Source organism: Acomys minous, assembly GCF_964271855.1.
Source record: "Acomys minous genome assembly, chromosome: 6".
NCBI classification, from domain to species: Eukaryota; Metazoa; Chordata; class Mammalia; order Rodentia; family Muridae; genus Acomys; species Acomys minous.
This window is the reverse complement of record NC_140487.1, coordinates 43863920-44004777: the sequence shown is the minus strand read 5'-3', so window position 1 is coordinate 44004777 and position 140858 is coordinate 43863920. Positions and strand designations below refer to the sequence as shown.

Sequence of the window (140858 nt, the reverse complement as noted above, 5' to 3'; positions counted from 1 at the left end):
TGGCAAGTCTGTGGCCCTTTCATCAGTGCAGAGCTTTCTGTTTTCTTCCTTCCGTTCTCCTTCTCTCCCTCCTCACTGCAGAGTCTTGCGATGGCTGCTTGCAGAGTCAGAGACAAAAGAGAGGCTTGCCTGCGTGCTTTCTAAAGAGCAAGCCTAAGATGGTAGACGCTTTGTGTAAGGCAGCAGGAGCCCAACACGTAAGCCAGAATGTCAGCATGTGCCTGTGATATCGCCTTCTGCTAATGAGAGACTCAGCTAAGTAAGTGCATAACCACAGTGACACTGTCAGAGGCTTTTCTAGGAAACACTAGCTCAGTTTCCATTCCTGGCTCACTTTTATTCCTTCAAATTTCTTTTTTGGTTCACTGTTGACACTCAACATCTTGAATGTCCTTACTTGGTCATTCTAAGAGTAATTGAGATGTCCTCTGCTTAAAATGCCCCTAGGACATAAATATTAACAGGTGGTGGTGGCACATGCCTTTAATCCCAGCACTCGGGAGGCAGAGGCAGGTGGATCGCTGTGTGTTCGAGGCTAACCTGGTCTACAAAGCTAGTCCAGGACAGCCAAGGCTACCCAGAGAAACCCTGTCTCGAAAAATCCAAAAAGCAAACAAACAAACAAACAAAAAGAAGTGGTTGCCAATTTGGGGATTGTAGATATGAGGTAGTGTTCCTGCTAATTAAGCATGGTGAGAGGCTGTGGTGGTCTGACTACTAATGCCCCATAGGGAACCAAACATCCAAATATGTAAGCCTATGGAGACCATTCTCATTCAAAGCACTGTAGAAGGTGTCGACACAAGATTAACATTTTACATACATACAGTGAGACCCAGATCTAAAATTAACCACTCACCTTCGTTGCCTTGCTTTCAACAACAATACTGACTGAATTATTGGTTTCACTTAGCAGGCCAATGTGTTAACTCAGTGTAACTCCTCAATGTGCTTGTGTTGGCAAACCTTGAAAAGGTTTTATATATATATATATATATATATATATATATATATATATATATATATATATTCTTACATATACATATATGAAGAAGATTAGAACTTAGTAAACCCCAGTCTTAAAATATCATCTAACTTCTTTTAAATTTATTTTTTAATTATTATTATCATTCTGATTTTTTTTTTTTGAGACAGGGTTTCTTTGTGTAGCCTTGGCTGTCCTAGAAATATCTCTGTAGATCAGGCTGGGTTCAACTCGGAGATCCTCTGTCTCCTTCCTGAGTGCTGGGATTAGAGGCATGTGCCACCACACCCAGCTTATTTTATTTTTTAAAGATTTATTTATTTTTATTTTATGTGTATTATTGTTTTGCCTGCATGTATATTTGGGTGACATTATATGGAAGAACAGTATGTGCTCTTAACTGCTGAACCATCTCTCCAGTCCATTATTTTTATCTGTCTATCTATCTATCTATCTATCTATCTATCAATCTATCATTTCTCATATAATACATGCTGACTACAATTTTCTCTCCCTTCACTCCTCCCAGCCTCCTACCCATACCTCAGTTCTCCACCATATCTTCCCTTTCCCTTCAGAAAAGAGCAGGCCTCCCAGGGATATCAACCATGCACGGCATAAAAATGTACAATAAGACTAGGCACAAACCCTCATATCAAGGCTGAGCAAGGAAACCCAGCAGGAGGAAAAAGGTCCCAAGAGCAAGTGAAAGAGTCAGAGACACCTCACACCCACTGTTAGGAGTCCCACAAAACCACCAAGCTAACAACCGTAACATACGTGTAGGAGGAACTAACACAGACCCATGAAGACTTTGTGGTTGCTGCTTCAGTCTCTGTGAAGACCCCATGAGCCCTGTTTAGCTGTTTCTGTGGGCCATGTTTTCCTGGTATCCTCAACCACTTTGGTTACTACAATTTTTCTACCCGCTCTTCTCCTGGGTTCCCCAACTCCAAGGGGAGGGATCTGATGGAGAGCTCCAGTTTGGACTCTCTCTGCCTAATGTTTGGCTCTAGGTCTCTGAACCTGCTACCATCAGTTGCCGGAGGAAGCGTCTTTGATGATGACTAGGCGAGGCACCAATCTATGAATATAGCAGATTATCATTAGGAATCATTTTATTGATTATTTTTCTACCCTAGTCACTGGGCCATCCATCCTTTGGTTCCTGGTTCCAGCCAGTACAAGGTATGGGCTTCCTCTTATGGGGTGGGCCTCAAACTAGACCAGTCGTTGGTTGGCCACTCTCACAAATTCTGCATTTCCGTTGTGCGTGTTTCGTTGTATCTCCATCCCTTGTCCGTTTCCCCTCACACCCACCTACACATCTTGCAGGCAGCAGGATAGATTGTAGATCAAAGATTCTGTGGCTGCGTTGGTGTGCCAGTCTCGCCACTGGAAGCCTTTGCCTGGTTAGCGAAGATGGCTGGCTCAGGCTCCATATTCTCCATAACTAGAGCCCTCACTAGCATCATCTAGGTAGAACCCTGGAAGTTTCTGTTCCACTAAATCTCTACATCAAATTTCCTGCCATTCCAGTTGTCTCTTCCTTTACTCTCTCCCTCCATCTCTTTCCCCCGTACCTGAGCTCTCCTGTTCTTATTCCCACTAGCCCTTAGACCACATGCAAAATCTATTCTATTTCCCTTTCCAGGGAGCTCCATGCATCCGTCCCCTTTAGAGCTCTCCTTTTTATTTAGCTTCTCCAGGACTGTGGATTTTAGCATGGTTGTCATTGGCTTAAAAGCTAATATCCACCTTAAGTGAGTACATACCATGCTTGTTTTTCTGGGTCTGGATTACAGCATTCAGAATAATTTTTCCAGTTCTATCCATTTGCTTGCAAATTTCACGATGTCATTTTGACAGCTGATTAATACTCTGTTGTGTAAATATACCACATTTTCTTTACCCATTCTTCAGTTGAGAGACATTTAGGTGGTTTCCAGTTTGGGACTATTATAAATAAAGCTTCTAGGAACACAGTTGAGCAAGTGTCCTGGTGGTAGGATAGGACATTATATGGGTATATGCACAAGAGTGTATAGCTGGGCCTTGAGGTAGATCAATTACCAGTTTTCTGAGAACTGTCATATTAATTTCCATAGTGGGTGTATGGTATAAGTTTTCACTCCCATCACTAATGGAGGAGTGTTCCCCTTGCTCCACATCCTCACCAGCATCAGATGTCACTTGTGTTATTGATCTTAGCCATTCTGAAAATGTAAGATGGAATCGTTACATTTTCCTGACAGATAAGGATGTTGAACATTTTTTTAAAAAGTGTTTCTCAGCCATTTCAGACTCCTTTATTGAGAAGCCTCTGTTTAGATTGGTTCTCCATTTTTTAATTGAATTATTTGGTTTGTTGATGTTTAGTCTCTTGGGTTCTTTACATATTTTGGATATTAGCCCTCTGTGGGATATGGAGTAGGTAAAAATCATTTCTCATTATGTAGGCTGCTATTTTGTCCTATTGACAGTGTCCTTTGCTGTATAGAAGCTTTTCAGTTTCATGAGGTCCCGTTTATCAATTGTTGATCTTAGTGCTTGCACCATCAGTGTTCTGTTCAGGAAGTTGTCTCCTGTGCCAATGCATTCATAGATAGCTCCCTTTTCTCTTCTTTGGGGTACAGTGTGTCTGGTTTTAATGTTGAGGTCTTTGATCTGCTTAAACTTGAGTTATGTGCAAGATGAGCAATATGACTCTATTTGCATCTTTTACATCCAGTAAAAGACAGCCAGCTGGAAACAGTACCATTTGTCAAAGATGTGTTCCTTCCCACGCCCCCACCATTGTTTCTCACTTCTTTATTTTTAAAAAAAAAGCATATGTCCATAGCTGTGTAGATTTATATATATTAATATGAGATCTCTCCAAATTTTTTTTAAAATGTAGGCACTTAATATTATTGACTTCTCTCAGTACAACTTTCATTGTGTTCCATAACCTTGGGTATGCTGTATATTTATTTTCTTTGAATTCTAGAAGTCTTTAACTTCTTTATTTCTGTCTTGACCCATTTTTCATTCAGTAGAGAGTTGTTCAGTTTCCATGAGTTTGTAAGCTTTCTGTTATTGCTGAAATCTAACTTTAATCCGTGGTGCTCTGATAGCATGCAGAAGTTCATTTCAAATTTCTTGTTGTAGCTGTTGAGACTTGCTTTGTGACCAAGTATATGATTAATTTTAAAGAAAGTTTCATGAAGTTCGAAGAAGAAAATGTATCCTTTTGGGTTTGGGTGAAATGTTCTGTAGCTATCTGTTAGGTATCTCTGTAGGTGTCTGTTAAGTATCTATGTTGCTTTGTAACGTCTGTTGGTTCCAGTATTTCTCAGCTTAGTTTTTGGCTGGATAACCTGTCTGTTGGTGAGAGTAGGATATACAAGTTTCCCACTATCGCTTTGTGAGGATCAATGTGTGACTTAAGCTTTAGTAGCGTTCTTTTACAAACTTGGGTGCCCTTGCATCTGGAACATTAAGAACTATATGGTCATCTTGATAGAGTTTTCCTTTTTGATGAGTGTGAAATGTCTTTCTCCATCTCTTTTGATTAATTTTGGTTTGAAGTCTATTTTGTTAGATATTATAATGGTCCCATTATAATATACCAGCTTGTTTCTTGGGTCTATTTGCTTGCAAAATCTTTTTCTAATCCTTTACTCTGAGACTCTGAGGTAATGTCTATCTTTGATGTTGAGGTGTGTTTCTTTCCTTCCTTCCTTCTTTCTTTCTTTCTTTCTTTTTTTGGTTTTTTGAGAAAGGGTTTCTCTGTGTAGCCTTGGCTGTCCTAGACTCACTTTGTAGACCAGGCTGGCCTCAAACTCACAATGATCCACCTGCCTCTGCCTCCCGAGTTCTGGGATTAAAGGCATGCGCCACCATGCCTGGCTTGAGGTGAGCTTCTTGTATGGAGGAGAAGGATGGATCCTATTTTTACATCCATTCTGTTAGTCTGTATCTTTTCATTGGGGATTTGAGTCCATTCATATTGAAACCATTTTAATTAATTAATTAATTCACTTTACATCCTGATTGTAGCCCCCTCCTTCCTTTCTTCCCTGTCCCACCCTCTCGTGGTCTTCCCCTATTGCCTCCATTTGTTGATTGTTCGTTTCTGGTATTTTGTTGTTGTTAGTGGTGGTGGTAGTAGTATGTGTGCTTCCTTTTTAAAATTTTTGGCTTTCCTGGTGTGAGATTATTTCTTTCCTGTGTTTTCATGGGTGTAGTTAACCTCCTTGGGTTGGAGTTTTCTTCTAGCACATTCTGCAGGGCTAAATTTATGCCTAGATAGTGTTTAAATTTGACTTTATCAGGAAATATCTTGTTTCCTCCATCTATGGTGATTTTGCTGGCCATTCTAGTATGGGGTTCAGGACATCTGTCTAGGCCCTTCTGGCTTTTAGATTCTCCACTGATAAGTTGAGTATAATTCTATTTATTTTCATTCATTTCATTTATTCATTATTCATTCATTCACTTTACACCCTGGTCATACCACACCTTGCAGTCTCACTCTCCGTCTCTTCCTCTCCCCCATTCCCCTTTCCTATTCCTCAGAAAAGGGGAGCCCCTTTTCATCCCCCAGCTCATTAAGTTGTATCAGGACTGAGTGTGTCCTCTTCCCCTGTGGCCTAGCAAGGCAGTCCTGCCAGGGGTAAGTAATCTAAAGGCTTGCAAGTGAGTCCATGTCAGAGAGAGTCCCTGATCCTTTTCCTAGAGGACTCATATGAAGCCTGAGCTGCCCATCAGCTACATTTTTGTACTGAGCCTTAGGTCCAGTCCATGCATGGTCCTTAGTTGGTGCTCCAGTCTCAGAAGGTTCCTCTGGATCCTGGTTAGTTGTCTCTGTTGGTTTTCTTATGAAGCTCCTGTTACCTCCAGGTCCATTTCTCTCCCCCCCCCCCATTTTTCCACAAGGTTCCCTATGCATCATCCAGTGTTTGGCTGTGAGGCTCAGCTACTGTTTTGAAGCACTGTTGGATGGAGCCTCTCAGAGGACAACGATGCTTGATCCTGTCTGCAAGCATAACAGAGTATCGTTAATAATATCAGTCTCTGCTCTATCTATCTTTATCCCTGCACATCTTGTAGACATGGCGAATTTTGAGCCAAAGTTTTTGAGGATGGGTTGGTGTTCCCCTCCCTCTACTAGGAGACTTATCCAGGTAGAGGGTGTCCTCTTCAGTCAATATGGCCCCTGCTACATGGATTCTCTGAGAGTCTCTCTCATATCTCCTGGAGGCCTACCCTGATTTAGGTCTCCAGCTTGTCACAGAGATACCCTCACCCACAGTTTCTCTTTTCTCTACAGGCTTTTTGTCCCCCTGTCCCCACTCTACCCAGGTCTTATTTCTACCTTTATATCTTTCTTGTTTTCTCTCCAACTTTATTCCTTCTCTTCAGCCACTACCTCTGTCTATCCTATTTCCTCTTCTGAGTGAGATTTAAGCATCTTCCCTTGGATCCTCCTTGTTACTTATCTTCTTTGGATCAGTGATTATAGTATGGTTAGCCTGTACTATATGGCTATGACCCACTTATAAGTGAATACATACCATGTGTGTCTTTCTGGTTCTGGGTCACCTCATTCAGAATGATCTTTTCTAGTTCCATCCATTTGCCTGCAAATTTCATGATTTCTTTTTTTTTAATAGCCAAGTAGTATTCCATTGTGTAAATGTACCACAATTTTGTTATCCATTCTTTGGTGGAAGTATACCTAAGTTCTTTCCAAATTTGGGCTATTACAAATAAAATGCTATGAACATAGTTGGACAAATGTCCTTGTGGTATGGTGGAGCATCTTTTGGGTATATACCCAGGAGTGGTATAGCTGGGTCTTGAGGTAGAACTATTCTCAATTTTCTGAGAGAGGACCAGATTGAGTTCCAAAGAGATTGTACAAGTTTGCACTCCCACCATCAATGGAAAAGAGTTCTCCTTTCTCCACATCCTTGCCAGCATGTGCTGTTACTTGAGCTTTTGATCTTAGCCATTCTGATGGGTATAAGATGGAATCCTAGAATTGTTTTGATTTGCATTTCCCTGATGGCTAAGGAAGTTGAGCATTTCTTTAGCTTCTTGGCCATTTGATATTCTTCTGTTGATAATTTTCTGTTTGGCTCTGTACCCCATTTTAACTGGATTATCTAGGTTGTTGAGGTTTAATTTCTTGGGTGATTGATATATACATACATACATATATATATATTTAGATATTAGCCCTCTGTTTGATGTAGGATTGGTGAAGATCCTTTCCCAGTCTGTAGATTGTCTATGTTGATAGCAGACAATCATAATAGCCAGAAACTGGAAATAATTGAGATGTCCCTCAACCAAAGAATAGATAAAGAAAGTGTGATACATATGCACAATGGAATGCTATTTCATTAGAAGTTGTAGGTATGTTTAAATTGCTTATCTGATCTTATCTGATCATACTTTAGCTTTTGTAGGTGATATTTATCAAGAGAAAAAACATTTTTTTTGGTTTCCAATTTGGTTGAGTACAGATTTATAAAGTATGTCCTTATGATTCTCTAGATTTCCTCAATGTCTGTTTTTATGTCACTCTTTTCCTTTTTAATTTTGTTAATTTGGTTGTTCTTTCTGTGTGGTTTAGTTAAATTTGCTAAGAGTTTTTTTTTTTCAATTTTATTGATACTCTGAAAGAAACAACTGTTTCATTGATTCTTTGTATTGTTCCTTTTGTTTCTATTTACTTATTTCAGCCCTCAGTTTGATTATTTACCATTTAATCCTCTTTGGTATGATTATTTCTTTTTGTTCTTGAGATATCAGGTGTACCATTAATTTAAAAATATAACATCTCCATTTAAAAAATGTAGGCAGTTAATTCTTTGAACCTTTCCTCTTAGTATAGCATTCATTGTGTCCCATAAGTTTGGGTATGTTGTCTCTTTATTTCATTGAGTTCTAAAAAGTCTTTAATTTATTTCTTTATTTCTGTCTTGATCCATTTTTCATTCATTAGAGAGTTGTTCAGTTTCCATGAGTTTGTAAGCTTTCTGCTGTTTCTGTTGTTGCTGATATCTAGCTTTACTCCATGATAGTCTGATAGGATGCATGAAATTATTTCAATTTTCTTGTATCAGTTGCGACTTGCTTTGTGTCTGTATTTGTCATTAATTTTGGAGAAAGTTCTGTAAAGTGCAGAGAAGAAGATGTATTTTTTGTGTTTGAGTGAAATGCTCTGTAAATATTTGTTAGGTGTATTTGGTTTATCCTGTCATTTAGCACCAGGATTTCTCTGATTAGTTTTTATCTGGATAACCTGTCTATTGCTGAAAGTGTACCAAAGTCACCCATTATTACTGTGTGAGGATCAATATGTGATTTAAGCTGAATAGTGTTTCTTTTACAAAGTTGGGTGTCCTTGTGTTTGGTGCATAATTTTTAGAATTATAATATCCTCTTGGAGGAGGTTTCTTTTATCACTATGTAATATTCTTCCCTATTCTTCTGTTTGGTTATGTTTTAGAAGTTTATTTTGTCATATACTAAAATGGCTGTTCCAGCTTGCTTCCTGTGTCTACCCATTTAGAATACCCTTTTCCATCCTTTTATTCTGAGGATATTTAACCTTAATGTTAAGGTGTGTATCTTGGATGCAGAAGAAGGATGAATCCTGTTTTAGTATCCAATTTACTAGTTTTGTCTTTTTATTAGGAATTTGAGAGCATTGATAACTGAGATTCATCAAAGAGCAGTGTTTGTTGGTTTCTGTTATTTTGTTGTTGTGGTGTGGGTCCTCCTCCCCTTTTGATATGCTGCTCTGGGATTATTTATTTCTTGTGTTTTCTTAGGTGTGGTTAGCCTCTTCATGTTGACGTTTTCCTTTTAGCACCTTCTGTAGAGCTGGTTTTGGAGATAGACATTGGTTAAAATTGCTGTTATCATGGATTTTTCCCCCTTGCGTGTATTGTGGTCAAAACTCTTGCTTGGTATAGTAGTCTGAGGTAGTCTATGTGGTCTTTTAGAGTTGGTAGAACATCCTGCCAGCCAGCCAGCCAGCCTCTATGGCTTTCAGAGTAAACATTAGAAGTCTGTTTTTGAGCAAATATCCTCATTGTATGGTGGAACATCTTTTGGGATATATGCCCATGAGTGGTATAGCTGGGTCTTGAGGTAGAGCTACTCCCAATTTTCTAAGACAGGGCCAGATTGATTTCCAAAGAGGTTGTACAAGTTTACACTTTCACCAGCAATGTAGGAGTGTTCCTTTTTCTCCACAAACTCACCAGCATGTGTTGTCACTTGAGGTTTTGATCTTAGGCATTCTGATAGGTGCAAGATGGAATCTCAGAGTCATTTTGATTTGCATTTTCCTAATATCTAAGGGCATAGAGCATTTATTTAAGTTCTTCTTGGCCATTAAATATTTTTCTGTTGAGAATTCTCTGTTTAGCTCTGTATGCCATTTTTAATTGGATTATTTGGGTTGGTGATATTTAATTTCTTGAATTCTTTATACATATTAGATATTAGCTCTCTGTCAGATGTAGGATTGGTGAAGATTTTTTCCAGTCTATAGGATATTTATGTTTATAGCAGTGCTATTCATAATAGCCAGAAACTGGAAACAACCTAGATGTCTCTTAACCAAAGAATAGATAAAGAAACTGTGGTACATCTATTCAATGGAATACTATCCAGCTATCAAAAACAAGGTCATCATGAAATTTGTAGGCGAATGGATGGAGCTGGAAAAGATCATCCTAAGTGAAGTAACACAGACCCAGAAGAACAGGCATGTATGTACTCAGTTATAAGCAGATATTAGCCATATAGGACAGGCTAATCATAATACAATCCACAGACCTAATGAAGCTAAGTAATAAAGAGGAGCCTAGAGAGGATGCTTAATTCTCATTCAGAAGGGGAAATAGAATAGACAGTGGAATCTGTTGAAGAGAGGAAACAGGATGGGAGCCTACCATAGTTGTCCTCTGAAAAACTCCATTCAGCAGGGGATCAAAGCAGAAGCTGAGTCTCACAGCCAAATTTTGGGCAGAGGCAGAGAGTGCTATGGATGATTGGGGGGGATAGAAGGACCCGGAGGAGACAAGATCTCCACAAGAAGACTAACAGAACAAGCAAATATGGGCCCAGGGCAGGTGGCGGAGACTGATACACCAATAAAGACCATGCATTGAGAAAACTTAGGCACCCTGCTCAGATGTAGCCAATGGGCAGCTCAGTCTCCATATGGGTCCCCTATTAAGGGGAGCAGGGCCTGTCCCTGCCATCTATTCTGTTGCCTGCTCTTTGATCACATCCCCCCTGGTGAGGTGCCTTCCATGCTACAGAGGAAGAAGATGTCAACAGTCCTGATGAGACTTGGTAGGCTGGGGTCAGCTGATAGAGGAGAAGGGCCCCCATCTCTGAGGACTAGGGAAGGGACACAATGGGGAAGAGGGAGGAAGGGAGGGACTAGGAAGAGGTGAGGGAGGGGGCTACAATTGGGATGTAAACTGAATAAATTGAAAAAATAAATAAATTTAAGTAAATGAATAAAAAGAAGTCAGCTGTTATTCTAATGTGTCTGCCCTTATGTAATCCTTGGTCTTTTTTCCCTTGCTGGTTTTGATATTCTTTTTCTGTTCTGTTGCCACGGACCATCTCAGTTGGGTATAGGTCCTTGGGAGTTCTCAAAGTATCAGTGGACAAAGATAGGCAAAGTGACAAACAGAATCAAACACAGGGGAGTTTGATCTGAGTGTGTTTTGCAGGCAAGCAAGCTAGATTTCTATACACAGTTTTTGAAATGGGGAGTATTTTTGTGGTTACATTTTTTTTTCATTCGAGGAAGTCAATGAAGCAATCACTGTACATACACAGTCCAAAATACAGGATGCAAAGAAATAATGTTGTCATCATTCTTACGTCACCATTCTTAAGCTTGGTATCAGTACGCATGTGCCCTTTTAATCAAAAGTCAATGTTCTCTCATTATGCCTAACATCTGTGTATCAAGACAGTTTTTTCTTAGTTCTTCTTTTTATCTGAGCATCACTATCTGGAGCTTTCTTAAACACTTTATTTGTAAGTCATAATATAAATTATTAGCTGATGATTAATTCTTAGGCCTGTTTGTTTTGACAAGTGGAGTGCAACTTGGTGAGAAATTCTGTGCCTGAATGGCCCTTGGCGGCAGTCCCAAGTTAGGGCATTTCATAGCAACATTGTCATGTTTGAAAAGTTCTGATATGAGAGTAGGTTAGGAGAAAGAATGAAGACAGAATATTCCAACACAAGTGAGTAAAATGGCTGCAATCAATTACTCCTGGCAGGAATATCAGAGCCCATTGCTAGGCTCTCCCTGGCCAGGGGTCATCACCTCGGGTTGTGCAGTAACATTTGTTTCACAGACTCCACTGGAGGGGTTGTGACATTCTGTACATTTAGTGTTTTGATTATTATGTGCCAAGGGGACTTTCTTTTCTAGTTAGGACTATTTGGTGTTCTGTATGTTTCTTAGACATTGCTAGGCATCTCCTCATTTAAGTTAGGGAGAGTTTCTTCTATCATTTTATTAAAAGTATTGTGTGTGTGTGTGTGTGTGTGTGTGTGTGTGTGTGTGTGTGCCTTTAACCTGTTTCTTTCTCTTTCCTCTCTTCCTATAATTCATAGATTTGGTCTTTCTTTCTTTCTTTCTTTCTTTTCTTTTCTTTTCTTTCTTTCAGTACTAATTTTATTTTTTTCAAGATTTATTTATTTATTATTTGTACAGCATTCTACCTGGATGTGTGCCTGCATGCCAGAAGAGGGCACCAAATCTCATTATAGTTGGTTATGAGTCACCACATGGTTGCTGGGAACTGAACTCAGGACCTTTGGAAGAACAGCCAGTGCTCTCAACCTCTAAGCCATCTCTTCAGCCCCCTAGATTTGGTCTTTTCATAGTGTCTCATATTTCCTGGATGTTTTGTGCATAGATTTGTGACTATTTAACATTTTCTTTGCCTGAGGCATACATTTCTTCTATCTTATCTTCAATGCCTAAGATTCTGTCTTCCATCTCTTGTATTCTGTTGGTGAGGCTTACCTCTGAGACTCCAATTTGAGTCTCTAAATTTTTTGTTTTCAATTTTACCTCAGTTTGGGTTTTCTTTAGTGAATCTATTTTCATTTTCATGTCTTGAACTGTTTCCTTATTTCATTCCTCTATTTGTGTTTTCACCGACTTCATAAATGGATTTGTTTATATTGTCTTTAAGGTCTTGAACATATTCACGACAGGTATTTTAAATCCTTGTCTTGTGCTTTAGCTATGTTGTATTTCTCAGAGCCTATTGTACTAGGGTTGCTTGGTTCTAGGGAAGCCATGTTGTCTTGGAGGTCATTGTGCTTTTGTGTTGCTATCTAGGGATCTGAATTTTGAATGATTCTAGGTGTTGGTATCTGGTCTTGTCTTTGTTGGGTGGGTGCTCTGTGTCTTAATTTCTGTTGCCTTCTCTCTGGATTTTAGGAATGTGTGGTGGCTATGGGTTGTAGTTTTGTGTCCCTGTCAGATGTGGTCACTGGGGTTCTGGGGAATGTTTCATCGGTATGGGGGGGGGTTGACATGAAGGAACGCGAATAGTCTAGAAGAGGGTGCTTGGATGGCCCACCGAAAGGGAAAGGCTGAGTCCAACATGAGGTTTGGTGACGTCCCAGGGAATGATGGCAGAGAGGGAAGAGAGGCTTCTGACAGTCATCTGCTACAGGACTTAGGATGACACCTGGAGAATTAGTAAAGGAGGACAGGAAGTAAAGTGCAGGTAGTCTACATTATTCCCAGGCTAGTGTGTTCAGTGGGTTTCCAGGTTGAGAGTCCCTCCAGGTCTTCGTTGTTGAGGGCACAGAGGTCCTTGTACTCACAGAGAAGCATTCAGAGAACCAGGAATGCTGATTGTGCAATGGTGTCTCCTCAATGGAGGAGAGAAAATAAAATACACGCATACTATCCAGAAAACTGAGAGTGGATTTTGTTAGTGACTTGGTGACCTATTTGCTATCTGTGGAGGCAGACCTCTCCCATCTCTCATTACAGAGGCAGACCTCACCCAAATTCCCCAGAATGATTATTCCAGACTTTTCCCTCCCTAGACCATTGCCCATCCTTAGATATCAAGTGTACTTTATGACCTGCTGGCTTCTATGCTAGTGGTCAGAGACCACACTAGATTCCAGACCTTTTAGCCATAGAATCCACCTGCATGGTCACATGTAGCTTGTAAAAGAGTTTCTGTGTAAGCTTAAGTCACATCTTTAGCTTTATTGTATACCTGGAATTGGACTGATTGTTGCCTGGAAATCTTTCCCCTAATTGTACTGCTTCAAGTATGCTGACAATGTACCACCTGGCATTAGACTCCCCAAGTCCAATTCATGTTGATGAAGTCAGTCTGCACCAGGCTTTTGTCCTTATCTCTCTGCGGATCATTGCCTGCATTTACACCTGCCTGGACCCACACACTTGGTGGCTGATACAAAGGGATGGTGTGATGGAGGGGATTGTGTACATAAGAGGGGTTATCCTTATCATTGTTTCTTAGAGACACAGACCTTCACAAGGGATCTTGTGAAGTTGCAGGGAATATGCTATCTGCATGTCAAAAAGAGGAGCTAGTGCTCAGGCATTTTGATGTCTGACTTCCAGCCTCCAGAACTTAGAAAAATTTTTTTTCTGCTGTTTCAGCCACCCCACTTGTGGTAGCACTCTGTTGTGGCAACCCTACACTCTGACTCCCAGGCTTTCCTAAAGGTCAAGAGCACATGAAAAGGTACTCATTAGTCATCGGAAAAAATGCAAATTAACCACAAGAAACTACCACTGCTCACCTACCAGAATGGCTATAATTAAAACACCTGACGGTGCAAAAAAATTTTTTAAACACTACTATAATTATTGATACAGTCAATAGATACTTATAATATGTTTTCCTTGGCACTGTATTAAAGAAATGAATCACAGAGGTAAAGGAAACAAAGGCTGCCCTACTTTCTTTGAAATTATAGACCTAGAAGAAGACTAGAAGATTAGACCAGTGAGGAGAACTACTCTGAGCTAAGCATTGGGACTGTGAAGGTGGCTTTGGGGATACACAGCAATACGATCTAGCCTAGACTAGCGGCAACAGCAATGCTAAGTAAGAAGGGAGAGCATATCAGACCTTTTTCTGATACAACAGGACCGAGACACATGACTTCACACACAGCCAAGTAACTGGTGCTCCTGCAGAGATGCTGTTACAATAACAGATTGACATCACTGAAAGGTGAGGCTGAACCCATTAGAAAAGGCAGAAGAACCCCCACAGTGTTCCTCTTCCCTACTCTTCAGAGTAATCCAGTTCTGGCCCCAACTCAAGCACAGCAACACAGAGGACTGCGGTCTAAGTTGGCATCGTGTGAAAAGCTACCAAGAACCTCCACTGACTGTAAAGGGCAAGGAAGCTACTTTTGCAGTGCTGTCGATGGCCGCAGACTCACAGTTGAGAAAGGAGGACATAGAAGGCCCCTGTGATGACCCCTACTTCACCCCTCCCAACAAAAATAGTAATAACCTAGACAGGAAGCCATTGAAGGAACTGCTAAAGAGTTGTGATAAGAATGCTGAAGCGTAGCTCTTCACAGTTGATGGCTTCTGGGGTCTGGGCAGATGGGGAAGGACTCAGTTTTCTTTAAGGCGCTGGCCATTGACCATGCACCAGTGGGCAGCACAAATTGGACTTTTTCTTTCTCTTCTTTTTTTTTGTGGGGACAGTCACAAGGGCGGAGGCAGACCTAGGAGGACTGGGAAGTGAATGTGATAGGGTGAATTAAATGAAATTCCCAGATAATCAATAAAAATATGTTTGAAAAAAAAACCTATGCTTATTTTACTGTTATGCTACCACCTTCCTGAAACTGTAAATTATTTTTGCACAGAGTCCTACATTCTTCTACATTCTTATGTTGCATGTATTACGTAGCAGGTTCAGTCTGTTGCTAAGAATATTCATAACCCTTAGCAATGTAACGTGTTCCTTAAGGAGTCTCACCTTGATGCTCTGAAAGTGGCTCAGTACCCTACACAGAGAGGCTTGTTTGCGTAAAAGAACGACAAGACTCAGTTCAAAAAAAGATGTGTATTTGGTGCCCCAAGAGGGAAGGCCCAAAGAGGCTATGTGGAAGAACAAACATAACATAAGGAGGTGGTAGGAAATTTGAACTTGAATCCAGGGCTTCTGAGTTAGCCAAGCATTACCACTATATTTTTGAAATACTTCAAACTTCCAGAACAAATGTGAAGGCCAAATAAAGAACTTCTGTGTTTTCCCTAGATTGCCTGTTTTTAAAAGATTTTTTGGGGGTCACATTTGCATTATCCTGTGCACCAAAATTCATAAAAAAGGCGCTATGTCTAGGAAGATTTATTATACATCAGCGACTATGAAGAGTTTAGACTATTGGAGAGCCCAGAGCATAATTACAATTTTTCTATCTTTAGTCTCTAAAGAGCCATTCTTTGCCCATATCTGTGTCTGACCTAATATCCCAATAAACAGGAAAAAAAAAACCCTTTGAGATGTATTTGCTTAAAAACTCTTATCCTCTACCAATGGAAGGACTGAAAATACTTTTTCTCTTGTTCTCTTTGAGTTAAGAGCTGTATTTTTGTCTTTTTTTCCCCTTGAACTCTTCAAGAAAGGCTGCTTGCAGACATTATAGCCTATGAGCTGTAAACCCTGTATGTGTTTTAATATGAAGAAAAACATGCCATTAAATGCTCAGAATATAGCATCAAATGCAAGAAATTATATTGTTCCACAGTTCATAATATAATCTAAGGCATCAAAATTTGGTGAATGTCCCAAAAATACTTGAAAGAAAAAAATCTGTGATGCTTCCTTATGCAAAGGGTTTGGGGCAGGTTAATGTGCTGAGTTCAGTGGTATACTCTTATGTTTAAAATGGCTTACTATAGCTGGATCTGGGTGTGTGTCACAGGTGTGCCTTTAGTAACTATTCCAGCACACACACACACACCAGATGATGTTCATATTGTCTTGGTAACCTTCACATTTTTTGTGATTTTTTTGTGTATTACTACTTCTAAGAAGAAGGATCCATATTTGCATGCCTACTTAAAGAAACAATTTAATCAGCAGCCCCTGAGGACCATCAAGGTACCTACATTGCACTGCTGGATTAGGCACGTGGATAAGAATAAAGGGACATATCTTCAAAAGCCATATCTATCTATTACCATATCTAGTCGGTGATGCTGGGCAGTACTCAGTTCCCTTAGCCATAAAACGGTGGTGTTAACACATCCCTCAGAGGTTGTTAGGAAGGTTAAGTAAACAGTGGAGGTAAAGAATCCAGTGTGAATGAACCTGTACACTGAGATTTAGTTTCTGTCAAGTTTATGTATTCATGGTAACAATGCCTGGTACCTCATTAAAGCTATTTACAGCTGGGGGTGTAGGAGCTGACACCTAGGTCATCCGGTTTCTGTGCAAATGCAATGCTTTCTCTTTTATGTGCTATACCACATCAAACTCAGTACCCATGCAAGAGATTTTTGCTTATGTAGTCATAGGAAAGAAAACTTGCACAGTTGGCTTGAATATTTTGTTTAACTATACTTTATTCACATTCTGAAATTTTGCTGCATGTTGGGGGGAGGGGGTTCTCTTATTTGATGCTCGGTATCTTTATTCACAAACAGTGCTTTAAGCAGAGATATAAAGGTCAATATTAGAATCATTTATAACCACAAAACAACAGAGCTTTTAGTCTGTTTTCAGATTTCCAAATAGGATGTATGGTGAGTTGATAACAAGAGCCCGTTGTCTCCTCACAGGCCATTAAGACATAGTGTTTTCAGCAGTTTGCAGTGTAATTTCGCTTGCTCTATCATCTGCAATTGCAGAGATGTCAATGGAGGAGGATTTGTGAGGGCGGTTTCATGTCCAGCCCCTGGCATACCGTGCTGGAAACATCAAATGCTTCCTTAGGCTGTGGTCCCTGTTCAATTTCAGGCACATTAAAGTTCAAGGTAGAACAAACACTGTGAATTATTGTTAACCATTATTAACATAAAGTCATGTACATTTTAGAGGACAAACATGAATTTTTCTTTAACTTTTCTCCCCTTGAGAAATGCTATTAGTTGGGAATCTCACTTGTAAATAACAGAAACTGGATTCTAAGTACCAAGAGAAAACAGACTGTATGATGATGACCCGTCAGTTATGAGTATGATTGAACATTAAAAATGTGTTTACAGTTTATCTCTAATTCCAAGACTTGAGAGGTAGAGGCTTGTTAAAGTGATTTTTACAAAACTGTGGTCGTTTCTCAGCTTCTCTTTTAACCTGGCTATCACACAAACAATCGAGACATTTTAATAATATTTTAATAAGGTCCACTCACAACAACTGAGCAGTTTTTACTCTATTCTTACCTCTTTAAGCTGGTCTCCTCCCAGCATACGTCCCAGCGGTACTTGCACTTTGTAGCCTTCCTGCTCCAGCTCCTCTCTCCTGATCTCTCTTGATCCTCCCTGTGGCTGAGTTCCCCACTTCCTCCTCTAACTCTTCCTCCCGTGGCTGGCAGGAAGTCCGGCCCTATTTTCTCCCTTGCTCTGTGATAGGCTATAAGCTGCTTTGTTGGCATATCAGGGCACAATTGGGGAGCAGTTTTATACAACATTGAGACAAGAGATTCTCAGAACAAGGATTGCAACCAGATATAGGAGAGGGTACAAAAATCAGCATTTGAATTACACAATAACCTTACGCATACAGAAGCAGGAGGGTTTGTGTGAGCTCAAGAGCAGCCTAGTCTACATTGCAAAAATTGTGTGTTTATTTGTTATACATGTGTGTCTACATGTGTGTCTATGTACCACATGTGAGAAATACCCATGGAGGCTGGAAGAGGGTGTTAGATTCCTTGGAAATGGAGTTACACGTGGTTGTTAGGTGCCATGTAGATGCTGGGAATCAAATCCCTGCTCTCTGGAAGAGCATCTATTGCTCCTAAGTGCTGGGCCACCTCTCCAGTCCTGTAATTGATTTTTTAAAAAAATATATAATAGCAATAACATGTCTTTTCAGTGAAGAATCACTCCACACAGTTAGACATGAAGGGAAAGTTCTTTACTTAAGCACCTGGTCAAATGTGACTAATGCCCAAATAAGAGTCAGCTTCCAACAAAAGATTTTATTCGCTTTTATCCACCTTAGGCCCATGCATCTTACATGCTGTCATCTTACATTTCTTTCAGGCTTGGCTTCAGGTTACACTTCCAAACAGTTTAAATAAAGATAGTAGTCTTCAAGTCTGGCTGCTTAGGCAGACAGGAGGTTTACACAGCAAAGATATTACGTATTGTCAGAATTATTTTAAGTACACCAGTGTTCTCTTTTGAATAGTTGTTAGCTAGGATCACTTTATGGAATTATGTATTTCCTGATAAGAGCACAGGGGTCTTAATGGCAGACCTGGACTTAATGGTGATTGTGGCTCTACACTGCACAACCCCTAACTGCCCTATAGAGGTATTCCTTTATTATGGAAACCAAGGCCTAAAGGCTGGTCAGTTCAGGTCAAGAGTTACATCTTAGCATCATCCTAAATTTCCCTTCTCACTCTCAGGCCTGGTTAGCATAGAGCACTCTTTTTCGGTAAATTTCACTTGCGTGACTTTGTGTCTCCTATGCAAATCTATTAGTAAATTCTTTATAACATCAATTTTATTACTTTGGGTTTTCTTCTACATCAAAGGGGAGTGCTATGTGTACGTATATGTTGGTGTCCATGAAGGCCAGAGGCTTTGAATCCCTGGAGCCGAAGTTACTGATGACTGTGAGCCTACCCACACAGGTGGTAGGAACCAAATTTGGGTGCTATGGAAGAACATTACACACTTTTCAACTGCTATGCCATCTCTTCAGCCCCAAAACGGCACTTAGTTTTAGCTCCCTAGCCTGAAGGCTCAGTCTCCAAATTTCTCATATTGGAAGTTAGGGCTTCACTGTATACACTGGAGAGAAGCAGTGTTGCCAACAATACTGGTGAAATGCTGTTTCTCTAGCTCTCTCTTTTTCATTCCTTCCTATCTTCCCACACATTCCATTAGTGTCAGCCAACCAGCTAGCTTCTGTTCACTGGCATGAAGTATACATATGCCACAAGAGAAGCTTATCAAAGTCCCCCACTCCCACCCCTAGGACTTGCATGGGTAATTGTGAACACTTACCCCATGCTAGATCCGTCAAAGGTTCTCCTTAGGACATTTGGAGTCAGGTGTGAGAGAGGCTCACCAATGACTGGTTCCAATGCTGTTGTCAGTCTTGTTTTGGAGTCAGGAATGTGAGAGGCTCGCCGATGGCTAGTTCTAATGCTGTTGTTAGTCTTGCTTTTATTCATGTGCACAGAATAGAAGTAGGATCTGCAGTTATCAAGCAAGAATAAACAGATATACAGAAAACACACACACACACACAAATAACGAAAGTTTTAAATGCCTTGAGTCCTTAGTTTTGTTAATTATAGTTAGGCAGAGTGGCTAATTTGTGGAATTCCGGAACTGCTAAGGCTGAAGAAGGAGAATCAGAAGTTTGAGGCTGGTCTAGACTATATAGAAAATCTGTCTCAATTATGTAGAAAAAACTCAAAGCAATAAAATTGAAGTTATAAAGGATTTTCTAATAGATTTGCTTGGGAGACATGAAGTCACCCAAGTGGAATTTAGTTAAAGGAACACTGCCTCCAAAATACCCCAAACATAAGTACTATCAATGTAAAGGTTGACCAGGATTGACTAGCCTTGTGGACGGTTCCAGTCCCATTAACAAAGACCATTTGTATTTAAAATACTGTGACAGTCTGAGTGAGAGCGACCCCTATAGGCTCCTATATCTCAATGCTTAGTCACCATGGAGTCTGTGGCCTTTTTGGAGAAGGTGTGTCACTGAGGGTGGACTTTGAGGCTTCAAAAGCCCATGCCAGGCCTAGTCTCTCTCTCTTTCTTTCTCTCTCTCTCTCTCTCTCTCTCTCTCTCTCTCTCTCTCTCTCTCTCTCTCTCCGTATTGCTCCAGCACCATGTCTGGCTGCTTTGTGCCATGGTGGTAATGGACTAACCTTCTAAAACTGTAAGCAAGCCTTCAATTAAATGATTTTTTAAGATAAGAGTTGCTTTGGTTATGGTGTCTCCTCATGGCAATAGAACAATAACTAAGACAGCCACATACTTGGCATGCATGAAGACAAGTCAGTCAGTCGCCTAGTATCTTAGTAACAGCCTGAGTTGCCGACTACATCCTGGATAAAAGTGTACTCCATCTATGCACTGCATCCACTAGGGTGTTACAATGGGCCAGAAAGATGGTTCAGACGGTAAAGGAACTTGCCTCCAAGAATGATACGTGGGACCTACATGGTAGAAAGAGAGAACCAACTCCTGCAACACACACACACACACACACACACACACACACACACACACACACACACAGCGAGAGAGAGAGAATAAGATAAATAATAAGAAATAAAATAATTATTTCAGATACAAATAACAAGACCTCAAGTGTTCTTATAAAGAATGAAAACCCCAAATGTTCAATTTTACCAATAAAGACTCAGGAGCTTCAAGATGCAGGGGCGAAAACCTACTAGCTCAGAGAGGCAGAGAAAGCGCCTAGCTGACCTTCCTACTCAGATCATGTACCGAAGGGAAAAAGCCTTTCTTACTCAGCTCATGTCTCTGAGGGAAAGAGCCCTTCCTCCTTCTCCATGATGTCTTAAATACCCTTCAATTCAAGGTCCTTTCTTTCTACTTGCTCCCTGTCAGCTGGTTTCTTGCTCCACCTTTTGACCTAAGGCTAACTTTATTTAATCCTGTTTATATAAAGCTCTGGGATAAAAGATGTGGGGTAGGGGTGAGTCACACCACAACTACTTATTTACAATAAACAGAAAGCTCTGGGGTTAAAGTGTGTGCTGGGGCTGAGCCACACCACAACTACCTGATTACAGTAAACAGAAAGCTCTAGGATCAAAGACTGAGCCATACCACAATTAAAAACAGGTTTTTTACAATTCACAATCTTAGGATTCACAATGGAATCAAATATCTTGTAACACTCTAGTTACAGGGATTTAAAATCAATTTCAACAAGGCACAGTGAAAGGAGACTGGGACAGGGTGGCCCAAGAAAGAAGACATCAGTTACTTCCCTTAACTGTTTCAAGAATGGAGTAAATAAAACTAGCAGCAAACATCTGGGGTAAGACAAGCCAAGACGTGTATGCCTGTCACAGAAAAACGGGCACTCAGGGATCAAGATAGCAATCACACACTGGGCATGCAGTAAGTTTGAAATAAAAAGACATTGTCCTTAATGCAAGTTAGGAAAGCAATTTGTCCACTTATTTGTAACATTTCTTGTATTTAGAATTCTAGACGTTCTCTTTGAATTTGCTTTGGTAATGAGAATCCCTGCTCTAGTAAAACAAAGAGACAAAATGGAAAAGGCTTAATTTAAGAATTTTTAAATGTGGTTTTAGAAGTCACTGCATGCTGGAGCAGCGGGCAATTGATGCTTCTGGCTTTTCTTTGGCATTGTCTCTGTACTCAGGGCTGCACTTCTTTTTCCCTCACAGGGTGTCCTGTGTTTGACTCTAAGAGACCCTGCAAGTTAATACATTGAAGGCACCATGCAAAGATTACCAAAGAAAGCAAACCTGCAAATATTTGGCAACTGATTCTTAAAATCCCATTATATTTAGTGAAAAATGAATGAATTTCAACTTCAGTGACAGAGATAGACTAAATCTTCATTAAGTCCTAAAGTAAAGTGAGAGCTGAACTTTTCTTGTATTTAGACGAAAAGAGTTTTCCCCAAGTGTTTGAGATGTAACCACCAAGATGGTAAATGTGACTAATGGCAAAACGTTAATTGTAACTCTCACTTGAGGAGCTCATGCCCATGTCTGGGTGTGTCTCACTTTCATCCATTCTCCTCTGCACGTGGGCAGGTCTTTTTTTCTCCTCTTTCTTAGGAGTATCCTCTTTTCTCCACGAGTGCCTCTCTTTCTTCTAACCCTCATACTTTTTTTTTTTTTTGATATTTGCTCATGGGTTTATTAACTATTTATGCCTTGTCCGCTTTCCTAAAGGGTTTGAGATGATTTACAACAAAGACCTGAACAACAAAAATCTTCAAAACCACAGTCATAGAGCTGGGATCAGATGGTTAAAAGGTAGCAACAAAATTCTGTTTCTACTTTTCATATACCTAGATGGGTGCTTTGCACATTAACAGGTTTACAAATAAGTGTTTAATTAAATAAGTGGCTATGCATACTCTTGGCAGAGAGCATAAACTTTATGAAAATGCTGACAGAACCACTTTACAATTAGCATCCAGTGCTTCCTGGGGAAAGGCTGCAGAGCAGCTCATCAGGCTAAGGTAAAGCAGAATTGTCATGCTGCCGGCAAACAGGACCGATGATGACTGACCTTGCCATTGGCGTCCACAGATGGATGGGCTGTGTCCTTACCCTGATCTTCCCAGTGAGGCACCCTCAGCAGTATATTTCCATCCAGACAGCAGTATCTCAAATGCTGCCTATTTAGAAATAGTATTGTAGATTAACATGCATCCTGCTATATCTCTGATACCTGTATGTCCAAGAGGCTGTGAGAATCTTTACATCAGCTTAACTCTAGTGGAGGTAACCAGGAGGCATCCAGACGTCCCTTTTATATACTCTAACCTAACCTCCACCATCCAGGACAGAATAAGCATGTATATTTACTAAAAATGTAGGTATATGAAATTTATGGATAAGTTCTTTGCTGGTGTTTGGGCTCTATGCATAGAGAAAGCTTTCAGTCATAGACAGCTTTCCAATGTTTAGATCATAGATGTTGGGAGACTCACTTCGCTAACCCTCATACTTAGGCCAGTGATGTGGCTATGCAGATGGAGCACTTGTCACACCAGCCTGTGGAATGAATTTGACTCCTAGAACCCACTTAAGGTGGAAAGAAAGAGCATACTCCACAAAAGTTGTCCTTTAAACTCTACATAAACACCATGGTATGCACCACACCCTTGATGGATAATAAATAAAATTCAAACAAAACAATACCAGCCCCCCCAAAATATGTCTTTAGTAAAAATCTCCAAATATATTTTAGAAGTGTTATTCCTAAACTTCTGTGTGGAAACCACAAATTCAGATTATTCCTGAGTGAGGATTCCTAAAAAATTAGAACTCCCCAAGCTGCTGATGGTAACAGTGTGGAGCTGTTTTTGTCCTTTATTGCAGACAATGCTAACAATATGACCCTAAATTAAGGAAGAAGAAATCAAATCCTCAGGAGACAAGTGATTATTATCAACTACATTGCCAAGACCTGGAAGGGCAGAGCTTTCCTCAGCTCAGTGGGCTTCTAATGCCCACTGTCTTCCTACTGCATGCTGGGAGTGTATGTTTATTGAGTATGGCGGCAACACCTGCAATTATAGCTACTCCAGAGGCTGTTGCAGGTGTAATGCTTGGGCCTAGGAGCTTGAAGCTGGCTGGGATATAATAGTGACATCCCAGATCAAACAATTATACAAACTCATGTGCCCACTCCGCTCACATTGTTTAAAATGTATTTTTGTGGATAACTCTGTAGTTTCAAAATAAAGTTTTTACTCTTTAGTTTGCTGTTACACTTCTTTCTTTTACAGTAAAAATTTCAGGCAGACCAGTTATTGAGTTGGGGGAGATCACAAAGCCTCACCTCCCTGAATATTTATGCAATTTATGATTGTTGGGGGAGGTAGGCATTTTCTTCAGTGGAGTAGCCACTGGTAAGTTGCCAATGCTTTTGTAAACAACCCATCACTTATACTCCTTTGAGGAACTCTAATGAAATTCATTACATCATAAACACACACACACACACACACACACACACACACACACACACAGACACACACACACACACCTGAAAGTAAAAGGTGGACCACTTGGGACAAGGAAGAGAAATAGCAAGAGTGGCAGGAGGACAAGAGATTATCACAGGGGGTGGATATGATCAGACTAAATTATATGCATCTAAAAGGTCACAGTGCAACTAATCATGTATAATACAGTTAGTATATGCTAGTAAAAATAATAAAAAATAGAATAAACAAAATTTGGGGCAGGATGTGAAGAGACAGAAAAGAAGGCTCATTGACTTTTGTGTCTCATACCCAGGTGCTGGTACTGGACTATTTATGATTTCCTTCGTGTGCTCTAAAAGAGTACTTAATTTTAGGTTTGCCTTTATGGTTAGAGCCAGTATTTTGTTTTGCTTGAGACAACAATCTCAGGAAAGAATAGGGTTTCTATAAAGCCATTGCTTAGCTCCATGCTGTTTTGTTTATCTTTTTTTCTTTCTGTTACACAACTTGTCTAGAACCTTCTCACTGCTCAGATTTAAAAATGGACCATTTACTAAATGTGAATTATGAAAGTAGGTAATAGCTTGCATTTTTGAACATAAGGATGAGTGGAAGGTATCTTCAGAGCAATGATGGGGATTCTGCACAGGCAAGAATTATCCTGAGTTAGGTTGAATATAAAATTTAAAATGGCTAAAAGAGTCTTAACATGAAATATTAGTTAGGATTTAATGGTTAATCTTGGTAGCAGAAAAGAGATAAAGTAACACTTAGTCCAGCCTCTGGTATCTTGCTGTAATTTTGTCATTAACTATAGCATCCACAGAAGTTGGACACAATCTAGTCATGAAACTGAATCTAATTACTTTATATTAGTGTCATGCTTTTACCTCAGAGAGAGTCATGGTTTGTTTTTAATCACCACTTGTATGTTAAATCAATAGTGTCTGCCAACTGGGTAACAGTTCCCTTTAAAACACAATTGGCAAATTACCCCACAGAGAGAAGTCACAGCAGGACCCCATAATCTCTGTCTTTATAAAATCCAATTATGTTCACAATACAATATTTTATTTTCACTGAGCAAGCCCAGACTAACCACATAGTAACTGGAGAGCAGCAAGGTCCTTCCTGTATACAGTCGACCTCTGTCAACTGTCTGAGGGAGACGCTCCTTTTGCCCAGTCATCATGGCACAGAGAAATTTGGGGATGTTCTGGATGGATCTTCTGGGCTGGTCCATTTGATGTTAGGTGAGGAATTCTGTTTAGTCCTGAGGTTTAGTCTTCTCCAGGCCAGGCTCACGCCACAGAGTAGAAGAGAGACGGCCAGGCTGGGTACCTATGCTGCTTCAGAGGCAGCTGCAGGTAAGGAATGGAGGAAAGGAGGTCTAAGCAAAGTCTCTAGTGTCTTCTCAGCAAGAAGTCTGCTTTCCTTGCCTTTGCACTTGGGAAATTTACAACTGATTGTGCTTGAAAAAGAGGGTGGATTGCTAAAGCACAGTTTTGAAAATCTCTCTTCTATGTTAAAGTCACGTGCAGTCCCTCTGTCAAAAAAAGGGTATGATTGAAAATATAAGAGAAGAAGAAGCTGGAACATAACAGGAGTGCAATCCCATGACCCATGCTGTCTGAGAGCCACATCCTGACGGCCACAAGCCTTAATGTATCTTACATATTATTTCTAACTCTGGCTACAAATATTCAACTCCAAATAAAGTGCACACACAGATCTCCCTCCCTCCCTCTCTCTCTCTCTCTCTCTCTCTCTCTCTCTCTCTCTCTCTCTCTCTCTCTCTCTCTCTCTCACACACACACACACACAGAGCCTACTCCAAGAAATGGCCTCACTGCATTATAGATGACTTAAAGAGCAAGAAGGCACTAGGGCAGGGAATTACTTTTCTTACCAGCTATAGTATACTGAGAAAATAACTGAGAAATAATCCTGTTCACAGCAGACTGAAAATCAAACAAAACACCTTGGAATAAACCTCTGCAAGGACACTTTAAAATCTGAAGGGGAAAAAAAAAATGTCAAGGAAGACACCAGAAGATGGAAACACTTCACATACTTACAGATTGGGAGAATTAACATTGCAAAAATGGTCTTCTTTCTAAAGAAACCTACAGATTCAGCACAATCCAATCAAAACCCCAATGCTATTCCTCACAAAAGTAGATAAAGCAATCTTAAAATACACACAGAAGCATAAAAGATGGCTAGAACAGTTCTGAGCAGAAAAGATAATGGAGGTATCATCATACCTGGTTTGAAGTTATAGAACAGAGCTATTATAATAAAAACAGCATGGTGCTAACACACACACACAAAGATGTATAGACCAATGGAATAGAACAGAGAAAGATGACAAAAACTAGCTACAGAAATGCTATTTTTAAAAAGATGCCAAAAATACACCGGCTAAAAGACAGCCTGTTCAACAAAAGGCATGGGGGGAAAAACCAGATAACCACATGCACAAGAATAAAACAAGATCCTTATCTCTTATAGCATAAAAGTCAGCTCCCAAAATATCAAAGCCCCCAATGTAAGGGCAAAACCACGAAAAGTGCTACAGGAAAACGTTGCTTCAGCTTTCATTATACAGATCTTTCATGTCCTTCATGAGGTTTATCCCAAGGCTTCTCTCCCCCTCCCTCCCTGCCTCCCTCCCTTCCTCCCTCCCTTCCTTCCTTCATTCCTTCCTTCCTTCATTTCTCTTCCATTTGTTTCTTGATTTATTCTTCAGGCAAAGACTTTTTGAATAGGTTCCCCAGTTGCTCAGGAAACAACTGGGACCTCACAAAATTAAAAGGTTTTAATATAGCAAAGGAAATAGTTAATCAAGTGAAGAGATAGCTCACAGAATGGGAGAGACATTTTTGCCAGCTATACTTCTAATAGAGGCCTAATATCTAGAATATTAAAAGACCTAAAATAATCAAACAACAAGAAAACAAACAAGGGACTAGAGAGCTGGCTCAGTGGTTAACAACACTGACTGCTCTTCTAGAGAACCTGCCTTTGATTCCTAGCAGCAACGTGGTGACTCACAACCATTTGTAACTCCAGTCCCAGGGGCATCCATTGCTGTCTTCTGGCCTCCATGGGTACTATAGGCACATGATGTACAGACATGCACGTGTGCAAAATACCTATACACATAAATTTAAAAAGAAAACAAACAACCTGAATTTGAAAAATAAGCTTAGGAAGTTAACAGAGAGCTCACCAAAGAATGAAGTTGTTTTTTTTTTAAAGTGTTCAATATCATGAAAATTCAAATTAAAACTTTGAGATTCCATCCCACCCCAATCAGACTGGCTTTTATCAAGAAAACAAATACTGGTGAGAAGGTGGGGAAAAGAGAACCTTTATGCATTTTTGGTGGAAGTGTAAACTGGTGCTGACACTATGGAAAACAGCGTGGAGAGTCCTCAGAAATCTATAATAACAGATCAATTGTATTCGCAGGTATTCTGCTCTTGGGCTTATTTCTGAAGGACACCCACTAAAGAGATATTGTTCACCATTCTCTGTTGTTCTACTTTCAATAATCAAGGAATGGCACTAGTCTAGATGTCATTAAGTGATAAATGGATAGTGAAATTTTGGTCCCTATGTACAGTGGAATATTATTCAGCACAAAGAAAAACGAAGTTAGGAAAATTTCAGGAAAATGGATGGGACTAAAAAATATTATATATTTTTTCTTATAGATATGTACTTAAAATTATATCTGTCTGTCTGTCTAGAGTCTGTGTGCATGAGTGCAGGTGCTCTCAGAGGGTAGAAAGGCTGACTGATCCTCTGGGGCTTGAGCAGCTGTGAGCCAAACAACGTGGACACTGGGAGCGGAACTCAGGCTTTTACAAGAGTGGTACCTGCTGTTAAGCATATCTCTTCACTCCCCAAACATCATATGGCATGAAGTAACTCCTGCCCAGAAAGACAGCACATCATGTTCTTTCTCCTATGTGGATCTTAGGATCTAATATTTTATATGTGCGTTTGTAGGTGTGAGCATGGGTGGAGGTCAGCAACCTAGAAAGGGTCCCTTGAGAGGGGAAAGAGGTTTTAAGGGGAGTCGGGTGAGGAGGGTCATAGAAGAAATGGGCAATGTAAGGACAAGAGGGAATACTGGGGTGGGCGGGCTTAAGTGAGCATGGGGGCAGGGACACAAAGTGGGGAGAGTGTCAGCCAAAACGAAGTATATATATAAAAAAAAAAAGCCACAAAGAAACCTGCTACTTTGTAAGCTTTTCCTGTGCTGAGCTGGGATGTGGTAGGAGGAGGCACCACAGAACAAAAACTGTTGCTCCTTTCCTACCACCTGGGGCAAGAGACATGCATTTGCAGCGGAAGCATTTACTGAAGAGCAAAGAACTCTCTGCTTTCATCCTTTAAACTGCACACAAGCTTTTCAGGCAGGTTAGATTTATGATTACAGTGACATGATCTATGGAAATGTCCTCCGCAATATACCAGATCCATCAACAGACAAAGATGAACATGTCTTGTCATTGTGTCTTAAATCTGACCTGCTTCTTTCTGCTATTTACAGTCTCCCTTTAGGGACAAATAAGGCAAAGTCATGACAATTTATAAGCCAAAACATTTAACATTTGCACTTTGTGAGTGACACAAAACATCTTTTTTGGATTATATAAAGTACAACAAATGCATGTATATTTTAGGATAGACAATAGAACTTCCATTAAGTTATAAGCATCTTACATTTGAACTACTTGCTCTACCTTGGAGCAGAATGGCTTTATAGAATGAGGAAAAAAGTAAACTGAGGCACATAGTGACAAGTCAGCAATGTCTTCAGCAGACCCAGGCAACAGGACAAAGGCAGATGTAGTAGATATTCACCATCCCAGAGTTGGATACATGGCTGTTTTCAGGGTACTTTCATGACAGTAACAGTCAAACCACCTGTCCTGCCGATCCTGCGCCTCCTCCCTCACTGCAGTGTGAATATTGGTGTTTGCCACAGAATGAAGCCCACCACTCTCCACTCGGGAGAAAGCAAGCCCGTGGTTCCAACCACCACTATTTTTCAATCTTTTCATCTCAAACAAGGAAAGCCGTGGAAAACCAATTAGAAAGTATGGTACGTAGCTGCTAGCCTCTGCTTCTGCCTTTACTTGTTTTGTTGTTTGGTTCTGTATCTTGTTTACTCAGGAGAATTTTAAGTGATAAGATGAAAAGTAAACTTGTTTCTGCCTTTGCAAAAAAAAAAAACACTCGTGTTTTGATCTTAAAGGCCCATTTTTTACATTTGTTTCACTATGCTGTACTCTGCACTATTTATCCTTTATACAAACAGAGCTGTTCTGTGCAATTTAGTGAAGAAAGTATGAAAGAAATGTTTCTGGTGGCATACACCTTTAATCCTAGCCCTTGGGAGAAAGAGGCAGGAAAATCAGGAGTTTAGCCGTCCTCAGCTATGTAGTGAGTTAGAGTCACGATGGCTTCTGAGATCCTGTCTTCAGTGGGAATATTAAAACGAGAACAAACAAACACACCCTGGCTGTCTTTCTTTTTTTGTTTTGTTTTGTAGGTGAGATGTGTTCCATCCTGGTGCTTAGAACAGTGGCTACACTTCTTCTGAGGAAAGATCTGGCTTGTGGTGGAAAAACAGCTTCTCACACGAGCTTTGATGGGCTAGTCTACTTTTGTAGGAGTGAAATACCACTGAAGTGGCTTTCCAAAATGTTCTGTGGAAAGTAAGAATTAATAGATGGCAGGTCCTCTCTCCCCATTGCCAAACAGGAGACAAATTCATCAGACAACAGGGTCTGCTCTGGGATGGTCTCACAGGGTGAGCCACTTTCCAAAACCATGTTGGTTTCCTCCTGTCTTGAGTTTTGTATGCCAAGGGGATTGAGTTCACCTTGATTTAAAACAAGATTCAATTCATCAAAAATTAGTGTTTTGTTTAGTAAGGTCATATTTGAGACAGAAAATGCGAAGTTGGGATATGTTCTCACTCTGGCAAAGTGGTCATCTGTGGCCTCAAAGGTTGCAGAGTCTCTCTCATCTCCGTTAATGAAACGGTTTCCTCCAGGGGGCACGTTTGAAGCCTGGGGTTTGTATCCAGTGTTGAGATCAGGGATGTACACAACAGAAGAGCTGGTAGACAACGCAGTTATTGCACAGTCTCTTGTCTCCAGGAGTCCCGTGAACCGTTTGTCTTTGTGATCTGGGGGCTTGTGTTCCAGCAGAGAGACCTCACTTATCTCTGTAAGCACAGGGTCCACATCCAGGGCCTGCTCGCTGGTGATATTGTTCTCAAATATACCTTTTTCCTAGAAAAAAAAAAAAGAAGATATTATTTCATTTTACAAACAAAAGCCCCCACCAAAAAATAAAAAAAACAACAACAACAACAACAAAATTAAAACAAAACAAAACATCCAAAACCATTTAAAGGAATCAACTGAACAGTTGAGTTGTGGCTGAAATGTTCGTTCCCAAACTTTCCTCTCCCTTTTATCTCAGTGTTTATCTCCCGCATGATTTCCTCCTTCCATCTTTCTGATATCTTCTAAAGTTTTATTTAGGTCTCCCAAAGAAAGAATTTAAAGCAATCCATGTCTTAAGCATATTTCTTGGTTAAAACCTCTCTTAAAAGTTTTTTTTTTATTTGTTTATTTTTAATTTTATCCTGAGAGCCCTTCACTCAAATGATGTTTGTCTGGGCTATGTTGATTAGTAGGTGTGCTGACTAGTTTTATGTCAACTTGACACAAACTAGAGTCGTTTTGGAGGAGGGTTGAGAAAACATAGCCGTCAGATTGGCCGGTGGTGCATTTTCTTGACTGAAGGTTGATGTGAGAGAGACTAGACCATTGTGGGCAGTGCCATCCCTGAGCTAGTGGTCCCAGGTGCTATGAGAAAGCACGCTGAACAAGTCATGGAAAGCAAGCCAGTTAGCAGCACTTGTCCATGGCTTCTGCATCAGCTCCTGCCTCAAGTCTCTGCCCTTCCTTCCTGGGATGAGACAGAGTCTGCCTCTGTCTGTGGCAGACATAAGGACATTTTGTCCAGTGCCTGGTTTGCCACATTTGAAGCTGCCTCCATGAGGAGGTTCTTTGATGCTCATCATCTTCTTTGGGGCAGGCTGGGTATTTCAAGGAGTTAATTTGTCTTGTCCAAGAATCTTTAGAATAATAAAAACATCTTTAAATGCCAAATTCTGTAGGTCTCTGAAGTTTTTGAAGACCTTACTTAACTATTTTACCTCATATATCTATAGAATCATATCTATCTGTTAGACCTAGGATATATATTCTTGTGATAAAATTAGACTAGTTTTTGACATGAGCATGATTTGCCTCAATATGAAAAATTCAGTACCATTGAATTAAAAAATAACCTTAATTTGGAGTAACAATTAGAGCCTTGAGATGAGAAGTAAGCAAGTCCTCAATAGTTTCTGCCTCTCAAATATGTCTGTCAGATATATTGGGCCAGAAGGCTGAAGATGATGCTCCAACACTATAGAGAGTGTTGGGTGACTGTTCAGACAGTAAATTGTCTCAGTCATTTTTTCCCCCAATTTGGAAGCTGCTAACCTGCACTTCTGGTTCACTTGGGTATTTAAGTTTTATTCCTTCTCAAGTCTGTAATGGAGTTGAAGAGCAGATAGTTTAGTCTTTTAATTAAGCTTAATAGGTCAGGGGGTTAAGATGTTTTTAGATCAAGATAGATGTTTTAAGTTAATAGAGATGAGATATGATTGATATATATTAATCTCCATTCAGAAATTTAGACCCAACAAGCTAGGAAAGATGTTTATTTCGAGTTTGACAAATACAAATAGCCAAATCACTATGCATGTTACATTTATATAATTCCTGATTGTCTCGTGGTTCCTCCTGCTGTACGTAGTTTATTTTATTCATGTGTGATAATATAAATGCATATGTTAAAAAAGAAACATAATTAAACAAGCTGTAAGGCAAAATAAACTCTTTTCCCTCTAAGTTGTTTTTGGTCATGGCGTTTTATCACATCAAAAGAAAGCAAACTAAGACAATGGGCCCACCCAGCTTTAGGCAGAGCCATGTGTGTCTGCTTTATAAATAGGCCTGGTCTACCCACGATCTTGCTGCCCCCACTGTACTTAAGCTCACATCACCTTTCTGCCTAGCACAGTCTTTCTCTCAAGAAAGTCCTCATCTTTCCATATTTTCTCTCTGCCTCCATCACATTTAGGCTCATTTTCTATGGCCATTGGTCTGGTAGCACCATAGGCTCATATGACATTCTTGTCCCACTGATTGGGTATCGAAAATGGAGATAGCTAAGCAGAATTCTCAAAACATACACTTCTGACCCTTCCTTTGCTCTGTAGCTGGTAAAGCTCTTTCTCTACCTCCCCAGCTTCCCAATCCTGTCCTTTGTGTACTTTTTTTTCTGGCTGACATAAAACCCAGCTCACCTCTGGTGATACCTTCTTCCATGGGCACCCAATAATAATCTTTGTGTAGCCCATAAAGTTGGAGGAATGGAATGGTACCCTCTCTGAGACTTGGACACATCTATATCTCTTGTAAACAAGCCTCATGGAGCCTTTAATGCATATTCTACAGAATGTTTTCTTCATCCTCTACTCTGAAGGCACTGAACAATCTTCCATCTTAGTTTCCTCCTGAATAGTATGTTTTCCTTCCCTTTAGTCCCCTAACTCTGTTGTTTCATCTAAGTAGGGATTGAAATGCTAGACTTCATTTCCATATATATCCTCCACATTCTAATGATCAGACTGCTGCAGACTCAGTCACAACTGATATTTCAATTATGAAAATTTTGTTGTTGTTAAGTATTTTTTAGATTTATTTTATTTTATAGGCATGAGTGTTTTTCTTGTATATGTCTATGTGCATTATATGTGCATATGGTGCCCAAGAAGGTCAGAGAAGGATCCTTTGTAACTGGACTTATGCATGGCTGTGGGCCACCATAGAAGTGCTAGGAATTGAACCTGGGTCCTCTGCAAGAGCAACAGGTGTCTTAACCACTGAGCCACCGCTACAGCCTCTGCTTATTTGTTTGACAAGTTCTCCTTCTATAGCTCAGGGTGGTCTTGAATTTGTGATTCTCCTGCCTCAGCCTTCCCAGTGCAAGTATTTCTGGCATGCCCCATCACACTGGGCACCAATCCATTTCTGTTGCTGTTTGATTACCTGTAATAATTTTGCAACATTGCTATTTTCCACGTTAGGAATGTCTTCATAAAGCCACTTTGGGATCATCAGTAAGACTTTTCTTTTCATTCTAGAAAACAAAATGATACATAAGAAGTAGCTCCCTCCCTTCCTCCTTCCTTCCTTTTTTGTTTTTGTTTTGTTTTGTTTGACACGAGGTTTTTCTGTGTATCCTTGGCTGTCCTGGCATGTGTTCTGCAGACCAGGCTGGCCTTGAACCCTTGTCTCTGCCTCCTGTGTGCTGGGACTGTCACCCTCTCTCAGAACATTCCTTTAGAATCGGTGCAGGCAATCACAGGTGACAAATGGAGCTAGAATAGAATGCAGCCACGCCTCACGAAGCAAAGGCTTCCATCTCTCGCTCACTAAGCATTTAGTGAGAGGCTGATTTGCTACTTTGTCAGATGTTCCTCCTGGTGCTTCATGTATGAAAGCACCTTCCATGTCGACTGTGCAAACGCATTTGGGCAAACAGGTTGTACCAGGGATATAGACAAGACCACAGTGATCCGAGGTATATTTTCATATATGAGGAGACTGTGCAACACAAAATAACACCTGTTATTTGTTTTAGCAAGTTCTCTAAGCACATAAGTAACAACCAAGGTGGCCAAGTGAACTTTGCAGGCTCCTTTGACCTTGACTGACACTAGGGAAAACAATTTCTTTACATATACTTATACAATCTTTTATGACTCAGTTTTTACAATTAGTTCCTGCTCTTTATAATTAGACCAAGCTAGTCAGTTGGTGCTATGGGAATGTTTTTACATAGCACACTGATGCAGTATACAGGGATTTTGCACATATATTTTAAATTTTTATTTACTCTTAGTTTCATTGTATTTATGTGGCGATGCAATATTCTGTAAATATCTTCCACTCTAAGAGACTGGAACTTTTGCTAGATCTCAAAGCAAGAGTAAATAACACATCTGAAAGTCACCTAAGACTTAAAGGTACTGGTTTACTGTGTACTTGGCTTGTTTAACCTGCCTTTAAGAGAACCTGCCTTAAGTGTAATAGCCAACTTCACTTGCCTTGAGTTTTCCATGTAATCGATATTCATAGCCTAAGATAATGCGCAACTGTAATCTTAAATTATGTACCATGACCCTGGCACCGACAATGCATGTGCATCATTTGCCTTCAGGCAGGTACAGGCTCATGCTCATAGAACATGCAGATGAGGACCAAAGGTTCAAGGAGCCTGAAGCAGAGGATTCAAACATGAGCTCGTTTACTCTTGGAGTTAAAAGACTTCAAGGGAAGTGCTTCTACTTCTTGTCTTAATGCGACACAGATGCATTATCGGTAACTTGGTCGTAATCGCTAAGTGTATTAGTTGTACGTATTTAAAATGTGATTTTTGCCTCTGTTTTAGATCTGATTCTAATAACAGGTTTTTTTTTCATCAGTAATGTATAGTTGTACTCAATAACAGTGTCTGCATGTATGTTAATACTTATATTGGAACGGCTTCTTCTTTCTATTTTGCATGTGTATATATTTTCATAATATATGTGGATATGTAGATATGTAGATATGAGTACATGTAGAGGCCTGAGGACAACCTTGGGCATCATTCCTTAGGTGCCATGTGCCTTATTTTAAAGAAAGAGTCTATTACTGGCCTGGAGCTTGACAAGCAAGCCTCACAGAGGTGTCTGTTCCTGCTTTCCTGGCACTGGGATTATAAATAAGTAACACCCCACCTGTGTCCTTCGTTAACTTTGGTTCTAGGGCTCAAACTCAAGTTCCCCTGCTTGCAAGGCAAGTGCTTTGTTGAAAGACCATCTCCCCAGCCCCTTTATATATTCTTAAAATTAGAACTTAAGCAATTAAATTATCCATGAATTGTTCTATTTTCTTATGCATGGTTGTGAACTAAAAGTCTTTGGATTATATTAGTTATAGTAATGAAATGGCTATTATCTAAATTTTCAAAATAACTAAGATATGTTTGGATGATAATACAAATACTAAAATTTTTGTAGGCATTATTTTTGCATTAATGCATTTTTTATAAATAAATGGATTTTAATACATCCCCAAGTAAAATTACATATTAGTTTTTTTTTACTTTGAAAAGGCATGAGAGATATGCTCATTAACATATAATTTTAAATTGAAATATTACTTAAGTTCTGCAGGAAAAGCCTGTGCAGATATCAAGTTAGTACAACTCATAGACTAGCTTGCTTAAAAACCTTCTCCTTCATTTTGATTATACATTTCAATGAAAGATTATCTCACAAAACTGTGATGACAAAAAAGGAAAGAAGGAAGGAAGAAAGAGAGAGAGAGAAAGAGAGAGAGAGAGAGAGAGAGAGAGAGAGAGAGAGAGAGAGAGAAGGGGAGGGAGGGGGGTAGGGGAGAGAGAAACTGGCTTCCAATTTCTGATTGGACATGAAACCAGTGAGTGTTCATGTACGTCCAAATCTATGTATAATTAGATGCACTAGAAAATTGCAACATTAAGCAACTTTAGCCTATTGACATATTAGAAACGTCAAATGTAGCTGGTAACATTAGGAAAGTCAGAGGCCTTTCCTTCCTCATATCTCATTTTGAACAAGTAGACATAGACCTTTACTAAAACCATACTTGGAGAAATTATTTGAAAGAACTTCCCCAAGACAACACAGGATATTACTGCTGATTTTAGTTGCTGTGGTGGTTTGAATAAAAATGGCTCCCATTAGCCCATAGAGATTGGCATTATTAGGATGTGCAGCCTTGTTGGAGGAGGTGTGGCTTTGTTGGAAGAGGTGTGGCACTAGGGTATGGGCTTTGAGGTCTCCGATTCTCAAGCCTGGTCAGTGTGTCACCGTTCACTTCCTGCTGCCTGTGGATCCAGATGTGAAGCACTCGGCTATCTCTCCATGTCTGCCTGCGTGCCATCATAATTTCCACCATGACGATAATGGGCTTAACTTCTGATCTGTAAGCCAGCACCAATAAAATGTTTTCCTTTATAAGAGTTGCCATGGTCATGGTGCCTCTTCACAGCAATAAAACCCTAACTATAAGTATAACCAAATGGCAAGATCTTATTTCTGAAGACTTCATACACTTTGGTAGCAGAACACAGAAACATCAAGCTGGAACTGACTTGAAAAATTCCTTCCTACTGTCCTGTGTTCACAGTGCTGGAAGAAGTTATACAGGGCACTGGGGGAGAAAAGTCATCAGTGGTTTCAGCCACTGGTAACCCCATATGCTACAATATTAAAATGCCAGGCGAGACATATCGATTGGTACAATAGTGCTACAAATGTTACTGGGGTAACCAACCACTCTCTGATTGGATTTGTTCCCACAGGGAGGAAATTCAAGTGTAGTACTATAAAGTGGTCAAAAGCTCATGTCTGGGGAGAGCATAGACCCAAATAAGGAAGAAATCTACTACTGCTGTTTTGCTAAATAGTCTTGTTGTCAAGCTGCCTTCTACATATTTGTTTATACCCATAGATTAGTACTATCCCCAACCTCGGTCAGAGAAGCTTTTATTTATTTATTTATTTATTTATTTATTTTTCAGTACTTAGCAGTCAGTGCAAAGACTCATAACTGGTCAAAATGCTGAGAAATAAGTAACTATTTAATTATTAGCCTGATTGGACCATTTATAACACCCTCACCTTACAAGACTCAAGAGCGTGACAGAAGAAGAGGCAGAAAAAACGTGAGAGCCAGAGGGCAGAAGGAGTGTCGTGAGACACTGTCTTCAGAACACAACAGGGCTGTCACACTCACCAACTCATACCAGCTGTGGCTACCTGCATGAGACTTGTACAAGATCTAGTCAGTAAGCATCCCAGTGTGTATATGGGAGGGGCACATGATTCCCACCCATAGCTGAGCAGCTATAGGCAGGTGACTGCTGTGGGCAAGGGGCAATTGTTTTCCATTAAGGGTGTAGCCTCTGGTAAGTTGGCCATGGTTCAGTCAATAATTCTACATCTATGCACATGCCAACAATCCCAATTAAACTAAGTGGGGTACAAAAGGGAAAATAAGAGAAGGGGATGGGGGGGTGAATATGACCAAAACACACTACAAACTTGCATGAAATTGTTAGAACATTTTAAAATAGAAGAGGCCTTGAGGCTAGACTCATAAACATCCACACAGTTGGTAATGGACAAATTAAAGCTAGCCTGCTTGTTTTCACACTGATGTAGCTGTGTGTTTGCACAGAAGTTAAGGCAGGCTGTGACCACTGTGAAGAATCTAGGCTCTCTGCATAGTGCCTAGGCACAATGAAAGTGCTGTGTAGGAAGAAGAGAACACGAAAACTGGCATCCACTATCCCTGCCCGCTGAGTACTTGGTGCCCTTGGGTGGAGGAGTCAACCTTTCTTCCTAAGCCTTGTCTAGATCATCAGCATATGGGACACAGAGCTTTTCTGATGGAATCATTTTGAGGATTCACTGAATGACATGTGTAAAGAGCTTCACAAGGGTAGGTGCTTATGAAATGTCTGTCCTTTAACTTTCACTTTTCTGGGCTGGTGAGATGGCTCAGGTGGTAAAGGTCTTGCTGTGCAAAATCTGATGATCTGAGTTCAATTCCTGAAACTCACACAAAGGTGGAAAGAGAGAACCAACTCCACAAAGTTGTTCTTTTGATCTCCAAGCACACACTGTGGCATGTGTACTCTCCTAGCCATATATTACACACACACACACACACACACACAATGATGGTAATAACAAACTTCCCTTTTTCAAAATAAAGATATTGATGTGTTTTTCAATTAAGTAATTGAGTTGACTCCATTTTGATAGTACATATATATGGCCTAAATCAAGAAGCAGGAACTACAGAAACCTACCCTATTCGAAGCGATCTGTTAAATATCCCAATCAGAGAAAAAATCAGCAACATGATGGCCAAGAAGACCATTCCCGACAAAAATCCAATGTCTTCACTATTATCTAACAAAGGAAAGAGAAGTAATTGTAACTGGGCATTTGTGTCCCTGTGGTGACCGTATCATTGTTTTCTGTATCCTGTTTCTCAAAGGGAGGGGAAGGCAAGGTCAACCTTTACCTAAGACTATGAAGTGAATGCCTTCCAGATTGCCTGACTGTACAGCCCAGGAAGCCATCTTCTGTCTGAGGAAATTGGACCGCATCTACCTGAGGTCAGTGGGTTTCTAGAAGTGCACCTCCAGCAAATGTGGTCAACTCACACATACATATTTTATGTGAGTATGTATTGTGACAAACCTCACTTGCTTTGGCTGACACAGCTGAGAATTCCCAATCGCTGGGACAAAGTCTAAGGCTGGCCAAAGTCACAACTATGATCAGTTTTGTAACCTGTCCTGTGAGGCAGAATCTATTTCTGACTTCCCTCAATTTTTCAAAAACAAAACTTAATCTATGAAAAAGCACAGTGATTAATTCTGTTTAGAACCATAATGCTGTAAGGAAGAAATCAAAATTGCCACATCTTTCACCCCTTTTAAAAACACTTCTTTTATACTTTGAAGTTGAATTAATCTCTTTGGCTCTCTTCAATATAGTTTATCCTACATGTGTTTTCCCTAGTACCAGGGAAATAACCTCAACAGTTTCAGATCTAGAAGATATTTCAGATGTGACTTACCAGTCTGGAATTTGCTGTGGGGCCATGCAGAGTAGCAGCTTCCTCCCATCCTTCTCCCATCCCTGCCTCGCTTTCCCACTTTTCTTTTATAATTAGCACTAAGGAGCTGCTGGGCCCACACTAGTCACAACTCTGTCTATTCACACGGGCGTTTTCAGCCTGTCCTTCCTCATCTTTTAAGCCACTTGCCAAAGTGGAGCCTATGAACTTTAGTCTGTTTCAAATTCTCACCGACAAGGGAATTAGTATTTCTCCCGGGGCCAAAGAGTTATTATTTAATATGCTAAGCGACTAATGGAGTTAAGGGCTGCTGCACCCCCTTGAGCATTGAGCTTGGAATTGCAGAGAGTATTATCAAGATAACATGGTGTTTGCAGAAATGGTATCAGGAGGGACCAAGAGGCTGACTGGACTCTGCCACTCATCAGCTCAGTGAACTTGGGGACTAATTATAAACTTGTTGAGATTCACATGTTATTTTCCATAAGATATAGATAGTACCACCTAGCTAATGGCAGAGCCATGAGTCCCCAGCCTCAACAATTTCCGCAGAAATTTCAATGTGCATGTCTGCAATTAGGAATCTGTACTGGGGTGTTTTTGCCTGCTTCATATTACTGTATAACATGGAACATTTTGTTGTTTTGTTAATAGTTTTCCTCCTATCTATCAATAGTAGATGCCCCATGAAGACAAAGACATTTCTCTTCCTTCCTTCCTTCCTTCCTTCCCTCCTTTCTGTCTGTCTGCCTTCCTGCCATCCTTCCTGTATCCCTCCCTCTGTGCTCCTTTCTTTGACAAGGTCTCACATAGTCCAGATTGGCTTCTAACCTGCTATGTATCTGAGGTTTTAAACTATTGATCTTTCTGTTTCCACCTCCTTATTGCTGGGCTTATAGGGACATCCCACCATGTTCAGCTTTGTCCATTTTTTTTTCATTATTAATTTCTCATCACCCAGAACAGTACCTGGTACATACTTATTTAACACTTATTTGTTAAATAAACTAACAAAAGTGCAAAAATATCAATACAACCTGAAAATTTTCTTATTTAAGCCCTGTTAGATTTATGTGCCAGGAAGTAAATAGCCTACTAGTGAGAAAGTCAGGCCTCAAGTATTTTAATGCCAAGTTTCAATTTAGGGTTATACTTGCCCATTGTACAATCTTATCTAATATTTTTGCATGACTGAAATATTTAGATATGCCCACAAATAAAAACATTTCAAGCCATATTAACAAAATGAGAGCTAGTTCATCTAAGAGAAGGAACACAGACATGTACTTAAAAGAATACAGCTGAGAGTGCTGTTTCATGCCTGTAATCCCAGCATTTGGGAACCCGAGGCAGGAGGCGTGTGCTGTGAGTTTCAGAAAATCCTGGAACTGGGCTATAGTGTTAGACTCTGTCTTCAAAACCAAAATAAAAAACAAAAGAGTAAGACTTGAATGTCTTTTTTTTTTAAGACAAGGTTTTTCTTTGTAACCTTGGTTGTCCTGGAGCTCACTCTGTAGACCAGGCTGGCCTCAAACTCAGAGATCTACCTGGCTCTGCCTCCTTTTAAGTGCTGTGATTACAGGCGTGCACTAGCACTGCCCGGCTAAAATTTAAATTTCTAACAGCTTTGTACATTTGAACATTCTTTAAATTTCCCAAGTTTCAGTCTTCTCATCTATAAAGTAGATCTATGCCATTTATCTCAACAGGTTGCTATTGAGATTGACAGATGGTGTATATACAATTCTAGCACATGGTGGGTAGGTGGTATTTTTTTTAAAAGACATTTTTGGGACTTGAGACCCACAGTCTGCTGAAATAACAATGTAACTAATCTTACTACCACAGAAGACAGTGGTCTCTGAGTTGTTGCTCACATTCAGTGTAAACACATTTTAAACCTAACCAAGTATTTTCCTATAGGAAGCAGCTGGTTATTGTATTTCCCGGAAATGTTGATACATTGTTTTTGCTGTGGAAGTTACCTGTGCGCGCGTGCACACACACACACACACACACACACACACACACACATACACGCACGCACGCACGTGCACACACACACATACATACATACATAGTGTGTGTGCGCTAGTGAGTTTACCAGAAGTAGGATATCCTTTGAAGATTGTGGCAGTGAACACCTCAATCTTCTGAGGCTCATGGGATGATTTTGATGTGACCTGGGAAACTTAAAACAGAAAAGAAAAGGTGTCAGCATCTTAGGTCTTAGCATTCAGGTGTCTGACTTTGCTGAGACATTCTTCTCTTGTTTGGAGATGATTAAATTAGTAATTTTAATAGGTACAGAAGGAGAGATAAAGACAAGGTCTCAAACGTCTACCTCTTTCTTCTTCTTCTTCTTCTTCTTCTTCTTCTTCTTCTTCTTCTTCTTCTTCTTCTTCTTCTTCTTCTTCTTTTTGAAACAGAGTTTCTCTGTGTATCCTTGGCTGTCCTGGACTTACTTTGTAAACCAGGCTGGCCTTAAATCACAGCCATCTGCCTGCCCCTGACTCTCTGAGTGCTGGGATTAAAGGTGTGCGCCACCATGCCCAGCTTGTATCTTGTCTTATTTTCTTTTCAGTGACTACATCTCAAAGAAAGGAACTTCTGCATGGATCATTAAACACTACATCAGTCTTTAAAATTCCAATGTGGCTAGCAATTTCACTTGGTTTCTAAGCAACAAATACTAAGACAGTACCAAGATAAAAATTCCACCCAGCCACGAAAATGCACAACAACTTGTCCCTACTTGGCTTCTTCAAATAAATGATGCTGAGAAGAACTTAAGCTGCCTTGATAGCCCAGGCTCTAGTTTGGCTGCACTAAGCTGAACTTTATGAGCAGATACCTTGGGGTTGTAGTGCAGAGCTGAGATGTCACTAAAATTCCTTTGGGGACTTCCTGGCTTCTGTGGATCTCGGCCAGGCCTGTCTAGCCACCATATTCTCAGGGCCCCACTAATGAAAGCTTCAAAATTGGGTGAGGTAAGAAGTCTTGGCAGTTACTTTAAGTTGGAATTCAAAGGAGTCCCAGGATTGCCCACCTCCTGCTTCTTCCTAATTGAGAGCAGCCAGAGGTGACATCAAGGACATAGCCCTCATAGTTGGCAGAAGACAGGCCAGAAGAAGGCTCTGATTCTGAAACAGGTTCTAAGTTCAGCGTCCCTCAAACCCCAGCAATCCAGAAATTCTAGTGTCACTATTCAAATTCACCTTTTGAAAAAGTGTCTTGGACAACTTAAGATGTTCCTGGCACCAAAGGCATATGGGATAAAGTGTGGTTCATGGGACACGTTTAAAAATGGACAACACATACTGAAAGAAAAGATTACTGTAGGCCTTTAGATTAAAAAAAATTGTATGCAGGCAATTTCATGGCAGTTTTCTGTAAACTGTGATCTGGGGGATTTGGGGCTATGAAAGCACCAGAAAACTGAAAGTTCTGTCTTGTGTTTGGACTCTTTCTCTCTACAGCAAGAGGAAAGTGTTTCTTGTCAATTGTGGCAATCAGAAATCACTTTGAGCCTCTCTGAGTGTTCTGCTAGGTCTCTTCTGCTCCCTGGTAAGTAGTTCTGCTAAGTTCTGAGTGGTGAAGGCTATGCTGACATGGCTGACAGCCAGGTTGGCTAGTGTTGAGGAGCAGATCACAGAGCAGTGATAATTCTCACAAGAAGGACCTGCAGCTACTTGCTTTTGGAATGTAAAAAACAGAGCTACTACATTAAAATGCCGCATGGTTTTCCCTTTGGCAAAGGCAGAGGTTTACAGCATGTGTTGCTGTTATTTTTATTTTTACTTGTATTATTTGAAAACTATCACTTATATTTAAAAAAATAAATTGTGCTCTTTTAATACAAGTTAATATAGTTTTGTTGTATAAACTACTGTTGATTATTTGGCAATGAAAAATTCCCTGGGTCATTAACTCTTATCATATTAAAATGACTATATCTCACATTTATTTAGCCTTAATGAGTAAATAAAAATTTCCTTTGCAGTCTGTTATCACAGTTTCAAATCAATGAGGTGCACTCATTTAAGTTAAACCAGTCATTTAAAAGAAGTGCTTAATTATGAGAGGGTAATTTTACAAAGAATTAGCTATCTAAATAAAATAACTTATAAACAGAACTATCAGAGAAGAAATCAAATCTATGACGTTTTTGTTTTAAAGCATAGGACTGAAGAGAAGCCATATATTCACCATGTTATGCTGCCACCAAGTGGTTAGTTAGTTTCTTTCTAAATCTTACTTAAATATTTTTTTTACTATAAAAGCAAAAGTTATGGTGAAGATATTACAGTGTGTGATGAAAAATAATCTAACTCTACCCTCTTAATTCACCAGCTATTAGTATTTCGTAGTACTTTTAAGCATTTGAACATAAGAAAACACCCACAAATAGAATGGCACACCCATACATAGACTTTTTTACCACCGTAAAACATTGCTTACGTCAGCTTTAAGCACAGGTCACACAGGTCATTAGCTAACATGCTGCCAAACCTCACCCTACCTCTATTCTTCATTACTTGTGGGATTCTGTTCATAGGGAGACAACTCTGTCCTGCCGCAGAGTGGTACAGTGGGTAACTAGTATATCATTACAGGATATATTTGGGGCTATTCAGAAACCGAAATAACTTGTAATTTGGAAATAATTTTGATGTAGCTTACATACATTGACATTGAAAGTAAGAATGATCCTAACAGAGGACAATGTGTCTGAAAAGAATTTAGACTGTTTTCACTAAGAAGACTTCCTTATCCTTGGGTAAAAAGCAGAAGATAAATGGACTCTCTAGCCCAACCAATATCAGGCTAAAGTAACCAAATCTATTCCAAAAAGGACTGGTTTTGGAAATAATGTATTCTGATTTGTTTTTTGTTTTCTTCTTCTTCGTCTTAGAGTTGGTGCCAAATGATCTCCTTAGCTCTCTCTCTCCCCCCACTTCCGGGCAAACTGTTTGTCGTCACTGTGAGGAAACCATTCAGTACCTCCCAGTGTGTTTCAGGTGACACAGTAGACCTCATATGCTCTTTGCTGAGCCTCACGATCATGCCTGTAACTTTATCATAACTAAGCATGCTGTGATGAGCGAAGGAAGAGTTAAAACTGGTGACAAACTTGCAAATGTCACCTACATGGCAGTTGAAGAGTGGAATTTCTCATCTAGTTTTTACATTTACTTTGAACTGGTCATGAGTCTGATGAATTAATAGTCTCACTCTTGAAGCAGGACAGTTCAGGGTGGTGGCCCCGCTAGCAGTCTGGTCTCAAAAGAGATAGCATTGCTTCTCTGGGGAAAAGGCACAGTGTATTGGCACTGCCTGGCCTCACGAGGCTCTCCATCCCAGCACAGTGCGTGTTACTGGGCTAAAGCAGTGAGCACTGATTCTTTATATCAGCAGATGGTTATTTTCTCCAGATATTTTTCTTGATCATTCAGTAAAAAACAAACTAATTTTGGGAAGCATTGAAGTTATGGAGAGTATACAGGATTTCAGAACGTAGAGACAGTCATCCTTAATATTGGTTAAGTATTGTTTCCACATTAATACCCTTTTGGAGACCACATGCTTTAACAATGTCACCATGTGTCTTTTCCACTCAGGATTATACAATAATCACATCCTCATTAAAAATTACTCAAAACACATTTACAATTACTTAATACTCACGCAATATCCACTCAATCACAGTCCTGTTGAGAAACTGTTTTGAACACAAACTGCTGACTCACATAGGTCCTAGATCCTAGATCCACCACTTGGAATTATATAATCCCGAGTAAATTACTAATCCTCTCTGTGACTTGTATTCTTCCCTGTACAACTGGAAAACAGCCATGTTTCACTCAGGAATCTTAATGAGTGTTGTCTTGGTTACTGTTCTATTGCTGTGAAGGGACACCATGACCAAGGCAATTTGTAAAGAAAGGTATTTAACGGATGACTTGAATTATGATGAAGCCAAATATGGTTGTTGGAGTAGTAGTTGAAAGCTCACACCTGACCAGCAAGTTGCAGGTAGAGAGGAGGGAAAAGAGAGGAGAGAGGAGAGAGAGAGAGAGAGAGAGAGAGAGAGAGAGAGAGAGAGATACAGAGACAGAGACAGAGGCAGAGAGACAGAGACAGAGAGACAGAGACAGAGAGACAGAGACAGAGAGACAGAGAGAGAGACAGAGAGAGAGACAGAGAGAGAGAAGAGGGAGGAGAAGAGAGACAGAGAGAGAGAGAGAGAGAGAGAGAGAGAGAGAGAGAGAGAGAGATAGAGATCTGGTCTCACCTCCCCCAATAACTCTTCTGCAAACAGTTTCACTAACTAGAGACTAAACATAATAGCTCACTGGGGGCCATTCTCATTCAAACCACCACAATGAGAAAGTTTACATAAAACACTTAGTATCATGTTTTACAAAAATTAAACCCTCAAAAACATTATCTATTGCTATGTTGGATATTTAAATTGGCTTCAAATTTTTACTGTTATAATTAGCATTAGGACAAATGTTATTGCACATAAATTTCCTTTTTTTTTTTTTTTTTTTTTTGGTCAGTTGATTCTTTCCCATACATCTTGAGCTCCATATCTCTAGTATTTTTCAAGGCAGTGTTCTGTAAGTGGGCTTCTTGGGCCACAAACACAAACCTCTAGGAGACTGCGTTGTTTACTTCTTCCTTTGTTAGTCTTTGTGTCTGTTAAGAACTGAATTATAAGAACTTAGATCAGAGCTAAACAGGAGTGTCATTCTCTCTACTTCTTTCCAAAAGAAAGAAGAGTCAAAGAAAAAGGAAGTCTTTTTTTTTTCCTTAAAACACAAATATCTCCTTTGGTTCCTGTCTTTCTAATCTTACTGTGTAACAGCATTTAAGGACTATCATCCCAGGCCAACCAAACCTGTGAGGGTAGAATTCAATACCATCAGACCAAGGGCAAAAATTTGGCCTAGTGCATATGTACTGATTGGTAAAGTGAAGACACTGAACATACAACATCAGGCAGGCATCAGAAGCCCAAGGAAGAAACAATGGTATCCCCAACAAATTCACCATGACACCTGGAAAACTAAGCCATATCAAGAATTATTTCATGGGTTAATGACCATACCATTCGTGTATATTAAAGGTGGCAGGGTATACAGAGACACTGCTAAGGGACTCTTAATTTATGCATTCCTCCACTGTAAGTATGTTTACAGAGAAAAAGGCATGTTGTTGTGCAACGAATAAGACAAAGGAAAGGAAAACAATCAGATGCTTTTAAAAGAAAATTCCCCAAGCCATGTGGCCCACATAGAAAGGAGGGTCTGAGGTCAAAACACATCAAATTTTTTGCCTGTTAAGATTCTCCAAAGCTCCAGCTTTATTTTGGGGCACAGTGCTCAGGTCTGAATAGTCTAGTAGCCCCTTGGGAAGAAAAGCCCACACCTACCCGCTGAGCAATCTCACTAGGCCGTCTATCAGAATTCTTGAATTGTTACTTATTCTACAGAAACACAGTGATTTATTAGACCAGGAGAAGATAAAAATCTCAACGAGGAGCCCCCAAATGGCTCACATTTCAAGGAAGTGTGTTTGTTTCACAGTTTATTCTACAAATTATAATTCATCTTTTATGGGTAAAGGACAAATCTCTAGGTATAAATAAGAGAAAATTTGGAAAACATTCTATACACTATTATCTTACTTGCATTACATTTAATGGCACCTATATTGAGTTCTATTGAGATGCTTGTTTTTCCTTCTTTATGCACTAAACACCCTGAAGAACTAATAAACACGGAATCAGGAGTGCTGGTGATGCTACAGCCAGTAACTTCTCAGGAACAAAGTGAAATGAAGTTTCCCGGCATGCTCACACTTGCCTTCCTCTGGAAAACCGTCCAAATAGGTCTCTGTCTTCTCTGGGAAACGTCTACTGAAAGTTGCAGTTCAAGCACTAATTAGTCACTATGAAGTTATTGCCTTTCCCTTGGCGCTCTAACTTCATAAAGGGATTTCGAAACTCGAGCCCTTTTCCCTTACAGAGAGGTCTGCAGGACAGAGAAATGTTGCCTATTTGTCCGGTAGTACTGGTTCAGGGAGATAACTTTTCAGTATTAGTTTGCTACAAATTGTTGATGAATCATCTTTCGCATTTCTGATATTTTCTGCGTTTAGAGACCCAAGGGGTTTTCTACAGCAGCTGTCCAGGTTGGTGAGTTAGAGGACTTCAGTGGTTCTGAGTCCCCCGAGACCTCACAGCCAGACCAAATCACCTAAGGCAAAGAGGATCGTGAGGACACTAGCCAACAGATCTTCTTGAAGACACAGAGGCAGTGCGCATGAGCAGTCATTAAGCCAAGCTTAAACTCTAGAAATAAGAGCAAAGAACTCTAAAGAGGTGTGTAGAAATGCCGGACTGTGTGTAGTAGCTGACTGTGTGGCCTTGGGAGCGCACCTTTTACCTTGCTGCTTGAGGCCCTGGGAACCCAACCCAGAAGCCTGTTCTGTGTGCCGTCTCTCTTGCCTTTGGGACCGTCCAGACGGTGGTGTTTGCCTCTGTTTTCTAGTTGAGTTAGCTAAGGAACACAAGAAGCCGGAACACTGCACCTGGGAAGATTGGTAACTAGTAATTCTCTCTATTGTTGGGGTGAAAGATGGGTCTCATTACATATTCCAGGCTGGCTTAGAGCACACTCTGTTATCCAGACTGCCCTTGAAGTCCTAGTGCCTCAGCCTGCAATTACAGGTTAACAGCCACCACACCCAGCGCTTCTATCTTGAAGGTCTGTCTGCTGTTTAGAGCACAGGGTTCTCACACTCCCTTTACAGAAGTGTCTGGGATTTGAAGAGCTCCAAGATCTGCTCAGGCATTTTCAATGCAACCGGTCCAGGGTTCCCACCCTGAGAAACACTGTGCTTGAGATAATTTACTCAACTGAAACCAGCTTGGAAAACTTACTATGAATTGGCCACCGCTATCCTGCCTTGAACAAATTCACCTTTCTCACATGTTCTTTTTTTTCCTCTCTCAGACCACCCCCTTCTTCATACCATCTCAAAATATTCGGAGTCCTGTGTTTTCATTACCATCACCTCAAACTAAGCCTGTTTCCTCAACATCTGTTCACGATAAGGTGTGAAGTAGTTGGTGCCATACTACTACTTACTACCTTCTCACTTGTGTATTTTCATGGCGAGCCCTACATTTGAAGCATAGATTTATTATTGGCATACATGTAGAGCACATAGACAGATGGCTGAGAGAGGGTTGACTCAGGCCATTCCTGTGTCAATGAAGGAGCAAGAGCTTATGCCATTCAAGACACCTAACTCTTCCTATAAACGACCTGTTTCAGTTTCTCTTTGATGTGCGTTTGAAGAAACTTTTTATTGTGTCTTAGTTGGCAGTCCTGAGAACTAAAACAAGGAAGGCAAGTGCTCTACCACTGGACCAACACTTCAGCCTGAGACAAGGTTTTTTTTTTTTTCTTTTGATGCTTGTGTTCTCCTCGTTCATCTGTTCATTCATTGGTGAGCTCTCACTACATAACTTAGGCCAGACTTGAACTCAAACCCTCTTGCTGCAGCTATCCATGTGACAGGATTATAGGCATGTGCACCCATGCCTAGTGCCCAAGACCAGGGTTTAAAGGCAAGGAAAAGATCTCTTCAGAGAGCTGTAATATCGAGAAATGCCTGCTAGCCTAGCTGGATAGAATTTTGGAAGTCAGTGAAACCCATGTAATCATTTTAGAAAATAAAATTGGAAAATCCTCTATGGAAGGAACATGGTTGTTTGGGCTGTACTTCCTTATACATAAGTTATTAATTGCTTTGAGTTTAGCTGTTGGAAAAAACCCTTCCTCACCAAGCAAACTGGCTAACCTAAATAACTTTTTATAAATAACAGAGCAACCCATTTTTTCTTTTCAGTCACAAGTCATGTTAATCTTAATCTGTGTAGATTGCTTCTTCCTGCTTTGATTTGAATTTGTACTTACAAGGCAAAGAAACTTGTTGTTTTCTTTTTTACCTTCTTTTTTTATTCTTTTTTACCTTCTCTAGAATAAAACTTCTCCAAGGTATAGATCTTTGTCTCCTTTGCTTACTGGGGTTCTTAAGCACTTGTAATGCCTATCATGTGGTAGGATAAATTAATATTTAATTAACACAATAATAAACTATTTTTATGGATTTTTAAAAATATTATTTATTATGCATACAGTGTTCTGCCTGCCTGCCAGAAGAGGGCACCATATCTCATTATAAATGGTTATCAGCCACCATGTAGTTTCTGGGAATTAAACTAAGGACCTCCGGAAGAGCAGCCAGTGCTCTTAACCTCTGAGCCATCTCTCCAGCCCCAATGGATTCTTTAAAAAGTAAATAGTAAAGACTTGCTAAAAGTGTTTGAGAAACTACTACTGCCATTTTCCTAAATCAGTATAGCTTCTATTTCTAAACAATTATGCTTATGCCCACAGATAAGTGTAGCTCTTAGGCCTCATCAAAGAAACCTTTTTTTTTTTTCAACAGATGGAGACTACCACAGGGATCCACAACTGTTCAAAATGCTGAGACAAAATGACCATGGGACACACAGCCCCAATTAGCACATCTACAACACAACTCCAATACCCATGCCCAGGAGACACGGTAGAAAAGGGAGCAGGAAGTTTGTGAGAGCCAGAGGACCAAGATGCCTGCTGCAAGATTGTGTCTTTCAGACAGGGAGCTGCTCCCGTGATCTCTCAACAATACGGCTGCCTAAACAGAGCCTGCATAATGAACACACCAGTTGATGTGCCAATGAGGATGAGGGAAACTTCCTAAGACCTCACTCCTAAATGAAGAGCTACATACAAGCAATGGCTTTTGAGTGAGAATGAATTAGGTGTCTTCGGGGGGTAAGCTCCCTAATAGGCGATCCATGCGCTTATGTATGTGTCAGCCCCAAACACGTACATAAGCGCAACACTGAATGGATTCAGTGATTATTTATATATGCTTATATACATATGTTCATATACACATATATACATACACACACATATATGTATGTATATGAAGGGATCATGAGAGGAAGAGAGGAGGTAGAGGGTAGAGGAGAGATATAGGAGTAGAAAAGATGTAACTACAATGTATTTATGTATCAAATTACCAATAGAATTAAAGAAGATGATTTGGCAACATGCACCTTAAAATGTGCTTAACTCTTATTTCTTCTTCCTCTTCCTCCTCCTCCTCCTCCTCCTCCTTCTCTTCTCTTCTCTTCTCTCTCTCTCTCTCTCTCTCTCTCTCTCTCTCTCTCTCTCTCTCTCATTCTATGTATGGCTTGGTGTGTGTGCTTAACTTTGGATGTGGGTGATGTATGTGTGTATGTTCAACACTCTATGTGTAGTGTATACATGTATATGCTTAACTGTGTGTATGAGTGTGTGCTTGTGTATGTGAGGATGCTTTCTTCCATGTATATGCATGTGGAAGCCTGAGGCTGACTTCCAGTGTCTACTTCTTTTGTTCATCACCTCATTTTTTTTTTTTTTGAGACATGGATCTCTTATTGGACCCGGAGCTCACTGATGGGCTGGACTGACTGGCTAATCAGCCACTGGGATCTGCCGACCTCTGCCCCGCCCACGCCCCGCCCACGCCCCGCCCACGCCCTGTAGGTACAGATAGCTATTGCTGCGCAGGGCTTTTACAGAGGGGATGGGAATCGGAACTCAGAGCCTTATTCTTGCACAGCAATCACTTTACCCACAAATCCCAGCACCGTTTTTTTTTTTGTTTTTGTTTTTGTTTTTGCCTAGCTGGTATTTAACAATTCTTTTTTAGACATAAAGAAACAAAAGTTTAAGTGCAAATCTGTTTTTTTAAAAGCTTATCGATGACAATAAAATGAAGTAGCTGAAATTTTTGTTGAAATAAGGAAATGTGGGCTGGAGGGAAGGCTCAGCAACCAAGAGCACTGTCTGCTTTTTCAGAGGAGCCAAGTTGGAGTCCCAGAATCCACCTTTTGGCACAAATGTAACTCCAGTTTCAATGGATCAGATCTCCTCTGGCCTCCTTAGGCATTGCGTGCCTGTGGTGCACAGCCGTATATGCAGGCAGAGCATCCACATACACAAACCACAAAAACATAAAAAATAAGAAAATTATTAAATAAGTCATGGTATGTCTATAAACTAGGAGAATGTGTGACTATTAAACAAGGTGTTTAAGAACTCAGCAGAGTAGACTACATAAGCAAACCAGAACACACTGCGGTACCAATGAGAAAAATGTAAGTGCATAGGAAAGATAAGCATAAATTCATTAACACATGAGTAGTCATACAATAAACAAACTTTCATTGTGTTTGCAAAGAGAAAAATATGCATTTGAACTTTACTATTTTTAATTTCTCTAATATTTTCACTGTTTCTCATTTCATGTGTCACAGAAAGGATATGTATCAAAGAATAGCCTGTCATTCCTTTTAGCTAATGTATGAAATGCATAAGCTAACATGGCTAATAATGGCTGCTATTTCACATTTTATGTAAAATTTCTCCTTATGAAATAAGAAACTTTAAGCTTAGATGTAGGTTCTCATTCCCCTTCTATCATAGATGGAGGACCTTTGTCTTTAAACATTTGTGCTGGATGTGATGACACACATCTGTAATTCCAGCATTTGGAGGGCTGAGGCAGGGGGACTGACGCAAGTTCAAGACAAGCCTGGTCTATGTTACAGAGCGACACTCTATCTAAACGAACAAACAAACAGACATGCCGGTGCACGCGCACGCGCGCACACACACACACACACGCATACACACACAGGTGCGTGCGTGCAATTTATACCATTTGTTGGCCTCCCCTTAACTCGTGTTGAAGCTTGATTATCTGCCCTTCAACTTTGGCAGAACTGAGCTACAACTATGAGGAGGAGAGTGACGAGCAGAGGTGATGAGAACACTCAGCATTTGAGCAGCCCAGTGCAATGACCCATGGGCAATGTGCTGCCTAAGCAAATCATGACTCAGTTTCTACATTTGCAAAATGATGCTAATTACACAGCCAAATATGGTGAATGTAGAAAACAAATAAGCTTATAGAGATCTGTGCTTTGCAAGTTTAAGTAAATTATGCTTAATTATACTCATTTGAGTAACTGTTGATTTCATTAAGAAAGAATCAGGTTACTTGGGAACGGGTCAGAGGTTAAGAGCTCTCCCAGAACATCTGGGTTTGATTCCCAGCACCCATATTGTGGCTCACAACCATCCCTAACTCCAGTTAAGGGGATCCATTAGGCAAACACATACAAACCTATAAACAAAACACTCATACACATAAAACCAAAATAAAATAAATTAAACAAAGAATTTAATTACTAAACAAATCTATTTTATATCGTGTGTGAAGTCTCAAGATTTTTAAATTTATTTATTTATTATTTATTATTATTTTTTTTTACCAACATCAATTTAAGACAGAATAAATTAAAGTTTAACTTCCAAAAAAAGATTGTCGCTCTAAGATTTGGGCATCAGGGGGCGCCAAAAGAATTTGACCTGCCTGGCTCCTTCCACTTGAAATCACAGTTCACAGTTACCAAGCTGTTACAGTAAGGACGGTGTGATTAATGATGTGGGTATAATTAAGCAGAATGTGCTCTTCCTGGCAAGCAAAACAGAACTTGGCATATCAACTATGCAGACAAGGCTCTAGTTCATAGAGCCATTCTGGAATTTTATGAGAATTATAATTGATTGACTTTATCATTTACTCACAACTGAAATCTATTTAGTGAAGATGGTGGTATTGTGGGGCATGACTAAATGTATATCTAATTATTAATAATAAGAATGAGATCTTTTAAATATCTATCAGTGAGGTCTTGTTGAGAAGCCATTAATCGCATAGTTAACTCTCTGGTGTTTTTAACTCTCTGGTTGTTTTTGGTATAGCGGCAATCAGTGTCAATTCACATTATTTGATTTTTTTCCTATTTTTGTGATATATTTTTTGTGATATATTTTGTGATATATGTTTTTAAACTCAGTGATACTTTCTGAAACAAGGACTGATAAGAAATCAGTGTAAGAATTGTCACCCCAGCTGGACTCAGTGGTGCACTCCTGTTATCTCAGCACTTGGGGAAGCAAAGGCAGGTGGCTCTCTGTGAGTTGGAGGCCAGCCTGGTCTACAAAGGAAGTCCAGGACAGCCGAGGCTACACAGAGAAACCCTGTCTCAAAAACAAAACAACACATACACACACACACACACACACACACACACACACACACACACACACAATTGTCACCAAACTCTGTGTGGAATCAGACCATGTGTGATGTGATGTGTTAACACCTAAGCATCACCAGGTGGTTTAAACCATTTCACAAATTGTCAACTTTAAAAGCTCAAAGTGGAATAATGATAAGATGATTTCAAAGTCATCATTCTCTAGAGAATAGCTTTTCTCAATGGTAGCAGGCAAGCTGAGAGAATGCTCAGAAAAGAGTGATCAAACAGAAAGCTGCAGAGAACGCAGCATCTGAACATACCTACCTGTCTGGGGAGTTTGGTGGACAAAGGGTGAACTCCAAGGCTGCCAGTTTCTTTTACCCATTCCTTGACATCTCACTTGAAATACGTACTTGCTGTTTTGCTCCAGGTAGAATTCTGACTGCTGCACATGTGTGAAATTGGTGTCAAATGCTTTAACCTAAAATAGATGCACAATGGTAGTCAAGTGCTGTGGAGGCCTTTTGAAGTGGTTGTTCCATTCAGCAGATCTATGGAACACCTGCTAGATTGTGGACACTTCCTAGAGCCAGAGAAAACAAGCAAGAACATGGTACTTTGCAGAAAACATACCCTACTGCATGCAGGCTTTACAATTAAAAGCAAAACCCATACCGGTTTATATATGACAAGCTTGAAATCCCCAGAAATTCCAAACTATGATCAATTTTATACTTTGGGATAGCTGTTTTCTGTACCCCACCCCCACCCTGAGGTGGGCTGAAGGCAGGGAATGGAGAATTTAATTGTAATTACTCATAGCCTTTCTTTGCAGTGGATTTTTCTTTGAGTTAGGGTCTGACAAAGTCCAGGCTGATTTTGATCTATGCAGCTAAGGATGATCTTGAACTTCTCACTTCTCTTGTCCCCACCTCTTAGCCCTAAGATTTCTGGCATGCATTGTTGCCAAGTTACTTGGTGCTGGGGATTAAATTCTGGGCAAGCATTGAATATTTATATGAGTAATTTCCATGAATGATGAAAATAGCTCAGATGTTCATGATAAAAATTAAAAAAATACTCAGCAGCTAGACTGTTAAATTGTTCCTTATTGAGAAGTATGTAAATTGTACAATATGTATGAATGTGTGTGCACAAGTGAACGAAAGCAATTAAAACACTCAAGAGAGGTGAACTCTGAAAACACAATGGAAAGGAAACAGGAAAGAAAACAGCTCCGGAACACATTTGTGATTTTATTTCTGGTATCCTTTGTTATCAAACAAAGTGAAAAAACACACCCCAAATAAACCGGTTCAGCCAGAAGAGAAGGCTCCTAGGGCTCACAGCACATCCTCCCAGAAAGTGACTTACTGATGGTATAGACAATTGTGACCTGCCATGTGGCGTTGGAAATGGAACCTCGGGCTCTTTACAAGAGCATAGAGTGCTATTTTAACCAGAAGCCATGTCTCCAGTCCCTGAGTAAATTCTTGATAGAAGCTTAAGCTACCAAAAGGAAGACTTCAAGGTTAACAAGAAGCTGGAAGAGAGCCTGACATTCCTCAGAGGAGCAGGGAAGGGTGGAGGTGGGGGCGGGGGGGGGGATGGGGGAGGGACACCAAGCACCAGTCCATTGTATTGCTATAGTATTAGGGGCAGTTTATTATGAAAGGAAAAAGCACTCCACAGAATGAGAGTGAGAAAGCTGAAGGAAAGGCATGTGCTCAAAAGTACTTCGGGCCCTTTTTATACAGGTCATTTCCACAGCACTCAGATCTCCAAGACTCCAAGCCATCAGAGATAGCCTGCCCTGTGTTGATACAGGAGAAACTGGTTCCCCTTTGGGGTTCTTAAGTCTCCTTAATAAAACAGTTTAAGATAGATTCAGACCCAAAAAGATAGACATGGTATGTACTCACTTATAAGTGGATTTTAGCCATATGCTATAGGATAAACATACTACAATGCACAAACCTAAAGAAGTAACAAGGAAGACCCAAAGGAGGATGCTTAAATCTCAATCAGAAGGGGAAATAGAAAAGATAGAGGTTGAGCGAAGGGGACAAGGTAGGAGAGGGATATGAAGGTGGAGATCAGACCTGGGGAGAGTTGGGGAGGAGAAAAGAGAAACTGTGGATGGGGACATCTCTATGACAAGCTGGAGATCTGCGTCAGGGTAGGCTCCAGGGAGGACATGAGGTGGACTCTAGCTGTGACTCCTAGTAGCAGGGGCTATGGAGACTGAAGAGGAAACCTTCTAACTGACAAGGTAAACAGAAGGATTGCTAGCAGGTAAACAAAAGCATGAAATCAGCATCCCTCAGAAACCTGTGATACAGTTTCCATCTGTTAGGAAGAGCAGCTGCCTCCCACATCTGCCCCTACAGCTGACTACATTCAGCGACGGGCATCTGGCTCCCTATTAACGCACACCTGTAACACATATTAAAGTCCTCCAGGCTTTTCGGGCTCAAACCTTCTCCACTTGATACTCTGACTTCCAGACTATTGACCCCAACTCCCCACCCCTGCAATTGCAATCTGTCTGTTTAACACTGGCAAGGCTTTTCTGCCTTTTGCTATTCCCCCAAGGGATGGCCATGCCTGTCTTGAATTTCTGCAATACGTCTTTCTTTCTACCCATGGAGTGTTCCAAGTTTGGTGTTTCCCCTGTGTCCTCATTTCCAGGTAAAAAGCCCACAGGTGCTAAGGAATACATGCTTAGAAAGTAGAGAAGGAAAAGGAAAAGTCACACTGAATCTGAATGATTCAGAAAAATGGGCAGACTTGTGGCCCTTCATTGCTACTGAGCTAATTACTCTATCTCTTTAGCACAGCAAGTTAGCCCACTTTCCTAGGGGTTGTTCCTTAGTTTGGAGATTCTTAGCCTGTGGGCCGCAACTCCTTGGGAGGGCGAATGACTCTTTCACAAGGATCGCCTAAGACTATCGGAAAACACAGGCTTTACATTATGACTTACAACAGTAGCAAAATTACACTTATGAAGTAGCAATAAAGACATTTTTTATGGTTGGGGGTCACTACAACATGACCTATAATAAAGAACTATGTTAAAGGGCCACAGCATTAGGGGGGTTGGGAACAATTGCCTTAGCTAAAGTGATTGGCTCAGCACAAATGGAATGTTAGGTCTCTGCCAGCCAGAGACTCTATTCACTCAAACAGGAAGTCTTGCCAGTCTAAAAGAGTGATAGAAACATCTTAGCGAAATGGGTCCCCTCTTTTCACCCATTCCTTCTTCAAGATGCAAGACCTCTTTTCTTCCTCCTGTTTGGAATTAGAGGCAACTGCACACGCTGACTAAAAGCACTCCTGTGAACTTTCCAATTTCTTTGCAACATGTAAGAGGGGGCACACGCTCTATCTCCTGGGTCTGACCTCTCCTCAGACAATCCACCCCCTTCAGTGTGCACTTTAAGTTCCTAACCCGAATCCTTTTGTAATGGCGCCAGAACACATGAAGGGGCTCAGCTGAAACAGATGGCCTTTAGGAACCTCCTGGTCCCTCTACCCTTACTGCTGGTTCTCCACACTCCTCCACACTGGCCCCTATCATGCTCTGGTGAGTCATCTTTGGAACAACTGTCATCTCTGGATCAGCCAAATGAAAGTTAATGTTAAGGCAGGCGCCTCCCTTGAGCTTGGCATTGCTCTAAATCAGTCAGTTTTGGGGATGCCCAAACTCATCCACGCATTTGGGAGGAGACCAGGAAGCAGAGGAGAGCAGGCTTCCCTTACTTGCCTCCACTTGCTTGACTTGCCAAGCCTCATAAAGGATACTGCTCACCCTTGCCCATCCTTGCCCACCTAAGAGTCTCCTTTCAGGTGCTTTTTCGCAAAATGCTTCATGCTCGGGGCAGAACTCATACCCAAGTGACCAATTTGCTTTCGTAACATCATCTCGTCCACAGACAAAATTAAATAATGATTTTCAATGGCCTAAACATAGTTCCTTTGATGTAAATATTTGTACAGACCTAGATTTTATGCAGCACAGTGGCAAATGGTTCAAAGATTTCTATGGCGAATGCCTTTTCTACCTCTACAAGAGCTCTTTTCTCTACAGTATTTTCCACACAAAAGCTTCCATTCCAGAAAGCCTTTCTCCAGCTGGTTGGAGACAGCAACTTTACTGCAACTGCTGGCCTCATTCCTAACCCAATTCTTTGCTTTGCTCCTATGACAAGAGGTCTGTTTTCTCCAGCGTTAGACTTGGGTTCTATCTCTCTCCTCTGGTACATGATGGTTCATGCTTGCCACTTCCTAGCCCTCTGGGATCTTCCTAAAAGCATCCAGAATTTTCTTAGACCTGGCCTGGTGTTGACACCACCGTGTAGTTGCTCCTCATCTCGCTCTATACAGGCGTTCGTGACTAAGGTAACTACCATCTTGTTCTGACTCCATTTTGTGTTTACTTAGACATCTCTTGGCTTTCTACCCCACAATAGTCACATCTACCTTGGCAGCACATTTGAGGTTTCCATGACTTTGAACATGGTCCAGATATACTAACCAAAATAATAAATATTTATACAAACTAAACATAAGCTAAAATAACTGAGGAAGTTGTAAGTTAAAAAAAAGTTATACCATGTCTAAAATAATTACTATATTCTGCCAGAGATGAATGTTACAATTCCCCTGACCATCATCTAACTTTTATGTAAATGATGGTCTTTGTGGCTTCTGCCTTTGAAAGTGCTATATACCTGAGGTTTGGCATCAAGAGATTTTTTGAGGCTTGATCTGGCTCCTGGTCACTAGCTAATAAAGGACTCATATACTTTTAATTGGTTTAATCTAGTATGGTTGTATGTTTCTTGTGTGGCTTATTATAGGTGCCCCACCCCATCTCCAGGGTTGTACATCACAGACGCCATGACTGCATTTCCAGTAAAATATATACCAGCCCCCAATTGCTGTTTCTCTTCCTGGCCAGTCCAAAGCATGTTCACATCCTCAATCTTTCTGGAATGTGGAGTCTACTTCACCCATGCTAACTTTTGACTAATTCACTTATCTACAATGGGTCAATTCAAAAGACAAATAATGAAAAGCAGGATAAGTGGATTTATTCAATTAGGGGCTTCGATATGAAGTTTAGGTTCAAGTAAAGGGCAAAAGTTATGCATAAATAAGTAGTCCTAGTTAAGGTGTGGTGCACCCATCACTACCGTTATGGATCCAGTCTGTCTTTTAAAGTGGTCTAGGCCAGCCTGGTCTACAGAGTCTGTCCAGGACAGTCAAGGCTATATAGAGAGACCCTGTCTTGAAAAACCAAAAAGAAAAAAGGAAAAAAAAGTGGTCTGACAAAGCTGTGTGAAGTTTCTCTCTGGGAGACAAAATATCCCCTCTGGCTGGAGCTAGAATCCCAATCTTTCCTTTCTCCCAGTAAGAGATTCCTGGTGGGGAATTTCAACATCTTGGGGACCATTGTTTCAATATTCTAATAGCAAAAGGGAGAGGCAATTCCCCATCAGGAAAAGACATTTATACTTGATAAACTAAAGTCAGTGAAATGAGCATATATGGATTTGTGAACATATGTATTTATTGGTATTCAATAAATTCAATGTGGAATGACACAAATGTGTCTATGTCGATGACATAGCTCACTTAAACACAACCAGCATTGGAGGTCTGGTCTTATTTTGTAGTTTGGACTACATTATGGTTGGTTTATTTTCCTATTGATATTTCTAGACCTCCTTAAACCTTGTTTATATGTCTCAACCCAGTCTTGGAATCCAAGAAGAGATTGTGAATTGAAGTTCTTTGATGAAGGTAAATCTGTATTAAAGATCTTGCAAATTGCTAGATCTTGGCTGATCAGAAGACCTGATTGTGGAGAGATGGAATGTTGTAGTTTATATCTCATATTTTCTTGGGCTTTCTTATCCCCCTTAAGCCATTTGTCTTAAGTTTTGCATTTGGCCTAACATTCTTTTAGGTAAATGTCTCGGAATGCATTACTTAGCCCTCAGACCGTGGCATCCACTCCTCTCACGATTAACACGCTATGTCCCTGTGTTATCCAATGATTACTAAGGCACAGTGAGCAGGAGATTGCTGTAGATTGTACAGTTTGAAAGCATAGCTGAGCTTTGACTAAAGCCTGTGATCTGAGACACAAGGCTTTCCTTAGATAGCTGCCTGTCTCTGCTCTCCAGCTATAGCAGATGAAGGCAGCATCACTCCAGAACTGAGGAGAAAGGTATGGTCCTTTTCAACTTTTGATTCTTTTTCACTCTGGCCTTCAAGTATTCCCACAAGGAGGCATGACCTAGATGAAAATATAAAACAAAGTTTCACCCTGGCTATTTTTGACTTAACTGGAAAATTATAGAAAGAAATGGTGATTCGCTTTTTTCTGTGTGAGTGGATGTACTTTAGAAGCAGTTAGAAGGGCTAAGATGTGGGCTTTGAAACCTGTTGTTTTTATCTTATGAATATTATCTGGATATATGGAACAAAAGAGCTTGTGTAAGGCACTTAGTTACTAACTATATAAATTTGGAAACACTTGGCTTGACTCTTCCAGGCTTTACTTCATTTATATAATGAATGGAGTTAATACTGCCTGTCACACAGGGTTGTTGTAAGGATTACAGGAGCTAGTGAATGTGATGGGGGTGGGAGGGACAGATAGAGGCATCTTTATATTGGCTGTAGAACAGTTTTCTTAGAAAAATTCCCTCCATGGGGAGGGGAGGTTCATGAAGTTTAGGAGGTAAACAAAAAGTCACTCCAAAGACCAAGACAAGAGAAACTTGGAAGATTCCCCAGGGCTCCTCTTCAGCATCAAAATGAGTAAACAGCTGTTGGAGGAGGGGCCTCTGCCTGCTGTGTGCTGCTTAGAACAGAGAGAGAGAGAGAGAGAGAGAGAGAGAGAGAGAGAGAGAGAGAGAGAGAGAGAGAGAGAGAGAGAGAGAGAGCGCTCCAGGGTGGATGGTTTCAGTGAGTCATCGCCAGTGTTGGGGTTTTTGGTGATGCAGCTGCTTTTGAGTCATCCCTGCTCCTGTGCGTAACTCTTCACTCATACTCTGTGGTGTCTTCATTTATCTAGCTTATATAGAAGCATATTATACTTGAAAATAATAAAAACACATTTTCCAAATGTAACCAAACTAGACCCATTCCCTAAGTCAGACTAATTCTGTGATATGATTTTATTACTGAGCCTCAAACAGATACCTCGAAGATGCTCTGGCTAAAAAGCATTGCCTCCTCACTTAGGCCCACAAGGAACCAAAGCAGGAGAAAGGCCACATCTCACTTTTATTTCAGGTCCCATTTGTCTCCTGTAGTTTGGCTGAAGGCACAGGGACAAGTCATTGTCCTTGTTTCCTCTCAGGTAACATTGGGGTCTAGAAAGAGCAAGGTTACCCAGAACCACTCTCCCACCCACATGAGGGCATGGCTCAGTGAAGGGAGGGGATGCCTCCTCAGTGAAGGGGAGGGCATTTCTCCTCAGTGAAGGGGAGGGCATGCCTCCTCAGTGAAGGGGAGGGCATGCCTCCTCAGTGAAGGGGAGGGCATGCCTCCTCAGTGAAGGGGAGGGCATGCCTCCTCAGTGAAGGGGAGGGCATGTTTCATCAATGGAGGGGAGGGCATGCCTCCTCAGTGAAGGGGAGGGCATTTCTCAGTGAAGGGGAGGGCATGCCTCCTCAGTGAAGGGAGGGCATGCCTTCTCAGTGAAGGGGAGGGCTTGCCTCCTCAGTGAAGGGGAGGGCATGTTTCATCAGTGAAGGGAGGGCATGCCTCCTCAGTGAAGGGGAGGGCATGTCTCCTCAGTGAAGGGAGGGCATGCCTCCTCAGTGAAGGGGAGGGCATGCCTTCTCAGTGAAGGGGAGGGCATGCCTCCTCAGTGAAGGGGAGGGCATGCCTCCTCAGTGAAGGGGAGGGCATTTCTCAGTGAAGGGGAGGGCATGCCTCCTCAGTGAAGGGGAGGGCATGCCTCCTCAGTGAAGGGGAGGGCATGCCTCTTCAGTGAAGGGGAGGGCATGCCTCCTCAGTGAAGGGGAGGGCATGCCTCCTCAGTGAAGGGGAGGGCATGTCTCCTCAGTGAAGGGAGGGCATGCCTCCTCAGTGAAGGGGAGGGCATGCCTTCTCAGTGAAGGGGAGGGCATGCCTCCTCAGTGAAGGGGAGGGCATGCCTCCTCAGTGAAGGGGAGGGCATTTCTCAGTGAAGGGGAGGGCATGCCTCCTCAGTGAAGGGGAGGGCATGCCTCCTCAGTGAAGGGGAGGGCATGCCTCTTCAGTGAAGGGGAGGGCATGCCTCCTCAGTGAAGGGGAGGGCATGCCTCCTCAGTGAAGGGGAGGGCATGCCTCTTCAGTGAAGGGGAGGGCATGCCTCCTCAGTGAAGGGGAGGGCATGCCTCCTCAGTGAAGGGGAGGGCATGCCTCTTCAGTGAAGGGGAGGGCATGTCTCCTCAGTGAAGGGGAGGGCATGCCTCCTCAGTGAAGGGGAGGGCATGCCTCCTCAGTGAAGGGGAGGGCATGTTTCATCAATGGAGGGGAGGGCATGCCTCCTCAGTGAAGGGGAGGGCATTTCTCAGTGAAGGGGAGGGCATGCCTCCTCAGTGAAGGGAGGGCATGCCTTCTCAGTGAAGGGGAGGGCTTGCCTCCTCAGTGAAGGGGAGGGCATGTTTCATCAGTGAAGGGAGGGCATGCCTCCTCAGTGAAGGGGAGGGCATGTCTCCTCAGTGAAGGGAGGGCATGCCTCCTCAGTGAAGGGGAGGGCATGCCTTCTCAGTGAAGGGGAGGGCATGCCTCCTCAGTGAAGGGGAGGGCATGCCTCCTCAGTGAAGGGGAGGGCATTTCTCAGTGAAGGGGAGGGCATGCCTCCTCAGTGAAGGGGAGGGCATGCCTCCTCAGTGAAGGGGAGGGCATGCCTCTTCAGTGAAGGGGAGGGCATGCCTCCTCAGTGAAGGGGAGGGCATGCCTCCTCAGTGAAGGGGAGGGCATGTCTCCTCAGTGAAGGGAGGGCATGCCTCCTCAGTGAAGGGGAGGGCATGCCTTCTCAGTGAAGGGGAGGGCATGCCTCCTCAGTGAAGGGGAGGGCATGCCTCCTCAGTGAAGGGGAGGGCATTTCTCAGTGAAGGGGAGGGCATGCCTCCTCAGTGAAGGGGAGGGCATGCCTCCTCAGTGAAGGGGAGGGCATGCCTCTTCAGTGAAGGGGAGGGCATGCCTCCTCAGTGAAGGGGAGGGCATGCCTCCTCAGTGAAGGGGAGGGCATGCCTCTTCAGTGAAGGGGAGGGCATGCCTCCTCAGTGAAGGGGAGGGCATGCCTCCTCAGTGAAGGGGAGGGCATGCCTCTTCAGTGAAGGGGAGGGCATGTCTCCTCAGTGAAGGGGAGGGCATGCCTCCTCAGTGAAGGGGAGGGCATGCCTCCTCAGTGAAGGGGAGGGCATGTTTCATCAATGAAGGGGAGGGCATGCCTCCTCAGTGAAGGGGAGGGCATGTTTCATCAATGAAGGGGAGGGCATGCCTCCTCAGTGAAGGGGAGGGCATGCCTCCTCAGTGAAGGGGAGGGCATTTCTCAGTGAAGGGGAGGGCATGCCTCCTCAGTGAAGGGGAGGGCATGCCTCCTCAGTGAAGGGGAGGGCATGCCTCTTCAGTGAAGGGGAGGGCATGCCTCCTCAGTGAAGGGGAGGGCATGCCTCCTCAGTGAAGGGGAGGGCATGTCTCCTCAGTGAAGGGAGGGCATGCCTCCTCAGTGAAGGGGAGGGCATGCCTTCTCAGTGAAGGGGAGGGCATGCCTCCTCAGTGAAGGGGAGGGCATGCCTCCTCAGTGAAGGGGAGGGCATTTCTCAGTGAAGGGGAGGGCATGCCTCCTCAGTGAAGGGGAGGGCATGCCTCCTCAGTGAAGGGGAGGGCATGCCTCTTCAGTGAAGGGGAGGGCATGCCTCCTCAGTGAAGGGGAGGGCATGCCTCCTCAGTGAAGGGGAGGGCATGTCTCCTCAGTGAAGGGAGGGCATGCCTCCTCAGTGAAGGGGAGGGCATGCCTTCTCAGTGAAGGGGAGGGCATGCCTCCTCAGTGAAGGGGAGGGCATGCCTCCTCAGTGAAGGGGAGGGCATTTCTCAGTGAAGGGGAGGGCATGCCTCCTCAGTGAAGGGGAGGGCATGCCTCCTCAGTGAAGGGGAGGGCATGCCTCTTCAGTGAAGGGGAGGGCATGCCTCCTCAGTGAAGGGGAGGGCATGCCTCCTCAGTGAAGGGGAGGGCATGCCTCTTCAGTGAAGGGGAGGGCATGCCTCCTCAGTGAAGGGGAGGGCATGCCTCCTCAGTGAAGGGGAGGGCATGCCTCTTCAGTGAAGGGGAGGGCATGCCTCCTCAGTGAAGGGGAGGGCATGCCTCCTCAGTGAAGGGGAAGGCATGCCTCCTCAGTGAAGGGGAGGGCATGTTTCATCAATGAAGGGGAGGGCATGCCTCCTCAGTGAAGGGGAGGGCATGTTTCATCAATGAAGGGGAGGGCATGCTTCCTCAGTGAAGGGGAGGCTGAAGCTGAGTGCAGAGGTAATCTTCCGAAGAGTACACTGCAAGTAGTAAGTGCATTGTCAGACCATCTTCTGGGAACAGAGCTGAAATAGCTTAATAACTCACACTGGGTAAGTGCATATGCCTTTTGCCTTCTATTTAAAATTAAATCTCATGTCATCCCTCAGAAGATAGCCCTGAATCCTATTTATTTATTTATTTATTTATTTATTTATTTATTATTCCTATTGTGGCCATAGTCAATGAGACTCTTCTTTGCTTTTCACATGTCCACTTTCATGTGTTGGAGACAAGTGACCAAGTATAGCCTTTTGGGGATGCCAATTTTGTACCCTAAAGAATTTGATTTCAAACCAACTATGTTTCTCCTAACATACTTAGTAATTTAATCTTGATATTTCAGTACAGTTAGTTTGTTCAGAAATTCACTTTGCCTTAATCTTATCTCAGATTAAAGCTTATATGAGTAATAAACCTTTTTGAAGGAAATCCTGTTTGAAGACTTGTTTTTATTTATGTGTGTTTGTCAGTGTGTGTATGCACATGCATGCAGCTGGCCCTGTAGGCCAAAAGAGGATTGTAAACTATCCAATGTGGGTGCTGGGACCCAAATTATGTTCTTCTTCAAAAACAGCAGTGTCTTAACTATTGAGCTCCTGAATTACACAATTTCATTTTAAAAACACTTATCTTACTCTAAGTCCAACATCTCCATTCTGAATTGTTCCCACCCACCATATTGTCAACCTTCAGCATAGTGTGCTTGAATTTACATCCGTGAATGCGGATGTAAATTTCATCCTAAGAGACAATCATAAGAAGCTGATATGTTCCCATTTAGTTGCTAATTCAGCCTACAAAAGGCAGATGGTAATTTCAGGGAACAACCACATTCAGAGGCACACTGTAACCACTGAGACTAGAGTAGTTCAACGATCATATCAGTGAAAAGTGGGAGAAGCTGGCCCTTCCTAAGTCCAGCCTGAACGTGCTGATTAGCTCTTTTGTAAATAGTTTCCTCATGTGCTAAGGAATAATGAAAATTTAGCTTACAGTCCACACTTGGCTTGTTGTTGCTTTGTATCTCATTTCACAGAATCCTTTCCCAGTCATGGTTTTGCTATTCCAGTAAATTATGGTCTTGGGCACAGTAGCATTCACAGTCTCAGCCCCAGAGATGATGGATGCAGAAGGTATCACTAGAAAAAGAAACATAGTGCTAGTGGTTAAAAAACTTCCCCAGGGAGAAATTGGTACCTTTTCATCAATACATAGACGTATCAAAACTCAATACAACATCAAATTCATGATCTAAGTAGCAGCTGATGAACCTTGTCTTATTTTCTGATTTGCTATGTAAGAGAGAAATGCTTCTTATAAGCCCAATGAGTCTCCAGCTGCTGGCCCCATTATTTGGAGTATAAAAAAATTAGGAAGATATATTTTCTTCCATGGTTTGGGTTTTAAATGTGCCCAATAGCCCATGTGTTAAAGGCTTAGTATCCAGGTTGACACCACTGGGAGATGGGGAAAACTTTAAGATACTGGAGGATGTGTGTCATCAGATGTTACATTTTCAGAAAAACGATTAAAGCCATCATGGATATTATATATTTTGATCCCACTTGTATTAAAGAAGATATATTATAGGGTTGTTTTTTAAAAAAAACTTTTTCCAGTCTGATTACGTACATTTATACAATACAGTAGCTGGCAGGAGACAATTTTCTTTCTATGTCTAAGTTTATTTTGCTGCTCCATATTTCAGCATTGCCTTCCCAATGTTTTTATTTGGGGCGGGGGGACGGCAAATATTGAGACAGGGTTTCCCTGTGTAACACTGGCTGTCCTGGAACTCACCCAGGTCGGCCTTGAACTCACAGAGATCTGTCTCCCAAGTGCTGGGATTAAAGGTGTGCACCACCACTGTGTCAGTACTCTCTGATGTTCTTCAAGCCCAACCCTGGAGCTATTGTGTGGAGATTGCTCCCAGGAGAGTCTTCTGTCTGTGCTCAGTTTCATTTAAAAAAAAAAAAAAGATGCACTGAACTTGCAATAGCTTGTTATTAAAATGTCACACAATAAAAACTCATTCATTAACAATAGGATGACTTTGTTCATTTGAATCTTCACATTGATCTCTATTATTCAAATTGAGCTTATTAGTTTATTTTGGGATAAGAACGGTGAGGAGTGCAGTGAAAGCACTGAAGAGGGGTTAAGGAGGAGGAGGAACAATTTCAAACTTCTGTTCCACTATGAAAAGTCATATTTGAAAGTGGAGGCCACCTGAGAATTTCTCCAGCATCCATGATCAGTGATGCTTAACTGCAGCAAGTTTGCAAATCTGGGGTTTGCTAGCAAATTCTGCTGCTACTCTTTACCAGCTACAGCAAAATATTTTTTATCATTTTATTAATCTATAAAATGAAGACAGTACTACCATATATGATTGTTTTAAAATATGATGTGTACTAAGTTTCTGGAATACAGCACATGTGCAATAAATGGAGGTGATGATACTGAGATTATAATTATAATAACAATAAAACTGTTACGAATTATATTTTCCTTCCTTCCTTCTTTCTTTCCTTCTTTCTTTCTTTCTTCCTTCCTTCCTTCCTTCCTTCCTTCTTTATGGTTGTATGTCTTTTCCTCTGTCTTTCATTTTGCCTTTAGTAAAAACTGCATCGTTCCCTCTTGTCTCTACTATTCACCTCTCCTATTTACTTCCCCCCTCGACTCTTTTCTCTATCAAAACAACACTAACCACTAGACTCACTCTGTTTTTTTCCTTTCCAGACATTAATGAAGTAATTAATATTGTAATGCATACCAGACTACCGATGTTCCTGTATTTCTTAAAATGTTTGGAGTGTAAGGGGTGATTTCTTTTGTTATTTAACTATTACTTTATGTTTGTGGCACACTTACACTTTGACTGATAGTGATTGTTATTGCAACTAGTATTCTACATTCAGGGACTGCGCCTGGTTCCCAGAATACTGGCCTAACAGAGAAAACACCTGAGCCTTAGCGCTGTAGGTCCATTTTGAACACTGTAAACATTTCCATTTAAAGAATAAGTATGACAAGACATCCAACTGTTTGCTTACACTAGATGCTCAAGTTCCAATAGTCAAAAATAAGAAACATGAAAAGCAATACACTATGACTCCTCCAAAAAGTATGTCTGATAATAACCGCCTCTAATGAAATCTCAGATAAACAACTTAATGAAGTGCACCATGGAGCCTCGAAAACACAACAAGCGAAACTTCAAAGTAAGAGATGGAAAACAATAATTAAAATGGTCTGGTCCCACAAAACGAAATCCCTTTTCTCAAAGTCTGGCATTGAGACAAAAGCCAGCATTCCCTCGGGGACTTAAGAAAACAGTCTGTATCTGCTGAAAGGAATCATTCTCCTTATCTCTAGCAATAGAGACCTCTGGTTCTTCCATTAACATGTGTCTGTGGTACCAATTAGAATATCAGTGTCCATGCTGCCTTCTAGGCTCCTTCAACCCCAACTCAGAAGTAGCTGTTAGTCACTTCAAAGCCCTCCACCTCAGCTCACAGGTTCCCCTCCTCCCTGGTACCCTTTAAACCTTGGAAATCATCGTCATCACCCCCAACCCACCCCACCCCACTGCTTCTCTCTGCTTTTCTGAGAGACAGCCTTGGTAGTTTAGAATAAACTCTTCCCTTTTCACACACGGAGTGGCCATTTTGGTTTCTTTACTGCACCCATTTCATTCAAAGATCAGCCCAGAAATTAATGGGATAGAATTGAGAAAAACTATAGTAAGAATCAATTACACAAAGAGTTGGTTCTTTTAAAAATATAAATAAAACTGATCAAGTTAATTTCATCAAATTAATCAAAAGAGAGAGAGAGACAGGACCCAAATTAGTACAATTAGAGATGAGAAGGAACACGTACACATGCCAGTGACATTCAGAAGTCTGGCAGCACGCAGAGTCTGCCTGTGAGATCGTAAGTTGTGATGCCTGCTCTCCAGCAGCCCTGGCTGCAATATTTGTACTCTAACGGTAGGACTAGTGGCTTCTAATATTTGCACCAACCCTTGCCCCTTGCTCTCTTCCACACCTGTAAATTCAGAGGCTTGTGAACTCATGCCTTCTTCCAGCTTCTTGTCCACTGTCATCTGAACTGTGAGGTCAAGGCTTACAGCGTTACTCTGTCTTTTGTTCTACCTGCCTCATGGCTACTGACTCTAGCTATGGGGCCAGAAACTATACACCCATGTGATTCTCTCTGGTTCCCTGACTTCTCCATGTGACATATTATGTGGACCCCGCAAGTGAGCTCAGAGGCTTGTGACACGCTGGCCTCCAACAATTCTTCCTCTCTCCACACCACCCACCCCGTCTTCTCCTCGTGCCCTCACGCTGCACTGTGTAGACCCTGCAGAGACTTGTCGTCCTTGTGCCTGTTAAGTTTCAAACTCAGGACAGAACTGAAGTGCCTATTTAACATATCAAAACAGACCTGCCTCAAGGTTCTCCCCGCAACCCTCAGTCCCCCGCTGTCCCCTACCCTGAACTTTCCAGCCAAGAGGCTAGCTACCCTTGCCCCAGAGGCCTATATACATCCAGACAATCTGTTTACCTACCCTCTCTGTCCCCATTCTCCACCCCTCTCTCCGCCCCTCTCTCCGCCCCTCTCTCTCTGCCCCTCTCTGCTTTCTTCCTCTGTCTTCTCTCCTCTTGCTCCCTCTATGCCCCCTTGTCTGCATGGTGACTTCACTGGCCTTGTTCTTTGAGACTGGTGAACCCAGCAGGGAGTGTTTCCAAGTAAACTTGCTTTTATACTTTCAATTTGGTTTGAATTGCCTTATTACATTGGCAGAGAAACTCTCAATTCACTGCTCCAATACTGTCAGAGACTGACACTCACACACACTGCTCACTCCCTCAAACACACTCCATGAAGTCAGAGACAGTGTGATCCATGTAAAAGAGAACTAGATCTGTGTGTCTCATTATGCACAAAAATCAACTGCAAGTGGACCAAAGATTTTAATATAAAGCCTAAAATTCTGAAACTCTTAGAGGAATAAATTTTTTTTTTTTTTTTTTTGGTTTTTCGAGACAGGGTTTCTCTGTGTAGCCTTGACTGTCCTGGACTCGCTTTGTAGACCAGGCTGGCCTCGAACTCACAGTGATCCGCCTGCCTCTGCCTCCCGAGTGCTGGGATTAAAGGCGTGCGCCACCACGCCCGGCGGCGAGGAATAAATTTTAAAAACCTCTTTCTTTGGTATTGGCACAGACAAGGGCTTTCTGAAAAGGATTCCAGTTCCCTCAAAATATTATAAAGACTTCTGCACAGCAAAGGGAATTATGGTTAAAAAAGCAAGGAGACGGTTTACTGTATACCAGAAAATCTTTGCAAGCTATACATCTCAAATATACAAATAGAATATACAAAAAAAAACTAAACAAGAAATTAAACAACCCTGCCAATAAATTGATTTGTAAAATAGACAGTTTTCAAAACACAAAATAAAAATAAGCAACAAATATGAGATAAAATGTTTGGCTTCGCTGACCATCATACAGCTAAAAAGGAAAGCTTAATTGAGGCTCTATCTTACTTCTGTCAGATTGGCAGTCATTAAGTGAGCAATAAAAAAGGGTGATGAGAATGTGGACAGAGGGGGCCTTTATACACCGCTGGCGGGAAGGTAAGCCAGGCCAGCCAATATGGAAGTCAGAACAGACGTTCACCCCAAACCTGAAATGAGAACTGCTGTGACTCAGCTATGCCACTCACGGTGTCTCCACATAGTGCTCAAGTCAGTGACAACATCACAGTGGTAGGGACGTATCGGTGTCCCCACATAGTGCTCAAGTCAGTGACAACATCACAGTGGTAGGGACGTATCGGTGTCCCCACATAGTGCTCAAGTCAGTGACAACATCACAGTGGTAGGGACGTATCGGTGTCCCCACATAGTGCTCAAGTCAGTGACAACATCACAGTGGTAGGGAGGTATCCGTGCTTGGCAGTGCTACTCAGAGCAGCTCACAGGGAACCAAGTGTCAACCACGGAGGAATGGGTAAGGAAAATCTGTTATACACAGAATGAGAATGTGTTTGCTCATAGAATACTGTTATGTGATTTGAAATAAGATAGATGCAATCACATATTGCAGATAAGCACATTAAACCAGTCTCAGAAACTCAACTACCATTTGTTTCCCCTCATTTGTGGTTTGTAGATTTTGCGTAGGTACATAAAACCACACATGTATATATGCAGATATGACATGGGAGTAGAAGAGATACCGTCTAGGAGAACAGTGAGGACTAGTACGAACGGGGGATAAGGCAGGTATGGGGATAGGCAGGAATGTATTCAATGTACAGTGTAAATACTAATGGAAGTGTTCTTCACTTAACACAGTACCATGCACAATGAAAATACAGCAAAAATCAAAGAATGAGGAAATGCTCCATAAATGGTAGCTTATTGGAATTTTTCTTAACAGACACATGAATCATGAATCATGTGTGTTTTGCCTCTAATAAGAGGCACTCTCACTTGGTGCTTTTGGCTGAGCTCTGTTTTGGGAACTGAGTATATTGCAGATAGCTCTGAGGTAGTTACAGTTTGTAATTTGTCAGAAGAAGACAACCAAGCCAGTTTTCTTTTCTCAGGCCTGTAATTCCAGCTATCCAGCAGGCCAAGGCAGGAGAATTGGAAGTTCAAAATCTGCCTGGGCTGCAAAATGAAAACAAAAGAAAATTGAAAAAAAAAAAAAGAAAGAAACCACTTACCATGTATGTTAATGAAACAATGCCAGGCTCACAAAGACAAATATTCTGTGTCTTCTTTTATTTAAAAGCAAATGCATAGGTGTATGTGTGTGTGTCTGTGTGTGTGTACTGTGTGTGTGTATACTGTGTGTGTGTGTGTGTGATATAAAAGCAAGGAGTACTATGAGAGGAGAGGAAGAGTTATAAAGTATGACAGAATATATGTGTTATGAAAGCAGAATAAGAAAAAGGAGGGGGAGGCCTAAGGGAGGGGGAATAGGAACACAGTATAATTGTCTCAGTTTACTTTCTGCTGCTATTATAAAATAGTTTTGGTTTGCCTTCTGTTGCTGTGATTAATACTATGTCCAAAAGAAGCTTTAGGAGGAAAGAGTCCACTTGGCTTACAGGTCCCCATCAGAGTCCACTACACAGAGAAGTCAGCGCGAGAACTCAAGGCAGGAACCTGGAAACAGGAACCGAGGCAGAGAGTGACGGGTAATGTTGCTTACTGGCTTGCTCTCCACGGCTCAGTCAGCTTGTTTTTCTTGTACAACCTGGGACATCAGCCCAGCGGTAGCACCACTCACTGTGGTCTGGGACCATCCACATCAATCTTAATCTAAAACTGCCCCACAAGTCAGTGTAATGGAGGCTATTCTTCAGCTGAAGTTCCCTCTTTCTAGGAGCCTCTAGTTTGCATCAAGTTGACAAACAGCTAATAAGGACAAAGATTATATATGTATATATATATATAATTTCATATCTATATGTGTATATACACACATATATCTTAATATGTAGATAGGAAAGTGTTTAACAAAACCCATATACTAGCCAAAAATAAATTTAAAATATGAAGAACTTAATGAAGATATACCACAAAGTAGTTCATGACGTTATACTTCATGATGGTGGAAAATTAAGAATAGTGTAAATCTCCAACAGAGGCATCAACAGTCACATGTTCAGATACCACTGAAAACAATACTGTAGAATAAGTTAAGAGAAATGCTTACTATTGTAAGCTTTAAAAGGCAGGGTCTAAACTATCTCAAGCAAAGCATGCCAACACTTCTTTGGTTGGCAAAGTTAGAGAAGTTTATGCAATCTTGAGCCATCTCTCTCCATACTTGAGAAGAACCGTCCCTCTCATGCAGTGCGTGGAGCATAATCTTTTGGTATGTTAACGCCTTTCACAACAGAAGGATCTGTGCACAACCCTTGTTTCTTTACAGCTCCACTTGAAGCGAGGCAAGTTATTCTTTCGTGTCTCTCTTACTCTCTCTGGCTTTAGAGAACCTAGTTCTTTTTTTTTTTTTTTTTTAGGTTTGTAAAATCACAGCCATCCTGAGATGAGACTGGAAGGATGTCCAATTGGAGAGTTGCTCCAGGTGGAAGAATAACGGGAAAAAGTTATTGTTTACAATCTGCAGGAAGTTTAGGTGTACTTTGTTCAAGTTTAGACCACTTGTTGCCATCAATGCATGTAAGCACCTCTCATTTCTTACCTATATCATCCAGATGGACTTGCAGTCGTTGTGAGTTCTCCGTTCCTAGGGCATTGACAGCCTCGACCCATACTGAATACTTCCTGCCACCTTGCAGTGAGTCAGTGGAGATGTTAACAGAGCTTGAGGCATGATATTGCTGCTCTTCTTCTGTCTCTAAACTATATATAAAAAAAGTTTTATTTATTTAATTTCTTGCTCCAGTAACTTTGAAAGCTATCTTTTTCACCTGATTTTAGAACTTAACCTGTTACTAAAAAAAAAAAAAAAAAAAAAATCAAACTTCATTTTATTATCTGAATTCTTAAAAACAAATGCAAATGTGGCAAGGGCCATGGCTTAACTCTGGTGGGTTCTAAATACTTTTTTCCTTGTAGACCTCCTACATTTAAAAAATTGGTGTTATAGTCATATATAAGAATATATTAAAAATATATATTTAGAGCCAGGCATGGTGGTGCAGACCTTTAATTCCAGCACTTGGGAAGCAGAGGCAGGCAGATTCCTGTGTGTTCAAGGCCAGCCTGGTCTACAAAGAGAGTTCCAGGATAGCCAGGGTTGTTACACAGAGAAACCTTGTCTCAAAACACACACACACACACACACACACACACACACACACACACACACTTATATACATTACACATATACATTCATATGGTCATATATGTTGGTTTATATGTATGTTTATAGACAAATATTAATGTCAAATGTTAAAACATTGTATGTTCTATCACTTTTCTCATTTTAAATAAAATTAAACATTTTCGTGAACTCTTTTGCATATTGTAGACACCATGCACTGTGCTCGCTGATGGCTAACTCAGTCTTGTCCACAGCTTGAAATAAATGGGCCTCCTCTGGGAAGGAGCAATGCACAGTTTTAGTGCATCAGCCTTTTCAGTTGGGCATTTATTTCTGCTACAGTACCGGGTAAACAGTGAGGATGAGAGGAGTGTTGGGGGATAATCTGAGGTATTTTGATGCTAATTACTGCTTGCTGTCTGACCCACCTTTTGCTTAATAAAAAGCCATCCCACCTGGGCAGGGAGGAGATAGGTGGGGCTTAGAGAGGAAGGAATTCTGGGAAGAAGAGAGACCGCCAGGAGGAGAAAGGAGAGAGACCAGAAGGAAGAGAGGAAGGCCGCCATGGGTTAGATGGAGGAGAAGCACATGGCTGGCATGGATGGAGAATCCGGCCCAGATGAAGAACATTACTAAGTATTTGGGATTGTGGATGGGAGGTAACTTTATAGAAATTGTTAGAAACAGATGGCGTGGTTTTGAGGCAGGGATCCCATGCCTGCCCCAGTATGGAAGGTAATTTAGAGGACTGATATCTGCCCTGCCCCAGGTTAACTAAGGCTATTTTAAAATATAACAAGTGTTTGTGTCTTGATTGATTGCTAGCCGGGCCTACAGGTAATACTGATATTACATGTAATTTTAAAACAATAGAGGAGGGTGAGGATGGGATTAGAGACTGAGTCGGGGTAGGAAAGGCCAATTTTCCAGGTAGATAACCCCCTAGCATTTCCTAAAACAAATAAGTGAAATGATGTGAGAGTTCAACAAGTGCTGTCCTTGACCATGAAAAGGCAGGAAGTAGCTTGGAGTGGAACAGGCCGGGCCCAAAAGACCCTCTAACGGGAGCTTATAGATTGGGGTTTACCACGCAAGTGAGGGGAAGGGAGCACACAGGATCAGCTAAGCATGCTTCAGAGGCTTCTTCCTGAAGGAGCGATTGCTGGGAAATAAAAGTGGTACAAGAGAAAGAATAAAAGGCCAGTATCATCCAGAATTGAACATCAAAAGTGAGGGTCAATGGGGATGGGCGGGACATATTTTGAAACCAGTGAGTGGTGGTGTTGTGCCTGCAACCCCAGGAACTGGAGGTAGAGGAACGAGAACCCCCTGGTCAAGGTTGTTTCTGGACACTCAGAGAGCTTTAGGCCATCCTGGGCTACAGTGAGACCCTATCTCCAAAAATAACATAATAAAATAGAAAATTCAAGTGGATTGTACCAGGAGGCTAATTAAATGGGGAGAAGGAGTCATTTGCTGTCCAAGACAAGACCACGGAGACTATTGAGGTAGGGAGGGGAAGTAGGCAGCACAGAGAACCCTTACAGTTCCTTCAATTACATCAAAGATTTCTTTTTTCTTTTTTTTTTCTTTCTTCTTCTTTTTTTTTTTTTTCAATAAGAGTTTATAGTCAGCTAACTAATCTTGGTAAATTCCACATACTTTGTGCTAAATTGTCAAATTTTATTAGTCAATCTTGCCTTTGGACAGCAAATGGGAGAAGCAGACAAGAACAAGAGTCTTTTAGCTCCCAAGAAAAGGAAGGTAGTCCATCTGAGCATTTATTTTTAAATCTCTCTTTAAAAAGAAAGGCACTTGTGTATGTGTGTGTGTGTGTGTGTGTGTATGTATGTGTCTGTCTGTCTGTCTGTGTCTCTGTGTTTGTGTGTCTGAGTGTGTATGAGAGAGACAGACAGACACAGAGAGAGAGAGAGAGACAGACAGAGAACAACCCATGGGAATTGGTTCTTCCACTCTGCAGATCAAGATCAAGCTCAGGTCATGAGGCTTAGCAGAGAGCACCTTTACCTGTTAAGCCATCTCCTGACCCTCTAATTTTTAAATCTCTACTCTGCAGTAACAACACAATATTTTGGTCTACTCCCCTGACCCGCTTTCCAGAGTCTCATATGTAGTAGCCCTGACATGTAGCTTTGAATGGCTTGGAACTTCCTGGCTGGGCTCAAAGTTACACAAATCTGCTTGTTTCTGCAAGTGCTGGGATTAAAAGAATACCCCGCTGTGCCTGAGGCAGGGTTTCATGTAGCTCCAGCTGGCCTTTAAGCTCCCTATGTCACCACAGATGACCTTGATTCCCCTGAGTGCTGTATTATAGGAACATGCTCCCACATCCGGGTCATTCAGAGTTAGGGGTTGAATCTGAGGTTTGGTGCACGCTAGACAATCATTCTATTAACTGAGTCGCATTTCAGCCCCGAAGTTATCATTTCTAAGAATTGAAAATACTTCACAGATCTGTACTCTCAGTAGGGGTGCTGTGCTGTGCCGGGGGGGGGGGGGGGGGGGGAAGGGGGGAGGGGGTGTCACCTGCACCTTCATTTTACTGTCCCAGTTAATGGTGTCTGAGCTGCTGAGTTGAGGCAAGGACTGGATTTCTTTATCTAACATCGTCAACTGCTTTTCTTCTAGGTGACTGCTTTTCACAAGACTGACGACGAAGAGAGAGAGCTTTAAAGTTATCGCTACCTCATGGTTAGGGTTGCATTCTAGGTCCCTTTATTACAAATGCCTATTTAGCAACTCCTGGGTTTCTGATGCTTCATAATACCTCAGTTAAGAGTCAGAACTTGACTCACATGACATGCTCTCAGAGGCACAGATGTGAGAATCAGAGCTTGATGCAAGTGAAGTGCTCCCATAGACATGGAAATGAGGAACTAGCTTTATGCTCTCGCCAAACAATACTTTTATGAATTAAAATACCACAGAAGTGTGGTTCTGGCATAGGAAAGCCACTTTTCAGGTGATAAGAGGCTCTCTGAGGCTGACAGTCACTCGAGACATGGTGTAGGGGTAGGGACCAACACAGACTTAAGTTACGTTGTTTTCTCACACTGCCTCTTCCCTTTTTCCAGCAGCAAGTGCATCGTGAACACCGTGTGGGTGGGGTGGGGTAAAAAAGACATATCATGCTGGCTCCCTGTACAAAGCGTGGGCTTTAAAGACAAGTAGGTTCAAGTCCCAGCTAGGCTCCTTCATAAGTTGTGAGACTTAAGACAAGTTACTTAGCTTTGATATACTTCCTGTGGAGCAAGAAAGAAGGCATCATTGCTACTGTGAATGAACATAAATGCATTAGAAGGAAAAGCAAGGAATAGATGGTTTCACACCTAATGGAGGACTCGTTAAACTACGGCAAGTTAAAAGGCATTTATAATGTCACTTTTATGAATATGAATGAAGTAAAAAAAAATTAAGACAGGCTTGCTTTGTATCCTAGGCTGGCACTGGACTCTTAATCTCCTTGCTTTGATTCCTAAGTGCCGAGCCTTGCCAGTGTGTGTGCAGCACCACATCTAACTGGTGTATAGTGTTTTTATCTGAAGTTAAAGTACGTCTTGGCTTTAGATATTTACATAGGTGCCTTGTATTCTTTCTGAAATAAGAGAAGTCATAAGTGTGTCAACAGAGAACTTATTGGAAAGTAGGCTGACCTGTGTTAAATAAGAATTCAAACGTGAAAGCAAGAACGCTGCACCTATACCTAGTGGTGAGCCTAAGTGGTAAGTGGGACATTTTTTTTTACTATTTTCCAGTTAGAGGAAACCACATACACATTCGTAACTGGTTTGTGGCTAATTCTCTTACCGCACAAACTGAGACCTCGAATCTTAGTAAGGAGAAATGTGTGGGGTACCAAGGATGTGACCCAAACAGGAGAGTTATAGTTACAGGAATAGGACTCAGCAGTTAAAATGCTTGTCTCCAAGCCTGGCAACCGGTAGGAAGCAAGTTGGAAGAAGAGTTGGTGTTTGATTTATGCTCACTTTGAGCTGTCTTTTGGACGTCCAAGAGAAACGACTGGACTCTGAATGGTTATGAGCTTGTTAGATGTATTGGTATCTTTTTCCTCCTTTAATTTTTAAGGCATTAACATGGGCTTGGAAGTCATTAAACAGGAAATAAATATTTGCTAAATGGGTTGGCTGGTCCAGAATGGAGGCCTATCATTCATTCTTTTCTCTTTCTAAAACTTGATGAAATTGTTAAACATTTGCTTATTTGTTATTTATTCCTACCTTGCCTGCATCATTTGCTATAACTCAACTTGTTCTTGGAAGGAAAACGATTTTTTCAGCAGCACCCATGACACACAGCAAAACAACACAAAGGTCCATCTGGTGAGGGCATCGCTAAGGAGCCAGATAGTAAGAGAGCTCTTGCTCAACACACTCAGCTGTGTTTGACAAGGTCCATGCAATACCAGAGGACCTCCAATTTTCCTGTCCTACCACAGAAGGATTGCTACTTTTCTGTTGAACAAGCAGGTGGACCAGGGTGACAGGCTTTACAGTCTATGTGAGTTTACTGGAACACAGACGCACACGAGTTGGAAATGAAACTTTGCCTATGCCTCTCTTGATATTTAGCTAAGTGGAAAAACCCTAAGAGGCCAGGGTCTGCACACACTTTTTGCCTGTTGCATGCTTCCCACCTTGCCCACAGCATTCAGTATAACTCAACTTTTGCTTGGATGAAAAAGGCCTTTTGGACAGTTTATTAGAGGAGTAGGCTTTCCTTTAACTCTTTCAGCTCATGATTGTGTTTCCTATGGGTTAGAAGATGACCAGATGCATGCTTCCTTTTGTTTGTGGTTACTGGAAAGTGTGCTTTGAATTTGCTAGAAGAAAGCATCCATTTTCTAGGATAATTTTCCAGTTCTTTATGTCTTTAAAGAATTTAATTTTGGGGCTAGAGAGATGGCTCAGTAGTTAAGAACACTGGCTGCTCTTCCAGGGATCTTGAGTTCAACTCCCAGTAACCACGCGGTGGTGCACAACCATCTGTAATGGGATCTGATGCCCTCTTCTGTCATGAAGGTATACATGCAAGCAGAATACTCATACATATAAAATACATTTTAAAAGTTTTTAAGAATTTACTTTTATTTTTAATGGTGTGTGTGTGTGTGTGTGTGTGTGTGTGTGTGTGTGTGTGTGTACACGCATGTAGGTATGTAAATGCAGGTGCCCACAGAGGTCAGAGGTGTTAGATCATCTAGATCTGGAGTTACAGACAGTTATTAGCCATCTGACATGGGAACCAAGTTTGGGTCTTCTGGAATAGCCATAGTCTTCTTAACTGCTGAGCCATCTTTCCAGCCCCAGTGTGTCTTCTTTAAAATATGATACAATTACATTGATCTGGCCTCCATCATCTCAAAATACAGGCTGGGTTTGCCAGAGTTTAACTGTAGTTTAACCTCCCTTTCCCAATGTGCTCAAGACCAGAAGTGTTGGATTTCAGATTTATTTTTTTTTTAAAGTTCCCTGACCAAAATAGATGTCTCAGGTTTGAGGCTGGTCTCAGTCTCAGCTGGATCCACTCTGGAATAGAATGTTTAGTTGATAGTGCTATAGAACCTACCTCTTCACGTGCACCACATGCTTGGTATCTATGTAGGTGGGCTTCCCAGTGTCCCAGGTGCAAGTCATGTTGCCTGAGTATTCATAAACGACACACGTCACTTTGCTGGGGGCATCTGGTGGATCTGCAACAAAATGAATCGCTAAGACCTGCTCTTGATGAAGTCACATTTAATAGGGAAACTAGGTCACTTGTCACCCAAAGGCTCCTCATCCCACTACTACTACCTTACATCATAACCAAGTTTTCCATCAAGCATTGACCCTCCCCCACAGTACACTTTATAGTAGTAGATACTAAAAAGGTCGGGTTCTTCCCGTCCAAGTAAAGCAAGCTTCCCTACAATTCTCCAATTCCATCTTCTCTCAGCTACTATTCTACCTTTCTTTTTAAGCAAAGCATTACAATTATTTTTGTTGGCATTTTTATGAACATGTGTATCTGGTCTGTATGCCTCTTAAATATTTATTTCATTGTTAACTATGAATGTCTGTTTGTGTGGGAGTATGTGATGAGTGTAGGTGCCTCTGAAGGCCAGAAGAGGACATTGAATCCCGTAGACCTGGACTTCCAGGCAGTTGTAAATTGCCCTATGTAGGTTGCAGGAACTGAATTTGGGGTTTATACAAAATAGTATGTGCTCATAACCATTGACCCATCTCTACGGTCTTTCATGCTTGTTGCTATTGTTTTCGTTTGCTTTGAGGCCGGGTTTCTCAGTGGATCTGAAGCTTACCAACTGGCTAGCCTGGTAGACCAGCAAGCCCTAGGGATCCTCCTGTCTCTGCCTCTCCAGTGTTGGGATTACAGGCAGTCATCACCCTGCCTGGCTTTTATGAGGGTGCTGGAGACCCAAACTCATGCTTTCATGGCAAATACTTTACCTAGCCCTTGTGATTTACTCAGGATTTAGTTTGCACAGTTCTACCAAAGCCACGGTGACTTTCTATCTGGAAAGCTCTATGCTGTCCCATCAGAACGACATCATTATTACTGAGCTAGGCCTCTGCAGCAGCTGATTCCTTCTTACTTTCCCCTTCAAGCCTAGGCTCTGTGAGAGATTTCTCAGCTTTTTCCTATTGTCCTGGAAGACCATTTCCTCCTATAGAGCATACATTCTACTTTTCCCTGCGAAAGTTCGCTATTTACATGCAGAAAGGAATACTATTTAGCAATAAGAGGAAGGAAACTTCCAACCATGTTATAATATGGATAAAACCTGAGGACACTGGGTACAGAATAAGCCAGACATGAAAGGCTGCATGATTCCCCTTATAAAAGGTGTCTAGAATGGCCAAATGCATGACCAGATGTAGAAGGATGGTGGTGCCCCCCTTTGCAGATAGGCAGTGTGTGGAAATCCAGGGATGATGAGAGCTGTTATTCAATAGACACAGTTTCCTTTGACAATAAGAGTCCAAGAATGTAAGCAAATAGAGTGAACACCACTGAAAAAAGCCCTTGAACGTGGTGAAAATAAGCAGGTTATACTATGCAGATTTTTACCATCACCACATCAAAGTTTTTTTTCATAGACCTATTTTCATAGAACTATTTCCAGGCACATCCTCTCTCCCCCACATCCTTCCCCCACCCCACCTGCACATGCTCAGCTTCTTTCTCCTCCCCATAGCCTCATTATATTGTTTGTCTGCTAGCATTTTTTCCTAAAAGAAGCAATACTCCCCGGTCTCCTCAGCTTCCCTCTTTACCCCAGTCCAGCCAGAAGATGTCAGTAACTAGGCAAGGGACCTTTGACCTAAGCTAACTAACCAGAGATTTCCTTTGGGAATGAGTCGAGCCTCATGATAAGTCAACAAGAATCCTCTAAGGGTCTCCCTTTGTTTCTGTCTCAAGTCTCTGAGGGAGCTGAAGACCAGGTAGCTTAGTTTTACAGTGAAGCTTAGCTGTTTAGGGGTTAAGATGTTTTTAGGTCTAGATGGGTGTTCTAAACTGACAATGACAATATGTGATGGAGGTTGATTTACATTCAGAAATTTAGATGCACCACGATAGGAAAGATGTCTTCTTCAATGATGTCAAATACAAATAGCCAAACCACTAAGAATGCAACATTTATATAATTCCTGATTGTGTCACGGCTCTTCTTGCCATAGGTAATCTATTGTATATATGTGTAATAATATAAATGTATATGTACAAAAATAAAATACTTTTAAAAAAAGCTGTGTTCTTGCTTCTAGAGATGCCTCAGTGCGTAAGAGTGTTTGCTACACAATTGTATAGCCTGGAATTTAGATCTCAGCACCCATGTAATGAGCTAGGCATGGTATGCACGTCTGTAAAGTCAGCTCTAAGAGAAGCAGAAACAGGAGAACAAGCCTGACTTGCTGGATTTTAGCCTAGCCAAGAAAATGTGAGCCCTGGGTTCAGAGAGAGTCTGCCACAAAGGAAGAAGGAGAACAGCAGAGGAAAACATCCAGTGCCCTTTTCTTGCCTTCACACACATGTGTATGCACACACACACACACACACACACACACACACACACACACACACACACACCCCTCAACTTTTAAAAAGCTATTTTCAAGCAGTGATGATTACATGAAAGTGCTTTCTAAGACTTTGGTGAGTGGTAGCATTAAATCCCAATGGGTAACTTGGGTTCCCTCAAGGTGAAAGACATCTTTAAGTTTTATTTGAACTTGAAGGAAGTAAGTATAGCACTAGTACATTACATCATTCTGTGTTCTGTGTTGTGAGAGCTTGTGGATTATCATAGAGGGATTATGCAGGCTTGATAGGTGTTTCATTTTTGCTACTTTTTCCTATGGTTTTAGACAGAGAGCACTGTAATTTGATGATCATAGAAGACAAATGTCAGCTCTTTGGACTTTGTTTTACACTATTCTCCATGAAGCAAATGGTCAGGACTGTAATGCATGGCTGGCATTAACTTTGCAAAAGACAAAAGTGACCCTCTGCACATGGGTGAGTGAGCAATATGTATTAGTGGGAAGCAGAATAAAGAGCTAGAGAGTAAAGCCATGAGAGGAACATCCCACTGTTAGAGCCACTATGAGGTGATACATATCCAAGGATAAAACTGGCTGTTCACTTCTTGAGAACACCCTGAATGCACCGTGAGAACTAAGACTTTCTTCTCTCATGCCTATGTCACCCCTCTAGCCTTATGAGAATGCTCCCTGATCATTTACCAGGACACTTATTAATTCAGCCTAACCAAAGACTGTTTGCCACAGAGATTTTTGGAATGGGCCAGGTCTGTGATTCCCTTTACTTTGTATTTCTAGCACGTAGCATATTTCTGGGTACATTTGTAAAAACAATAACTAAACTCTATCCCATGAATTGAATGATTCAATTAAAAAGATGACAATGGGAAGAATTAAGATGGGGAGAGCCGTGATGTCTCAGAGAGAGATCAAAGCACCCGCAGGAGGGTTCAGGCCAGGCTATCCACACAAGAGCAACACTGGAGACGAATATTCAGGGATTTTAATGGACAACAATTCTTTCATCACCATAAACATAGACCATAAGACTGAAAAATTTTAAGACAAAAAAATGCTTAAAATGTTAAGTAAATGGTTAAGTGGAAATATCACTTACATGGTGTACTTAATTTGACATGTTTCAATGACCTCTATTTGAACAAATTTCCCATAATATGTTCTCATTTAATCAGAAATAAGAATCTAAGAAACATTTAAGATTATGGATTATAGTGGAAGCTGTGATAGTGGTATTTCAGAAATCACTCATTAAAGAGACTTTGAAGCACCTGGATCTTTTCAGGGGAAGTACCAGCTCACTCACTCTCTACCTTCCGCTAAGTACCAAAATGTTCTGCAACAGCTCTGTTCCAAACAGTGATGACTGCTTGGCATTGTAAAGCTCACAGAACAAATACCCTGTGTCAAAGCGGCCCAGTGAAAGCACTGTGCTTTATAGAACCCCACAAAATCCTCAAGGCACTCTTTTTTTTTGTTTTTTTGACCTAGTTAATACAAAGTAAGTTTACTGAGAACTGAGCCCCAAAGCGTATTCACCTTGAACCCAGGGGTTTGAGTAAATTCTTGCCTGGCAGTTGGGTTTTCACACTCATAACCTGAGGTTTCTGCGAGGAATGGCACTTCACAAATTAACGAATGGAAAGAGCGATGGTAGAGGGTGAGCGTGTCTCTTAAGCTGGCCTGGAACAGGAACACTTTCGGACCTGAAACACAGCTTGGCTCTAGGCTTGGGGCAGAGCCTTCTCGGTCAAGACCAGGAAGGTGGCAGCAAGTTATCAGTTACATGCACTCCAGCGCAGACACGGGAGGGGCATTGAGTAAAATTTGTAAGAGCCCGTTTGTTGCTGTTTTGGATGAGGGTCCTTCACTAGGAAAACAAGCTAGCAATTTAAATCAAAATGAAGGGGCCTGTGCTCAGTGTCAAACTGAAATTTAAGACCATGATTGCCTGAAAATAGGAGTCTCAAAAACATCCTGTCTTAATGGTTCAGTCAACTGGCTGGCATCAGGCAGAACCCTTCTGCTTTAACCAAAGTAACATGGGGGGAACTGTTTTGATTTTTTGTTTCATCTTATGCAATAACCTGCTCCGATCTCCACCACAACATCTGCCTGTTTACAGGATGAGGTGCTCTTTGATTCAAGAACTATAAATAAGAGACAGAACTGAAAACCAAAGTTGCTGGATTTTTTTTTTCTTTTAATGGAAGTGATATTTATTTTAGATCATTATTTTCCCTCTCACTTAAACCAACAACTTGTGTTTCCCGGAAGCTGTGATTTCACATTTTCCCTCTGAAGAAACTGCATATCGGGTCCACTCTTGCATCGATTCCCAAGGGACAAAGAGTAAAGCACTGACATGCTGGGGACGTGATTTTGTTCCTGAGGATGTGGACAAGCTGGCAAGATTTCATACATCAAATGAGATGTCTGCCTGTGGTTTGATTTCACAATATAGGCACCTTTTACTGTTTAATTTTACTAATTTAAAGTACATGTAACAAGTTCATTATTAAAGTCTAAAATTTACTTCTTTCCTTCAACTGTTCTCCACCTCATCCTGAAGCTATCTAGTTTGAGAGACACAAACTCTTGATCAGCTGCCTTCAGTTAAGTAGGACAGTGGCCTTAATACAGAAGAAGCAAGTCTCCTAGTTTTCAGGTAGTCAGCCTCGAGGCCAGGTGGTAGTGGGGCCCAGTCTGCCTCTTATTATCTCTGATCTGGAGCCAAGGAAAAAGCAAGCACTTATATAATGTTATCAAGCATATGGGGGAAGGGAGCTCTTCTGATCTTTTACCCCCAAATGGCAAAGATGTGCCGAAGAATAACTCTCTGCTTTAAGACAGTGATGGGTGGACCAGGAGATGGCTCAGCTAGTAGGCAAAGGGTTTGCTGTGTAATCATGAGGCCCTGAGTTTAGTTCCTAATGTCCACGTAACATGCTGGCATGGTGCCATAAGCTTGTAATAATCTCAGTGCTGAGCAGGTAGAGACAGGAGGATTCCCAAGGCTCCCTGGCCAGCCAGACTTCATAAAGTGGAAGACCCCTTAAGAAGTTTGACCTCTGGCCTCTGCACGCACACGCACGCACACACACACACACACACACACACACACACACACACACACACACACACACACAACCATGGAGGTTGAGGTTATCTAAGCAAGTTGCCCAGGATTACAAAGCTCCCCGGGAGGATAGTGAGAACACAAAGTTAGTTTTGAGATGCACCCTGAATCTTGGCTTCAAAATCTCTCTCTCTCTCTCTCTCTCTCTCTCTCTCTCTCTCTCTCTCTCTCTCGGGGAGCGGTTGAAGCTTTTATTTTGTTTTAATCTTAATTTAATTTTATTGGCTTCAAAATCTCCTAATGGGATCAGCCAGCTTCAAAGTTAATGATATTAGTTCAGAAAACAAGCACACCAACAAAAGCCAAATGAAAAGCAGATGACAAGAGCATCATTTAAATTTCTTGTTGCCGAGGCTCAGGAATTCTGCATCCCATTCCTCCTCACCCACAGGGCTGGACTACAGGTGTACACTACTACCCTTAGCTGAGATCAGCCTCTCAGACATGAGGTGCTGGCTTTCAGACTGTGTTCATTCAGGCTAGTGGGGGGAATTGTTCTCTGGGGGATATTTGCAATATTTAAAATTTATGGTGTTCACATCAAACTTCCATACTTCTTTTGAAAACGCAGCAGATCAAGGCACACTGGCCCTAAGAGGCAGTGGCTGTCTCCGTGAGCCGTTATTTCTGTACAAGCCTCAGCAGCCCCTATAACTCATAGCTCAACATGACATGAACTCTGGGGCCCCACATGTGACCACCTCCCCTTGGTGAGGAGGCCTGATGGCACTCAAAGAAAAACTAAGCAGGATACCAAGATGAGACTTGATAGCCTATGGCCATATAGTGGGGGAGGAGGTCCCCCTCAGTCATAGACCTAGGGGGGGAGGAGAATAGGGTGAAAGCGGGAGGGAGAGAGGAACGGGAGAATACAAGTGATAGGATAGCAATTGAGTTGTAATCTGAATAAATTAATTAAATAAAAAATAAACTATCTAATATAGTTCTCACAAAAAAAATCAACATGACTCTGTACACAATTGCATGGAGGCCGCATTCTAACTGATCTGACCCATAAAGCTATGTTGAATTGCCCCTCATTTTAATTAGCTTTAATTAGTTATTAATTAACCATCAGGATCCTCAACAATACTTACATCCAGAGGAAATGTCTTTCCCACAAATGAGAGTCTCTCGAAAATGCCCAGGACATTCGGCAGTGCAATGCATGGATGCGTGAGGTTCTGAAAAGCCTTTATACCAAATTCGAGCGGTTGTCCTATTAATCCTCGTGATATGAAATCTTTGTTTAAAGCCATCTTTGTAAAAGTAAAGCTTCCTTGGTCGACAGTTCTTAAGGGCTTCTTGGCAATATACAGAAACGTTCATACCCATCTGAAAAATGTCGCCAGGCTCTACCCACAGCTTGCCAGAGCAGTTTATATTTGTAATTCCTGGAAACAAGCACAAGAAATAAGCAATTGTGTGAAAAAATATTATCAGAGATTTAGAAGAAGAATATGCTACTGCATGTAAAATGTATTCTTTCAATAACTAAATGATTATTGAAAAATAGCTATATGGTTTCACTGATGGCCAGGGGCATGATGCAGCTTTTGAGGTTTTCTCATTGTCAGAGAGCAACTATAATTTCCTCTTTTACTTTAAGGAGGAGAATGGAGACATTATCAAGCTACAGCTTTTTTTTTTTTTTTTTTTTTTTTTTTTTTTTTTTTTTTTTGTCAAAGATGGGACTCAAAGTAGCACTGGGCACCAAAGAATCCAGTTCTATTCTCTTGATATACAACCAATCTCTTGTTGTTTGCAGGGGTAGGGGGTGTTTTTGTTTGTTTGTTTGAGATAAAAGCTATTTTTATCATCATAGTGTACATACAATGATTGTATCGTTATTCTTGCCATGGGCAAAAAGAGAGTATTTAATAGCCACATAAAATTTATCATTAATTTAATAATATAGGGGAGACATAATACATTATTGAGTTAAAAAACAAGTTGCAAAAACAATATAATTCACAAAAGCTCAAGATTGGGAAGAAATGAACAATGAGCGAACCCAAGAAAATACTGAAGGTTGTTAGCAACGGTAATTTCCATGTTAATATTTTTGTTTTAAATTGTGTATGTCTGTGACTTGAACATTATACAATGGATGTGTTACTTTCATGACACCAAACCACTAGCTTAAAGCTCAACGGCTGTGCTTGCCTTGGGCTGCATTCCCACCAGCCTCCCCTTACTGGTGGGGAGTCACTTGTATGAAGTCAGTAGGAATACAATGTTAACGAAATAAAATTCTTATCTAGAAAAAAACACCAGAAGCTTTATGAAATTTGTTCCAGCTTTTCCTGGAAGTACTTGTATTAAGATATACTTAAATCTTGTTAAGATAAGAATAAGGATGAATATTTGATTTTTAAAAAGGTCCTTGCCTTTGGAATAAAAAGTGTAAAGAATTAGCTTGTTGGGTATGTAATTTAAGATTAATTTTTGTTTAGGTAACATTTACATATAAATTTAAAATATTTAAATGTCAAAGTAGTAATAAGATAATTACAACATCATCAATAGGGAATAGAGCCAGAGGCATGAAAAAGAGAGTTTATGAAAATGTGCGGGCATGGTCTCATACTATTGCAATCCCAGGACTCGAGAGACTGAGGAAAGAGGACCAAGCTTGGGGCCAGCATGTGCTACATAGATCATAAGCTTTAAGCTAGCCTGGGATACACAATAAAAAAAAAATGAGAGCAGGTGATCTGACCACCCTGCCTGAGGACATGAGTTTGATCGTTGGGACCCACGAGGTGACAAGGGAGAAGCACGTTGTCCTCTGACTTCCCCCTTGGGACATGACACACACTCTGTTCCCCATTAGGATACATCAAAGTGAAAAATATTTAAAAAGAAAAAAAGAAATAGGTGTCAGGGCGTGGCAGCACACGCTTATAATCCTCTCATTTGGGAGTCAGAAGCTGGAGGGTGGAGGGTTTGAGGTCAGCCTGTGTTACACACCAAGTTCAAGGCTATTGTGGGAAATGTAACGTGGTCTTAGAAAAATAAACAAAAGGAGGAGATGGGGAAAGGAAGAAGAAAAGGAAGGAGGAAGTGAAAGGGGGCAGTATAGGTCAGCATGGGTCCAGAGTAAGGCCGACAGACGGACAGATTGATTTATGAAGCGCTCTCTCTCTCTCTCTCTCTCTCTCTCTCTCTCTCTCTCTCTCTCTGTCTCTCTGTCTCTGTCTCTGTCTCTGTCTCTGTCTCTCTCTCTCTCTCTCTCAAAAGGAAGTACCTGGTTATTTTAAATAAGTTTGATAATTCAAGTTTAGACAAAACACTTCTCCATGACTCATTGTGAAACCTTTTTTAGAATACAGAGAAAAGTGTCAAAAGATTTGGTCACATGTCCTGGGTTTTAGAAATGGCTTTTCAGAACATAATGGTGCGGGCGAGGGGTGGGGGCAAGTGGGTGATCCGAAGGAGGCTTATAAAAGAGTGGCTCATGCTAGCTAGTTAGTTCCTTCTTTTTGAGACAAGTTCTCACTTTGCAGCCCATTCTGGCTTTAAACTCGCTTCCGTTTTCCTGCCTCAGTTTCCTGCATGGTGATAATATAGACATGAGCTACCCAGCCCAGCTAATTAAATTTCTTAAATAAGATTATTATATTAGTTAGAAATGTTTAACTCATTTTTGAAATGTATAATATACTTTTTTTAAATCTTTGTAAAGCTTTTTCATTTATTTAAGGATTATCTTTTGGCAGAGTAATTCTGCCATGTGTACCAGGCTGTCCTTGAACTCACTCTGTAGCCCACTTTAGCCTCAACCTTGCGGCAGTTCTCCTGTTTTGGCCTCCTTAATGCCAGGATTAAGGTCTGTGCCTCTTCACTTGGCCAGTAAAGTTACTGAAATAGAGTAACACCATCCTACTAAACCCTGGACAGATGTCACCTGGACTCTATTAAAATAGTCATAGCAGAATGGATAACAGTTCTAGACACCGTCTGTGCTGTGTCTTACTTCACTTGCTGTTTGTTCATCATTTAGATGGATGTATAAACAGAAGTTCTACTTACTGTCTGCACATTTACACCAACTGGCATCTTTCCTCCTAAGCCCTGTGGGGAAGCTGTTGCTTTGACCCTGAAGTGTTCAGTTATCTTGCTGGAAGTTTTTACATCTATGTTAGTAGCTCCAACATAGTGTGTCCCAGCCTAGAGATGGAAGTCATCATGATCCCAAGCAAGAATGATGTACAAATTTGTGAAGCATTTCACATTTAACAACAACAACAACAACAACAACACCGAAAAGAAACACACACACACACACACACACACACACACACACACACACGGAAGAAGGCACATGCATTTGTCACTATTCCGAGTCACTTACTCTGAAAAATGTCACTTACTCTTCAGAACTCTGTGTTAGGATTATTTGTCTTCTGTTACCTGTACCATTGTCCCACAGACAGCTGTTCCCTGCAGAAAAACCCAGATGCCAACCATAGCCTTTCTTAAACTTCTTCCATTTCAAAGAAACTTGTTTTACTGAATGTTTGTATGAATTTTAAGACAGAAACAACAACAGCAAAATAATGTTGTTTCACGAGGACTGAAAAGTAGCAGAGAGCCTGCTGTATAGTAATTGTCAGTGAGAAGTTCACAGGACTGAAGTAAATGAAAGCTTTGGCTCAGTTACAAAACAGTTATGATAAAATGTCCTAAAATAGAACATTTCAACCGAAGATGAGATGACCTCCTTTGTGCAAACATTCATGTATGACAGAGGAGTGCCCATTGGGGTATCTCAGGTAGGGGGAAACAACCTTCATTTGGAGGTAAATTGGATTATTTTTATTTTGTTACATTCCATATTAATTTTGCAGTACAATAATTTTTGTATTTTCCAGATATTATGACATAATGGCTTGAAAATGATACCCATTCAATGTTCTATTTGTTAAATGAAAACATAGACACACAAAATACTATACCTCCATGACACCATCTGAAGAACACATAAAGAGCTATTACCACATGCACCTGAAGTGTGAGGTGACTCATGCCCCACACGAAGAAGAACTCTCTTCTTTCTCTCTGGAAAAATATGAAAATGTTTATATTGTAACATTTTAATGAGACAATGAACATGCCGTTTCTCATATTATTATCTTTAGTGAGATCTTCTCAGAAGAGCAAAAACAGGGAGGTCCATCAAGAGCCAGATAAGCAGAGCATCATTGCAATGTCTGCCTGCAAGCATCGCTGCGGGTCATCCTAGGTCACCAGACCCTTGGTAAAATGTAGTTCCTCTTACTGCATTGCCCCTCATCAGACAGCTCCTCTGTCGGCTGTTACTTCTGATGGTGACATTAATGTCTGACTGGTGCACAGCCATCATGATCTGGAAGACCAGCCTTTGAGGAACAGAAGTTGGGAAAGTGGGAAGTTTCAGAATTCCCAAGGGATAAAGGGTACAGAGTGAGGAAAACTGGGACAAGCTAAGGACATGTGTTATGACAAGTCAAACCTACAGACCTGTGATGGAAATACTGGGAGATGCTGTCTGCAGCTTACACCTGGAGCCTCGCTCTCCACTCATTAGGCTAGTCATGGAATAAGTCAGTTATTCAACAAAAGTTAATTTTTTTTTTGTCAATTTAGTTCAAGCCGAGTTTTCATATTAAGGAACTTCAAACCAGAACTCATGGCTCATCAAATAGCATAAGTCACAGGGTTATATTTTTGTGGCTTATGAATACGGAGAGCCCTTTCTTAATTTGTGACAGCATACCTCTCCATAAGAGGCAGCCCAAGCTGCAGATTTACCTCATCAGCCTCTAACTGCTCAGCAGAGAGGTGAGCGTCAAAAAAGTGTGATGGCTGAAAGTACGAGAGACTCCCTGTTCATCAGGAGCATCACACAAGAGAATCACAGAAGCTACGAGAGAAAGCAATTTGGCCTGTGCATTTCCAAAGAGAAGCGCAGAGCTGTCTACAAGTATTTCAGGAATCGGGGTCTCCTCACCTCTTTTCTCATTTGCAGCACCTTCCCTCTTCAGAGCCAACCAGCTGCCCTCATGGTTGTGCTGTCTTCGTTTCCACTGCCTGGCTGTCAGTGAGTGCTTCAGATTTTTTTTTACCTATGAGGCAAGTGGAAAGTCAGCAGAGCCCTGACCTACATTTTCATTTCTTGAAGAGGAACTCGGTATCCATTTCATAATGACTAGCTCTCATGTCACTATTTGGGAAAACCCAGATTACTGAAAGTGAACTGCTATGTCAGTACTTTCCCCCCCACACCTTAATTAAAAATAGTGTCTTATACAAGAAGTCAAATAGACGGGTGGTGGCCACTCACTCTTTTCATCCCTGCACTTGGGAGGCAGAGGCGGGCAGATCTCTGAGTTCAAAGTCAGCCTGGTCTTTGTAAGGCATTCTAGGCCAGGTAGGATTACACAAAGTGAGAGCGGGTAAAACAAACAAACATTTAAAAAGGAAAATGTCTATCCACATAGCTGCTGACTTTTCTACCTGCAACATAGGCTGAAGTGAGAAAGGAAGTAATGAGGGTGAGGGGAAAAATGGGAGAGAAACCCTCTGCTCCTTCCGATTCCTTTGGAGATAACAATGGTACCTTGAGGTAACTAAGGAGGAAGTAGCATCTCTCTCTTCTGTCAGCCTCATTTCCCAACCACACACCTGGAAGCTTGCTGAGGCTTAGCTCAGATCCTGTGCTTCCACAGCTAGAAGCTGAAGGGTCTCTGGGTCAACATTCCTCCTCTTTATTGGCCGCCGAGGGATGATGCTGAGTGAGAGACCAATTGCAAAATTGTGAGAAATGAGATTTCAGAGCAGAGCAGGGTACGTCGAAGGGAGGGAAGATATGCACCCCCAGAGAGAGACACAACAAGCAGGGGGTGCCCTAAGTTGGGGCAGCAGGCGTCTCTCAAGGGTAGAGGGGACAGGAGTTGTGCCACTGTAAATCCTGTAGTTTGTCAACAAACGCAGAGAGGAGACAGGGGAGGCAAGGCCTGAAAGGGAAGGAAAGGAAAAGTGAGGGAGAGGGAAGTCAGCCTTGATGCTTCCTGCAAGTTGCACAGTAAATGCTTCATGTACATCCATGCCTTCAAATTTGTCCTAAAGGCTCCTGTGGTGGCTTGCATGAGGATGGCCCTCATAGGCTCAGACACTTGCATGTTTGAGTTGGTGGACTGTCTAGGGAGGATTAGAAGGCGTGGCCTCAGAGAAGGTGTGTCACTAGGTGTGAGCTTTGTGGTTTCAAAAGTTCACACTAGGCACAATCTTGCTGTCTCTGCTTCCAACTCGCTGTCTAGATGTAAGCTCTCAACCACTGCTCAAGTACCAAGCCTGCCTACCTGCTGCCATGTTTCCAGCCATGATGTTCATGAGCTAACGCTCTGAAGCTGTAATAACCACACCTCCAATTCACAGCTTTCACTTACATCAGGGCTCTTACTAGGTACAATGTGATAATGTTGCCAGGCCACTTTGGCTTCAGAAATAGCTACTGGAATGAGAGAAGAGCAAATACTTCCATTCTCCAAAAGAAAATAAGAAATTCCTTTCCTATAAGTAAAAGTAGTCTTGATTCTTGAGTAAGAATCATCAGTTTGATCAAAAGGCGGGCAACTGAGTCCATGTCAGAGACAGCTCCTTACTAGGGGACCCACATGAAGCCTGAGCTGCCCATCTGCTACACCTGTGTAAGGGGCCTAGGTCTAGTCGATTCATGGTCCTTGGTTGGTGTTTCAGTCTCCGCAAGCCCCTTTGGGCTCTGGTTAGTTGGCCGTTGGTCTTCTTGTAGAGCTCTTCTCACTTCCAGGTCCTTCTATGACCCGACCTGCGGGGTTTGACTAAAACTTGGGAGGAAGGTCACCTGTTGAAAAGTGCAAGACACAAAGAAGGAAAGCAAGTCTGATTGATCAAACTCTCAAACTTTATTAGTCAGGCAGCAGCTTTTATAAGTCAGAAGGCAGGGCAGCATATTCCTATAGAAACCCAGCTACAGACTTTTCTCAAAACACAGGGAATTCCAGGCAGGGTCATAATGTCCTGCCACACAGGGCATCTTGCTCTGTCTTCATCTAGCTTTAGTCTAACTGCTGACTCACAAGAGGGTCAGCTAGTTTCTGGTGAAAGGCAAGCTCTGGGAAAGACAGGTACTTAAAGGTGCGGACTTGGACAAGATGGCTGAACATTGGCCATATGGCCTATCGTCCCCAACACTTCTATCTACCCTCCCCACTTTCCCACACGACTTTCAGTGTTTGGCTATGAGTCTCCACATCTTTTAGGATCCACTGCTGGGTATGGTCTCTCACAGGACAGCTATGCTAGGCTCCTATCTGCAAGTATAACAGAGTATTTTTAATAGTGTTAGGGGTTGGCTCTCTCCCATGGGGTAGGTCTCAGGTTAGCCCGGGCATTGGTTGGACATTCCCTCAATCTCTGCTCTATCTTTATCCCCACACATCTTGTATACAGGGCAAATTTTGGGTGGAAGTTTTTGTGCATGGATTGGTGTCCCTCGCCCTCCACTAGGAGTCCTGTCTAATTAAAGGGTGTCCTTTTCAGTCTCTATGACTTCCTGGTGGGGCTGCCTTGCCAGGCCACAGGGGAAGAGGATTTGCTCAGCCCTGATGCTACTTGATAAGCTGGTGGGGGATAGGTAAGGAGGGGAGACTCCCCTTTTTCTGAGGAATAGGGGAGGAAGGAAGGGGAAGAGAAAGGGAGGCGGGACCAAGTGGATGGGGGGGCGCGACGTGGCTACGATTGGGATATTAGGTGAATTAAAAAAAAAAAAGAATCATCAGTTTAGAGCTGGGGCAATGGCTTAGTAGGTAAAATGTTTGCCATGACTCTGATCCATTTACAGCTCATTGTATTTTTGGTTTTTTGGATATGTATAGTTGTGTTTATTAAGAAAACTTACTTTAAAATCCCAATGTTTGGGAGGCTGAGAATCTCTAGTTCAAGAATAATTAGGTTATAAAAATGTTTAAAGATAGTATTGGAAATTGAATAAGACCCTGTCTCAAGAATAAAAGAAAGCTTAGGTCTGGAAATGTGGTTTAGTTGCTTGCTGTTCTTCCAAGGACCCACATCTGGTTTCCAGAAGCCACATAGTGGGAGAATAGTTAAAACATTGCTGCACTTGGACTCATTCTAGACAATGAAATTGCAATTCTGTGGGTAAAATATGAACAATGAGAATTTTACAAAAGCCTCCTAGATGACTGTAATAAACAGCTAAGCTGAGAACCACAGGAAAAACATGAATTTGTTATATCTTTGAAAACCAAGCAGAAGACAAGACTACCAATCAGGATTTAATGATTAATTACAGTATTTCAAGCTGTGCGGGAGGTGTGAAAAACATTTCACTTGTGGAGAACAGAAAGTGCAAGTGATGGTGTATAAAGATCTTCAAGTTTCTTCTTCAAGGTGAGAGAGTAGAGAACTTGAAGGGAAAGCCTGTGAGTGGAGGCGTGAGTATTCTGGCACATTCCTGTCTTCCAGTCCTTGAGAGTCTGAGGCAGGATGATCATGATTTTGAGGCCAGTCTGAGATATATAGCAAGATCCTCCCTGTCCCCCACTCTCCAACCCCACTAAAACAACAACAGAACAAAACAAACAAACGAACAAACGAACAAAAACCCAAACCCACAAAACCCCAAACCTAAACAACAAACAAACAGCAACAAATCCAACAAACAAACACCTAAGGTCAATAGCAGCCTGAAATTTGTGTTGTATTTCTGGATAAATAGTTAAGTTTCACTTTGAAAGCAAAAAAAGAGGCGGTAAACATTGCTGAGTAAAGAAATACCTTCTTTCAACTGTTTTTTTTTTTTTCTGTCACCCTCACCATCGTCCAGTGGGTGAGCATTCACCACCATCTCTTTGCATTACCAATGCTGTATGGCTCACTCTCTGAACCTGACCTACATTTTAACACTGGAAATTCTGAGTAATTAAGAAACATACAGAATGGGACTTGATAGGCTTGTGACCATATGGTGGGGCAGAGGTCCCCTTCTGTCACAGACCTAGGGGATGGGAATAGAGTGAAAGAGGGAGGGAGGGAGGAACAGGAGGAGACAAGCAAGGGGATAAAAATTGAGATGTAATCTGAATAAATGAATAATAATAAAAAAGAAACATACAGATTACTTGGCATAGCTATTATTTAAGAATGAAACAAATTATTTTTCATGAATTTATAAAAAATATTGAAGTAGAGTTTAGAAGTGCTTACCCAGCATATGTAGGGTTGGGGTTCTTATAAGTTTAAAATAAATTGAGGATAGTTTTATCATTCTTCAAATATGCAGGGTAAGTAAGGAGTTATCTTGTTTTATTAATTATCACAACATGGAATTGAGGAGAAAGAGCCATAAACTGACTTATCAGAAAGATCATGCCACTGCCAGCCAGCAGCTCAGGGGTCAGCATCAGCCCCTCAGCTGTGCTTAACCCTGTTAGAGGGGAAGGAAAAGAAGACTGACTCACCCCACTTCCTGTGCGGTGTGCACTAAAGGTCAACTTTAATGTGAATAGCCAACCTTGCTAGAATGCTCAAGGCATTTAAGAACTCTAAGAAGCAGAGATAAGCTAAAGCTACTAGTGGGAAAACAAAATAGAACAACTGTCTTGAAACTTAGGCTCACCTAAATTCTTACATATAAACCAGAAACTGTGCTCCTTAGTATTTACTCAAAGAAGATAAAAATCTAGAGGCACACAGAACATGGCGTATGGAAATTTGCAATAGTGTTCATGTTGACTCAAGTGTGGATACAACCAGTATGCTTTTTAGTAGGTGAATGGATAAACAGATGATAGAATATTATTCAGTTTTGGAAAAAAAAAAAAGCAAGCTGTTGTGTCACAGAAAAACATGGGGGAAGCTTGAATGAATGTTACTAGGTGAAAGAAGCCGCTCTGAAAGGCTACACACTGTATGATTCCTACTGCGTGGCATTACAGAAAATAAGGTAATATAGAGAACTGAAAAATAAACGAACAAGAACAACAAAAAATATTCACAGTGGCTGTCGGTGGTCAAGTGGAAGGGAGAAAAAGATGAATGGGGTAGGAAGAGGATGTTTGAGGCAGGGAAACCATAATGGGTAACGCTACCGTGATGATCTCATGCCGTTCTACAGTTATTAAAACCCATAGAATGCACATCACAGTATCATAAGCCAGGACCCTGTATGATAATGGCTGTAGGCTTATCGGTTTTAATATATGCATTTCACTGATGAAAGTGTGGGAACATAGCACGTGAGAAATTGATGGAATGTTTGCCCAGTTTTTTTGGTTTAAAAAAATGCTCTAAAATAGTAGTTAAAAAAAAAAATACAACCCAGGAACTGCAGGTGAGAGGAGGCTCAGACCAGGAAAGGAATCGCATAGGTGTTGGGAAGCAGATGACATCAATTGAGGGTAATTTTGGAATTTAAGGTCATCAGGTGGATCGATGTCTGTAGTGTCTCTCTGCTTTGAGGTTCACTGCTGTGGAGTCGGTGAACTCAGAAGCTGCAGCAGACACTCCGCTATCCACAGACTCATCTCTCCACCTGAACAATTAATGCTTACTGGATTTTGAAAGCACGAAGTCAGGTCAGCCTACAGAGATTCCGGTGCTGTGGCTTCTTCCCTTTGTACCTATTGCACTTGGAAGACACTTCAGCTAGAACTTCTGTAATCACCTCCAGTGTGATCTAGGCCAGGTCCAGAGAGATGGAAAGTATGTCCAGCCCCAAACTGCAAAACTAAATGTGGCCAGCAGAGGCCACTGGTGTGCAAAGAAGGCAAACTGATGAAGTGAAGACACTCCTTACAGGCACCAAACACTTGCCAGGTGCATCATGTGTCAGAGGAAACACTCTGGCCTGTATCTCAAGTACTCCAGAAGCTGAGACAGGAGGATTTCTGTAGGTTCAAGGCCATTTTTATCTACAAAGTACAGCCTGAACCAAAATAACACCACCAAGAAGAGAGTCCAGAAATTCAGCTGATTAACACCTCACCGCCTATCTCTCTGTGTGCCTGAGAGACGCCACAGCTCCCTTCCTTCCCTACCTCACCTGTCTTCTTCTTTCTCTGCCCCTCATAGTATTTTGATGCAAGGCATCTTGTGAACCTAGCTGTACAGGCCCAGGCTCCCCTTTGAACTGTTGATTCTCTTGCCTTCATTTGCAGTCACAAGCTTGGGGTTCCATGCTCAGCCAGCCTCTAATTCCCAAACGCCCAGAAGGAAAGCTGCTAAACAATTTTCCTTCATTCCTTCCCTCCTTCTTTTCCATCATGTGCTTACTTTTTCTTTTTACTATGCTTATTGAAGTTTTTGTGCTTACACTTTAAAAATTTTTTTTATTTTAAAATTATATTCCCCTTAATGCATTTATTTTGTTTTGCATATACATTTTTATTATTTTTTCAGTTTTTTGCCCCTTATGTTTCCCTTTTAATTTTTTTTTCTAATTTAATATTTCCCACCAATTGCTTGCTTGTGTTATTTTATTTTATTTTATTTTTATAATTTACTGTGTAAGAGAATGCATGATGGAGACAGGGTTTGTGTGCCAGGTCAGAGGACAATGTTGTGGACTTGGTTCACTCTGCTCACCTTTTCATGGATTCCAGAGATTGAATTTAGGCTGCCACACCTGATCAACAAGCCCTTTACACACTGAGCCAATCTGTGGACCTCTTTTCCTTTCTGTATTTTTTTTTGGTAATATTTTATATTGTCTATTGACTTAAAATTTTTCATTTTATAAACTTTGTTGTTTAAAAATCTTGCCAATAAAATAGGCATCACACACTAGAATCAACCAGATTCAGAGCCTGTACATTTCAGTGAGTTTTTACACTTAGAGTAGCCATTCTGAAGCAGTGGAGCTTCAATTGGATTTAGCATTTTCACTATTGAATATATATATATATATATTCATATCCAGCACCAAAGATTAAAAAAGGTCTATGAAAGAGTTAGAATTAGAAAAACAGTTCCTCTTTCTCTGATTTTTATTTAGCCTTTCTTGTCTTTTTCTTTTAAAATTCAAGATATGATCAGTTATTCGTTATTCTTAAAGACATATTTCTGACTGGGCTCAAACTTGGAGGTAGAAACATCATCAACAGACTTGATCATACAGAAGTGATGACTACGAAGAATGCAGAACAACGGTGAGAAAATGCTACTCTCAAACACCAATGGGGCAAAAGAGCATGTTCATGACAGCCAAGAACTCTGAGATATGATCAGGAAACCAAACCTGGGGCCTGGAGAGCTAGATCAGCGGCAGAGCATCCACACCAGGAAGCTCACAATTTCCTGGTACCCTAACTCCAGAGGATCCAACTCCATCTTCATGTGCACACAGAGAGATATGCATTATAATAGCTAACTTGGTTGTCAACTTGACTGCATTTGGACTTAACAAAAACCTGAGCAGCTAGCTGCACCTGTGAGGGATTTTTCTTGGTTGTATTATTTGAGGTGGGGAGATCACCCCTAAGCCTGGGCCATTTGAGGTCAGAAGATGCACCCTAAATCTGCATCACAGCTTCTGGTGGCAGCCCACATAAAAGAATGTGAAAAGGGGAAGCTTGTGCTTTCTATCTGCTTGCCCTCATTCTTGCTGGCAAGCTAATCTATCCTGACCCATTCTTTTGCTGGTGTTAGAGCCTGCTTCTTCAGGATTCCGGTGTGGACTGAAAACTGGCAGCTCTCTAGAACCTCCCTGGGACTCCAGCATCAGACTGGGGCTGCTCTCACACCCAGTCTTGCAGACTGAACAACTACTGAATTCTTAGCTTTTCTGTCAGGAGCCAGCCATTGTGTAACTACTGGGACCACAGACTGTAAGGTGCTCTAATAAATCCTTTACTAGTATACAGATGCACATCCTATCATTGTTAAAAAACAGAGCCAACAGTTCTGTTTCTTGAAGAACCCTGACTAACACACACATATATTTAAAAATAAATCTAAAATAAAATTGTAAAATAGATGCTCAATTTTTTCTTTTAAAAAATCATTTTTAAAGGACTTATTCATTTTGTGTTTGAGTACTCCATCTGCATTTACACCTGAGTGCCAGAAGATGGCATCAGATCCCAGATAGATGGTTGTGAGCCACCATAGTTTCTGGGAATTGAGCCCAAGATTTCTAGAAGAGCAGACAGTGCTCTTAACCACTGAGCCAGCTCTCCAGCCCCTAGATGCTCAACTTTAATGATACAAAGAACAAGTTGTCAATATAATAAAATAGTTATTAATGGTATTTAGTGTAATTTACTTTCCTTGCTATTGGTAGCTTAAATGGGAAGTTTTTCCATCAATTTGTTATAAGCAATATACTCAAACCAAACCAACTCTTATAATTAACTATGTGTAAGATGATTACTGGAAATCTAACAGACTCATAACTGAAAAAAGGAAGCTATAGAGGAATTTTAATTCAGACATGGCTGCTCTGGCAAGAGATCACATTCAAAGACCTTCTAGGTCTGTGTGATCCAGTTGTAATACAGACAATGCCTTTAGTCCTAGGAGACAGAGGCAAGCAGACCTCTGAGATCAAGGCCACCCCGCATACAGCAAGTTTCATGTAAAGAAAAGCTTAGGTCCAGGCACGGTGGTACACAGCTTTAATCCCAGCAGATCTCTGAGTTCTAGTCAGCTCTGTTCAGGCAGTTCAGTTAAGTCCGTGGATTGAGAAGCAGTGCTACGGAGTTGCATTTGTGGCAGTTCAGTTCACAGAATTCAGAGGCAGTTTTTACTGGGAGAGTTTTACAGAGATATATTGAAGAGAGAACAAGCTAGAAACAGGTGACGACAAATCGAGCCAGAGAAGGAACCAGAAGATTAGAACAGTTTGCTAGAGTAAATTTGAGGCCAAGCAGAGCTATTCAGTGAGAAACTGAGAGAAGCCAGATTGAATCAGTCAGCTTGGAGAGGAGTTTGAGTCAGAAGGACTGAGTTTAACTAACAAGCCAGAATTCAGAAAGAGCTAGAAAGGGTGAGCTTATTCACCAGTAAGCCTCAGAGGATGAAAACACTCTAGGTCCAGATTTGATTGTACAGAGACTAGACACTTCCAAGACTAGGCCTAGGGTAGCAGACAGAGGTAGGATGCCTCTGAGACAACAATTGTATCAGGCATAGGGCTTCCTCAAGACCCAGCTATTCCACTCCTTGGAATATACCCAAAAGATGCTCCAGCTCACAACAAGGACATATGCTGAACCGTGTTCATAACGGCCTTATTTATAATAGCCAGAACATGGAAACAGTCCAAGTGTCCCTCAGTAGAAGAATGGATAAAGAAACTGTTGTACATTTACACTATGAAATATACTACTCAGCTATTAAAAACAAGGCATTTCAAAAATTGGTAGACAAATGGATAGAACTAGAAAGGATCATACTGAGTGAGTTAACCCAGAAGCAGAAAGACTCAAATGGCCCCAAGGGGCATGTCCCATGGAAGTCTTCACTTAGCAGGAAATTGGGATAGATATGAGGACACCATATTGGGACTCTAGGTGAGAGAAGTATGGGAGAATTTGGAAATAGAAGGATCCAGAGGGTCCTAGAAACCTACAAGAAGAATATTATGATGGGAGGATAGGGGCCCAGGGGTTCTGCTCAAACTATAGCACCAACCAAGGACAATATATGCAATAAGCATCAAACTCCTACCCAGAACTAGCCAAGGGACAGGACATTCTCCAGTTGAGTGGAGAGTGGGGTCTGATTTTGACACAAACTCTGATGCCCATATTTGACCATGTTCCCTGGATGGGGAGGCCTGGTGGCACTCAGAGGAAGGAGAACAGGCTATCAAGAAAAGACTTGATGAGCAGCCTGAGCGGCGGCGGCGGCGGCGGCGGAGGCAGAGACCGCCGTGGCGCCGGGAGCAGCGACCCGAAGGGAACTCGGGGCGACGGCGACGACGGAGACCCGGTGACAGCGCGAGAGTGCGGCAAATTAACAGGAAAACTCCAGTGCCTGGGAAGGCCCGCAAAAAGTCATCGTGTCAGCTGCTTTAATGTACTGAACGCATTGTAGCTCTGAGCCAGGTCTGAAGAACTGTTGCCCAATTCAACAGTGCCAGCATTCCAACTTTGTTAAACCTACCAACATCTTAAATGGACTTTCCTGTGGTGGTACCTTTAAGAGGCGGATGAAAGCTACTATATCAGTTTGCACATTCTAATCACTTTCCAGTATCACAAGAGATTTTTACTTATATAATAGTTCTAGAGTATGCAGCTGGTAAAACCAGAGGCTACATCCAGTATTACTGCTAAGAGACATTCTTCATCCACCAATGTTGTACATGTATGAAAATGGTGTACTGTATACTTTAACACACCCCGTACTTTGTATTGGAGAGTACAATAATGTAAATCCTAAAAGCACCACTATTTTAGCAAAATAAAAGAAAGTCCAAAGAGCTCCTAAAAAAAAAAAAAAGAAAAAAAAAAAAAAAGAAAAGACTTGATACCCTATGGTCATATACAGGGGGAGGAGGTCCCCCTCAGTCACAGACATAGGAGAGGGGAGTAGAGGGAAAGTGGGAGAGAGAGAGGAATGGGAGATAGAAGGATGGGATAACAATTGAGATGTAATAAGAATAAATTAATTTAAAAATTATATCAGGCAAATAAAAGATACTTTTACAGGAGGTTCTATATCCCACAAAGTTACAGGACCTTGGTTTTGTTGCTGTCCTTGGAGATAGGCCCTCCTAGACAGCTCAGGGTAACTGAGAACTTGGTATGAAGTCTAGGGTGTCCTTAGCCTGCTACTAAATCCTCTTGGTTCTGTTTCCAGAATAATTGTTATACAACTTTAAATTTTATATTTTTAAATTATTAAAGCTCAAATTCAAGTTAAATTCAAATTCAAATTAAAGATCAAATTCAACCTGTTGGCCCTTCGGCCATTAACACTTTGACCTGCAAAAACTAGGTTGCTGATTCTTAAAATCCAGGGACTTAATTTCAGCCAAATGACAAAGTGACAGCTGAGTAATCGGTATGAAATGGGGAGATTAAATACAGGTTTTCACTGATCAAAGTCAATATTGCATTTTTAAAAGTATTTTATTTAGTTTATGTGTGCTGGTATCAGATCTTGAAGTTACAGACAGTTGTGAGCTGCCATGTGGGTGCTGAGAATTGAACCTGGGTCCTTTGGAAGAGCAGGCAGTGCTCTTAACCACTGAACCATCTCTCCAGCCCCAACATTGCATTTTAGTGCATCCTTCAAATAGCTAAAATCAGAAACGAGGGAAACTCAGGCTGGAGAAATTACTTGAACTCAGGAGTTCAAGACCAGCCTAGGGGAAAAAAAAATAACAAGATCAGCTTCTGCACAAAAGGTGGTAAATTTTTAGTCATAAGTTTAAATAATGCATGTGTGTGTTCAAGAAAGAGGAGAGAGAGAGAGAGAGAGAGAGAGAGAGAGAGAGAGAGAGAGAGAGAGAGGGAGAGGGAGAGGGAAGAGGAGAAAGAGAGAGAGGGAGAGGGAGAGGGAGAGGGAAGAGGAGAGAGAGAGAGAAGAGAAGAGAAGAGAGAGAGAGAGAGAGAGAGGGAGGGAGAGGGAAGAGGAGAGAGAGGGGGGGGAAGAGGAGAGAGAGAGAGAGAGAGAGAGAGAGAGAGAGAGAGAGAGAGAAGAGACGAGAAGAGGAGAGAGAGGGGGAGAGAGAGAGAGAGAAGATACACCTTTCTGTGTCCAGAGATCTCCGTGTAAAATAACTCAGTTTCCTCCCACAGAAAGGCTTTCATGCATATCTTTTATAGGAGGCACTGGAAGCTGAATACCAAGTTCAAGGTGGTAGGAACGCGGCGGAACTATGAAGTATGACTTGTTTTGTAACAGGTTCATAGAGGCGCTCAGTGACATAATCAGATCTTTGCTGTTGTTGGCACAGCCTGTGAAGCAGGTGAAATGGCCGTGGGTTTTCTGAGAGTTACAGCTGTGATGTAGACTCAATGCAGGGGTAGCACTTTGGTTGAAATGTTCCCTCTTCTTTCCAAAATATACACTGGGTGTGACTATTCCCATTTTTAAAATACTAGCAGGGAGTTTGATATCATGCAATCTAAGGAATTTCAGCATCCTTGCTTACAAGTTACATTATCTAAAGAATTTCAGCATCCTTACTTACAAATTACGTTTCAATAAACATTAGCTTGGCCAATTCCTTCATCTATGCTTTACTTCTGCTTTTCCATCATGCTAACAGTTCTTCACACTGAACAGATCGTCCACCTAAACTTACTCTTTTTTGCTTGAAGAGAATAGTCACACCAGCACACAGAGTGCTGTTTTGTTGTTGTTGTTGTTGTTGTTTTGTTTTGTTTTTTTTATAATCTCCTCATAGATTTCTAGTGTAGCACCATCCTGACTGGCCTTCCTGACTACAGTCCCATTCTTGTCTAACCTGCAAACACCAACATCTGGTTTCTAACGTTGGAGCTGGGATGATTGCGCATGCCTGAGTGTGCTCCGTGGGAAGCCGGAGGAGGCAGCCACAGCTTGAATATGCCTTGACTCATTCACAAGTCCCAGCTGAGCACTCCTTTAAGTGTTGGTGTAAAGATTACTTCCTAATTATATAAGTGACAATAAATATAAAAAAGAAAATTGGCCTTGAGCCTGCTCTTGCAACTCCATTGTTTACATCTTTATATGTAATCTTCTTGAAATGCGAAATTCAAATATCTTAAATACTTGCAGTACCTGACATAGTATAAGGTGAGCTTGTTCCGGTCTTGTCACTTAAAGGCGCACATACTTTTGTCGCTTGCAGGGCAAGCAGGTTTTCATGGTTAAATGCTATTTGAATTTCTTCTTTAAGCAAATGCTTACTGATTCTCTGAACCCATTCTTTAAAAGAAAATATTCCTCTTATTGATTTATAAAATTTTTGTTTGCATTAGAAACCAGATTAGGCATTGCTTAGAGCATGCCTGGCTACAGCTATGGTCCCCTCCTCCCTCATAGCTGGTTCTGTGTGCAGGCTCCAGGGTCAAGACCTCACACCACATATAATGGGCACACATTAACTAAGTGGGCTGGCTCCTCCTTTCCACTTCTCCTACAGCCCCAAGGTCACATGTTCTTTCCTCAAAATGCTAGACCTGCTCTGCTTTCCCCTTCTGCTGTGAGGCAGAGACAGCCTGATTGTAGCCCCATATCCCTGTCTACTTGTCAAGCCACCAACCTTGTGGCTTAGAGCCCAGACATTTGTTTATACCTGTAAGAAGGCCCTCTCCTCTCCTACACAGGCCTGGGCTGCTGCTTCTGTACAGTATTAATAACTCTTCTAATACTTCTATTCACAAGGACATTCTGCCTTGGTGTCCCCTTGAGCCCCAAAACTTAAGACCTTTCTACATGTATTTAAAAAGAATCATTTGTATAGCATTTCCTCCCCTTGCTGTTAGTTTTTCCATCTTACTAATTCATGTTCACAAACATACCTAATTTCAGATTTTCTGATTTTTACAATTGTGGTTTCTACCTTTTCAGATCATGTTTACAGATGTCTCAGAGCCATGACCCCATCTGTACCAGTAGTTTTCTAGTAATTTATTGACAGTCACTGGGGGCATGAGTGTGTACTTACATATGTGCATGCTTATGTGAATGAAGTCGTATGTATACATACACATGTGTACAGGTGCATAGAGGTCAATTTTGGGTGTTATACCTCAGGAACCATCCAGTGTTTTGTTGAGACAGGGTCTGTTTCTGGGACCGAGGTTCACCAATTAATCCAAGCTGGTAGCCAGAAAGCTCTGCGGATCCATTGTTTTTGCCTCCCCAGTGCTGGGATTACAACTAGTTTTTCATGGATGCTGGGGATCAAACTCAGATCTTACGTTTGTGCAGTGAGTGCTTTGTTAACTGATCTATAACCCTAGCCATTTGCCCCTTTTCAAATTGTTTAAAACAGTTTACCTACTGGGGATATATTTCAGACTGTGAATGTGAAAATATGTAACCTAATATATTTTCTAAATAATGATGACAGAAGAGCTTTTACAGAAGACATATGACTATGTGTCCAATCCAGGTAAGTACCACAGGGTAAGTGCCATGCCAAAACACTTAGCTTGATAACGCTCCTCCTCCTCCTCCTCCTCCTCTTCTTAAAGGTTTATTTATTTATTTGATATATATGAGCATTCTATCTGCAGGCCATCTGCATGCCAGAAGAAGGCATCAGATCTCATTTTAGATGGCTGTGAGCCACCATGTGGTTGCTGGGAATTGAACTCAGGACCTCTGGAAGAGCAGCCAGTGCTCTTAACAACTAAGCCATCTCTCCAGCCCCAGCCTTCCTGTTCTCGATTGATGTAAGTACCACTTGCCAAAACTTGGAAGCAGTCTTGACGTCTGTCTTAGTGAAGTGATACCATGCCTAATGCATCTTATATATGCATTTAATTGGGAGTTTACTTACAGTTGCAGGGCGTTAGCTAGCATGATCATCAGGGCAGGGAGCATGGTGGCATGTAGATATGTTACTGGGGCACTAGCTAAGAGCTTGACTGATCCTCAGGCAGTAGGCAGAGAGAAAGAGTCTGTGCCTGGTGTGAGCTTTTGAAACCCCAAAGTCTACTTGCATTGACAGATCTCGTCCAACAAGGCCATACATTCGTCAACTAGGCCACACCTCCCTGTCTTTCTTAAAGGTCCACAAACTGGGAATCAAATATCCAAGTATATAAGCCTATGGGGCCATTCCTGTTCAAACCACTATATTCCACTTACTGACCCCATAGGCTTGTAGCCACGTTCTGATGCAAAATGATCTCATTCTAATTTAATGAGTTCACATAGCCTCAACACAGTTTAATAGTCCAAAGTCTCTTCTGAGACTCAAGGCAATCTCTTAACTGCAAACCCCTGTAAAATCAAGAAGCAAATTACATTCACCCAACTACGATAGCACAGAGTATACAGCACTATTCCATGGGAATGGTGAGGGGAGCAAAGGGGACAGAGTGAAGAAGTACCAGGCTAAAAGTAAGACTGAAACCCAAACAAAGAAAACTCAGAAGCCTGACTTTGATGGTGTTTCCAACTTCTACTCCTTTCAGATCTGTTGGCTGCGACACGCTTCCCTTTCTTGGGCTAGTTCCACACCTGTCTGCGGCAATCACTGGTAGGTATCTCAATGCTCTTGCATGTCCAAGGTCTTGGGGTCTCCAATTCAATCCAGGCTTCATCTCCAAAACTATACTTAATGGTCTTTCTGGGCTTCCATGCAGGGACTCCTCTGCTACACACCTGGCCTATGAGGATTTCCTGAACTGTGGAGGAAGATTATACAACCTCTTTATGCCTGTATTTTTCTTGATAAAGCCATAACCACATGGCAGAGGCTGCCAACTTCTTCTTCGGATGGACTTTGCTCCAACTCCTTTAGTTAAAATTACATAAGCTTTGACTTATTGATGCTTTCCATTGCTTCTTCAGCATTCCTTTTTATAAATTCCAGGGTTAGCTGTGTGGGGTCTTGCTCTGAGGGCACTACTCCCTTTATTTCATTCAGCATCAAGCCTTTCTTTTTTTTTATGTTTTTTTTTAAATTTTGTTTTAGTTTTCTTAATAATATATTTCATTAATTTATTCATATTACATCCCAATTGTTATCCCATCGCTTATATCTTCCCATATCAAGCCTTTGTTTAAACTTCTCCTTGAACACAAGACTTAGCTTCAATTGGTGCTCTTTTTTTTTTTTTTTGCTTCAAACTGCATATTTTGCATTTCTCTTTGCCATACTTTCTCTTTTCCATTATAGATAAGTATCAGAATATCAGAGTGATCACCAATAACCATATGGCACCAGCAATACTAGAATGTCTTGGAAACTCATGTGTCAATGACATTAATCCAAAACTCTTCAACATAGCCTTTAGCATACTGGTTTTCAACCACAAATGCTGTGGCCCTAGCAGCAGTTCCAGCAGATTTTTTGGACAAGGGTAATATGCAGCTGAATTTTTTTGCCAAATATCACAAGGATGGTCTCTAGGCCAACTGCTAATACCCTTCCCCTCTGACACCTCTTGAGCCTGGCCTCCACAGTCCACATTGCACCCAGCACTACTGCCTTCCATGCTCCTACTAGGATGGCCCAGTAAGCCAAGTTTAGAGAACTCAACTTCTTTTCTAGTCCAAAGTCTAAAAGTCTTCCACGTTTTTCTAACAAACAAGATGGTCCAGGTTTATCACAGCAACACCTCAGTCCCTGGTACCAATTTCTGTCATAAGTACCGTACTATTAAAAAGAGACATCATGACTAAGGTATCTTACAGAGGAAAGCATTTAACTGGGGACGTGCTTATACCTTCCGTGATCATCATAGCAGGGAGCGTGGTGGTAAGCAAGCAAGCTGGAAGCCACAGTGCTGGAGAAGCAGCTAAGAGCTTTACATCCTGATCCTCAGGCAGCCAGCAGAGAAAAAGAGAGAAAAACTGGGCTTGGTATAGGCTTTTGAAGCCTCTGTGTCCAGCCTCAGTGACACATCTCCTCCAACAGGGCCACACCTTCTCCAGCAAGGCCACCACACCTCCCCATCCTTTCTTAAGAGTCTACTAACTGGGAGCCAAACATTCAAGCGTATGAGCCTAGAGTGACCGTTCTTATTCAAACCACCTTAATTTTTTTAGGAGGTGTCAAGTAAGTTGTAGTGCACTAAAGCCATGAAATAATACCCACCACCAATAATAGTAAATGTACTATTAGGCTACAAAAGCACATGGAAGAAATTTAACAAGTCAGTTGCAGGCTGTATTATTTTAACAATATTGTATTCTACATAAGGCAGAACTATGGTTATAGTAAAAAAGATCAGTCATAGCCAGAGATTGTGGGAAAAGAAAAATAAACAAGTAAAGCACCAAAGATTTTTAGGGTGATTGGCAGGTCATTAGACATTTATGAGATACCAGGGATGAATTCTAATACAAACTATAGACTCTGGGTGATAATAATGAGCCATGATAGTTCATCAGTTTTAATAAATGCACCATTCTGGTGTGAACTATTGATAACAAGGGAAGCTGTATGTATGTGGGGGGCAGGGATAGGTAAGAAATATTTGCACACTCTGCCAATTTTTTCTGTGAGACTAAACTTCTCTAAAAACACAAAATCCATTGTGGTAGCTAATTTGTGGAGGAATGTCTTGAATGGATGTAACAACTGTCAATAAAGCGCTATTTAACCAATAAACTGGGCAGAAGGACAGGAAGTGGAAGGCGGGGCTTCCTGGAGAGAGGGTGGAGAGAGTATGGACAGTTGAGAAGGGGTGACAGTTGACTGTTAAGGAGGACAGAGGGAGAGACTGGCCAAAGGAGCACCTCAGTGACAAGTGCTTGGGGTATGTGTATGATATATCAGTTTAGAGTAGTTTGTTTACTGTAGTTTAGGAGTAGATTTGTATTAGTTTAGATTCTGCCCAGCGTAGTGCTGGCAGCTTTAAAGTACGCGTCAGACTCTGTGTCTTTTATTAGCCGTCTTAGGCCGAACTGATACATTTTTAATGTAACACTAATTTTACCAGGTTGAATGGACTAAAGGATATTTAGAGAGCTGGTGAAATGTGCTTGGGTATAGCTATGAATGTTTCTGAGTGGGATCATTATTTTGTTATATATCTTTTCCTGGAGGAGATGTGATCAAATGTGTATTTATCCCTTCCAATTTAGTGGAAAATAATATTGTAAGGCATGTCCTTAAGATTTTCAGAATTGTGTTGCTATCTGTTTTGAATGTCTCCATTTTCATGTCTGATTTTAAAATTTGGTTCTAATTTTTGTTTGTTTGTTTGGTTGGTTGGTTGTCAATCTTAATTATGTTTTAAAAGAATGCACTCTATTTCATTGATTTTTTAAATAGGTTTTTTTTTTCTTTTTTGGTTCATTAATTTCTGTCCTGATTTTTTTTTTTCAAAGCAGGGTTTCTCTGTGTAGCCCTGGCTGTCCTGGAATTCTTTCTGTAGACAAGGCTGGCCTTAAACTCACAGAGCTCTGCCTGCCTCTGCCTCCCATGTGCTGGGATAAACGCCTGCTCCTCCGACCACCACTTGGCGTGTCTTGATCTTAACCTCTATCTCCATCTACCCATCTCAGGTTTGGCTTGTTTTTGTTTCTCGAAGGCTGTGAGGTGCATGGTTAAGTTTTTTATTGGCGATATTGAAGTTCCCCACTCTCAGGTTCAGTTTCTGTTTCTCTTACTGTGACAAAATACTCTAAAAGAGCGTAAGAGATGTAATGTTTAGTTTAGCTCAGAGTTCAAGACAGACCATCATTCACGCAGTGAAGGCAGCAGGAGCTTGAAGCAGCTGGTCACGTCGCATCCACAGTCCGGAGACGAGAGCGCTGGATGAATGCAAGCTCGCCAGTCCCCCTTCTCTATTTGTATAATCCAGGAATGATACTGCCCACAGGAGGCAAGTCTTCCCAGCTCAATTAAAATGATTACAGTGCTGCCTCACAGGCATGCACACACCTCTCAGATGATCCTAGACTCTGTCAAGTTGCAATTAGTCCTAATCATCACAAACTGCGACCCCACAGCTAGAAGCATTTGCTTTAATGAGGCTGAGCGCACCTGTACTTGATACATGCGTGTTTATAGTTGTAATGTCCTCTTGATGGGTTTTTGCTTTCAGTGCACATAAAGCGACCTTCTTGATCTCTTCAGAATAGGTTTTTTTTTTTTTTTTGAAGCCTATTTGAGGAGCAATTCCTGTTTGCTTTCTGGTTCCATTCGCTTTTACAACACTTTTCTCCGTCCTTTCACCTTAAGGTAGTGTCTGACTTTGATGGTAAGATGCATTTCTTGGAGTCAGAAAACAGACGGCTCATTTTTTTGGGGGGTTGTTTTATATTAACAATAACATTTCATTAAGTCTTTGAAAATGTCATACGATATATTCTGATCATGTTCACCCCAAGTTTTCCCAGTTTCACCTTAACTATTTCACCCTACCAACTTCTTGTTCTCTCTTTCTTGCTTTCGCTCTCTTTTTTTAATACTCATCGAATTCGGTTTGCACTGGTTAACGTCTACTGGATGTGGTGCCTACCCTGCAGGATGGTCAGTATATCAGAGCTTACACCATTAAAGAAAATGGATTCCTTTACGAGCAGCTGTTAATCGTCTGTTAACTCCTCAGCTAAAAGGACTACATGGCTACCCCATCATAACTCTTAGGGGACTTTGTCTGACATGAGCTTTCTTAGGTCTTGTGCATGCTGCCACGATCACCGAGTTCCCGTGTGCATGCTTTTTTTTTTCCCCCTAGAAAACTCCGTTTCCTTGAAGTCATCACTATCTTTGGCTCTTACTGTCTTTCCACCCCCTTTCTTCCATGAATAGCCTTGAGCCTTGACTTGTGGTGTAGACTTCCCGTTTAGGGATGGCTATTCTACAGTCTCTTATTCTCTTATTTCAGTTGTGGATTTGTGTGTGTGTGTGTGTGTGTGTGTGTGTGTGTGTGTGTGTGTGTGTGTGTTAATCACCATCTACTGAAAGAAGAAGCTTTTCTAATGAGTGATACATTGATCTATGAGTATAGCGGGAAGTCATTATAAGTTGTTAAAATGCTATGTTCATTAGCAGACTAAGAATAGTAGGTTCTCACTTAGGTCCTATGAACTGTTTAGCTTCAAGTCCTTGGCCTTATTAACAAGATTAAGTACATCCAGGTATTTGTTCCACCTCATGGACTGGGTCTTAGACCCAGTAAAAAGTAGTTGGTTAATCCCATGACATTTATGCCTGTGTTACACTAATGGGCATATCTGGCATATCTTGACAGACAGGTCATTATTATAGCATGCAAGATTCATAGAGACTGATGATTACTTTTCTCCTCCCATAGTATCTATAGCAGTGGTTCTCAACCTGTGGGTCACAACCCTTTAGGGGTCAAAAGACGTTTTACAGGGATCTCCTAAGACCATGGGAAAGCACAGACATTTGCATTATGATTCCTAATAGTAGCAAAAATACGATTATGAAGTAACAATGAAGATACTTTTATAGTGGAGAGGTTACCACAACATTAGGGACTATATTAAAAAGGCCACAGCATTAGGAAGGTTGAGAACCACTGGTGAATAGCATCCTCCAGCACTAATAATGCTAGCCAATGGGGATAAAGCTTCCAGCTTAGTGTCTACTTGATTTCTCCATGTTGGAGTATTGTCCCCCATTTTAGGGTAGCTTCATTTAAATTCTTTTTATATATGTGTGTTATTTTAAGGTGCTTCTATTCTGGTAGGTTTCCTTATGGCTTCTTGTAGTGTGAGTTGCTCTCCCCATCCCCCTCCCCATACCCAGCCTTCCCACCTCCACCACATTCGATTCTTCCTATTGTCATTTCCTCCCTTCTTCTCTGATCTTATCCTTTTGATAGTTTACGTTCCTCTCGTACCTGGGTCGACATCGCCTTCCTTCCTTACATTTGCAGATTCTTTTGTTATGCTGAAATCATCGTCCATGCATGTAGCTACTTCCTTAGCGTTCCATAGACCTTCCATAGTCCGTTTGTATGTTTTAACTAATGCATCTTTGTTCTTGACAAAATGTTCCAATTCCTCTACCTTTTCTGCAGTCTCTGATATTCTGTCCTCCCTATGACAATTCTATGGGTGAGGTACTTTCCTGGGCTTTTCATTTGATTTTTTGAAGCTTTCATTTCTACCCTTACCGGTTTTTTTTTCCTTCAGTATTTCTATCTTTAAAAATATTTCATTTTAAATTACGTGTATATCTGTGTGTTTCTGTATAGGTACGTGCACTTGGGTGCAGATGCCCACGGAGGTGCCTAGAGTTGCTGCTGGGAATAAAACTCAGTTCCCCACAAGAGCAGAGCACCTCTTAGTTACAGTACCGTTTCTCTAGTTCCAGGTTTCCTGTCTCTTGACTAAATTCCATTTTTATATTGTACTGATTTCCTTATTTTATTCAGTTATTTGTGTTTTCTTATAATTCACTCAGGAGTTTATCTGTATTTTCTTTGATTTATCTGAACATGTTTATAATCATTCTTTTGAATTGTTCATCTGAAATTTCATTGAAGTCATTCCCATTGGGGTCAATACTGTGGGCTTGGTATATTTTTGGAGGAGACAGTTGTCTTTGTGTTTATGCTACTTTTTTGTTTGTATTGGGACTTTAAAAATTATTTATTCACTTTACATCCTGATTCCAGCCCTCCCCTCCTCTCTTCCTGGCTCCACCCTCCCTCCTTTCCCCCCTTTCCCCTCCCCTTCTCCTCAGAAAAGCACCCCGCCTCCCCACCATACCAACCCAGCCTGGCACATCCAGTTGCATCAGGATTAAGTACATCCTCTTCCTCTGAGGCCAGACAAGGCAGCCCAGCTAGAGGCATGTGATCCACCAGCAGGCAATTGAGTCCATGTCAGAGACAGCCCCCACTCCACTAGCTAGGGGATCCCAATGAATACCAAGCTGCCCATCAGTTACATATGTGCAGGGGGCCTAAGTCCAGTCCATGTATGCTCCTTGGATAGTGCTTTAGTCTCTGTAAATCTCTATGGACCTAGGTTAGTTGACTCTGTAGGTCTTGTGGAGTTCTTGTCTCCTCTGATTTCCTCTACCATTTCTTCCACTCTTCTACAAGACTCTCCGTACACCCCCCCCAATGTTTATCTGTGGTCTCAGCATCTGTTTTGATCTGCTGCTGCTCGATGGTGCCTCTCAAAGGACAGTTATACCAGGCTCCAGTCTGCAAGAATAGCAGAGTATCATTAATATCAGGTGTTGGCTCTTTCCCATGTGGCGGGTCTTAAGTTGGCCAGTCATTGGTCGGCCATCCCCTCATTTTCTGCTCCATCTTTATCCCTGTATATCTTATAGGCAGGGTAAAATTTGGGTCGAGGGTTTTGTGGATGTGTTGGTGTCCCTCTCCCTCCACTGAGGTGGTCTCCATGTCCCCTGCTGCTAGGAGTCTCCTCTAGAGTCACCTCCCAGGAGCCTACCCTGTTGCAGGTCTCCAACCTGTTTCAAAATGACAACCTCCATCAGTTTCCCATCTCTCCCATCCCTCTCACCTCCATCACCCCACACCTGACCCCCCACCCTCATTCCCCTTACCACCCCCTTTCTCACCCAGTTTTCTCTCTTCACCCACTTCTAATGTCTATGCTATTTCCCTTCTAAGTGAGATTTAAGCATCTTCCCTTGGGTCCTCTTTGTTACTTAGCTTCTTCGGGTCTGTGGGTTGTAGTGTGGTTGCCCTGTACTATGTGACTAGTATCCACATATAAGTGAGTACATACCATGTGTAAGAGTTTACTTTTCTCCTTTCTTTCTTTCTTTCTTTCTTTCTTTCTTTCTTTCTTTCTTTCTTTCTTTCTTTCCAGAACAGCGTTTCTCTGTGTGTAGCCCAGGTGGTCCTGGAACTTTGTAGACCAGGCTAGCCTTGAACTCACCGAGATCCACCTGCCTTTACCTCCCAAGTACTGAGATTAAAGGCACGTGCCACCATGCCCGAGTCAAGAGTTACTGAGACTTGTGTATCTGGAAAGTTTTTAATTTAAATCACTTTTCTTCTTTCAGTGGGAATGTCTTCAGTGATCAGGAGAAATTAGTTTGTAGTAGTTTTGAAGAGTAATTTCCTCTTTAAGACTGATGTTCAGGGTACTAGGCTCTAATTCCAGTCCACCTATGAGAGTAAAAGTCTATCTGCGTCATTAATCACTAGCTAGGGGTAGACCCATCATGATAATAGAGTTATAGTCAACTATAAAACAATCATCCCAAGTGCACCAGTTGTTTGGGGGTTTAAAGAGACACTGACAGTACTGTGCATATTAAAATAGCAGATATTATGGGTATTTAAGGAAAGAAAAATAAAAGAAAAAAATCCTACAGTAAGAAGATAAGCATTGGGTTCATGGAAAGCATGGCATGAGGATGGGAATCACAGAAAGTAGGGATTCTGTAACAGTAAGAAAAAGAGGGTGAGGTGAGGACACCTGGGCAGAAGGTAATCTGAAAAAGAGGGGTAAAGGCAGATATGTTGCAGATAATGTAGAACAGCTTTATCTCTCAGGAGTTCATGGAGATCCCCAAACCAGGACAATCTTTGTTCTTTGAAAGAAAAGGAAAAAAAAAAAAAAAAAAAAAAAAAAAAAAAAAAAAAAAAAAAAAAAGAAAGAAAAGAAAAAAAAAGATATAGGAAGAAAAAAGATATAAGACAGGAAAAAAGTTGCTCTTTTAAATTGACATTGGGCATTAAAAAGGAATAGTTGTTTGTTATATTAAAGTATTGGTTCACCCTAAGATGCTAAATAAAGACACAGAGCCTGACGCGTACTGTAAAGCTGCTAGGCAGAATCTTGCACAAAGCTGGGCAGAAACTGTACTAATACAAATCTATTCCTAAACTATAATAAACAAACTACTCTAAACTGAGATATAATACATATACCCCAAGCATTTGCTCTTATGATGCTCCACTGGCCATTCGTCCTCCCCAGTCAACCCTCTCTCCTCCCTGACTCCTCCCCTAGCTCACCTCCAGGAAGCCCCGCCTTCCACTTCCTGATTGGCTGATGGGCTAAACAGCGCTTTATTAATGTTTGATACATCCACTCAGCATTCCTCCACAGTTGTTACAGGGAGAGGGAGTTGGGTAAGGGACATAGGACATAACACTATCTGGTGTGGTGGCTTCTAGAGACATGTCTTGCCATGGGAGCTGGTCTGTGAGCTGAACTCCTCATTACTCAACTCTTCAGCGCCAAACTCTTGCAGCCTGACTCCTCAACATTTGGCTTTTCAATTCCCACTCCCTGTGCAGAGCACCCCTCCAGTGGCATTCTCAACTCTGGTTTATCCACTTATGGAACTTCCATAAATGGATAAGCCTGAAGTGTAAAAGGAAACATTAATTTCTCATATCACAGTTGAAGATTTGTCTCTGTTCATCCAGCTGAACATGGATGTTTTGGTCGTGGCTTTGTCTCTGGGAACAAGTGGTCCTAGATGCCCCATCACAGAAGCCTAGAAAAGGAGATGTTCTCATGAGCAAGTGGGTGGACGTTCAATCAATGCATTCACAACCAGCAGTTTTCCCTCCATACTCTTAGGCTAATTTTCTGCAGATCAAACAGGAGTGATTTTTCCAGCCCTTAGACCTGATCTCTTAACTAGTAAGACCAAGCACGCTGCTGAATAAAACTATACCCATTTTACAAAGAGGAAAAGAGCAGTCAGGTGACTTCAATGCTTACCATGTCACACCCATTTAACTAAAGTATCTCTCCCGTTTAAGTGATATCCAAAAGCTACAGAATAATCACAACTTAAGAGTGGAAATAGTCACCAGGCATGGTAACATACACCTTTAATCCCAGCATTCAGGAGGCAGAGGCAGAGTGATAGGCCATTTTGATGTACATAGTGAGCTCTAATCCATCCAAGGATACAGCGTGAGACCCCATCTCAGAAACATGTGTATAACAACCAAGAAAAAACAAGAGAGTAACCAGACAGAATGAACATTAGGTAGGACAGTGAATTTAGGAACTCAAGTACACTGCCACCTGCTGCCTGACTTGGGTACAGCTCTGTACGTTTCTCTGTATTTTCTAACGACACTCCTCCAGTTTCTAACGTCCTACTTGGAAACAGTAAACACAAATTATGCAAGAAAGGTAAATGATGGTCAGTTTTGCTCTACTTAAGGGAATGGAAATAGTGGAGGAGGCCACCGTGACTCACACAAGGAAATCAGCCTAGATTGCTGGCGGCTCAGCGAGCAAGCTGAGACCTGAGGGCAGCCCCACCTGCTTTTCTCTCTGCCTGTAAATCCAGCCCCAGCCAGAGCTCAAACCAGTCAGTGAAAGGAAAATTTTGGAGTCACGGGTGAATCATAGAGGAAGAGGCTAAGGGCCTGAAGGTGTCTTGGTTTTGCCCTGTTCTCAGCAGATAGGGTTGAGTTGAAACCAGAAAGATGGTCAGCCCCCGGGAAACAAAGAGGAAAAGGACTCTATACACCGGGTGCAGCTGACTTAGCTTTCTGGACATGTGCATGCATGTATTTAGTCAACCCCTTCAGACTTCAGTTTTCTCGCGAGTGTTCTTCACGCGGTCTAGAACAGAGAAAAGTGTAAATATGCTGAGCTCACCAATGGTGAGAGAGTCTTACTTCACACAGAGGGGCAACTTAGTAACTTAGTAACTTTCTCACCGGTTGGGAAGCTGGATTTTAATTCAGATCCTCCAGTAAGTCAATATCTCAATGACCATAAACATGAAAGGGTGAAAGGGTATCCAACACCGAGCGCTGGAAAGTCCAAAGCATCCATTCAGGGCTTAGAGAAGAAAGTGGTTTCAGACAGCGGCCACATTCTGACGGATGAAGGCTTACTTGTGCGCTCTCTCTCTCTCTCTCTCTCTCTCTCTCTCTCTCTCTCTCTCTCTCTCACTGTCTCTCTCTCTCTCTCACTCCCACACACTCTCTTCTCCCTCCTCTCCCCTCTCCCTCTCCCTTTCCCTCTGAGGTTAGGTTAAAGGATGTCTCCCCCAAGGCCTTTAGTTAGGGCCCTAGAGTGAGAAGAGGAAGGGGGCCAGAGAGTGAAGACTGCAGAGTCTCTCTCACTAGGAGTTTAACCAGGCACTTCCGCCCCATGACACTGCTAGAAACCTACCTGCCTGCCTGCCTGCCTGCCTGCCAGAGCTCCCATTACTTTTAGTAATTTCATTTGAACCAGAGAGTAAGGTTTTTTTGTTTTTTTGTTTTTTTGAGACAGGGTTTCTCTGTGTAGCCTGGACTCACTTTGTAGACCAGGCTGGCCTCGAACTCACAGCAATCTGCCTGCCTCTGCCTCCCCGAGTGCTGAGATTAAAGGACTGCACTATCATGCCAGGCCAGAGGCCAGAGAGGAAGTTTTCAACTGGAAATCAGTCAGCCCTCTCCTAGCCACCAAAGGCAAACACCCACAGCCCCAGGTTGAGAAGACGGGCGGCTGAGAGCTGCCACCCTTTTACCACCAGCCAGGTCCTTTAGGCTGAGGCTCAGTTTTGATTGTAGAAGAGGGGCGGGGTGAGACGGATTTCTGTGGGGGAGAAACTGAAACCTTGCATCTAGATTACTGTGGAATATCAGCTTCCTGGTTATTGCAACGACTTGTTTCTGTCCCACAGCAACACACTTGGCTTCGTGGAAGTAAGTATGAATGAGTGAAAAGAAAGCGTTAAATTTGATTAAACCCGAGACTGGCTTGTACAGCCGATGGAAAAAAGACACAAGTCCTCTTAAATATGGGTTTGGGGAAGTTGCTTAAGTCTCATCACCAAGAGTAACGTATTTGCCCAACAGCTAAATGAGACTAGTACCTCTTACTTCAGAGTAGGACTCTTTAGAGAAAATATGTTGTGAAACTAAGGAGCCTCACCTACTCGCCTATTTGAGAGGCAGGTACGTGGAGGTCAGCGCGGAGTTGCCAGGCCACCAAACCCAAGCTGAACTCGACAGCGGCAGCAACGCCAGGGTCTGCTATGTAGTTAGTAGGTTAAAAGTCACTGTCCTGCGTGGACGCAAAGCAGAACACCACCTCTAACATCCTGCAGCACGGGTGTAAACCCGGGTCTCAGCCACGGAGGGGGTGGACCAGTCACGAGCTTCCACAGGCTCGGGACTAGGTATTGCGCGAATAGCCAGGCCACTCCCTTTCGCCCTTACTCTCCGCCAAACCGGACCGGCTGGTTCCAGCGGCTTACCCAAAGGAATTTGGGTGGCTCTCCCTCTCCGTGGAGTACCCAGCTAGCCCTGCGAGATAGCATCAGGTTGCACCTGCCTCTGGGAGACCGAAAGCCGGGAAAGGAAACCGATACTAGCCTCCTGGCCCAGGCTCCGCCCCTACCCTACCCCCGCAGTTTCCCGTTGCTAGGCAACAACGCCTCCTTTCTCTCCTCCCACCCCCGCCCCCACCCCAGGAGACACGGGAGAACCAGTAGCAAATGCTAGAATTTTAGGAAAGCATCTAGAGGCTCTGCTCCACCCCATTCGCCCATCCTTCTTCCCCTCTCCCAACTTCTACCTTCAAGTCTTCCCTCCTGACTCCATCCCTTTGGCTCCAAACTCCCAATAGCCAGCATTTATATCTGATGGTCGCGGGTCGCCAAAACAATATGTAAGGAAAAGGGCATCATTAAATGCAAATGTGTGCGTCCTTCTGTTTTTAAAGATGTCAGAATAAAATGTGTAAAACATATATATGGAAAAGTAGTCTAGACTTTTTAAAAACTGTAATTGGCTCATGTGGTTAATAAACGAAACAGGGACTGGCCCTGAGTTACAACCATAAAAAAAATTAAATTAAAAAAAGAAAAGAAAAGAAAGAAAGAAAGAAACGGACTCTCGGCGGCCCTGAGCCCTGTTCTTCAGAAGATGAGCCTCAGAACCCTGAAGTCGCATAGTCATGTATTTCCTAGGCCTCTTGGGAGTGGGCTTTGCTCCTTCACGTGGCTTAAGAACTAACTATGAAGGAAGGATTGCCTGTTAATAAGCAGCCAAAGGCTTCGCCCATATCCCAGTCCTCTGTGGGTTTGAGGGAGGTTAGTTTTAGCAGTAATCCTTCAAACTAACCTCAATCTCAAAGTTTCTGTCTCCCCTCCGACCCCCTGCTGAAGATGGAACCCAGGGCCAGTCAGATGCCAGGCAAGCACACCACCCGAGTCCCCAGGAAACACCGAGTATCCATAGCAAATGTTAGAATTTCACAAGGAAGCGTTAGAATTTAAAATATAAAATCCAAGTATTAGACAGAGGAAAACAACAAGATGATATAAATCTGGAGGGAATTTTCACACAGCCCATTTTTTTAGGTTTGTGCCTTTCCCATATTTTATTAAACTCGAGTTGTTGCTTAAAAATCAGCAGCAATTATCAAAGACGCATCTGTACAAATGTTTTACAAAAGAAAACCTTGTAGTATCAGCTACATCAAGGGCAAACAGAATAATAGACACCGTCCAACAAAGTCATCCAAACTGCAGTCAAATATCAGAGATACCTTTTCCTCCCATACTAACTACAGCAGAGGGAAAACACTGCACAGTCTCAATTAGCGAACTCCTCTTCTTTTCGGGAAGGCTGTGAGCCAGGGAGCTAATGGCTAGCCACTCAGGACAGTAAAAAAGAACCGCCGCTCTCCCATTTCAACCCATTCAAGTCATTGGGAAATGGTGTTGGACTGCCTGGCACTTGTTTCTTAAAGAAGCCAACCTGACCAGCTTTTGTTTAACTCTCCGGGTCAGTTTTCTGGTGACTGGACAAGGAATTTCAGAAATGCTTCCTTTAAGACCAAGGGCGAGGAGATGACCTGAGCTCAGCATCAAGCAAATGTGTTTATGGAGAGAGAAGGAAGAGGTGAGAGCTGGGAGGAAAACTACCTCCTGGCCAAGACTCAACAGGCCAACTCAGTCTGGTCTGGGCCAGTACTTCCTGCTTATTTACAAGCTAGGTTCGCTCCTCATCTCCCCGAGCTCTTTCAGCTCCACTTTTCTGTACTTCCCTGACTTCCTCCGGTTGGTGATTACTAAGACGACCACGCCGGCCACTAGCGCCACCGCGACCACAGTGATGACAGCGATGATGCCCGCAGAGAGGCGTTTCATGGAGAACTGCGGGGGCTTCTCGTCCAGGTAGTAGATGAGGGTCCGCTCCACGTGCAGGGGCTCCCCACGCACCTGCACGTCCAGGCCGCGGCGGCCGGCGAACAGCGACTCGCCTTTGATGTCCCTCTCGAAGTAGTAGGCGGCGTCAGCGATGTCCACATCTCCCAGGCTCTTTTGCGACGAGTTCTGGCGCAGCTCTATCTGGATGGTGGGCTCCTCGTAGTGCACCGCCGACAGGAAACTGGGGTGCAGCTGGTAGCGTTCCTGGAAGAGCCGCCGCAGTTCGGAGTCCAGATCAGAGTGGTTGAAGGCTCGGTCCGTGTGGCGGTGGCGCAACTCAATGAGGATGTGGTGGGTTCGCACCACTTCGTCGCAGCGTAGGCTCAGGTCTCCCTTGTCCGTGCGGCGCACGCCCACCGAGTTTACGCACCAGCATACCGAGGTCTGGTTGCACTGGCGCGCCTTGAAGCGGCCCTTGTCGTCGCACTCGGGGTCGTAGAGGCCGTCGTTGTCCAGGATCGCGTGCTCGCTCGGTTTCACCAGGCGGCGGCCGCTCTTTTGGGAGCTCATGCGCGCCTTGAGCAGCAGACACTTGGAAGTCAGAGTGGAGCAGTCGACCAATACTTGGGAGCCGATTGCCCGGCACTGGCAAACGCCACCTGGGCCATTTGAGTTGCAGATGGTCATCTTGTTGGTGGGGCACGTACAGTTGATCTGCGCCGCGCAAAAACGAGTCACCACAGCCAGCAGCAGTAGCAGCAGCGGTGCTAGTTCCAAGCCCCTCGCCATGGTGGGGTGGAGGAAAGCAGATCTACAGCTACTGACAAGGGCCAGGGGTTCTGAAGGATCAGGTTGGGTCGGACACCTGCAGGCAACTGCTGCCGAGCCGCTTCCTCCAGGTTTTTTTTTATACTCTCCGGGACTTGCAGGACTGGTTAGCCAGTGACTCACCCAGTGGAATCTGGGTGGCGTTCCCCATTCCCAGGTCTCCGGGAGGAAACCCGCCAGCCCTGAGCGCAAGAGATAGAATCAAGACAGGGGAAGCTGCTCCTGCCATCTGCTGACCAAAAAACCCATAGAGGAAACCAGTACTTACCTGGCCCCACCTAGGAGAAGCTGCCCTCCTCAAGGCTCAGAACCTGTCCTAGTGCTGCCCCGGGAGTTCCTTCAGACACCCAACTCCTAACCCGCCCCATCCCCCTCTTACCAGGCACCATAATCCCACACAGCCTTTTCTCTCCCAACTCCTACCTTCAATCTCTTACCTTCCCTCTTTTCTCGCTCCAGAACAACCTCATAACACATTTACACAGTTTGCTTTCTGGTCACCAGCATAAGTGTGACCTTTAGGAGCACAAACAGACTGTCCGTAAGCCCTGTTCTAGGTGAGAAGATGCAGACGAAGCAGAGAGGCTTGAGGTCACCCAGCCATTGATTCCCTAGGATGCCAGCCTGGGTCTTCTGCTTGGCTCTAAGGACAGTACATGAATATTTATGAAAGCAAAGGGATGCAGCATCTGAAGACAGGCTCGTGAAGCAATTCTGTTGCCACATCACCTGTGTAATACAGTTGCCGTGGTGTGCTATGTATTAAAAGTTCCATTGAACACATACTGTGCCTGTACTTGTTAAAGATAAGTGAAAAGAAAAAAAAATTTTTTTTTTGTAGAGTCAGTAAGTCCACTAGGAGAGATGTTGTACAACTTGATTCTAAAAGAGCAAATTATCCAATGGAGGTGGCTGAACTACTAAGTAAAAATGAGAGAACGTAGCCTGTGAGAAACCGTCTCTCTAATGGGACGGAGGGGTGGCAATCTCTCAGAATCTAGAGAAAGTCCACCGTTCCAAGCTGTGGTAAAATTAACAATAATTAACAAACTATAATTATCCCCAGGTCCACCTTCAAAATGCATTTTATGTATCAGCATCTAGTGTGTACTGTACGAGGGTGTTATTTGACTCATAGAAGCCAGCCAAGCCTCTGCACCATTAATTTTCAAGCAACTCCTAAGGCGGATGGATGCAAACATATTATTTTGTCTTTGTAGACAGAGGAAGTAGAGACACGAGGGACAAATTCTTACCCAACAGCACTGGGAGATTTGGGGACACACCTCTGATTTCTACCCCTACTGTCTCCTTAGGTCTCCTGAACGACTAGACTAGCCTGTCCAACCTCCACCCACCCTGCCTCAGAGAAAGATCTGAAGAACAAAGCTGTGCTCATCTTTCTGTTGAGAATACTGAGTGTGTGCGTGTGTGTGTGTGTGTGTGTGTGTGTGTGTGTGTGTGTGTGCGCGCGCGTGTGTGTGTAGGGAAAGAGAGACATCTTGCTCTAAGGCTACAGTTCATACTTTATTAGTTGGTGCACAGTGCCAGCTGCTGTCATGGTTACTGCCATCGTCATTGTGTCCCTGCCAACTTTCCCGACTCCTACAAGTTGCCCAGCATTTTCAGAGTCCTGGACCTCGAGTTGTCTCTTCTTTATCTGTTCCAGTGTGCAATTGTGATTTTTCTACTCAACTCCTTAGTTACTTTCAGTTACTGATACACACTGCACATTGTTCCACTCAGGAATATGCCTCTTCTCCATACTCCCTTATCTTTTGTATCCTAGGATTAGCAAAAGCTACCCTTCCTGGGTCTCTGTTGTGTATCGGAGGCTCTGTTTCTTAGGTTATTTTTTTCTTCTCCTGAGAATCAAACTAAACAGACAAGGCAGTAAATGGCAAAGCTTTGTAAACTCCAAGACAATGTTATATTCCATTAAAAAATTATCTTTCCTCTCACTTTTCCAGTGATTGGCTGGGTGGCCACGATCTTCTCTAACTGGTAAGGTCACCTGGTTTTCATTCCCCAGACCCTCAAGCCAGATGGAAGAAAGCTAGTGGGGAGGGGCTGTCAGGGCTGAGGAACACAGGTGACCCTCTGTTGACTATTTAGTTAACTCAGGCCAGAATAGGATTTTGTTAGGTTCTGGTAGAAGCAGAGTAGTAGGCGGTCAAGCTTTGTATTCCACATGGGAAGATAGAGTGAACAAAGATGGCCTCCAGATCCCCTGGCTTCCTTCTTTAATGTCTGGTCTGGCCAGGCTTTCCTCAACAGGCATAAACTAACCCAGCTCTAATTCTTCCATCTTCTAATTGAAAACAAAATCATGTACTAGCCTATATATATATAGGAGGCACTAACTAATGTGTGTTGGGTTAATTCATAGTCAATTGTAGCCGCAGTGTCACAACATTGATATGCTCTTCCTGGAGTGTATATGAGAACCATACGACCTGGGGGAGATAAATATCATCACCCAAGACATCTTTGATTGTCTTCCCCACCTTAGCCTACCTTCCAAATGCCTAGTTTTAAGGAAGACTAGACAATGGCATCCTGAGAATTGCATGCACAATTATGGATGGACACAGACTCTTAATGACCTTGTATCTATAGAAAACGGTGTGTGTGTGTGTTCTGATGAAGGGCTAGCCTTAGGGATTAGAGTTAAGGGTTAGGATTGGGTTTGTGTTAGGGCTAGGATTACGGTTTGTTGGGTTTAGGGTTGAGTTAGGTTTAGTGTTAGGGTTGGAGTTTCTGCTTGGAGGTTAACATATGAGTTAGGATTAATATTTAGTGGTTAGGATTCAGGTTACTGTTACAGTTAGGGTTGGGAGTTATATTTAAGGTTGCTATGAGTGGATTAGGGATAAAATTAGGAAGATTAGGGTTAGTGTTCCGGTAAGGTATATGGTTAGTGTTGACTTTGAGTTGGGCTTAAGTTCACTTTAAAATTATGGTTGGAAAGTTAGGGGTAGGCTTCTGTTTTGGTTAGTGTTATTGTTAAGTTTAGGGCAGACTAGCATTAGTGGTAGAGAATGGGTTAGGTTTATGGTTAAGGTTTGAGTTTTGGTTTTGTTTCTGTTTTTTGTTTTGTTTTGTTTTGTTTTTTTGAGTCAGGGTTTCCCTGTGTAGCCTTGGCTGTTCTGGACTCACTTTGTAGACCAGAGTGATCTTGAGCTCACAGTGATCTGCCTGCCTCTGCCTCCTGAGTGCTAGGATTAAAGGCATGCACCACCACATCTGGCCTAAGGTTTGAGTTTTGAGGTTGAGTTTTTAGGGGTTTGTTTTAAGGGTTACTGTCAAGATTACAGCTAAGGTTTGGTTAGTTTTGGGTTAGGTTGTAATTAGGATTAGCATTAGGGTTCAGAAAAGTTTAGAGTCAAGGTTGGGTTTAGGATTGGGTTTAAGGTTGGAGGTTAAGGCTAGGGATAGTGCTCTGGGTTATATTGTAAGGGTACTTTTAGGTGGTTGGCCATTTATGTTTAGACTTAGTGTTGGTGTCAGGTTGGCTTGGAGTTAGTGTTGGAGTGTTAGGGTTAAGGCAACCTCTGTGATTATATTAAGCTTATTAGTGTTATGTTTGGGCTGATGATTAGGTTAGGTTTTATTCAGGGTTAGTGTTTTCAGTTGGATTAGATATAGGGTTAAGTTTAAGATGCTGTTATGAGGCATAGTGGTTAAGAGCAGAGTTAGCATTTCTGTTGTTGATATATTTAGGGACAGTGTTTAAGCTAGGGTTAAATTTATGGTGAGAGCTAAGATTTGGTTTTAATGTCAATTTAGGTGGAGGGCTAGTTGTAGGCTTAGAGTAAGGTTAGAGCTATGGTTAGGATTAGGGTTAGCTGTAAATTTACTAATAGGGCTATGTGAGTGTTTAATTGAGCTTGTAATTTTGGTTAAGGTTAGCACTAAGTTTAGGTTTAGGACTCAGGGAGAGAGAGTTTTGTGTAACATTAGCAGAAGTGCAGAATTTGTGTCAAAACTGATTTATGGTTAGTTTTAGACAGTGTTGTTGTTCAGATTGATGTAGGGTTAGGGTTAGGGTTTAACTGTGGTCTGATTAGGGTTCTTGTATGGTTATGCTTTGGAGTATCATTAGAGTTGGGGTTAGACCGGGTTGTCCTAGGGCTAGGCTAAGTTTAGGGCTATGGCCATGGTTAGTGTTAGGGGTAGAGACAATTAGGTTCATTTCTAAGATTGTTAGAGTTAGAACTATTTTTTGGGGGGTTATGGTTTTGCCTCGGTTAGTTAGAACTAGGGGCTGTTTCAGTTACATTTCTAAGATTAATGGTAGAGTTGTAGGTATACGGTCAGTGCTACACTGTTCTTCAGGTTAGCGTTTGTCTTGAGCTTAGGGTTAGACCTAAGTTTAGGTTTATGGCTCAGATTGCTGGGGGAGCCATTGTTTGGAGAATGGTTAGGGATATGAAGTTCTTTAAAGGCCACAGCTATTGTTCCAACAAGAGTTAAGGTTATTTTTAAACCCAGTCCTACGAGTTTTGCTTAAGCTAGTGCTACAGTTCCATTTAGAGCTAGGGGCATGCTTAGGGCAAGAGTTCGAGCTTTTTGAAGGCTCAGGTGAGTGCTGGTACTTGGGTTAGGATTCAAATTATGTCTAGGGTAGAGCTAGTTTTAGGTTTATGGTTAGGGCTACTGTGACAACTTAGGTTAGAGGTAAGGTTGGGCTAGCGTGAGAGGTAGTGTTAGGTTTAAAGTATGGCTAGGTTTAGAAGGCAGGTTGGGGCTAGTCTTAGAGTTAGGGCTAGGTTTAAGGTTAGTCTAAGGATTAAGGCTAGGGTTAGAGTCAGTGTTTGATTTAGGTGTAGAGCTTTGTTTAGTTTTAGGGTTTAGTTTAGGGTCAGTGGAAGACTTCGGGCTTGGCTTAGGTAACATTGATGGTTAATGCTCTGGTTAATATTTTGATTAGGTTATAGGAAGGGTTAAGATTTAATTTAGGCCTTAGAAATAACAATATTGCTGTTATTTCCAAGGTTAGTTTAAGAGTTAGAGATAGGCCTGGTGTTAAGGTTAGGGTAGATTGGTTGTAAGTGTTAGTATTATTTCTGGGGTGAGTTTTACATGTAAGTTTATGTTTAGAGTGAGGTTTGATGGCAGAGCCAAGGTTAGAATTATGGGTACGGTTCAGTTAAAGCTTGCTGCAAAGTCAGTCTAAGAGGTATAGCTAGTACTAAAAATAAGATTAATGCTAAATATATACCTAGTTTTAGGGTGTAGGATTGAAGTAGGGTTGCAAGTTCATTTAAGTCTAAGGATTTATTTAGAGCTAGTGTTTTCACTAGGGTTAAGGGTAGGGTTAAGGCTAGTATTCAGATTAGGGTTAGAGCTAGAGTTATATATGGCTTAGGGCTGGGGTTAGAGCTAGGGCTTCATTTTGGGCTTGTTTTATGGTTAAGACAAGCATTAGAGTGAGTGTTTGCCACTGCCAAGACCAGCTATGGGAACGGCGAAGAGGAGAGAGATGGATCCCGGGTAGGGAGACTTGAGCTGGTGGTGAATGGCTGGTTAAGGGAAACCAGCTGTTGATTGAACAACTAGCTAGGGGAGCTAGTTGTTGAGGAGAAGCTGAGGAATGGAGGAAAAAGAAATACTCGGAGACTCAGGCATATGTGGTGCAAGCTGAAGATCTCAAAGCCCAGGAGAACTTTTCTGTCTCTGTCTCTATCTCACTTGCTGTCTGTCTGTCCAACTAACTCCTTGCTCGCTTACTAGCTTCCTGTCTTTCCATCTATCTATCTATCTGTCTGTCTATCATCTATCTATTTATCTAATTATTTATCTGTCTATCTATCATCACCATCTATCTGTCTATCTATCTCGCTGGCTTGCTGTTACCCATCTTTCCATCTCCTTGCTTGCTTGTTCCTCATCTGTCTCTCTTCCTGTTGTTCCCCATCTCACTCTCACTCTCTCTCTTTCATGTCTGTCACTTGCTTGCCTTTTTCACCATTCCCCATCTATCCATCTCCCTTGCTGCTCCTCACCTCACTCTAGCTTACTCTCTCACCTCTATTACTTCCTTGTCCCCTTGCTTGTTGTCCAACTAACTCTCTCCATGGGCCAACCCCGGTATTTTATTAAAGTGAAGTTTCATTTTTCATTACAGATTATGTTATGATTTTCTCATCTTTCATAATCAACAGGGCATTCAAAAATCAACAAAGCAACAGAACAGACTAACAAGGAAACACAAACAGTTCTGTATGACCTACAATAAAACATACAGCAAAAAAAAAAAAAGTCATTCAATTTCCAAGCAATGGTTAGCATAATCTTATCATTATTTCTTAAATAATATTTAGGAAAGTTTAATCATAAACTCCCCTGGGCTAAAGCCATTGTGTTTACATGATTGTCAAAGCAACAAAGCTTAAGCTAAATGTTCTCTAATAAAGAGAAAATTGACCTACCTCCAGTCCCAGACCAACAGGTGTGCTATCCAAGCCTAGGTTAGCCACCAAGGGGTCCTCTATTGTAAAGCATCCGTAAAGCATGACATTCCAAGCCCACCTTCCAGTGATCTCAAAGCAGATTCTAAGGAAACATTTCTACAGTTAGCAGTATCTATCCAGGTACTATTATGTCCAGGTCTTAACTTTCTCTCATGCAGTGTCTGCTTGGGTGCTCACAGTCAGAACAAAAAACTCTATCATTGTCTCAAGCCTTTGGCCAGATGCCCTCTTTCAACATTCTCTGTGGGAAAAAGTTTTCCCTGTATGATTCTCACCTGTAAGGGTGAGAAATAAGGAGGAAAAAAAAACAGTTTTAAGAGAAATAGCATGTTTCTAAACAAAATCACACCTGGACCATACATAATATTTAAAGGTAGTGATGATCTACCATAGATCTTTGGAACTTTGTCAAGCAAAGCCTCTATGACTTATCTCCATGTCTGTGACAAGTGTTGTTTAGTGTTAGGCTTAGGGCTGGTATAAAGTTATTGCAGGAGGGTGAGGCTTAGGATTAGGATTGGTAAGGTTAGGGTTAAAGTTTGTTAGGCTTATGGCTAGAGCTAGTATAAAGTTAGCACAGGAGGCACAGTTAGAACTAGGGTAGAAGTTATTGAGGACTTTGTTTTAGGGTACAGACTTGAAGTGGGGTTACATTTTTATTTAGGATCAAGGGTGTATTTAGGGTTAGTATTTAAGCTAAGGTCAAGTTTAGTGTGAGAGATAGGCTTAAAATATTTAGGACTAGGTATAGATTCGGGGCTACTCTTTGAGCTGGAGTTTAGCACAGGGGAGGAGCTAGGACTGGGATGTTAATTCAAGTTAAGTCTACTGTTAAAGCTACTGTTAGGTTTAGGGTTAGGGATATGGCTAGTGTTAGTGTAAGGACTATAGATAGGGTTAGAGGTAGGCCTAGAATTAGGGCAATGTTTAAGATAGTTTTAGGGTAAAGACTAGGGTTAAGCCAGCATTTTTTGTTAGATATAAAATTTTGGTTAGTGTTAGGCTTAAATTTTACAAATGAGGTTAGGACTAGTTTTAGTTAATGGCTAAGGTTAGTGTTAGCATTAGAATTAAGATTAGTGATAAGGATAGCTTTAGTGCTAAAGTTAGGATTGCATTTATGTTTTTGTTGAATGTTAGAGCATTTATGTTTTGTTGAATGTTAGAGCTAGGCTTAGAATTAGGATGTGATCTAACCTTACAGAGACGTGTGACTATTCCATTTACTATTGAGGTGAATGTTAGGGTAACAATAGCAATGACTAAGGTTTGCTAGAACTTGGTGTAACATTTTGGCAAGTGTACATTTAGTATTAACAATTGGATTTTGGTTAGTCTTAGACTTAGTATTTGTGTTTGGACAAGATGGAAGGTTAGGGTTAGGGTTTTCCATAGGATATGATTAGAATAATCATACGCATTAAGGCTCGGGTTAGGGTTAACATTAGGTTAGAAAGTGCTGTGTTAAGGTTAGGCTATGGCAAGAAAGGGTAAGATGTTGTTTAGGGTAATGTCTGGTTTCCTAGTTAGTGTTAGTTCTTTTTTTTTTTTTTTAAGATTTATTATTTATTATGCATACAGTGTTCCACCTGCATGTATGCCTACAGGCCAGAAGATGGCATCAGATCTCATTATAGATGGTTGTGAGCCACCTTGTGGTTGCTGGAGATTGAACTCAGGACCTCTGAAAGAGCAGCCAGTGCTCTTAACCTCTGCGCCATCTCTCCAGCCCATTAGTTCTAAAGACCCTTTTAGGTTTATTCTAAGATGAATGTTAGAGTTAGGCATAGCGTTATGGTTAGGCCACATTTTGTGTTAGAATAAAAGTTTTGTTTATATTTCTGAGATTAATGTGAGATTTAGAAATATGGTTAATTTTAGGGTAGAGTTAGGTACAGTATTGATGTTATTTCTAAGGTTATGGTTAGAGGTAGGCCCAATGTTAACTTTAGGGCTAGGTTTACAGTTATGGTTAGTATTATTCCTTGGGTTAGAATTATGGCTAGGGTTAGGTTTAATGAGGCAGAGCCAGGGATAAGGTTAGGCAAGAATTTGGTGTAAAGTTAGTATAAGGTCTTCAGTTATTGTTAGAAATAGGATTTAGATCTAGTTTTCAAATTTGGGCTTAGAGGCAGGCTTACAATTTCATTAAGGCCGGTCGTGTCTTTAAGGCTAGTGTTTAGGCTAGGGTTAAATTTAGGGTGAGAATTAGGGTTTGGGTTAGTATTCAAGTTAGGTTTAGGGTTAGTGCTAGTGTTTGGTTTAAGGTTAGGGCTAGCATTAGTGATAGGGTTAGACATAGGATGAGTGTTAGGCTTAAATCTAGACCCACTTTTAGGGAAGGTTTAGGTTAACTTTAGGTTTACTGTTAGTGTTTGGGTTTGATGTTACCAGCACATTCTATGGGCTGAAAGGTGCTTGGCAATTATAATGACCACACAAGATTTGCCTTTAGATATGCTCCATTTATTCACATAAACATATCTTATAATACGTGAATATAAAAGCTAAACAGACATCTCACCTGCTGGGTAATAGTTGATTGAGCAGAAAATGCTGCTGCCAGATTCCACTGCAGAGTCTTTTCCAGTGAGGATGAATTATTAGTTTGCTGGACCACCCACCATCACTGTGAAATCTTTCCTCTATGTATGGTAGGCTGAGCAGATTACACTGATGGAGGCCCAGGAAGTCCTTGAGAGTGCTGGCCAGTTAGTCTGTGTGAAGCCAGCAACAGTGACAGAAGTTCAGTAGTCAGGGAGGCCAAAGTCACTCACAAAGTCTCAATCAAGTTCTCTCTCCACCGTTTTCCTCACAGAAAGCTAGAGAAGCTATATCTTGGGAGCACAGCAGTGTGATCCTAGTGACTGTTTCCAAAGTTCCAAGTTTTGTATCATCTTATTAGTGTCAGCTTTGTGCTATCTGGACCCACAGCTTGGGCCTAGAACACTAGCCTAACAACACCAACTTGGGGTTGACTCATCAGCATTATCAAGGCCTGTTTTAGGACAGTCTCCTCTTTGAGCAGCTGGGTGGATTGCCTGGGGCTTGTTTCTGAGGCTACGTCTTATCAGCGCAACCTGGTGGCAAGCGCAGGTACTGCAGTGTTACACAAGATGGTTTCAGTTATGTTTCTAACAGATGAAGAGCTTTCTTTAGTGTTAGGGTTAAGGCTAGGTTTATGCAATGGTTATGGTTAGTGCTGGGGTTAGTGGTTATGATTGTTGCTATGGTTACAATTAATATTAAAATTAGCATTTTAGTTATGGTCAATCATTTGCTTAGTGTAAGGTTAGAGCTATTGCTCGGATTAGGGCTAGTGCTAAGCTTAGATAAAGTATTAGGGTTAGAATTCTAACCCTAACACTTTGGTTTGGAGTTCTAAGGTTAGGCATTCAAGGTTAGGTTTATTATGTTTAGGTTAGTGTTAGGGTTAAGAGTAGGATTTCTAGTTACAGGTTAGGTTAGGACTAAGTATAGGATTAGGGCTCACATCAAATCTGCTGTGGTCAGAGCTGCAGCTAATTCAGGATGGGAAGACACTTTGTGTTGAGCTGTTAGCTAATAAGGCAAACCAGGGACCCCTGATCCAGGAGTGCAGTTAATCATGAAAAGTAGCCAAAAGCTACTGTGCAAGAATTAACTAATCAGAAAAACTGCACACACCTGTGCCTGGCTCTCCCGATAGAAACGGCTTAGACACGTGTGCACAGGGGCACAGAGTCGGATAAATGCAGACAGCTGTGCCCACGGTGAAGGGTATCTGGATAAGTGCAGACACATCTGCCGAGGGAAACACAGCAGCAAAGATCCATGTACTACTGCTTCTGGAGTACACACTAATGTCCTGAGGCAGATGCCCTACCGCCGCAGCACAGCCGATGTGTACGAACTGAAACAACTGAGCACAGGGGTGTACTTTTATCACAGTGCACACGCCTGTCTTAAACAGCAGTTACTGGAGCAGACCGGTCCCCATCGATATCCTGGTTCTGCAGCACACCTGTGTGTACACATACAGCAGCAAACCTGGTTGTATTAATTCTGCATGCCCATAGATCTTCTGGGACAGCACCGTATAGATATCCACTAGTAAAGAAGAGCAAACGAAGATACTACTACTGCATTGCACATGGACACAGATCTACCTGTGCAGAAGCAGACAGATGCTCAAGGATGCTCTACTATGGGGTGTCGTCCATGTACTTCCTGGTAAATCAGAACACACAGATGTCCATGAACATCAGTCCACACAGGTTTACTAGTCCAAAAACACACATGAGAATAAAGTGAGGGAGGGCACAGAGATTCATATTACAGGAGTGATCACACATGTTTCTTCAAGGTAGTTTAAATGGATTTAAGAGTACGGGTATACAAGAAAAGACTTGATACCCTATGAACATATACAGGGGGAGGAAATCCCCCTCAGGAACAGTCATAGGGGAGGGGAATAAGGGGAAAATGGGAGGGAGGGAAGAATGGGAGGATACAAGGGATGGGATAACCATTGAGATGTAACAAGAATAAATTAATAAAGGAGAGAAAAAAAGGAAAAAAAATGGTAAACATTGTGGAAAGAGGAAGCTAGGGCCATAAAACAATAAAATGAGGCCAGAGGATTAACTCCCAGGATCAGTTGCGGGTGAAGGTCAAAATGCTGATTTACAAAGGTAGCTTGGTGTTATGTTGCTTAGCAGCTTTAAATGCTTGGGATATGGTTGAAGAATCGGGAAAGAGGTAGAGCCATTTAATAAAATTATACATTGCCCAAAAGAAGACTTCACTAACTTTTTGCAAAGATTGATTTCAGCTATAAATAGAATCATGTCAGATTCAGAATTCAGAAAAATACTGAATGAATCTTTGGCTTTAACAAATGCTAATTCAGAATGCAAAAGGGTGACTAGACCTATAAAGAAAAGATCAGCACTAATAGAGGTATGGATTAGAGATACAACTGATATATGATTTCACATTTATGATGCTAATCTTATAGAAGAGTTAATTTCTAAAAATCTTAATAAAAATAAAAATAGCAGGAAAAAAAAAAGAGTACGGATGTACACAGATATACCATTACAGAAACACACAAATGGAATGTGTCCTCCAGCAGGACTCAGCTTTCACAGAAGTAGACAGTCACATACAAGGATATAGTAGCACACCCCTGATCATGAATGTACTAGCGGAGCAGTGAACATGCATCTAATAAAGCACTCCACAATTTTATTATGCACCAATAAATAGTCCCTGTTCTAAGGACTTAATGGACTGGGAATGCAGCAGAAATAATTTTCTGGCCTATCAAGGGCAATAGGCCCTTAAGGATAACGACCCAGTGTCTGCTGCTTAAAGATCACCTTAGCAGGACATATCTATGATTAGGGTTCAGTGACAGAGCACATGGCCAGAACATTCAAAGCCACATGCTCCAATGCACCAAATACACAAAGAATAATTAAAGAGGGATCTTGACAGCTTATCAAAGAGCCACACCGATGGATCCAAAGCCCATTAATCTCAGCTAACTGTTCCTGGCTGGGGCAAAGCTCACACAGTAATGTAAGCAGTCCTTTCAAAGTGCTTTCCCCATGTCGGCTCTATTTAAATTCTATAAAAAAAGCCCTGCCGCCATTTATGTTGGTTCAAGACATTGTCTATAACCACACAGATCGATACATTTTTCTAATGCTCATTTCCATGTCTCTGTCAGCCTGTAAGGCCAGCTCTCTAGATGCACAGGCAAGAGGATTGCAACCCAGGACCACACAGTGAGACCCTGTCTCAAATTCCAGATCTTTATGGCATTCTCTTTTGTTTAAAACTCAAGAAATATCTTTTATCAACACAGTATTACAAAGCGACACCTCTTAAAACCATGAATTAAATCATTTCAAAGACTCAAACAGTATGAAACCTACAATTCTTTTCTACCTGATTTATCAGAGGTGGGTCTTGCATGCCAGTAATGCCACAGGGCTTGAGTTATAGCGTTATTTGGGCGTGGTTACAAGCTTATTTTGTTCAGCATTTCCTTGGAGAAGGCTGGGTAGAAATTTCCACTGATTTGGATCATCGACTGTGATGGGATTGATGCCTATTGCAGCAGAAATTAAGTTCTGAAGAGGAAATTGGGACAAACAGTTTATGCTTTATCTATGCTTTTTGAACAAAAAGATTTCATTTCAGAATGTTCTTTAACGAATCCCCGAGAAATACAGAAGAAATACTCCACGCTGGCTTACCTGTGTGCACTCAGCCGCACCGCTAGCTAGTTTTCTAGCAGAGTGTCTGTTGCCAGCTATCCCACTGATTGCTCAGACAGACTAGACTAGAAATGGGCTTGCTGGCCTTAATGTGGCCACCACATGAGTGTCCCAAGGCTTGCGGGAAGGCCAGCTCTCCCTGTTACAGCTAAGCACATTAACTGAACTAGTATATGGGCATCTGATAAGCCAGAGACTCAAGACTGGCATCCAGGCTATGCTCTGATCACCGCCAGTTAGACGACAAAAAATAAGTTTCTTTAGGGACAGGTTTGAATCCCAGGTCCCTCTTCATTCAAAACCCAAATCAAACAGGTTGTGCCACCGTTGGTCACCCATGACCTGACATCAAAACATGATTCAAAATGGAAACTGTTAACTTAACATTTTCTTTTTAGTGAACATTGGACACACCAAAAGTATCACCGAGTCACTGGAACGTGGCATTTCTGTCTGGAAATCCCCACGTACCCATCCTCTAACTCAAGAAACAGAGCACTGTCAGCACTTCAGAAGGCTGGGGACTCCTTGCAGCCACTGCGTCTTGAGGTGTAATCTCAGTCTACCATCTAAAGTTTCTAATTTTGTCTGCCTCTGATCCTAATATAGTCCATCAGCTCTGCAGAAGCACTCACTCACTCACTCACGTTTAATTTTCATCTAGTACCAGCGGAGCAACTTTAGTTCCTGGATTTCCGCAATGACAACAACGAAGGTATGCAGTGGACTCAGTTGCTGAGTTGGTATTATTTTCAACACCTAAAGAGCCAAGTATTAACTGAATAAAAGTCAACGGTACCAAAATCTATTCAAGACCCATTCAACAATATACCTTCAGGTTTTGAAAATTCTCCCCCATCCTCCCATCACCACCAGCCATACTCCCGTTCCGTGAGCTAACTGCATCGCCTGAGATCAAAGAATACTTCTGTGATTAAGAGAAGAGACAGGACTTGCATGAGCACGGCTCTGGGCAGAAGGGCTGGGCCAGCAGCAGTCAGGCTCCTCAAAGGTCGCGAGGGTTAACAAGGATGGCTGTCTGCCTCGCTAAAGGTTTGCTCCCAGAGGAACTCTTTCCAACAGAGCCATGGCAGCTTGAAAGCAGGATTCTGTTCCATCTCTCAACAAAGAAAGATGAAGAGTATCTGGATTACCAATCCCCCTCCCTCGCTTTACATAGGTTCTAGTCAGCACAGAAATACAGCAAGACAGTGGGTTTGCTCCCCAGAGCTAGTATAGTAGAAAAATTCCTTAAAATATTAAACTTAGAGATTTCTGAGTTAACAGACAATTTCCACTAAATACATGTTTGTTTTTTCTTCATTCTGTTTATGTGTCTCTTCTGATATGAAATGATGTAGATAATTACTTTTTTGTGTGTGTGTTGTTTTTATTTTATGTGTATGAGTATTTTGCCTGATTGTATGTATGTGCACTGTGTGTGGAGTGCCCAAGAATGCCAGAAGGATGCATTAAATTCCCTGACACTGGAGTTTTGGGAAATGACATATTGGTACTGGGAACAGTACCCTGTAAGAACAGTAAGTGCTCATAACCATTGAGCCATATCTCCAGCTCCAGGAAAGGTATAATAAAATGCACATAAAGAGCTAAGCCATTGCGCTTGCTTCGGCAGCACATATACTAAAATCAGAACAGTACAGAGAAGATTAGCATGGCCCCTGCGCAAGGATGACACGCAAATACGTGGAGCGTTTCATATTTTTTTTAAGCTTAGTTGTTTAGGAGTTAAGATGTGTGTAGGTTCTAGATAGATGTTTTAAGTTGACAGAGATGAGATGTGGTAGATATTGATTTACAATCAGAATTTTAGACTCACCAAGATAGGAAAGATGTTTTCTTCAAGGTTGCCAAATACAAATAGCCAAAACACTATGAATGTAGCATTTATATACTTCCTGATTGTTTTGTGGTTCTTCTTGCTGTATGTAGTTTATTTTATTTATGTATATAATATAAATGTATATGTAAAAAAGTAATATAATAAAAAATTTTAAAAAGAGCTAAGTCATCAATAGTACCATTGTGTGTGTGTGTGTGTGTGTGTGTGTGCGCGCGCGTAGTATTTTTGTACCTATTGCAGTCTGTGCACTCACATACTCATGTACAAGTGAATGTGGTCAGTTCGGTCAAGTCAGTGAGCTCCAGGTTCAGGGAGAGACCCTGCCTCAAAAAATAAGGCAGAAAACAAAAGAGGAAAAATGTCATGTTAGTTTCTGGCATACACTCCCTGCCCTTTTCTCTCCAAACGGCTAAAGAGACTTGATGTGAGTGATGTTAGCCACTATTCTTACTATTTACCTAAGAAAATATTAAAATAGACAATAAAATCATCCTTTCAGCTCACTGATTTCACCAGAGTCCCTACTGTACTGTTGGTAGCTGTGGCCATGGCTGCTGACAGTGGGTCACTGTCAAGGAACTGAGTTGGTTTTGGCAGGATGAGGTAGTCAGTCATTTAAACCATGCAGTCCAGCTGGCAATTCAAATTCTTCACCTGTTAGTCTTTCATCTTCATCAGAAATTAGCATGTCACAAACTTCTGAAATTTAAATAAATATATAGTATGTGAATATAAACATGGCATTGTTCTGGTAAGAATGGTTGGTTACTGTAACTGTACATTAAATGTTCAAGAAGTCAGAAAGCCCAGAGCCCACAAAAATGAACTCTGGCGCCATCTCCTGGACACATGAGTAAACTGCATATCTGAGGCACTGGAGACAGACTAAGGGAAGCAACAGCAAACGTTAAAGCTGAAGGTGGAGGTATTCCAAGAAACAAGTAAGGCTCATTTCAAATTTTAATTGTTTTCCACAATTAGGACAGAGAAACTTAAAAATGGTACATATTTATTTTCTGAAAAATAATGTGAACAAATTACCATTCTGTAATAAAGCTGACAGTTGGGTTTGGATGCTTTTACTTTGACTCTCACATGTCAACTGTTGTTATCAAACTTCCTCAGATGCATTTAGGAAAAGTTTGAGTTAATATATACATAAATGCACACAATCAAGATGGTAAATTATAGTAGCAGATATTAATCAAGGAGTAGACATAAACATAGGACAAATGCAGTAAAAAACTGCTGTATGTACACAGATGTTTACAGATCAGTCACTGCTTAAGAAAACAGGTGATATTTTTGGTTACCTACAATACTCCCTTTAACCAAACTGTCTTAAAAATACATTGAAGACTCAAGAGCTGGCAAAAGTAGATATTACGTATGCAAAGAGAATCTTTTTTTCATAGAAGCTCATTTAAACAGAGCAATATATGGTTTTTTTTTCCATCATGAAAAACCATCTTGGTTCCAGTGCCAGAAGTATGGTGGGCACTGTCAATTTGCACTCTCAACCCCACACTTCCTGAGAGTGAAAAGGTGAAGGCCCTGACCTCAGCCTTCCAAGATGCCCATGGTTAACACAGTCAGCACTGCCGTGAAGGGTCTGCCGCCATGCCACTAGGCCTGTGTTCCCAGGAGACCAAAAATGGCCCTCAGACATGCTGGGCAGAGAATTCCTCAACCTCTGTGTGCTCTGCCCCAGTCCACCAATCACAGTACTTCTGAGAAGGTCAAATTCAATTTTCTACATGAAAAACAAAACCAAACAAAACAATACACCTCCTATGTCTTAACAGAATAAGATGGTGTCATCCAAGGAGTCTAGTATCCACAACACAATTTCAAGGTACTTTTCAGAACTTGTTGGCTCTGTCTTGGTCCTCAGGGCTCAGGATTTCTTTATGCAGCTGCCCCATAGCAGGAAGTATGGATTTCCATTCCCAAGTACACCGCCAAAGCAGCCATCCACACAGAAGCCCTAGCTATGATAGCCCTGGTGGGTTGCACTGTGTCCACAGATGGGGTGATTTCTCTTCATGTGCTGCTTGAAGCTGATGCCATTGCATCCTCACAGTTCACCCACCACCACCTCTTTCCTGTCTTCAGGCTCACAAGCACCACTGCACAAAATGATTTAATACCAAATGATAGTCAGTTTAGCATAAGCGGTAGATTGTTTGTGATAGTAAACGATCTACTTGACTAAATATCTTAGACTAGTTTACAGGTGCTCATTAATACAACATAGTTTTCTTTCAAAGCAGAACGAAGTGTTGGCTTTCTTGCTCAAGTGGAACAGTATCACGGGACTTGGAAGCTCGAGAACCTCTCAGCTCTGAGGGGAGAAGGCTGGGACATGGGGCCCAGGAACCACTCAGCTCTGAGAGGAAGCCTCCTTAGCAGAGAGGTTGTTGCCGCTTCCAAGTGAGGAGTTGAGGAGCTGAGGAGCCTCGGGCCTGTTCTACTTCTCGTCTCTTCATTTTGCCTCTTGGCGTCTTCCGATGAGAGAGCCACAACGGGCAGCAAATTTCACAAAAGAGATTTACTGGAGGGACAAATGCCGGAGCGGCTGCCTCTGGCCTTCCGAGCAGATAGCAGGGAACTGAACAGACTTAGGCTTTATATAGGATTTCTTAAGGGGTGGGGCTTTTCAGGGCAAATGGTCTTGGCTGAGGTGCCGTTGCTCAGGGAGGCTGAAGAGAAGGTGCTGCTGCCACTGTGGACAGCTCCTGTGGCAGTATCTCATGATGGTCACAGGCTGAGGAGGTGCAGCCATTTTGACAGCTCCTGTGGTAGTACTTTAAGGCAGCTGCAGGCTGGGATGCAGGAAGGGAGGTGCTGCTGCTTTGATAGCTTGTGTGGCATGCTGCTCAGAGACTACATTAAGAAAAACTAAAGGTGTTCTCTGCTCTCCTTTATTTGCATAAGCTATAACATTGAGTGAGACTATTCTATTGAAAAAAAATTCAGTGATCAAAATCTACCTCAAACAATAAGGAATAAAATAAAATAAGACCGATTTTCTGAATTTCTCAAAAATGCCATTATAATTCATTTATATCATTAGGAAAGTAAATTCTCATTCTTTTTTTTATATATACTTGTATTGAGTGTCTATGATTCACACGTCATGCACCAAAATCCCTCTCCTCTCCCCAGCAAAATAAAACAAACAGACAAACAAAAAATCTTGTCACAGAAGCTGTAGTGTATCACACAGTACAGCCTTTTGTCCACACATGTTTATTTTCAAATCTTCATTGCTACGAGTTGTGGGTCTGGTTGGAGGCCTACACTATCTTTACTGGATCCTCACTGGGACTGCTGTCGGACATCCCATTGTTGCCGTGTGTCAAGGAGATTCTTAATCTTTGAATCTGCAGGTCCGGCCCCTTCATGTGTTCCAGCAGGTCATACATGGGGTAGATCTTGGGGTGAGGTTCACTCAGAGCGCCGGCTCAGGGGGCCCACTCCTGTGTCCTCAGGGCAGGGCCTGCTCTCCTCCTCACCTTGTCCGCAGGGCAGGGCTCACTCTCCCACTCCTGTGTCGTCATGGCAGGGCCTGCTAACCCACTCCCCTGTCCTCAGGGCAGGGCCTGCTCCCGCGCTCCCGTGTCATCCTGGCAGGGCCAGCTGTTATCATGGCAGGGCCAGCTCACCTGCTCCCATATCATCAGGGCTGGGTCTGCTCTCTCCCTCCTGTGTCCTCAGGTCAGGGCTGGTTCTCCCACTTCTGTGTCCTCAGGGCAGGGCCAGCTCTCTAGCTCATGCATCCTCAAGGCAGGGCCGGCTCTCAGGCTCCCATGTCCCCAGGGCTGGCTCACCTGCTCCAATGTCCTAAGGGCCAGATCTCCTGTTCTTGTGTCCTCAGGGCCAGCTCTCCTACTCCCGTTCAATTTGACAGATTGCTACTGGCCGTCAAGGCCTGGATGGCCTCCTACTCCTGTGGGTACTGGATCTTGTGGGCCATCAAGCAGGTGGCAAGTGGAGGCCTCTCAAAGTTTTCGTTGAGTAGCTCGCAGAAACCATTGATGTTGGCCCAGCTCAGCTTCTTACCCCGGGGAACTTGTGGCTCTGTTGATTTGCACCTGCCGAGTCTCTGGTTCCATCCTGGGCTCCATCCGCCATGGGCACCCACCTCGATGCTGCCCCTAGTATCCAGCTCTCGGCGCTGAGCATGGCCCCGGCCCGTGAGAGGAGGTCCGTGAGGCCTGTGGTGTGGGTGGTGCAGTCCCACTTGGGCTCGATTTGAACAGCACCCCCTCCTATAATGCCATCTCCTTGGCCTGCACTGCGCCAGGCAACAACCCTAAAATCGGCAGCAGCGGCAGCACCCAGGTCTCTGGGAGCTCATCTGAGCAGGATCCTACGGTCCTGTGGTGGGAGAGCATGGATGATGCACATGACACTTTCTTTATTTCTGGGAAACACCAGCGCTGTGTTTTGGAGCTCTCAGTATGGTCGTTTGGTGGCTGTGCAGTCACTGCTGTTCCTCTGTTCAGACACAGCGTACGATCGATGCCATCTTGGATGATCCAGGCTTGGGTATTTCTAATACATATTGCGCTAAGTGTTTCCTCCCAATCAGGCTGCTCTCAGGGGTGAACATTTCTGTGTAGCTCTAAAACACAAACATCCTCCTCAGAATGCAGAATCCCCAGCCCTGCGCCCGCAGCGCAGCCCAGCCTAGATTCTCTCTCTCTCTCTCTCTCTCTCTCTCTCTCTCTCTCTCTCTCTCTCTCTCTCTCTCTCTCTCTCTCTCTCTCTCCCTCTCCCTCTCCCTCTCCCTCTCCCTCTCCCTCTCCCTCTCCCTCTCTCTCTGATTTCAAGACAGGGTTTCTTTGTGTAGCCTTAGCTGTCCTGGACTTGCTTTGTAGACCAGGCTGGCCTCGAACTCAGAGCGATTCACCTGCCTCTGCCTCCCGAGTGCTCATTCTTATGAAACTCTATGAATTTTTCAGTTTCTCTACTATAAAAAAATGAAATGCTAAATAATGTACATACAAACCCGCATTAACCTTGTCCCTGACTGGAGGGATTGTAAGATCTGGGTGGGCATTGGTTCCCCAAGTGAAGACTCAGAGTGACTAAATGGAATCTATGAAGGAGAATATTCACTCATGTAGCAATGTAACCAAAGCAACCAGGTTAGACAGCCCGGAAGCATGGTGCAGGGGCCTAATATCAGCCTCGACATTTCTCTTTGACATCACAATGAAGAATTGCCACATATAGCTCTGGCCATCCAGTCTAGGGAGAGACGCAATAAAGCACACAGAGAAAGCAACAAGAGAGACTTTCTTACCAGTTTGTCGGGATCAAAGCAATGCTCAAGCATTAAATCCCCAAACCTCAGGAAGAGCTGTAAGGCTCTGTCAAACCTAGGCAAGGCTGTTGCTAGTATGTCAGAGCAGCCCCCACTGCAGGTACACACACCTAGATAAGCCAATAATGTCAATGTCAGGTATTGTCCACACATAGCCTCCCTTGCTTCCTCATCAAGAACAATTTGCAATTGCTCATCTAAATTAAACTCATATAGTGACTCTGGGTTTCACTGCAAAGTTATTCTTCTCTCTGTTTATTCCTGTGAGCCTGCACATAGAGAGGTATAGCCCCACTTAGAACAACAACAGCAGCAACAGCAGCAGCAGCAATGACAACCTACTCTATTTGGATGAATACAATAATCCAGAATATGTTGCCAGTTCTTAATTACCATTCATGTACATGAGAACCTGCCTCAGCTGGCCCTTTGGATTCCAGACCATAAACCTCAAGTTGTAACTATCACATGTTTCCTTGTCCATAAAATGTATCGCTCTGGGGCTGGAGAGATGGCTCAGAGGTTAAGAGCACCATCTGTTTTTCCAAAGGTCCCTAGTTCGATTCCCAGACATCACATGGTGGCTCACAACCACCTGTAATGAGATCTGGTATCTTCTTGTGGTGGGCAGGCACATGTGTGGGCAGAATACTGTATAAATAATAAATAAATCTTAAAAAAAAAGAAAAGAAAAGAATTTTAAGACATTGTGGTGGTTTAACGAGAATGACCCCCTCCCCTCGAGGCTCATAGACTGGGTCACCAGCGAGTGGCACTATATGACAGGACTAGGAAGTGTGGCTTTGTTGGGAAAAGTGTGTCAGGGGGTTGGGCTTGGAGGACTCAGAACCTCCAGCTAAGCCCGGAGTTCCTTCCTGTTGCCTGGGGGTCTGGGTATAGAACTCTGATCTCTTTCTCCAACGCCATGTCTGCCCTGCACGCCATGCTTCCCGCCAAGGTGATAATGGGCAAGTCTCTGAAAGTGTAAGCAAGCTCCAATCGAATGCTTTCTTGCTGTGGTCGTGGTGTCTATTCACAGCAATAGAACACTGACTAAGAGAGAGAGAGGGGGGGGAGACATTATATTGAAAAACAAAACAAAAAAATGTTAGCTGTTATTATTCTTCCAGTTTTATTTTGAAAAATTTAGCTTCTCCAGCACAGTCTCCATATGAACCCTGTAATATGGAGGAGTGGGAGCCGCCTCTGACATAGCCTTGTTGACTACTCATTGTTAACTTTCCCTTGGCGAGGTAGCCACGCTAGCCCACAGAGGAAGAGGATGCAGGCAGTGCTGATGAGATTTGATAGGCTGGGGTCAGATGGTAGGGGAGGAGGGCTCCCCCTTTCTAAGGACTAGGTAAAGGGGTGAGGGGGAAGAAAGAGGGAGGGTGGAACAGGAAGGAGACGAGGGAGGGGCCTACAATCTGGAAGTAAAGCGAACAAATTAAAAATAAACAAACTTAATAAAAAAAAATTTTAGCCTCTCTTTACTCTACAGTAAATGCATAGCCTTTGTTTTCTAGGCAAGTCTCAGATTTCTCATGGTTCCCACAAATGACTAAACCGTCATCCATGTTTTGATTTTTAATAATTAAAAATAAATAACGAAGTCTCTAGATTTCAAAACATATTTTCTTGTGGCTATGGATGTAGCTGAGTTATAGAGTACTTGCCTAGCATACACAAAGCCATGGCATGATTCCTTAGCACTGTG

At 42.0% G+C, this 140858-nt stretch overlaps 2 protein-coding genes and 1 long non-coding RNA gene across 3 annotated transcripts; all 3 read right to left on the bottom strand.

Moving 5' to 3' along the window:
• Positions 1 to 28358: 28358 nt before the first annotated feature.
• On the bottom strand, positions 28359 to 90429 carry IL23R (interleukin 23 receptor). The gene is made up of 12 exons (XM_084784795.1): positions 90331 to 90429; positions 89657 to 89771; positions 88623 to 88725; positions 84759 to 85055; positions 78025 to 78148; positions 71833 to 71993; positions 64589 to 64734; positions 53338 to 53494; positions 40885 to 40971; positions 38002 to 38104; positions 33141 to 33231; positions 28359 to 30257 (listed from the first exon to the last, which is right to left on the bottom strand). Exons 2-12 carry the CDS (start codon positions 89666 to 89668, stop codon positions 29619 to 29621), a joined length of 1920 nt encoding a protein of 639 aa, XP_084640921.1. The 5' UTR covers positions 89669 to 89771; positions 90331 to 90429; the 3' UTR covers positions 28359 to 29618.
• A 22442-nt stretch (positions 90430 to 112871) lies between these two features.
• On the bottom strand, positions 112872 to 116620 carry LOC311599117. Its single transcript, XR_014779768.1, has 2 exons — positions 116146 to 116620; positions 112872 to 113749 (listed from the first exon to the last, which is right to left on the bottom strand). It is a non-coding gene; the product is annotated as an uncharacterized lncRNA (long non-coding RNA).
• Positions 116621 to 117533: 913 nt separating this feature from the next.
• TACSTD2 (tumor associated calcium signal transducer 2) lies at positions 117534 to 119879 on the bottom strand. The gene has a single exon (XM_084785469.1). The coding sequence runs from the start codon at positions 119156 to 119158 to the stop codon at positions 118205 to 118207; it is 954 nt and encodes a 317-aa protein (XP_084641595.1). The 5' UTR covers positions 119159 to 119879; the 3' UTR covers positions 117534 to 118204.
• Positions 119880 to 140858: the final 20979 nt, after the last annotated feature.

Excerpts from the sequence above, each read along its gene's own strand:
- IL23R (XM_084784795.1), bottom strand. Across the intron at positions 40,972-53,337 it reads CCACCAAACTCCCCAGACAG|TTTCCCAGGTCACATCAAAA; the intron begins GTAGGTATGTTC and ends TTCTGTTTTAAG. Across the intron at positions 38,105-40,884 it reads CAAAGGATATCCTACTTCTG|ATAATAGTGAAGACATTGGA; the intron begins GTAAACTCACTA and ends TTCCTTTGTTAG.
- TACSTD2 (XM_084785469.1), bottom strand. The coding sequence starts at position 119,158 with ATGGCGAGGGGCTTGGAACTAGCACCGCTGCTGCTACTGCTGCTGGCT.